This window comes from Caretta caretta, chromosome 23, assembly GCF_965140235.1.
Source record: "Caretta caretta isolate rCarCar2 chromosome 23, rCarCar1.hap1, whole genome shotgun sequence".
Classification (NCBI taxonomy): domain Eukaryota; kingdom Metazoa; phylum Chordata; order Testudines; family Cheloniidae; genus Caretta; species Caretta caretta.
The window spans coordinates 13,806,343-13,943,160 of NC_134228.1; the positions used below are offsets into that span (position 1 = coordinate 13,806,343).

The 136,818-nt window shown below is 57.1% G+C and overlaps 9 protein-coding genes, 1 long non-coding RNA gene and 2 pseudogenes across 17 annotated transcripts in view; 7 read left to right on the top strand and 5 right to left on the bottom strand.

Moving 5' to 3' along the window:
- The first annotated feature begins 827 nt into the window (after positions 1–827).
- LOC125628337 (uncharacterized) lies at positions 828–11,807 on the top strand. Its single transcript, XR_007354178.2, has 3 exons — positions 828–1,185; positions 5,159–5,234; positions 9,116–11,807. It is a non-coding gene; the product is annotated as an uncharacterized LOC125628337 (long non-coding RNA).
- A 976-nt stretch (positions 11,808–12,783) lies between these two features.
- On the bottom strand, positions 12,784–17,961 carry LOC125628363 (lysozyme C, milk isozyme-like). The gene is made up of 5 exons (XM_048833348.2): positions 15,364–17,961; positions 14,512–14,746; positions 13,867–14,025; positions 13,258–13,336; positions 12,784–12,889 (listed from the first exon to the last, which is right to left on the bottom strand). The coding sequence occupies exons 2-5, from the start codon at positions 14,648–14,650 to the stop codon at positions 12,823–12,825; spliced, it is 444 nt and encodes a 147-aa protein (XP_048689305.2). The 5' UTR covers positions 14,651–14,746; positions 15,364–17,961; the 3' UTR covers positions 12,784–12,822.
- Positions 17,962–20,014: 2,053 nt separating this feature from the next.
- LOC125628364 (lysozyme C-like) lies at positions 20,015–24,398 on the bottom strand. The gene is made up of 5 exons (XM_048833349.2): positions 24,341–24,398; positions 23,226–23,411; positions 22,331–22,489; positions 20,667–20,745; positions 20,015–20,081 (listed from the first exon to the last, which is right to left on the bottom strand). The coding sequence occupies exons 1-5, from the start codon at positions 24,396–24,398 to the stop codon at positions 20,015–20,017; spliced, it is 549 nt and encodes a 182-aa protein (XP_048689306.2).
- A 234-nt stretch (positions 24,399–24,632) lies between these two features.
- Positions 24,633–43,688, bottom strand: LOC125628358 (metalloproteinase inhibitor 1). Of its 5 annotated transcripts, none has more exons than XM_048833342.2 (7): positions 41,247–43,688; positions 35,381–35,475; positions 34,826–34,916; positions 26,446–26,543; positions 26,061–26,178; positions 25,425–25,546; positions 24,633–25,011 (listed from the first exon to the last, which is right to left on the bottom strand). In XM_048833342.2, the coding sequence occupies exons 3-7, from the start codon at positions 34,881–34,883 to the stop codon at positions 24,772–24,774; spliced, it is 636 nt and encodes a 211-aa protein (XP_048689299.2). In that variant the 5' UTR covers positions 34,884–34,916; positions 35,381–35,475; positions 41,247–43,688; the 3' UTR covers positions 24,633–24,771. The 5 variants fall into 5 exon arrangements, with proteins under 5 accessions (XP_048689299.2, XP_048689297.2, XP_048689298.2 ...); XM_048833340.2 differs by lacking the exon at positions 35,381–35,475 and adding an exon at positions 35,806–35,985; XM_048833341.2 differs by lacking the exon at positions 35,381–35,475.
- On the top strand, positions 39,168–39,947 carry PROP1 (PROP paired-like homeobox 1). Its single transcript, XM_048833483.2, has 2 exons — positions 39,168–39,368; positions 39,606–39,947. The coding sequence occupies exons 1-2, from the start codon at positions 39,168–39,170 to the stop codon at positions 39,945–39,947; spliced, it is 543 nt and encodes a 180-aa protein (XP_048689440.2).
- Positions 43,689–43,804: 116 nt separating the features above from the next.
- LOC125628196 (RNA-binding protein 3) lies at positions 43,805–50,129 on the top strand. 4 transcript variants are annotated; one of them, XR_012665869.1, is made up of 8 exons: positions 43,805–43,959; positions 45,196–45,311; positions 45,701–45,807; positions 45,902–46,007; positions 46,096–46,177; positions 46,666–46,733; positions 49,643–49,720; positions 49,948–50,129. XR_012665869.1 is itself a non-coding variant. In XM_048833075.2 (7 exons), the coding sequence occupies exons 2-6, from the start codon at positions 45,209–45,211 to the stop codon at positions 46,730–46,732; spliced, it is 465 nt and encodes a 154-aa protein (XP_048689032.1). In that variant the 5' UTR covers positions 43,805–43,959; positions 45,196–45,208; the 3' UTR covers position 46,733; positions 47,137–47,819. The 4 variants fall into 4 exon arrangements, 2 of the variants coding, with proteins under 2 accessions (XP_048689032.1, XP_048689033.1); XR_012665870.1 differs by having other exon boundaries at positions 46,669–46,733; XM_048833075.2 differs by lacking the exons at positions 49,643–49,720; positions 49,948–50,129 and adding an exon at positions 47,137–47,819.
- Positions 50,130–53,502: 3,373 nt separating this feature from the next.
- Positions 53,503–60,710, top strand: LOC125628156 (RNA-binding protein 3). The gene is made up of 7 exons (XM_048832978.2): positions 53,503–53,655; positions 55,643–55,757; positions 57,669–57,775; positions 58,770–58,860; positions 58,966–59,050; positions 59,503–59,567; positions 60,046–60,710. Exons 2-6 carry the CDS (start codon positions 55,655–55,657, stop codon positions 59,564–59,566), a joined length of 450 nt encoding a protein of 149 aa, XP_048688935.1. The 5' UTR covers positions 53,503–53,655; positions 55,643–55,654; the 3' UTR covers position 59,567; positions 60,046–60,710.
- Positions 60,711–85,523: 24,813 nt separating this feature from the next.
- LOC125628442 (olfactory receptor 1E16-like) lies at positions 85,524–94,592 on the bottom strand (annotated as a pseudogene).
- A 12,083-nt stretch (positions 94,593–106,675) lies between these two features.
- Positions 106,676–107,623, top strand: LOC125628441 (olfactory receptor 1E5). The gene has a single exon (XM_048833481.2). The coding sequence runs from the start codon at positions 106,676–106,678 to the stop codon at positions 107,621–107,623; it is 948 nt and encodes a 315-aa protein (XP_048689438.2).
- A 4,650-nt stretch (positions 107,624–112,273) lies between these two features.
- On the top strand, positions 112,274–113,037 carry LOC125628440 (olfactory receptor 1B1-like). The gene is given in 4 exon segments (XM_075122318.1): positions 112,274–112,511; positions 112,514–112,611; positions 112,613–112,853; positions 112,856–113,037. Coding segments are annotated over 4 exon segments (759 nt in total).
- A 6,781-nt stretch (positions 113,038–119,818) lies between these two features.
- LOC125628439 (olfactory receptor 1G1-like) lies at positions 119,819–120,607 on the bottom strand (annotated as a pseudogene).
- A 6,187-nt stretch (positions 120,608–126,794) lies between these two features.
- Positions 126,795–136,818, top strand: part of ARAF (A-Raf proto-oncogene, serine/threonine kinase) — a 16,248-nt gene continuing 6,224 nt past the window's right edge. The window contains exons 1-7 of the mRNA XM_048833433.2: positions 126,795–126,988; positions 127,851–127,954; positions 128,263–128,365; positions 134,474–134,628; positions 134,904–134,996; positions 135,563–135,710; positions 136,692–136,719. Coding sequence (XP_048689390.2) covers positions 126,812–126,988; positions 127,851–127,954; positions 128,263–128,365; positions 134,474–134,628; positions 134,904–134,996; positions 135,563–135,710; positions 136,692–136,719 — 808 coding nt within the window. The 5' untranslated portion in view covers positions 126,795–126,811. The remainder of the gene's footprint in view (positions 126,989–127,850; positions 127,955–128,262; positions 128,366–134,473; positions 134,629–134,903; positions 134,997–135,562; positions 135,711–136,691; positions 136,720–136,818) is intronic.

A 136,818-nucleotide genomic window follows, 5' to 3' on the forward strand; every position in this document is an offset into this window, starting at 1 on the left:
AGATGTAGTTGTGAAATCCTCATTTCTGTATTGTTTTGTCATTATAGTTCCCACTTTGCTATTGTTTATTGGCATGGTCTCTGTCTGGTTCTGTGATTGTTTCTGTCTGCTGTATAATTAATTTTGCTGGGTGTAAACTAATTCAGGTGGTGGGATATAATTGGTTAGCTAATCATGTTACAATAAGTTAGGACTGGTTAGGTAAATTTCAGTAGAATGATTGGTTAAGGTATAGCTAAGAATATTACTATATAAATGAGGGGCAAACAGGAAGTAAGTTGGGATTCAAAAATAAGGAAAAAGGAACTTGGATTTAAGCTTGCTGGAAGTTGACCCCAATAAACATTGAATTGTTTGCACCTTCAAACCTCGGGTATTGTTGCTCTCTGTTCATGCCCGAAGGACCAGGGAAGTGGGAGAGAGAAGGAATAAGCTCTCTAACATTTTCACTTTCATTTTCACTCATGCTTAATTATTTGTCACCTGGAGAGGAGTCACATAACCCAAACATAATGACAGGTTTCAGAGGAACAGCCGTGTTAGTCTGTATTCGCAAAAAGAAAAGGAGTACTTGTGGCACCTTAGAGACTAACCAATTTATTTGAGCATGAGCTTTCGTGAGCTACAGCTCACTCTGAGCTGTAGCTCACGAAAGCTCATGCTCAAATAAATTGGTTAGTCTCTAAGGTGCCACAAGTACTCCTTTTCTTTTTACATAACCCAAACGTTTCAATGTTTCTCTCCTCGGCCCTGAGTTAGCAGCGGTCTGGTTCGTGGGGCGTAATGGCAATTCTGAAGAAATTTTGGCAGACTTGGCAAAAGGAATTTGGCATTGCATCTGCTTCACTTTGCTCATTAATTTTGCTAGGGGTCGAAAAAATAATGGAACTTGAATTTAAATGTCCTCTATCTCATTACTGGAAAGTCTGTTACATCCTCTGCTATTTTCTTATGCCAGCTACGGTTTTGTTTCTTCTGAGCTTGGCTTTTCAGCCAGAATGTCCTAATTCTGTCATGGGATGCTGCAATATTCACTGTCTTTGGAAGACGTTCTTGCCTTCTATTATATGGACTGTCATTCTTCTCCTGGATGGAAGATACGTGGCTTGTCTGTATAAAGCATCTGAAGAAATCATCACAGCAGACAATAAGGAACAGCCCAGTGACAGTTACGTAAAATCACAGGTAAGGTTATCCCATTACAGATCTCTTATGAGAAACTCAACCATCTCTGGCATTTTGTTCTCAGCTGTCTTGGATTCTTGGTCTATTCTGGAATTTTTTTCAGGTTCAAATGTTTAATACTGACTAGCTAAAACGAGTTCTGTAACAGCTTTCAGTTTTTAAAAAGACACTAGCTGACAGAGATGAGACAGTTACAAAGGCAGGGTTGAAAAAAATACCTTGATCCAAAGCCTGGGTCAGCCATGAAATGTTAACGTTTTTAAGATGCATCCGATGAAGTGAGCTGTAGCTCACGAAAGCTTATGCTCAGATAAATTGGTTAGTCTCTAAGGTGCCACAAGTCCTCCTTTTCTTTTTGCGGATACAGACTAACACGGCTGCTACTCTGAAACCTGTCGTTGTATAAGAATGATTGGCAAATGCTATGTGAGATGTATTGATTTCCATTTTCTAAAACGTATTGCTTTGCGGCACTCCGGCAACAAATAAAAACACACAAACCAGATCCATAGACAAAGCATACGTAAAACAGATCACATTAAGAGAATATTAAGGTTGGAAGTCAAATGTTCCCAAGTTAGGAAATGCCAGCTTTATGGTTGCCTGTGTGGCCTTAATTCTGCCTTCATTATGATGCAGTCTTTAATTACACGATCACATACTATTTTTCCAAGTGACCCCTGTTGTCAAAAGAAAGTCTCAGCAGCACTGAAACATATGGGATCACAACCACAGTTTCGTATGCTTCTTTCTTCACTTTTCGGCTTTGTCTAGCTTAGGAAAAGAGGTACCATTCGTGGGGTTTATTTGTACGCATAGGCAGTGAGTTATATGGGCCCATGGTGCCCACGCTCCATCAGTATTCATTAAGGTGGGCCCAGCTCCACCAATATTTGGGCCTCAGGCCCCGTGCTTTGGGGGGCCCCGCTCCATGGGTCGGCAATGGGGGGGGCTCTCACCTGGGGGGGCAGCTCCCCGCCCCGCCTCCCCACACGCAGCTCCCCCCGTCCCCGGAGTCGCTGTGTGCTGCGAAGAGACCCCAGCACTGACCCGGCTCCCAGCCCGTTGGCCGGGAAGCTCCGGGGTGTGGAGCCAGAGCTGCCTGGCCATGCCTCCAGAGTGGGGACGGGGAGGGAGCCACAGGCAGAGAGACCCCCAGGAGTCTGTCACTGTCAGACAGACACAGCCGGGGGGTTGTGGGGACAAACAGATGGAGCCGGGGGCGGGGAAAGGAGCAGCGATGGGCACCCCGTGGCTGGCATAAAATACACAGGACAGAGGGGGCTTCTTGAGGGGGGCATAGCAACACCCCCCTGCAGAGCAGACCCGGGTTGCGGCTGGCTCCGTCCATCACTCCCGCCCCCCGCCCCACAGAGACCCACACAACCTTCTGCCCCCCTGAAACACCCCCAATGGCCCCTGTGCTCCATCACCCCTCTCCAGAGAGCCCCCCCTTTGTGCCAGACATCTCCCCTCCCCCACTGTCTCCCCTGCTCCAGAGCTCCCTACAATCTCCCCCTTTGCCGCCCCCCGCCACCCCACAGCCCATTGGCCGGGAGGCTCCCAGTCTATTGGCCAGCACGGCTAATGGGAGCCGCACCTGAGGCAGGGGGCCTGCTTGCTTGCATGGGGCGGGGGAGCCACAGGTGAGCAAGCCCCAGTCATCATCATCACAGGCCCAGCAATTCTCTGGATATTTAATTTCACTGAGACAAGTAATTAAATGGACTCTTCCTTTCCAGACAGTTTGTGGCTCTTCCTGTAAGAAAACTTACAATTTCTTTGCCGAGAAGTCCATGGATAGTTTTTTCACTTGAGAAGTATATTTTCTGGTTGTTCATAAGCTCATTTATTTTGTTAACTCGGTTTCATAGGCAATTTTAAAAGTCACTTGAATTGTACCTGGTTTTTCCCATTGGTCCAAAAGCACATGGAAGATGTGCAGATTTTTATTTCTGTGGGCCAAACCACCCTGTGTAGAAATGTAAATGTCGGAGCTAGAAAAGCTGTGCAAGGGTAAGGGTCCCGTCAGGAAATTGTCCGCAAGTCATTCCTTCTTCTGGGCTTTCCGTTCTATTGTTCCCTCCTATAGTGATAGTGACAGGAGGACTTGTGGGACCTTAGAGACTAACCAATTTATTTGAGCCTAAGCTTTCGTGAGCTTCAGCTCACTTCATCGGATGCATTCCTAGATAGTTTAGTGTCCTTTTTCTTTTGTAGAGAAGCAAAGTGTGTGTTGTAAATGGCTTGTCTAGTTTTTGTAAAGTCCAGCCACGAGGAAGGTTGTGTGGAAGGTTGGTTTTTTATGAGAGGATCCACTTTTGAGAGCTCATTCTTTATCTTTCCCTGTTTGCTGTAGAGGATGTTGATCGGGTGGTTCGGCAGTTTCTTTGAGAGCGTGTGACACAAGCTGTCAGCGTAGTCTGTGTGGTATGTAGATTGTAATGGATTTTTTACCTTCAGTCCTTTTGGTACGATGTCCATCTGTTTGCATTTGGAAAGGAAGATGATGTCTGTCTGTATCTGTACGAGTTTTTTCATGAAGTTGATAGATTTCCACTCCTTATGGCTAAATGCAGAGCCTTGCATAATGACAGGTTTCCGAGTAGCAGCCATGTTAGTCTGTATTTGCAAAAAGAAAAGGAGGACTTGTGGGATCTTAGAGACTAACCAATTGATTTGAGCCTAAGCTTTCGTGAGCTACAGCTCACTTCATCGGATGCAGTCCCGGAGTCCCCTTCAGCCCTCTGTATAAATTGATCCTCTTCTTTCCATTTGTTTTGCCCATGGGGTTTTCTGCAGCCCTAGGGCAGCCAGCAATAACCCCTCTGCCTTTGCAATGGGGTGAGGGAAGGGGACCCTGGGTTCCCTATTTATGTGATTTGCAAGAAGCGTTATCGTTACTCAAGGTACCAAATGTGTTTAAATGGTATAAGGGCCTTGTAAAATCCCAAAGCAAGCTCATTTTCATTTCTCATATAATCTCAGATACAATATACACACATTTTTCATTAATTATATGAGTTGAATTATTATTATTAGCTAGGTTACTGGGGGGGTTTTCAGTGTGGCAAAATGTGTGCTATTTTATGGGTTGAATGATTGAATGACATAATACCCCCCTGCCCCCATTGTCCATCACTAAGTCCGGTAATTTTGTCAAGTGTTCGTGGCACAACATGGTGGTGCCTACCCCTGCCTTGTGCTTCAGGGGGTCACGGGGTCCAGGGCGGCCTGGGGAGTTAGCGCGGGGCCTGGGGCTGGCACCAGTGAGGGACCTGGCCCCAGCCCACTCCGCTCCACCTCGCCGGCTCTGCTCAGGGGCGGGGCTTCGGGGAAGAGGTGGAGTGGGGGGCGGAGCAGGGTCGCTCGCTGCTGTCGGCGCCAGGCACCCCGCTAACCCCCCAGGCCACCCTGGACCCCGCATTCCCCGGAAGCGCAGGTCCCACCAAAGCGCAGGGCCCGGGGCGGTTGCCCTGGTCTGTCCTACAGATGGGACGGATCCACTTGGGCACCACCAAAAATTAGACAAACCTGCCACCCATGTTTGTACAGTAGAACCTCAGAGTTACGAACCTCTTGGGAATGGAGGCTGTTCGTGACTCTAAAATGTGTGTAACTCTGAACAAAACGCTGAACATGGACTTAATACAGCCTTGAAACTTTACTATGCAGAAGAAGAATGCTGCTTTCCCTTGACTTTTGTTAGCAGTTTATGTGTTACGGGGCGCGGGGCAGTTGAGGGATCCAGATGGCTAAATTATACTCATGATATTTTACACACTGAGGTTTGTGTAACTAGATTATGTGTCAGTAAAACCTCCAAGGTTTGATTCACTGCTGCCAGTGCGCAGGGACGGTAAACTGTACGTCACGCTGTTCCCACCCACGGTGGGGGGGCCCAAAACATTTGTGAAGAAGAAGTCCAATATAAATAACAAATCTGAATGTGCTGATTTGTTTTCCTCCCCAGATTTCGGGTCTAGGCCTCACTCTCGGGATTGTCTTCATTTTATTCGTTTACAAGAGGTCACAGTGCTGCAAAAGAGGTGAGATACACATTCATTTGAAATGGAGGATTCTTTGACCAGAAAGCGAAAACGTCTGCAGAAATGAGTGACGAACATCCTGGAACCTCATGTCTCAGTTTGTTTGGATAAAGTTTTGGCTCTTGTTGAGGAAGAGGGTTTATGTGATCGAAGTCAAGGTGTTCCTGTGTAGAGTGACCAGCTAGCACGGGGAGGGGGGGGACTTTTTGGCCCAAGGGCCACATCGGGGTTGTGAAACTGTATGGAGGGCCAGGTAGGGCAGGCTGTGCCTCCCCAAACAGCCTGGCCCTCGCCCCCTATTTGCCTCCTCCCACTTCCTGCCCCCTGACAGCCCGCCTCAGAACCTCCAACTCATCGAACCCCCCCACCCCGCTCCTTGTCCCCTGACCGCCCCCTCCCGGGACCCCTACCCCTAACTGCCCCCCGGGACCCCACCCCCTATCCAACCCCTCCACTCCCTGTCCCCTGACTTCCCTGACCCCTATCCACACCCTCGCCCCTAACTGCCCCCCGGGAGCCCACCCCCTATCCAACCCCTCCGCTCCCTGTCCCCTGACTTCCCTGACCCCTATCAACACACCCTCGCCCCTAACTGCCCCCCAGGACCCCACCCCCTATCCGACCCCCCCGCTCCCTGTCTCCTGATTGCCCCAACCCCTATCCACACCCTTGTCCCTAATTGTCCCCTGGGACCCCACCCCCATCCAACCCCGCCACTCCCTGTCCCCTGACTTCCCTGACCCCTATCCACACCCTCGCCCCTAACTACCCCCCGGGAGCCCACCCCCTATCCAACCCCTCCGCTCCCTGTCCCCTGACTTCCCTGACCCCTATCCACACCCTCGCCCCAGCTACCCCCCAGGAGCCCACCCCCTATCCAACCCCCCCTGCTCCTTGTCCCCTGACCCCTGTGACTCCCGGGACCCCTGTGACAGATTTCTGTTACCAATCTGCCTGTGCCTCAGTTGATCAGTCTGAGACCGCGGGACCGTTCGGGGGGAGACCCAGGAACACACCGTGTGATTTAATTTTAAAGCTTTGTGGATACAATAATAAAATAACAGCGGTGAGCATGGGGACAGTTCCCACGTCACTCAGAGGAAGGAAGGAGCGTGATGACTTGTGGCACCTTAGAGACTAACCAATTTATTTGCAAATACAGACTAACATGGCTGCTCTTCTTGTTCCGTGGCTCTCTGTTCTCACAGCAGGGCAGGGTGGAAATCTTGGCCCCCCTCCCGTCTTTCTCGGCAGGTAGCAGTGCACAGTTGGCTGAAGTCAACCTCTTAATTCGGATTTCGCAGGAGCGCAGAGTTAACCCACTTTCTGCTTCCTCTCTCTCTCTCTCTGGCTCTTGGTTTTCTCTTCCCCCCCCCCCCCCCCCCCGCCCCGTTCCTCCTCGGCCTCCAGAAACCTGCGAAGGAATCTTCCATTCCACGCCCACCTTTAACCCCTGCCGTAATGCTTTGCCATGCTTGCAACAGACTACTCTGCTTCCCCAAGGGACCTGAGGGAGGGGGCTATTGGGGTGTGACACGGGACCCCTGCCCCATCCGCCCGTCCCTGTCCCCTGACCGCCCCCCTGACTTCCCCCGCCCCTGCCCCATCCGACCCCTCCTCTCGTTCCTGACTGCCCCCCCCGGGACCCCTGCCCCCATTCAACCCCCCATGTTCCCCGCCCCTGACCACTACCCCGAACTCCCCTGCCCTCTATCCAACACCCCTGCTCCCTGCCCCCTTACTGCACCGCCCAGAGCATGAGGACAGGCCGCGGCTCTGCAAGAGCCCCACCGCCCAGAGCATTGTGCCGGAGGTGCAGTGAGCTGAGGCTGCGAGGGAGGGGGGCACGGCGCGGGGAGGGGCCAGGGGCAAGCCTCCCGGGCCAGGAGGCGGGCAGGAGGGTCCCACGGGCCAGATGTGGCCCGCGGGCCGTAGTTTGCCCACCTCTACCCGAGACCCACTAAATCCACCCCCCGGTGGCTCGATCGCCGGACGAAGTGGAGACAAGCCCTCAGTTAGCGTAAGTGAGTAAACTGACAGTGCCCTTAAGTCACACGACGGCATAAGACTTTGTTGAGTGTTTTGTAATAACCACAAGTGTAGCAAACGCTGGTAGGTCACCGCAAGAAGGCGGCGTGTGCCCGTTAGGAATATCAGGAGACGCTTACGTGCAGGTAACCATGGTCATTCCATTGATGCATATGTTAATGAGCTTTGCCGAAGGGATACGCTAGCCAGCAGGACAAGGGCACCCCGATATTCCGGGGAAGTTCAGCGAGGGTAAAGGCGGGAGGAGCGGGGCACACATGTGCACAAGGGACACCAAGGCCCGTGACACATCGGGTCTCGGGTACAGCCACTGGCATTCTGGATCCGCACGCCGGCGTGGGGCTCGGGTCTGGCTCTCCCCAGAGACGGAGTCTGTACCCGGGATGATGCCGTTGCTCTGACCGCCGTCACATCACATCACTTGCCGGGTTTGGATGGGAGGGGGAGTGCTCCTCCCCAGCTCCGCCCCAGGCCCCACCCCTGCCTCTTTCTGCTCCTGCCCTCACTCCGCCTCTTCCCTCCCCGTTCCACCCCCTCCCCCAAGTGCACCCCGCCCTCGCTCCTCCCCCCAGCACAACCCGCACACCGCGGAGCAGCTGATCCACGGCGGGCAGGAGGCACCGGGGGGAGGGCGAGGCGCTGATAGGGGGGCTGTCGGTGATGGGTTTTTTCCCATGGGTGATCCAGCCCCGGAGCACCCACAGAGCCGGCGCCTGTGAAGCTGACTGTAGGCCTTGCGGGAGCCCTCGGCAGAAGAACGGCCATCGCGGTCAGACCAAAGGTCCCTCGAGCCCAGTGTCCTGTCTTCCCACAGAGGCCAATGCCAGGTGCCCCGGGGGGAATGAACAGAACAGCTCCTCATCAAGTGATCCAAACTTAGTTTGGCATAACTAACAGTGTGAACCGGACTAGGCCTGGCCTTGGCAAAATAACAACCCACTCGGTATTATCTAATGCCAAGTAAGCACATTCCTGACCACAGAGGACGGTACAAAACCACACAGGTCTCTCCATAAACTACGGAAACCAGTTGCTAAGAGGTGGTCCAGGAACACCCCCACCCCCTGGTAAGATACGGACAGGGTGCCGGGATCATGGATCAAGTAGTTTTGTTCTAACGAGCAGGTTCAAGGAGACGAGTGGTAACTAGCTGGCAGCGTCTGGAGCGTGGTACGTAGCTTGTTTGTATCAGTGTCTAAAAGGAGAAGTCCGAGGAGGGGCACCCCAGCCGAGGGGGCCGCGTCCTGGTGCACTGAGTGAGCTGGTCCGATTGTCACGGGCATAGGTGTGTTATGTGCGGGTCGCTCTGACGGGGCACTCCAGATCCTGCAGCACCGAGCACTCGTACCAAGGTCGCAGCCATCGCAACGTTCCCCCGCAAGACCAACACGAATCAAGAGGCAATCACTACATCAGAGGGCCCGTTTTTTTATGGAGTCCAGGGAGCGTTCGCTTACACCACGGGAAAATAGTAGGGGGTGCTCAGCACCCCCAGCAGCCCCCCCCACCTCCGATCAGCTCCTCCCCCTCCCTGCCAGCACCTCCCGCCTGCCGGTGATCAGCCGTAGGACATGCCAAGTAGGGGCTCAGATTTCCGTGCTTTTACTTTCTCCGCTGCTTCCATGCTGTGCGACACATTTCCTTAATCCCTTTCTCATCAGGGGCTTTCTAAGTTTGATTCTTTTCAAGGACCGTATTTCATTATTTGCCCCTAGCGTCAGTTGGGCTTTCCCCTTTTCAGCCATTGCTCTTAATAGCCCAAAGTCCTACTCTGGTTTACATCTCGTAAGAATTCTCTTTCCTTGTGCTGGATAATTCCTTTTCCCTTCCAGAGCGCAACCGTGAAAATCCAGGCTCCCCAGAGCCTCAGGGCACTGAGCTCCCACGGAGGAGGGTCAATCAGTCCTCATCGACAAACGATCCCGACCCCACGCTCCAGGAGCAGCCTTTCCTTGGATCGCCAGCCCCGCCGCCAAGCACGCAGGAAGAGGGCACAGAGCAAGTGTAAAAATTTGGGAGAGGGGTGGGAGGCAACAGACGCCGATGTGAGAAAAAGCCTCAACCATCGGGACTGTCCCCATAAAATCAGGACATCTGATCACCCGAGCACCGAGTAGAAGGGGACCGAATCAGGGCTTGGGGGGAATCCAGCGGAGGGGGGCATAACTGCTGGGGGACTCTCATGGGAAGACTGTGCCCCCTTGTCACGGAGTCCCCGGGCGATGCTCTGGAACTGCTCCCCACAAAGCCAGGCAGGACTCTGGTGAAGTCTCCTCTCTGTGAGCAGCCTGTCTGCAGGGCACACAGCTCCCCCGGCTCCACCTTCCTGGGTCTGACCTCGGAGCATTCAGCCTCCTCTGCCCCTCCGTGCGCTTCCCACAGCGAGTCCGCCCAGGCGGGGTCCTGGGGAAGCCAGAGGGTCCTGCCCCCCAACTCCGCAGTCAGACGTGACTCTCAGCCAGCCAGTAAAACAGAAGGTTTATTAGACGACAGGAACATGGTCTAACACAGAGCTTGTAGGTGCAGAGAACAGGACCCCTCAGCTGGGTCCATTTTGTGGGGCAGTGAGCCAGAAAACCACGTCTGCCCTTCACTCCATGTCGCCAGCCAGCCCCAAACCGACTCCCCCTCCAGCCCCCCCTCCTCTGGGCCTTGTCCTTTTCCCGGGCCAGGAGGGCACCGGATTCCTTTGTTCTCCAACCCTTTAGCTCTCACCTTGCAGGGGGAAGGGCCCAGGCCATCCGTGGCCAGGAAACAAGGTGTCGGCCATTCTCTGTGTCCAGACCCCTGCACACACCTGCCCTCTAGGGCTCTGCAGTGATCATACACCCTTACCCCACCCCCTAGATACTTAAGAACTGCCTAGGGGAAACTGAGGCACCCCCACACTATTCAGAGGAAACATTAAGAACAGTCTCACTTCGTCACATCTCTCCCCAGCAGCCAGGGCCAGCAAGGGATGACAAAAATAAGACTGCTTCGTTCATGTGTGACCAAAGCAGGGTCGCCTTTTAATTCTCGGCCCCGTCTTGCTTCCGCCATGTAAGCTAGGCCTCTTAGGACAAGGGGCCCTGAGTCTCCACCTCTAATGGAAACAAGGCACGTTACCAAGTCCTCTGCGGGTCTTGCTCCCCGCTGAGTCAACAGGAAGTGGGCTGATGCAGAAGCGGGCACCGGAAATGCAGTGGCGACCCGCGCCCAAGCTCATTTCCTGAGCGAGGGCGAGGCGGAAAGAGAGCGAGATCAGTGGAGGCAGATAATCCTCCCAGTTCAGCCCTGCTCCTCGGAGGTGGCCCCAGAGCGGCCCCCCGTGGCCGCCCCCGGGGTGCTCGGGGTTGCAGGCGGGACCGCGATGCGCTGGTCACCCCAGCTCTCTGTCAGAGGCCCGGTGCGGGGAGGCAGGCGGGAGCTGTGCCGGGGACACTGTTGCGAGGCAGATTTAGCCACATCCAGAAGCTTCCGGATTTGGGTGGGGTCGTTTTGGGCCTGCTCCAGTAGGTTCCCTGCTGCTGGGGTCAGAATCCAGCTGCTTTTCAGGGGGCAGGGCCATCCCCAGGGGGACCCGGGTTAGAGGCGCCCAGTGTCCATCTGCCGGGGGGGGAGCTCCCCACAGCTCCGCCCAGGCCACACCCCTGTGCCACCCCTTCCCCACCCAGTTCCACCCCCTCGTTCCTCCCCCTTCCCCCCCAGCGCCTCCAGATGCCGCACATCAGCTGGGTACCAAAGGCTCAAAAACTAGGAAAGAAATAACATCCCCCCCCACGTAGCATTTCTTTAAATGCCTCCTCCACGCTACCCTCCGGAGTTGTGAGGTCGGACCCTTGGTCACTGAGTGCTAGGAGCTGTACTGTGGTTTATATCCACCCACCCGGTCCCTGCTGCGGGAGACGTGTCTCTCCCTCGGGCGGCCCATCGCCAAGGCCAGAGGCTGTCGGACCGTGCCCCGGGCTGCAGCTGGGGAGAGGCAGGACAGCTGGAAGCCCACCTTGCCCAGTTCACTGGGGCGGCCTGGAGTCTCCGCTGCTGGGCCTCGGTCGCACCTCCCGTCTCCATCCCGGCAGGCTCCGCAAACAGACTTGTTGGGGACACTGGGGCATGGCCACTAGGTAACTCGAAGGGATGGAAAACGACGCGAGTCGATGAAGCCCCCTCGCACTAGGCCCAAGTGTCCTTGGCCCCCCCGCCTGGAGGCACTCGCAGCAGTTATGCTGAGGATCTGCAACAATACGTTGCAGAATCAGAGTGCCTGAAACTAAGCAAGGCCGAACAGGGCAGATATGGAAGAACAATGCTAAATAAAGCAGCTTTATGTATAGGTTAACAAATGATACAGAAAACAAGGGAACTAGCTGGGAACTGGATTGGCTGGCTAGATGGATACTTAGGGCAGCTTGCTATTAAATAAGTATGCTGGAAAAAAGGATGTATAAAAGCCTGTGTAACTTCCTGCTCTGGTCGCAGGATTTGAGATTTTATTCTCCCTGTACCTTTTTGTAGCTGCAAATAAATTTTTCTGCTTCTCCACCCCGTTGTGATTATTGGGTGTAGCACACCGGGTAGCGAACCAACCCCTGCTGTTGTTCGCCTCTGGCACTGGGTGCCGGCAACAGACTCACCCCTGAAAGTCCCGCTCCTCCCTACAGGAGCCCGACAGATGGGACACCTGGATCAGGGAGGGACCATTGCAACAGCGGGAGGGTCCAGTGGTTAGAGCAGGAGGGGCTGGGAGCCAGGACTCCTGGGTTCTATCCACAGCTCCAGGAGAGGGCTGGGGTCTGGTGGCTAGAGCAAGGGAAGCTGGGAGCCAGGACTCCTGGGTTCTCTCCCCAGCTCTGGGACGAGTTAGTAGCTGCGCAGGGACATCTCACACAGCACACAGATGCAGCCACAGCTGGGAGGAGAGGCAGTAGGGGGGCTAAGGCCTTTCTAAGCCCCTGTCTTCCCTCCCAGCTCTGAGACAACCTGTCTGAACTTGGGCAAGTCACTACTTGTTCCGTGCCTCAGTTTCCCTCGTGAAAACACAGCTTGTCTCACAGCGGTGGCAGGGATCTCTCCCACTGTGTATTTCAGCCGGGTAGAAGGGATATTAGCATCCACATTGAAAGAAACCGGGCTATCCTCATGCTTCAGGGCACAGCTGCCCTGGGGCTGGGGCTCAGGAGGGGTTTTCCTCCGTAACAGGGAATGGAAGGGGTGTGGGCAACGGGTGGGGAAGGGGTTCCAGCTTCCTTTGCTGGTTCTGGCACTGGATACCGGGCTGGGGTGGGCCCAGGGGCCTGATCTGTTTTCACTGGAGGGTTTTCATTCACTTCACTTCACTGGTTTCACTTCACAGGGTCTCAGACCGGGTTCTTGGGGGCCCTGCCAGCCTGCGCGGGCGTCTGACCAGAGAAACACAGCAAGAAGATTTCATCCAACGGGGTTTATAAATTCCTTCGAGATTGCTCAGTGCAGGGAGCATTCGTGTGAAGAAACAGACACAGTGTGGACAGACACCGCCCCCCCCCCCCCCCCCCCAAGGGGGAGACACGCTCAGGCCTCACAGATTACAACTCTCAATCCACTCGGTCAGGTCCTGCTTTTCACAGTGGTTCTTCCAGTCGTCCCTGAGGGAGGGGAAGTGACAGATGAGATGGCGGTTCACCAGCACAGTAGCGCTGATAGATAACCCATGGGGAGGGCTCACCCGGCGCTGAGCTGCAGTCACTTCTGGGGTGGGACAGATGGAGAACGGCCACACATGGGGATGGCTTGCCCGGTGCTGAGATGCAGCCACCTCTGGGATGGGGCAGTCAGAGAACAGCCGCATATAACACCACATTGGGCTGTCTTGCCCAGTACTAAGATGCAGTCACCTCTGGGGCGGGGCATCTGGCGAACACCCACACACAACGCCTCATGGGGAGGTCTTGCCCGGTGCCCAGATGCAGAGCTCCTCTGTTGAGAATATCCCACCCCCAGGGAGCCCCCTTACCAAGCCTCCATGCCCTGAGGATCCTGCACCACTCTCTTCACACAGTTGATGTCGTCCTTGATGTCGGGGTTCAGTAAATCTAGTAGCAAAGGTGGGAGGGTAAGGCAGGGATGGGCCCCCTCGGGGAGGCTGCAGAGTTGGGGGGGCTGGGATGAAAGGGGAGGGGGTCAGATCTGCTCCAACCACACCTCAGCCAAATCCACCCCCCTCCCCCCCGAATCCCCGCTGCCCCCCCCGGTGCCCGCTGAAGGGAAGGGTGCCTGTTCCCACCGCAGCCCATAACGCGGCCCCCGGCGCGGCTCAGCAGGCCAGGAACATACCCCAGATCCTGGGGGGGCTTCAGGAGGCAGGAGTGATTAGAAGCCTGATTGGGCGTCGCACAGGAATGTCCCAGAGCACGGCGCCCCCCCCCGCTGTGCCCCCCACTGACCCCAAAGCATGGTGCCCCCCACACTGAGCTTCCTACCCGCCCCCTGCAGCCCAGCGCCCCACTGCTGAGCCCCCCACTGACCCCCTGCCCGACCCCTGCAGCACGGTGCCCCCCGCTGAGCCCCCCACTGACCTCCAGCCTCCCACCCCCTGCAGCCTGGCGCCCCCTGGCGGCCTCACCCTGGCAGCGCACGTGGCACAGGTTCTCCGACGGGCTCTGGGCGTCCTGGCACCACCAGCCGCTGTTGATCTGGAAGATGCCGTAGTCGGTGCTGCCGTCCGCATTGGCCCCCACGGCCGCCGTGTCGAAGCCGCTCTCGTAGAACGCCAGGCAGACCCCTGGGGGGCACAGCCCCAGAGAGACGGGGAGCGGTGGGGGGGGGCACACAGCCCCAGAGAGACGGGGAGCGGTGGGGGGGCGCAGCCCCTTAGAGATGGGGAGCAGTGTGGGGGGGACACAGCCCCAGAGAGACAGGGAGTGGTGTGGGAGGGGGCCCAGAGCCCCACAGGGAGGTCCCATGGGGGGGGTGATTCGGGAGGGGCCCACAGCCCCATAGGGAAGTCCCATGGGAAATGGTGCAGGAGGGGCCCACAGCCCCATAGGGAGGTCCCATGAGGGGGGTGATGTGGGAGGGGCCCACAGCCCTATAGGGAGGTCCCACGGGAAATGGTGCAGGAGGGGCCCACAGCCCCATAGGGAGGTCCCACGGGAAATGGTGCAGGAGGGGCCCACAGCCCCATAGGGAGGTCCCATGATGGGGGTGATGCGGAGGGACCCGCAGCCCCATAGAAGAGCCCGTGGGACACAGCGGAGGGCTCACTCACAGTTGGCCAAGCTGTAGCCCTCGTATCCGTCCATCCCGTTCTCCTGCAGCTCTTGCGCCAGCTCGCAGCGGGTGAAGATCTTCCCCCGGCCCCCCGTGCTCAGGCAAGCCAGCAGGGTCACCAGCCCCAGGACCCCCATCCCCGCAGGGCTGGGGTCGGGGGGCAGTCGGACTGCAGACCGAGGGGAGCTGAGGGGGCGCTCCAGGAACAGGCCAACGGCACCGTCGGGGCGGCACTGGAAAGAGAAAGATGGAGAGAGAGAAGGGGGGTGTATGGGGATGGCCAGAGGGGTGCTGGGCAGTGGCTGAGGGGCGAATGGAGATGGCCAGGAGGGTGCTGGGCAGTGGCTGGGAGCTGTATGGGGCCCCCCCTGCTCTCCGTGGCCGGGGCTCGTGGCCTCCCTTCTAGAACGCCCTGTGGTGTCATGAAGGCCCCATGTTCTAGAACCACCCCTTGGGGTTCCATGAGAGGGAGTGACTCCGGATTGACCCGGGGGGCGGGGGTGAGGTCAGATTCCCACCCTACCCCCACTGCAATCAGGGGTGACTTCAGCTGGAGCCAGGCCGGAGTGCGACCCAAGGATCTCTCGGTGCCGACGGGCAGCGGGCCCAGGGCGTTTCACGGGGATCCCCTGGCTCCGATCTATGCCCGATCGTTCACTAAGGGGTGGGGTGGTAGGTCGCTCCCAAGAGCCATTCGCCCTCTGCTGGTAGATCGACCGATTCCAGGGCCTTTGTGATTTGAGTCTGACCTCCTGTCTGCCCGGCCAGAGACCTTCCCCACAATAACTCCCGGAGCAGAAACACGGCCCAGCTTGATTTCAAAACGGCCAGGGAGAGAGACTCCACGCACCCTTTGGGAAAGTGTCCCGACGGGTAATTGCTCTGCTAGAAAAACGACACCTTCTTTCCAGGCTGAATTTGACTAGCTTCAACTTAGAATCACAGAAGATCAGGGTTGGAAGGGACCTCAGGAGGTATCTGGTCCAGGGGTCGGCAACCTTTCAGAAGTGGTGCGTCGAGTCTTCATTTATTCACTCCAATTTAAGGTTTCGCGTGCCGGGGATACATTTTAACGTTTTTAGAAGGTCTCTTTCTATAAGTCTATAATACAGAACTAAACTATTGTTGTATGTCAAGTAAATAAGGTTTTTAAAATGTTTAAGAAGCTTCATTTAAAATTAAATTAAAATGCAGATCTTATCAGTTTAGTGTGATCCTTGCCCTTGCTTTTCCTTGCCGAGTTTTCCACTGTCTGGCAGGTATTTGGATACTTTAAGCTGCACACAGGCTTCTGAGTGATCAGTTGTAAACTGGCTCCGAGAGGGACAGAGGACAGATTTCATGTGTGAAAATACCTGTTCACACAGGTATGTGGATCCAAATGCTGAAAGCATTGCAAACGCAATTTTCTTCAAACTGTTAAATTTCACAGGCAGGGACGTCCAGCAGGTCAGACCAGAGGCCCCGTGATCTCTCTCGGTAGCTTCAAGTGCACTCTGCAGATCTCCAAACTTTGATGCCCACAATTCTGAGCTTTTTAACTGAACGAGCTGCATTTCGAAATCTTCAACCCCCATCCACTGAAATACTGACAAATCCAAGTCCCTTTCGTTGAACTTTTCAGGTTGAATTAGAAAAGAAAGCCTCGGGCCAAATCGCTGGAAATCTTGAGATCTGTCAGAAAATCCTGATTCCGGTTCTTGCACGTACATTCCAGTCTCAACGTCCAAGGCAGCGCGCGGGTCCGCGTGGCGTGAGAGTGACGTCAGCAGCGAATCAGGACCTAAAAATATCCCAGCACACTGGTGCTGGAACAGTTTTTAAAGTAGGGGTGCTGAGCTGCGCCCCCTCTTGCCCCTGTCTGCACCCTGCACTGCCCCAGGCTGGGGCCAGTGGGCCACAGCTGGGGGCGGCTGCAGAGCCCTGGGCCGGCGGCCGGGACCCCAGTCTGGCAGCAGAGCCCCCCAGACCGGTGACCAGGACCCAGAGCCAGCAGCGGGCTGAGCAGGGCCGGCGGATGGAACCCCGGCTGGCAGGGGGCCGGCGGCCAGTACCCCAGGCCAGCAGCAGAGCCCCCGGGACCGGTGGCCAGGACCCGGGCAGTGTGAGTGCCCTGAAAATCGGCTCGCGTGCTGCCTTTGGCTCGCGTGCCATAGGTTGCCTACCCCTGATGTAGTCCAACCCCCTGCTCAGAGCAGGACCAACCCCAACTAAATCCTCCCAGCCAGGGCATTGTCGAGTCGGGCCTTAAAAACCTCTAAGGATGGAGATTCCCCCACCTCCCTAGGGAGCCCATTCCAGGGCTTCACCACCCTGCTAGTGAAATAGTGTTTCCTAATATCCAGCCTAGACCTCCCCCACTGCAACTTGAGACCATTACTCCTCGTTCTGTCATCTGCCACCACTGAGAACAGCCGAGCTCCATCCTCTTTGGAGCCCCCCTTCAGGGAGCTGAAGGCTGCGATCAAATCCCCCCGCACTCTTCTCTTCTGCAGACTAAATAACCCCAGTTCCCTCAGCCTCTCCTCGTAAGTCATGTGCCCCAGCCTCCCTGATCATTTTTGTTGCCCTCCGCTGGACTTTTTCTAATTTGTCCACATCCTTCTTGTAGTGGGGGGCCCAAAACTGGACACAGGACTCCAGATGAGGCCTCACCAATGTCGAATAGAGGGGAACGATCACGTCCCTCGATCTGCCGGCAATGCCCCTACTTATACAGCCCAAAATGTCATTGGCCTTCTTGGCAACAAGGGCACACTGCTGACTCATATCCAGCTTCTCGTCCACTGTAACCCCCAGGTCCTTTTCTGCAGAACTGCTGCCGAGCCATTCGGTCCCTAGTCTGTAGTGGTGCCTGGGATTCTTCCGTCCTAAGTGCAGGACTCTGCACTTGTCCTGTTGTCACTTAGACCTTTGTCTGCCAGATTGAAGAGCCCATTATTAAATTAGTCCCCTAAGTGGGGCACCTTGTTGAATTTCATGTTGCTGGCTACAGCCCAGTCCTACAATTTATCAAGATCCCTTTGACTTTTAATTCTGTCCTCCCAAGGGTTTGCAAATCCCCCCTCGCTTTGTGTCATCTGCAGATTGGATCAGTCTGCTCTCTATCCCTACGGCTGTTAAATGACACCGGGCCCAGAACACATCCCTGTGGGGAGATAGAGAATGATGGGCTCTAAATTAGCTTCTGCCACTCAAGAAAAAGACCTTGGAGTCATGGTGGAGAGTTCTCTGAAAACAGCGGCAGTCAAAAAAATGCACAGAATGGTGAGTCACTAGGAAAGGGATAGAGAATAAAACCGAAAATATCCTATTGCCTCTATATAAATCCATGGCCCACCCACATCTAGAACACTGCGTACAGATGTGGTCGCCCCATCTCAAAAAAAGATAGATTGGAACCAGAAAAGGTTCAGAAAAGGGCAACAAAAATGATGAGGGGTCTGGAACGGCTTCCGTATGAGGAGAGATTAACGAAACTGGGACTTTTCAGCTTGGAAAAGAAACGATTAAGGCGGGATACAATTGAGGTCTATAAAATCATGACTGGTGTGGAGAAAGCAAATCAGGGAGTGTTATTTACTCCTTCTCAAAACACAAGAACTAGGGCTCACCCAATGAAATTAACAGTCAGCAGGTTTAATACAAAAAAAAGGAAGTATTTCTTCACGCAATGCACCGTCAACCTGTGGAACTCCTTGTCAGGGGATGGTGTGAAGGCCAAGACTATAACAGGGTTCAAAAAAGAACTAGCTAAACTCATGGAGGATCGGTCCATCAATGGCTATTAGCCAGGATGGGCAAGGATGGGGTCCCAAGCCTCTGTTTGCCAGAAGCTGGGAATGGGCCCTGGGGATGGATCACTGGATGATTCCCTGTTCTGTTCAATCACTGGCCACTGTCGGAAGACAGGACACTGGGCTAGATGGACCTTTGCTCTGACCCAGTCTGGCCATTCCTGGAGGGAGGTTCCCACTCAAGACCGCCCTCCAATCCCTCCTCCTTCCATTAATAATGATTCTTCGTTTGCGGTTGTTTAACCATTTATAGAGCCACTTAATGGTAGTTCTGCTGAGCCCACATGTCTCCAGCTCACGTCTCAGGACGTCACGGAAGGAAATCGGCAAGAGGAACCCAAACCGGCCCAGGTGCGGAGACCAGGCAGCTGGGCTGACCAGGGGGATGGAGGAAACTGGGGGAGGCTGCCTTGTTTAGGGGAGCAAAAAGAAGGCTCTAGGGGGCTCTGATTACTCTCGATAGCTACATGGGGGGGGGGGCTAAGCCCCGGGGCTGGAGAAGAGTGACGGAAGCTAAGGGGCGATCTAAACAAATGGGCAGAAACATGCCACGAACAAATTCAGGCTGGAAATTAGAAAACGGTTTCTACTCATCAGCAGGGTGAGGCTCGGGACCAGCCCCCCACTAGGAGTGGGGGGTTGGGAGCAAACAATTTAACTACTTTGAAAAGCGAGCGGATGAGGGCAGTCACAGGCCGACATTGCTTGTGAGAGCAGGGACAGGGCTCAGCTGCCCTGGGGCTCCCTTCTGGGTTACATCATATGTCCCTAATGTTCATGCTTCAGGGCTCCCACCGGCCACTGACAGGGGTCAGGAAGGAATTTTTCCCCTGGTCAATTTGGCAGGGACCTGGCAGGGGGAAGGGGTTCCCCTTCCTCTGCAGTGTGGGATGTCGGTCATTCACCGGGATTATCTGGGTGTCTCTCCCTTAATCTCTGCCCAGCCATTGGGGGGCCTCGGGCGTTGGTGCACCCCGGTTCCACCTCTCTGCACAGCGCAGTCTCATCTCCCGTGGGCTCTGATACGTGGGTCTCATTCGGCCACGGGGATTGGGGCGCTGGCGCCAGGGGGTGGCCGGTGAGATCCAGAACTCAGATTGGGTGAGCGGGGCTCCTCTGGCCTTGAACTCAGAGAAGCCATGAACACACAGAGAGCAGGGCTCCTCCCCTCCAGCAGGAGGCAGCAGGGGATGGGGACACGCACACACACACACACTGCAGGGTCTGTCCCCTCCAGCAGGGGGCACCACGGACATACACACACACACACACACACACACCACAGGGACAGTCCCCTCCAGCAGGGGGCAGCAGGGGCACACAGAGGGAGAACATGGTATACACTTTGGGGCTGCTTTTGCCATCGGGACACTTCCCTCGCTGATCAGACCCCTCTCCCCATCCTCTTTCCCTTACCCCAGCATCTGGAACTCCCTCGGGGTCCCTCTGGCTGCAGTGACAGGGCCCCCTGCCGTTCCGGACACCCTATCGCCCCATGCCGGCCCCCTGCCCCGACCCCAGGGACCCCACAAGCCCAGCGAACTCGGCGCTCGAAGGGACAGGTTTATTGACCTTCCCCTTCCCCATCCCCAGTGTCTAACTCTCCTTTGTGCGTGGGGGGCCCCTCGCCCAGCCCCGCTGTCGGAGCCGGATGCAGAAGCCAGCTGGGTCCTTGGAGATGGGCGCCGAGGTCCTCTGGCCAGATCACAGGTTGCAGGAAGCCACCCAGTGACTCAGGTCCCGGCCCTTGCAATGGTCGCGCCACGGCATCCTGACAGGGCAGAGAAGAAAGGTCAGGGGACAGAAGCAAAGAAGACACTGAGATGCAGCCACCTCTGGGGCAGGGCAGCAGGGGACCAGCCGCACATAACGCCACCTGGGGACGGCTCGCCCTACGCTGCGATACAGCCGCCTCTGGGGGAGAGTGGCTGCAGAACAGCTGCACATAACAGGGATGGCTCATCCCGCAATGAGCGTCAGTTCTACATTATCCTGTGTGGTGTTACATTATGTAACACCATGGATCACACTGCACTTGCTACGTAATCCGTCCATTTGTGCTACGTAATCCGTCCATTTGTTGTATTGTGCAGTGATTCTCAGGGTTGCAAAAAGACAGAGCTAAGAGTGGAGATAGATAGATAGAAAGATAGATAGAGGGGGTGGATGGGGATAGATAGATGGGGGGGATAGATAGATAGATAGATAGATAGATAGAGGGGGTGGATGGGGATAGATAGATGGGGGGGATAGATAGATAGATAGATAGAGGGGGTGGATGGGGATAGATAGATGGGGGGGATAGATAGATAGATAGAGGGGGTGGGTGGGGATAGAGAGATAATTTTTCCCATACCAGGCCCCCATCCCCTGCCAGTCCATCACGACTTTCTTGACACAGTTGATGTCATCCGCTAGGTCCGCAGTCAGTAAATCTGTGGGGAAAGAATGAGATGTGGTGTGAAGGGGGTCAGGATGTGTGGACCCTGATTCCCCTGCTGGGCAGGCCCCCCGTGCAGGCCCCCGGGCCAGCTATCTTGGACCAGACAAATCTACACTGCACGGGGCTGCTTCACCCGGTGCGGAAATGCAGCCACCTCTGGAGTGGAGCAGCTGGGTTATTGAACTCTGGTTTGTCTGTCATGTTAGGAAAGGCCACATGGCTGGGGAAAGCCAAGTCCTACCTATCCATCCCCATCTCCCCCCCCCCCCCCATCTATCTATCTATCCATCCCCATCCCCCCCATTTATCTATCTATCCATCCCCATCCCCCACCATCTATATATCTATCCTCATCCACCCCCTCTATCCATCTATCCCCATCCACCCCCTCTATTTATCCCCATCCACCCCCTCTATCTATCCATCCTCATCCCCCCATCTATCTACCCATCCCCATCCACCCCCTCTATCTATCCATCCTCATCCCCCCATCTATCTACCCATCCCCATCCACCCCATCCATCTATCCATCCGCCCCATCTATCCCCATCCCTGTACACCCCCTCTGTCTATCCATCCCCATCCCCCTCATCTATCTATCCCCCCATCTATCTATCTATCCATCCCCATCCCCCCATCTATCTATCCATCCCCATCCACCCCACCTATCTATCCCCATGCACCCCATCTATCTATCCCCATATGTGAAGAAGTGGGACTGTTCTTAATGTTTCCTCTGAATAGTGTGGGGGTGCCTCAGTTTCCCCTAGGCAGTTCTTAAGTATCTCGGTGGTGGGGTAAGGGTGTATGATCACTGCAGAGCCCTAGAGGGCAGGGGTGTGCAGGGGTCTGGACACAGAGAATGGCCGACACCCTGTTTCCTGGCTACTGATGGCCTGGGCCCTTCCCCCCTGCAAGGTGAGAGCTAAAGGGTTGGAGAACAAAGGAATCCGGTGACCTCCTGGCCGGGAAAGGGACAAAGCCCAGAGGAGGGGGGGGGCTGGAGGGAGTTTCAGTTTGGGACTCGCTGGAGACATGGAGTGAAGGGCAGACATGGTTGTCTGGCTTCCTGCCCCCCAAAATGGACCCAGCTAAGGGGTCCTGGTCTCTGCACCTACAAGCTCTGTGTTAGACCATGTTCCTGTCGTCTAATAAACCTCTGTTTTACTGGCTGGCTGAGTCACGTCTGTCTGCAAAGCTGGGGGGCAGGACCCTCTGGCTTCCCCAGGAGCCCCGGACTCGCTGTGGGAAGCGCACGGAGGGGCAGAGGATGCTGAATGCTCCGAGGTCAGACCCAGGAAGGTGGAAGCCGGGGGAGCTGTGTGTCCTGTAGACAGGCTGCTCACAGGAAGGCGACTGCCCCAGAGTCCTGACTGGCTTCATGGGGAGCAGTTCCAGAGCATCGCCCAGGGACTCCGTGACACCATGCACCCCCTCTATCTATCTATCCATCTATCCCCATCCCCCCACTCTATCTAGCTATCCCAGACTCTCCCAGTCCCTACCTCGCCCAGCAAGGTGGCCCTGTGGGGCTGGGGTCCCTGCCCCCCTCTCCCCTGGGGGTAGGGGGGCCGTACCGCGGCATCGTGTCTGGCACAGGTCCAGCGTGTGGCTGCGCTGGTCACTGCACCACCGGCGGCTGTTGATCTGGAAGATCCCGTAGTCGGAGCTGCCGTCCGAGTTCTCCATCACGGTCCCCGTGTTGAAGCGGCTGGCGTAGAAAGCCAGGCAGAGCCCTGGGGGGCAGGTGTGTGGGGGGGAGACATTTCAAGCAGCCCCTTGGCCTCCAGGGCAAAGAGAAAGGGGGTCTCCATCCCTCCCAGCTGGCAAGGGGGACCCCGAGCAGCTGAGAGCCCAGAGCGTGGCTGGAGGCAGAGAGAAGTGACGCCGGGCCGGCTCGGTCAGTTGGGCCCGTTCAACCCATACGGACCTGAGCCAGGCCGTACTCCGAGGAAGGAGGAAGGCCAGCCTAACTGGGGACTGAATCGTGCAAAGCAGGGACCCTGGATAGGATCTAGGGGGTCCCCCGTGGACAAGGAACTCAACCTGAGTGACCCGGGCTATGGCGGGGAAAACAGGGCTCATGAAATCCTGGGACGGGCAAACAGAAGGGAGATGCCTGGGAGTCAGGAGACGGTTTTGCCTCTGTAGCTGGCACTGGTGAGACAGATACTGACAAATTGAATCCCAGTTCCCAGCCCCCCCAGCTCTAACCACGAGACCCCTCTCCCCTCCCAGAGCCAGGGAGAGAACCCAGGAGTCCTGGCTCCCAGTCCACCCCTGCTCTAACCACGAGACCCTACTCCCCTCCCAGAGCCAGCGAGAGAACCCAGGAGTCCTGGCTCCCAGCCCCCCCTGCTCTAACCACTAGACCCCATTCAGCATAGTTGGGGGGACAAATTGTTGGGAGCCTTCTAGGGCAAGAGCCGGAGGCAGGATGAGGGGGGAGGAGCACGGGGGATGGGCACTCACAGTTGTCCAGGCGGTACCCCATGAACCCGTCCAGCCCCCCTCTCTGCAGCAGCCGGGCCAGCTCACAGCGACTGAACACCTCGCCCCGGGCCCCGGCACTCAGGCAGGCCAGGACGGGAAGCAGGGCCAGAGCCCTCATGCCAGGGCGAGGACGCCGGGTTCGGGGCCCCGCACCCTCCGTGCCACCTGCGGGGGGAGAGAAAGGCGAGGGAACGGAGGCAGGACGAAGGTGAGAAGCATGACCCTGGCCTCCCACATACAGCTGGCAAAGAACCCAGGAGTCCTGGCTCCCAGACCCCCTGCTCTAACCCACGAGACCCCACTCTCCTCCCAGAAAACCCAGGAGCCCTGGCTCCTACCACCCGTCCCCCTCCCCCACTCTAACCACTAGATGCCCCCAGAATAGAACCCAGGAGTCCTGGCTCCCAGCCCCATCCACTCTAAGGTACTTGTCCCCAAGCCTTTCCATGCCTCTGTTTCCCTGGTGGGAAGGCGATGCTGAACAGGTCCCCTAGGGGCAGCGGCTCAGTGGGGCGCTTACCAGGCCCTGCAGCACCCCGGCACCCCAGTGACCCCCAAGCCGCACACCCGCCCCTTGCCCTGATGTCTCCCAGCTGCCCCAGGTTCTAGAACCACCCCATGGAGACCCACTGTGACATCACACCGGGCCCCGGCCTGGAGCCGGTAGATCCAACCCCTCATCTGCACACAGCCAGGACTCCTGGGTTCTCTCCGCAGCTCTGGCAAAGGAGTGGGGTCTAGTGGGTTAGAGCAGTGGGGGCTGGGAGCCAGGACTCCTGGGTTCTTTTCCCAGCTCTGGGAGGGGAGTGGGGCTCTGGTGGGTTAGAGCAGGGGGGCTGGGAGCCAGGACTTCTGGGTTCTCTCCCCAGCTCTGGGAGGGAGTGAGGACTAGTAGTTAGAGCACAAGACAGGGTGCTGGGAGCCAGGACTCCTGGGTTCTCTCCCTAGCTCTGGGAGGGGAGTGGGGACTAGGAGCCAGGACTCCTAGTCCTGGCCCCAATCCACTCCCAATCCTAATCCGGGCATGGGGGCAAAGAGTGGGTGGGGTTAGGGAGAGGCACGCCCACCCCACATATATTTCCCCACCCACCCACAAAGGGCCACCCCGCCACAGAGGTGGCTGCATGTAGGCGCCGGGCAAGCTGTCCCCATGTAAGGTTATGTGTGTCTATTTGCCAGCTGCCCTGCCCCAGAGGTGGCTGCATCTCAGGAGCTGTACATACAGAACTCCACTCCTGGGGATGCAGTGGATTGGGGCGCAGGGGAGCAGCCAGGAATTGGAGCATGGGGGTGCTCTGGGGTATGTGCCAGGGGGAGCTGGGCCTGAGGCTCAGTGCAAGGGGTTCTCACGCTCCCCAGCCCTGGGCCGGCAGACGACAGCACGGATCTGGGTTCCAGCAATTTATTTATTTAAGAATCAAACTCAGCAACACCATTTTAACCGAGCCCGAGCTTGGGTCGGGGAATAAAGTTCGGGGTGGGTCAAAGGGAGAGGGGGTGACAGTTCTGGGGGTTGGGGTGGAGGTCAGGGGGTGTTTCGGAGGGGGCACAGTCCAGGGCAGATCGCTGCTCTTGAGGGTCTGCTCTTGAGAGTCTCCCAGATGCAGAAGGGGTCGGCTCCGGGGGGCGCCCCCTGGCTGGGGCGGGGCAGGCAGGCCAGACGCTGGGCCTGGGGCCCCTGCCAGCTCTGGTCCAGCAGCCCATCGGTCCAGAGGCACTGGGCGTCGCCCAACAGCTCGCATGGCCTGAATTCACAGGGCACCACCTGGGGAGGGGGCGGGGTTAGAGAGAGCCACGCCCACCCACAAACCCCACCCTTATGGCATAGACCTTGCCCCCTGAACCCTATCCCCCCACTTGTGTGGCAGTCATGGGGGGGAAGGGTGGGTGGAGTTAGGGAGAGACACGCCCACCCCACATAGATTTCCCCACCGACCCACAGAGGCCCCCCTAGGACGCACCCATCCCGCATAGACCCGGCCCCCGCAAGCCCCACATCTCCCCCCACCAGGCCTGATGTTACATGGCATCACCTGGGGGAGGGAAGGAGGTGGGGTTAGGGACACCCCCAGCCCTCCAAGGCCCCCATCTCCCAGCCCCAGTCCCCCAGACCCTTCGCCCCCCAACTCCCAGCCCCTGCCACCCAGGCCTCCCAGGCCCCATCCCACAAGAACTCACCTGGCAGGTGCAGCCCCGTCCATAGGCCTGGCTGATCCCGTGGCGCTGGCTGGGGGGGATGCGCCCCCAGGGGCGCACGAAGGAACACAATGAAATAATCAGGTGCTTGTCCTGCCGCTCAGCTGGGGGGAGAGGGCAGAGGGAGTGGCTGGCACAGTGCCCCATAGTGACCAACAGCCCCCCCACTGACCCACAGAGCCCCCTATAGCCCCCCACAGCCCCCAGACCCTGTAGCCCCCGAGGCCCCCCCCCACAAATCCACAGTCACCCAATCCCACAGAGCCTCACAGACCCACATCCACCCAACAGCCCCTCCAGAGCCCCCAGAACCCCCCCGAGCCCCACATGGACCCACAGAGCCCTCTAAGGACACCTAGAGCACCCCTATAGCACTGCACAGCCCCCCCATCCACCCACACTGGACCTCTGGGCGGGGAATGCAGTGTCTTGGGGGGCCATAGCCAGGGAGGGGGGCTCCAGACCTGTGGATCTGTGACCAGGGGCAGGGGGCATCTCTCAGCATGGGGGGGAATTACCCCACAAGGGGGCTGGTGTCAAGGGGCCCTGAGGGGTATTGGGAAGTCCCCGGGGCGGGGGCTGCCCCAGGCCGGTGTTGGGGTGATGGGGGTGCCTTACCCATGATGAGGTACTCCTCCCCGTTCAGAGGCGCCCGGTGCTGGTACCCACAGAAGGTCTCCTGCTCCAAGGAGTCTATGAAGATGCCGTTCCCCTGGGACTCGAGCCCCTTGTAGGTCTGCGGGGAGACGCACATCAGAGCAGCAGGGGGCACTCTGGGGAGCGGGGCAGGGGGCCTGGCTGTGGGGGGAGCTCCTGGCTACCCCAGTCCTGGCCGGGACCAGTAGGGGGCGCTGTGGGGAGCGGGGCAGGGGGCCTGGCTCTGGGGGGAGCTCCTGGCTACCCCAGTCCTGGCCTGGACCAGCAGGGGGTGCCATGGGGAGCGGAGCGGGGTTGGTGGGGGCCGGCTGTGGGGAGCAGGGGGGTGTTTGGGGGGTGCAGGTACCTTGGTGATTTTAATCTTGTAGCGAATCCAGGACTCGAACTTCTGGGTGTTGCTGCTGGAGTTCAGTGGAGTGACCCCCATGAACTTGCCCCGAATCACTGCACAGCAAAGAGACGGGGGTCAGGGCACCCTGAGCGGCCCTCCAGGCTCACGGCATCTAAAACCACCAGAGTCAACTCCAATATGACACAGACAACCGGGGGAACCGGGTCTGGGACTCTGGACTCTTGGGTTCTTCCACGCCTTGGAGGGAGCAGGATCCCCCCCGCCACACACACAGACACACACTCTTAGGGGGCGTCGGGGCTGGAGCAGTGACCCCAGCATCAGCTCCGATAATAGCTATACTGACGCTGGGGCACAGGGGGAGCGCTCCCTGGTTGGTCAGCGGGGGGTGGGACGTCTCAGCTCGGGGGGGGGGGGGGGGTTGATAGCTCGGGGGGAGGGGCCCAAGCATTTATGGGTGTTTGGGGGAGCTGCAAAAATTATGGGGGAACTGTGCTGGGGTGTGGGGCATTGGGGGGGTCACTCACCAATGTTGGCCTGGCAGAACAACATCTCAGGGTGCTGGGGGGGGGCTCAGAGAGGTGCTGGGAGGCAGGGGGTGGGGTCAGGGGTCACTCACCAACATCCGCCTGGCGAACGGCATCTGGGAATGCTGGGGGACGGGGAGGGTCAGAGGGATGCTGGGGGTCAGGGGTCACTCACCGACGTCGGCCTGGCAAAACGCCATCTGTGGGTGCTGGGGAGGCAGGGGGGCTCAGCAGGAGGTACTGAGGGATGGGGGGCTCAGGGTTGCTGTGGGACAGGGGGTGGGTTCAGGAGTCACTCACTGACATCAGCCTGGCAGAACGCCATCTGGGGGTACTGGTGGGGCGGGGAGGGCTCAGCGGGAGATACTGGGGGATGGGAGCTCAGAGGGGTGCTGAGGGACACGGGGCGGGGGGCCTCAGCAGGGGGTACTGGGGGATGGGGGCTCAGAGGGGTGCTGGGGGGCAGGGGGTGGGGTCAGGGTCACTCACCGATGTTGGCCTGGCAGAACGGCGTCTGGGGGTGCTGAGGGACAGAGGGTGGGGGGGCTCAGCGGGGGGTACTGGCGGATGGGGGGCAGGCTCAGCAGGGGGTACTGGGGGATGGGGGGCTCAGAGGGGGGTACTGGGGGACAGGGGGCTCAGAGGGGTGCTGGGAACAGGGGGTGGGGTCAGGGGTCACTCACCGATGTCAGCCTGGCAGAACGCTGTCTGGGGGTGCTGAGGGACAGGGGGTACTGGGGGAAGGGGGGCAGCCTCAGCAGGGGGTACTGGGGGATGGGGGGCTCAGAGGGGTGCTGGGGGACAGGGGGTGGTGTCAGAGGTCACTCACCAACGTCGGCCTCGCAGAACGCCATCTGGGGGTGCTGGGGGGCGCAGCTGCAGGCGGCCGTGGGGTCCCCCAGCGCCAGGACCAGGATCGCTGCCGCCAGCAGCCGGCTCAAGGCGACAGGGCTCATGGTGACGCTGGGATCGAGGGGGTCGGGGGGGGGGCGGAGCCGGTTAGACCCATGAGAGATGGAGACACCCCCAGCCCCCCAGAATCACCCGAGCCTGTCCTCTCCCTACAGGGGGCGCTATGGGGGGCTCCCCACTACACCAACCCCAGCCTTTTCCAGCAGTTTCTGCTCTGGCCTGGCCTGGAGATGGGGAAAGCGCAGGGGCAGGCTAGCAGGGGGCTGCGGGTCGCGAGTGAGGGGCACCGGCAGGGCTGGGAGGGAGACAGCAGAGGGGCCGGAAGGGGTGCCGGGGGGCCCAGCAGGGGGTCTTGGGGGCCCAGCGGAGGGGAGCAGCAGGGAGGCTCCTCTCTCTTACCTGAGACCATGGGGCAGGCGAGGGCTGAGAATCTCGACTTGCTCAGTGTGTGGCTCAGCCCCGCTGGTTCCTATATAAGCAGCACCACACCCTTCTCCTCCCCCCCACACCGGCCAGGCTGGACAGGAGGAGGGGGGGGGGGATGTCAGCGGGGGAGGGGCGGGTAATTATTATCTGATGTCTCTTGCTCGGTGCGTGGGACAGTCCCCACCCCTGCTCCCTGCCGGAGGGGGAAATGTCCGGTCACTCAGCGCCCGCAGCGAGTCAGGGAGGAGAGGGGTGGAAACCCAAGGGTGGAGGGGCGGCATGGGGTAGAGCAGGGACTGTGACATGCGGAGTGGGGGGGCTCTGCTGGGGGACTCAGTGGGGCGCTGTGCTCTAGTGGTGCACAGGGTGGTTGGGGGGATGGATGGAGTCATGAGAGAGTGGATGTATAAATGGATGGAGGGGGGGGGATGTGTGGGGGTGGGCAGGGATGGATGGATAGATGGATGGGGGGGATGTGTGGGAGTGGGCAGGGATGGATGGATAGATGGATGGGGGGGATGTGTGGGGGTGGGCAGGGATGGATGGATGGATGGGGGGGATGTGTGAGGGCAGCACTGGATGATTGTGTGGTTGCAGGGATGCATGGGTAGACGGATGGATGCGTCTAACGGCGGGTGGACACCTGGATGGGTGGGTGAGCGGACAGGGATGGTTGGGCGGCTGGACAGGAATGGGTGGGTGGGTGGATGGATGGGAGAATGGGGGCAGGGATGGATGGGTAGTTGGGTGGAGGGATGGGTTGGGGTAAGGGTGGGTGGATAGACAGATGGATGGGGGGGATGTGTGGGGGCAGGGATGCATGGGTAGATGGATGGATGGGTCTAATGGCGGGTGGACACCTGGATGGGTGGGTGAGCGGACAGGGATGGTTGGGTGGATGATGTTGGGACCTTATCCACTCGGTCTCCAAGACCTCAGCTCGACGTCAGGCTCAACACAGAGGTTTCTCTCCTGGCACCCAAGGGCCCGACCCTGAGCTACTGAGGCTCAGGGGCAGGGGGTGGGGTCCAGGGTGAACCATGCACCCAAAGTACAAACTCATTCACCAGCTGATAAACACGCCCTCACACAGACGCTGCCCGCACTCTCTGTTCTACATCCCCTCGCACGCTCTCTGATCGGCTCCTTAGTTCCTGGGAGCCAATCCCTGGTCACATGTTCGCCATCCGTTCCTGGTTCCTCATCCGCCTGCTGTTCCCTTTCCTACTAACTACATATTTACAAGGCTGATGGGAATTCAGGCTTTGTTCGTTGTTCCGTGGCCTTGGTCAGAACAGATCTACAGATAGGTGAGGGGGTAGGGACGGTTGGGTGGATGGAATAATGGATGAGTGGACGGGGTTGTGTGGGTGAGTGCATAAGCAGATGGCTGGGAATGGCGGGGTGACGAAGCGGGACTGTTCTTAATGTTTCCTCTGAATAGTGTGGGGGTGCCTCAGTTTCCCCTAAGCAGTTCTTAAGTATCTAGGTGGTGGGAAAAGGGGGTATGATCATTGCAGAGCCCTAGAGGGCAGGTGTGTGCAGGGGTCTAGACACAGGCAGGCAGGTAGCCTGAGCCTAGCCGCTCCTCCCCCCTGCCAGCCAGGTCATCTGCATTTTCACTGACCGTTTCCCTCTCCGCCAATTGGTTCCCTGGATTCAAATTCAAACCCTTGGCCGTTACAGGAGCAGGGCCTGGATCCTGTCCCAAAGAGACACAGTCACCCCACAACAGGGTCTCGCAGCTGGTGTCCTGGAGCACCCCAACAACCAGCCAGCCCCACCCCTCCTGGGTCTGCACAGGGAACTGGGCCATAGACAGGGCAAGGGGCTTCATCCCTGAGACCCTCACCCAGCTCACACAGCCCCTCAGCCTCTGAGGCTGCACCACCCAGGGCCTGACAACAGTTCTCTCTGTCCCAGGATCTCGCCACCCCAGGAATGTCTCCCCATTGACCATCACCTTCCGCTCCCACTGGGGGTCCGAGGGGCCCGACCCCAGGAGACTCCACACAGACATATAGGTTGGGGTCAGGAGTGGGAGCCTGTCCTCATCCCCACCCATCTGGCTGACAGAGTCTATGGCCTGGGGACCCAGCAAGGGAGCTAGACACCGGGGCTTTTCCGCAGGGTCCCCCAGGTTCAAATCTCCAGCCTGCTCAAAGGCAGTGAGGTGGCATCCACATCCCCACCCCCCCTTAATAAGGGGCAGCAATTTAGTCTCGAGGTTCCCTGCGGAACTGGCCCCCGGGGTCTATCCCCACTCACCCCGGGGAGGTCCCCTATGCCTCTCCGCTCCCCCACCGCCAGTTCATGCCGCTTCTGCAGCTCTTTCTTGGGCTCTTGCTCTCTCGGACTCAGCTCCAATCCCGTCCGTCTCCGATCCCCCGATGGGGAACCCGATCGTGAAGACCCTCGTCTGGTCGGAGACAGGAGTCTTGGGGATGCCTGGCTACTACTCCCGCTGCTCCCAGATCCTGCTCTAGCCCCATTTGGGGTCAGGAATCTGTTCCTTAGAGCAGTCATCCTCCTCCAGCTGCACGATTAACTGTGCCTTGGTGAACTTTCCAATGCTCAACCCTCTCTTTCTGCACAGGGTTACAATGTCCTTCTTAAGGAGACGGTGACAGGCCATCACTCCGCTCTTCCCAAGCTGTTGTGGACTCACAGGCCTGTGTGCTCTCAGCTCCCCACGGTTTCCAGGGAGAACCCCTCGTGTGCCAGCCCTTCTCAAGGTCACCACCTCTTTGCCAGGGTCGAGCCGCAGACTCCTCCGCCCCTGGGACCACTCGCTGCAATCCCCAGGGGAACCCTGTTACTGCAAAAGTCCTTCTCCCTCCCCGGGCCAAGCCGCAGGCTCCTCCACCCCTGAGACTGCTCACCACAGTCCCCAGGGGGACCCCATTACTGCATAGTCCTTCTCGCTGGTCACACACTCCCAGGGGTTAACCGCCCCCCGAAACCGCTCCTCTCTGAGCCTTCAGCACGCCTCGTCCTCTTCAGTCCCCCTTCGTTTTACTGCTCCCCAGTCGCTTACTGCAGGAAGCGCCACCCACGGGGTGCAGTACATCCCATTGCTGACACCAGTTGTCACGGAGTCCCTGGGTGATGCTCTGGAACTGCTCCCCATGAAGGCAGTCAGGACTCTGGGGAAGTCTCCTCTCTGGGAGCAGCCTGTCTTCAGGACACAAAGCTCACACAGCTTCCACCTTCCTGGGTCTGACCTCGGAGCATTCAGCATCCTCTGCCCCTCCGTGCACTTCCCACAGCCAGTCCGCCCAGGCAGGGTCCTGGGGAAGCCAGAGGGTCCTGCCCCACAACTTCACAGTCAGACGTGACTCTCAGCCAGCCAGTAAAACAGGGGTTTATTTGATGACAGGAACATGGTCTAAAACAGAGCTTGTAGGTGCAGAGAACAGGTCCCCTCAGCCGGGTCCATTTTTGAGGGGCAGGGAGCCAGACAACCACGTCTGCACTTCACTCCACGTCCCCAGCCAGCCCCCAACTGACTCCCCCTCCAGCCCCCCCCTCCTCTGGGCTTTGTCCCTTTGCCGGGCCAGGAGGCCACCTGATTCCTTTGTTCTCCAACCCTTTAGCTCTCACCTTGTAGGGGGAAGGGCCAGGCCCATCAGTAGCCAGGAAACAGGGTGTCAGCCATTCTCTGTGTCCAGACCCCTGCACACACCTGCCCTCTAGGGCTGTGCAACGATCATACCCCCTTATCCCACCACCTAGATACTTAAGAACTGATTAGGGGAAACTGAGGCACCCCCACAATATTCAGAGGAAACATTAAGAACAGTCCCGCTTCATCACAGTGGGTGGGGGTAGGAAGGATGGATGAGTGGACAGGGATGGATGGGGGATGGATAGGTGGGTGGGTGTTTGGGCAGGAATTGATGGGTGTGTCGGTGGTTGGAGGGGAGCTGGGTGAGATGAGTGGGCAGGGATGTTTGGGCGCATGGGTGGTTGGATGGGCTGATGGATGGGTTCTAGGGCTTGTTGGTTGTAGGATGGATGGTTGTAGGACGGGTGGGCAGGGATGGTTGTGTGGGAAGAGATGACAGGGTGGATGGATGGGAGAGGTAATGGGTGGACTGGTGTGGTTGGATGGGGGATGGTTGGGCAGAGGTTTTTGGGAGAATGGGGTGGTTTTGGATCGGGGGATGAGTGGGCAGACATAGATGGGTGGAGGGATGGGGGGCAGGGATGGATGGGTCCTTGGATGGGTTGGAAGGAATCATGGATCCACAGGCCTGGTGCTCTCGCCCGGCTCTGGAACAGATCCCCTTCAGTGTGGCAGCCCCTTAGGGGCACACTCACTCACTGGCGTGAGCCCCTCGGCTTCCCCGCCCCGTGGGACCAAACCTCGGAGCTGTCAGCACCCCTGCATCATGCCATAACCCCCCCCCCCCGACCAGTCCAGCTGGATTGGACACCTGGGGAAGACTTGTACCCCCAAAGGGAGCAATGCACCCCCGACTGCCTGACGTGGGAGTGACTCTCAGCTAGTGTGGTAAAAGCAGGAGGGTTTATTAGATGTCTGGACACAGCGTAGAGAGTCAACGACCTATTCCACCAGCTAGTTAAACATGCACCACATAGGGGAAACCGAGACACACGCAGCATTCACACAAAACCTTAGGAAAAGTTTCCACTTTGTCACATCTCTCCACCCTTCGAGACCCAACTGAGTGGGGTCACTACGGCCCGTGACCTGGGGAAGCCCAGGGACCCCTCCCCGGGACAAAGCATCTGCTGTAATATTTGCACATCCATTCACGTGGCCCGCCTGCATCTCATAACCCTGGAGGATCAGACTCCGTCTCAGCAGCTCGGCATTAGCCCCTTTCATTTGGTGCAGCCGTGCCAGAAGAGAGTGGTCAGTCTACACGGTAACATGCCGCCCAGTTAGATACAGCTGCCGCCTTTTAAAAGTCCACCCCACGGCCAGGCATCCCCTCTCCCTGGGGGCCTAGCTCTGCTCCTGGGGCAGCAAGTTCTCGCCCACGTACACGACGGGGTCTCTCTCCCACTTAGCATCAGCACCGCGCCCAGCCCTGTGCCTCAAGTGTCGGTGAGCACCAGGAAGGGCTTGTACGCCCGAGCAAAGTCCTCCACCCTCCACAGTAATGAACTGATCCACCCGGCGCCCCCTTGAGACAAAAGGTAGGACCAGGAATTCAAAGAGCCCCAAAGGGGGTGATGAAGGCAGATTTCTGTCTGGCCTCTGGGTCTAAAGACACCAGCCTTTTGTGAGATCCATGGCACTGTGCTTCCGATAGTCCACACAGTGACCTGGCCCTCCTCCTTAGCTCTTCGCTTTCCTACAGAGGGGTCGACCGTGGTGGTTAGTTCTCGGTACCCAATGGCTGGGCAATTGTCTGGGCCCAGACAGGCGTCAGTCACACCAGGATCTCTGAGTCTTTGCGCAGAGCAAACAACCATTTCCCACAGCCTCGTTAGCCCGATGCCACGTAGGGGAAACCGAGGCATTCACAATATTCAAAATATTATGAAAAATTCCCATTTCATCACACGCCCTCCGCGCCGCCCCCCCCCCCCCCCACACACACACAGTGCAGGGCTTGTGTCCTCCAGCAGGGGGGGCAGGGACACACACAGAGAGTGCAGGGCTTGTCTCCTCCAGCAGGGACAGACACACACACACACAACCACATGCATTGTGTGTGTGTAACTGGGTGGGCAGCTTCCTGGATGCAGCATGGGGCGTGAGGGGGTTGGAGCTGGGGTTTGGGGTTAACTCCACGTGTCCTGACATCAATTAACAGTGGGGGAAGGGGATGCTGCCCCTCCCCCCATGCCAGACACTGGGAGCTCAGCCCCACCCCAGACAGCACTAAGGGCTGGCAGCCCCCGACCCCCCAGGACCAGGCCAGTTTCCTCGAGTACGTCCACACCACAGCCAGGGCGCTGTAGCAGCGACGCTCCCCACCCCCCGGGGGGAAGGGCCCTCCCCAGGCGCAGCTCGGCCGCCTCTGCCAGAGGCCGTAGCTGGGTCGATGACCCTGTCCACCAACGACCTGCGTCTGCACCAGGCATGGAGCGACCCCACCCTGGTGCCCAGGGGGGCGGGGGGCTGGGAGCCAGGACTCCTGGGTACTCGACATGCACCTCTCACTAACTATTAAACCCTGTAAGGCATTGACTCAAACCCAGCCAGGTGCACACGAGGCAAGAAATCCTCTGCCAGGCCACCCTCCCTTCGGGTGCCCAGCCAGCAGCCGCCGCTCTCCGGCCACCCAGCTCTGAAGGCAGCAGCCACTTCTCATGCCCCCCCAATGCCCGAATACAGTCCCCCCCCACCCCGGTTGGAGCGGGGGCACTAGAAGTCAGGTGGGATGTCACTTTTCCTCTTGGCCTTCTGAGCAGGGGAAATAAAAAAGCCACCGGAGGGGAGCAGAGGCCCATGGTAGCGGGAGCCCTAGAGAAGGGCTCGGAAGCTGGCCTCTCTCACCGACAGAAGTGGGTCCAATCACAGCTCTTACCTCCCCCGCCTTGTGTCTCTAGGATCCTGGGACTGACCCGGTTCCCACTATGCTGCATCCCTGACAACGTGAAGCAGGGTCTCTGCTGGAGCTGGGGGTGGAAACAGGAGTGGGTTAGCGGGGGACTGTGGGTCAGAGCGGGGCGGGGGGGCAGCCTAGGGTTGGGCTAGTGTCTTGTGCTTCCGGCTGTAAGCGTGTGAGCCCCGGGCCGGGAGCTGTAACAAACCTGGGGGGCTTGTAAAGGAAGTAAGAGAGAATCGTTAGACCATTGGAAATCAGGGAGCCAAAGAAAGACAGCCAAAGAGGAGACATGAGGTCTGTCTCCTCTAGGGGGCACCGGCCCTGATCCATGCCCAGGATGGGGACTGGCTGGCTCAGCGGGTGGGGAATGGGGCCAGGGCCGGGGCCTGTCCCCTCTAGGGGGCACCAGCTCCCACCGGCCCCAGGGCGGGGACTGGCTGGTTCAGGGGGGCAGGGAATGGGGCTGGGGGGGTGCCAGTTCTGATCTCTGGCTCTTTAGCCCAAAAGTCCCGACATATTGAGTGTTTCAATCACCGTCTTTAAGTCCCTTGTGGGGAACAAACGTCAGCACCACAGCAGGAGGTTGAACCCTGGCCCATGGCTGGAAGTTGAAGCGGGACAAATGCAGCCTGGGAATAAGGTGCAAGTTTTTGCCGTGAGTGCAATGAACCCTCGGGACCCTTCCCCAGGGGGGCAGTGGATTCTCCAGCCCGGAGGTTTTCATCAGGACGGTCAGTTTTGCTAAGAGTTCTGCCCTAGATCAAACAGGAATTCATTCGGGGCAGGTCTCTGGCCTATGTGATACAGGAGGTCAGACGAGAGGCTCACAATGGTACCGAGTACAGTCTCTGACCCCCACTGGCTCAGCCGAATCCCTATTTCGGGAACCTCAGTCAAAAAAACACGGAGAGTCCTTCAGTTCCCGTCCCAGGTTTGTGGCTTTGCTGTGCTGTTCTTACCTTGCTGTCTCACCCCAGAGGTGGCTGCAGCTCAGCGCCAGGCAAGCCCATGTGTGGCCGTTCCCCACTTGCCCTGCCCCAGAGGTGGCTGCATCTCAGTAGCTGTACATCCAAAACTCAGCTCCTGTCCCAAAAGCAGAGACCTGGAGCTGATGGAGGAATCACTATTAGCTCTTGGCTCTGTAGGGAACACAAGAGTCAGTGCTTCAACCTCATTGCATTAACACCCACACACACAGCAGGGCCCAACCCCTCCAGCAGGGGCTGGCAGGGATACACACAAACACACACACACACACACACACACGCAGAGCAGAGTCCATCCCCTCCAGCAGGGGGCGTCAGGGACACACAAACACACAGCGGCCACCTGTGTTCTCTCCCCACCTCTGGGAGGGGAGTGGGTTCTAGTGGGTTAGAGCAGGGAGGGTTGGAGCCAGGACTCCTGGGTTCTCTCCCAGGCTCTGGGAGGGGAGTGGGGTCCAGTGGGTTAGAGCGGGGGGCTGGGAGCCAGGTCTCCTGGGTTCCATGGCAGAGCTTGTTCCAGAGATAACAGGAAACCCGTTTGCCTGGCGGTTGCTCGATGCCTTACCATGCTGAGGGCAGCCGGAAAGGGGGCAGGCTGCTCAACCTCTAACCCGCCCATTACAGGCCAGCAGGGAAAAGCCATCAAAAAAAATCCAGCAGCTGTTCACAACCTGGGCCCCCTAGTGCCAGGCGCTGGCCAGGGCTGGGCTGGCAGGGGGCTGCGGGTTGGAAGTGAGGAGCACCGACAGGGCTATGGGGGAGCCCTGGGCTGGGCTGGCAGGGGGCTGCGGGTTGGGAGTGAGGAGCACCGGCAGGGCTATGGGGGAGCCCTGGGCTGGGCTGGCAGGGGGCTGCGCGTTGGGAGTGAGGGGCACCGGTAGGGCTGGGGGGGAGCCCTGGGATGGGCTGGCAGGGGGCTGCGCGTTGGGAGTGAGGGGCACCGGTAGGGCTGGGGGGGAGCCCTGGGCTGGGAGTGAGGAGCACCGGCAGGGCTATGGGGGAGCCCTGGGCTGGGCTGGCAGGGGGCTGTGGGTTGGGAGTGAGGGGCACCGGCAGGGCTATGGGGGAGCCCTGGGCTGGGCTGGCAGGGGGCTGCGGGTTGGGAGTGAGGAGCACCGGCAGGGCTATGGGGGAGCCCTGGGCTGGGCTGGCAGGGGGCTGCGGGTTGGGAGTGAGGGGCACCGGCAGGGCTGGGGCAGAAGGGGGCTGGTTTTGTCTCCACGGCTGTTCCCAATCTCGGTGGATTTACACTCACAATGGGCAGCCCTGATTACTGGAACCTTATCCCAGGGGACGGGGGCGGGAGTTGCCACACACAGAGCCCCCCCCCCCCCCCCCCCCGAGCCTCCCAAACTCCACGCCCCCACCATGGACCTCCCCACAATGACCCCCGATTGGGCCTCCCCAGCCTCTCCCCCACTAACTGACCTCCCCCGCAGTGCAGACTACTCCAACACACAGAGCAGGGCCCACCCCCTCCAGTAGGGGGCACACACACATACACTGCTAACTACCCCCCCCCCCGACAGCTACCCCCTAGCTATCTAGGGGTTGCAGCACCTGGGGCCCTCTGGGGCCCACACTGATCCTGCCCTGACCCACCCCTGCCAGGACCTGCCTTGAGGGAGGATGGTCCCCACTTAGGGGGAACTGATTGGTCAATGCAGACACCCCCCAAGAGGGGAGGGGCGGACTCAGAGACGACTTAAAAGTTTGGGGTGGGGGCACATGGGGCACAGGGCGAGAAGGAGGGAGTGCAGGAAGGGTGCGGGGTTAGGTGACGGGTACCCCAAACTGTCAGCGCCAAGGCTGGTAAGTAGGGACCTCCAGCCTTCAGGGACGAGTCCCTTCTAGGGAGGGGGCAGAGAAAGGGGAGGAAAGGGGGGTCAGAGTTCAGGGAGAAAGATGGGGGAACTGCTCTACAGCCAGAGGGGCTGGGAGCCAGGACTCCTGGGTTCTCTCCCTGGCTCTGGGAGGGGAGTGGGGTCTAGTGGTGAGAGTGGGGGGAGGGGCTGGGAGCCAGGACTTCTGGGTTCTCTCCCCAGGGAGGGGAGGGGAATCTAGTGGTTAGAGCGGGGGAGCACGGCTGGGAGCCAGGACTTCTGGGTCCTACCTTATCCCCCAACGCTGTTAGTCCGCTCTTGCTTCCAACACCGTCCTGTCCCCCAGTGCTGAGCCCGGCCACCCAGCACTGACCCCACATCCTCTGCAGCCATGGCAGGGCTGGCGGCTTGAACCGTGAGTGGGGTCCCAGGGAGGGGGACTGTCACTACTCCTCCCCCATGCAGAACCAGGGTGGGGGCTGGGAGCCAGGACCCTTGGGTTCTCTCCCTGGCTCGGGAGGGTGGGAGTGGGGTCTAGTGGTTACAGCAGGGAGGGAGGGCTAGGAGCTAGGACTCCTGGATTCTCTCCCTGGCTGGGGGGGGAGGGGGCTGGGGGGTCTAATGGTTATTACAGTGGTGGGGCTGGAAGCCAGGTCCGTGGCCCCAGGTCATGTACACGTTAATGAGAAAGCTGCTTGGCACAGACGCTCTGGGGCTCAAATTCCTTCCCTGTCCCTGTCCCCCCCACCCGTCCCAGACTAATTAGCCTCCCGGGTGCATTGTGTCCCCCGGGGCGCTGCGTTCTCACGCTCTCAGGTTTGATGGGCCGGGTGGGGAGGGGTGATCAGGTTCCCCCCACTTAATCCAGGGGATCACAGCCGGGAATTACATGTCCCCAGCGGGACTGGGGGGGAGGACTCTCAGAGGCTGCCACTGACCTGCCAAGAAGGGACCTTGTTGGGGTGTGGAGACATTCCCCCAGAGCCTGCAACGCGCCCCCACAGTGGCGCAGACCTCCGTGCACTGAGCTGCAGGGGGAGCGCTCCCTGCGGTGGAGGTATTAGGGCTTTTACCCATGCTGGGCCACCAGGGGGCACAGCACACTGCCACGGGGGCACCGCACATTGCAGGAGAACGCGCTGACAGAGGTTAGAAATATCCCCCGGTTTAAATTATAGGAGGTGGGGGCAGGGAGCCCGGGGCTGGGCTAGCAGGGGCTGCGGGTCGGGAGTGAAGGGCACCGGCAGAGCTGGGGAGGGGGTCAGGGCTGGGCTGGCAGGGGACTGCGGGTCAGGAGTGAGGGGCACGGGCAGGGCTGTGGGGAGCCCAAGGCTAGGCTAGCAGGGGGCTGTGGGTCGGGAGTGAGGGGAGCCGGCAGAGCTGGCAGGGCTGGGCTAGGAGGGGGCTGCTGGTCGGAAGTGAGGGGCACCAGCTGAGGTCCTGACAGCCCCCTTACCCCACACCGTCTCCCTCTCAGACATTATCAGCCCCCCCTTCAGGAAGGCCCCAGAGATGCCCGGCCTGGCGGGGGGACCCCCAGCTGCTCCCCCTTCCCTGCACTTCGCCACCCCCACACGCCGGCGCCATCGCACCAGCTTCACACAGGAGCAGCTGGAGCAGCTGGAGGCCGCCTTCGTCAAGAACCATTATCCTGACATCTACGTCCGCGAGGAGCTGGCCCGGGCCACGCGGCTCAATGAGGCCAGGATCCAGGTACCAGGTGGAGGGCTGCAGGGCGGGAGGCTGGGCAGGGGGGCGCACTCTCTTGGCAGTCAGTGCTAGGCACTGGAGGGCGTTCTGTGTGGCTGTTTCCCAGCCGCCCCGCCCCAGAGGTGGCCGCACTCTGTGCCGGGTGAGGCATCACTGAAGTCCCAGCCAGGGGCACTCCTGTGTGAGGGGCTCCGTGGGGTAACACGGCTGGGTCTGGACGGTGTCTTTCTCTCTTTCCAGGTGTGGTTCCAGAACCGCCGGGCCAAGCAGCGGAAACAGGAACGGGCCCTGCTGAAGCCCAGCCCTCCGCGGGTCCTCTCGGTCGGGCCAGTACCCATTCCCCCACCCCGGCAGTACCAATACACCCCGACCCTGGCCCCCCACCACCACCTCCCCCGCTTCCCTGCCTCCTACCCCGCAGGGCTCCCGCCTCCTCCTGGCCAGTTCCCGTGCACCCACCCCCCGCCACCCCCCCGTGCCCCCGACGACTGGTACAGCTCCCTGCGCGCTATGACCTCCCCCCCTGCCCCCCCGCCCTCCGTCATCTCCCTCAGCCTGGACCCAGCCACCCACTGGAACTGAGACCCATGGGGCGCTGGATGCAGCATGGAACAGACATAAAGGTGTTGAAAGGCCTCTGGCTCCGTCTCCTTCATTCCAACACACGAGGATGGCTCTCCCAGCACTGAAATGCAGCCACCTCTGGGGCGGGGCAGCTGGGAAACAGCCGCACATAACACCACCTGGGGATGGTTCGCCTGATACTGAGATGCAGCCACTTCTAGAGCAGTGCAGCTGGGGAACAGCGGCACATACCACCGCATGGCGATGGCTCACCCGGCGCTGAGCTGCGCCACCTCCCATTATTATTATTATTCAATCATTCAATATGGGCAAACAGGATGTTCCAACCTATAACATATTTTTTCCTCTGTGCTTTGAATGGGCTCATTTCCTAACACAGAGAAAAATTACGAGTGAAATAGACTGGAAGAAAAAAATTAGATTGCAAAATATGAATGCACCTGGGGAGTTTTCGAGGAAAAGTTCCTCAGATGGCCAAAAAGCCACAATTCCAGAAATCAAGAAAGTGGGTACATTTGGCTAAAAGCCCATGCTCTTTCAGTGGGGGAAATGAAGGTATCAGTTAGAAATTTACAAAGCTACATATAAAAAATGGGGAAAAATATGAGATAAACAGTAATCAATATAAATTAGAAGTGTAGAAAATTGATAAGGGAAACTAAAGGCAAGAGAGGAACATCCATAGCTGGCTAAGGACAATAAGGAGGGGTTTTTTTAAAGCATATCAGGAACAAAATACACTCTAGCATAGACAGAGATGGAAAAATTGCTAATGATGGTACAGAAAAGGCAGACATAGTCATTCAACATCTGTGTCCCATATTTGGTTAGAAGAAGGATGAGGTACGCATATCAAATGAGGGCGATGGAGCACTGTCCAGGACATTAGGCCTGGACCCCCAAAGGGACTTAGGCCTTGTGATGCTGCCCTTCTAGGTCCCTTGAAAAATCGCTGTGACCCACAGAGCCCAAGTTAGGGGCCTGGACTCTCTCTACAGCGAGCAGAAAGAGATGGGCGCCCCAGCACATGACCCACAAAAATCCTGCCCCTCTTGTGTCTTGCATCACCTAAGTCCAGGCTCCAAGCAGGCACCTAGCTCTACCTAGCTGGGAATGTCTGCCCCCCACCATGTCACTCCCTTGGAGCAGCCTCCCCAAGGGGTCCTGCTTGTCCACAAGGGGAGGCCCTGGGACAGCCCCACCTCTGAGGGTTGGCCCGCTTCCCACGGATGCTCAGTCTCCCACATGTCTTGAAATGCCTTTTCCGGCTTGCCCAGCTTGGCGGGCGCATCTCACCACTCTCCGTTGTCCTGGGCAGCTCCCAACATGGCCGGCTCCTGGATCAGACAGGAGGTTTGTTACGGGAGGATCTCTCAGGGCAGGTTGTTACAGGAGGGTCTCTCAGCTACATGGGGGGGGGGTGTTATGGGAGGGTCTCTCAGGGTGGGTTGTTATGGGAGGGTCTCTCAGCTGCATAGGGGGTGTTACGGGAGGGTCTCTCAGAGGGGGTTGTTACTCGGGAGGGGGTCTCTCGGCCACATGGGGGCGTGTTACGGGAGGGTCTCTCAGGGCGGGGTGTTATGGGAGGGTCGTTAGGAAAGGGTCTCTCAGGGCTGGTTTGTTTCGGGAGGGTCTCTCAGTGGCATGGGGGGGTGTTACGGGAGGGTCTCTCGGGGCTGGTTGTTATGGGAAGGTCTCTCAGGGCTGGTTGTTACTGGGGGGTCTCTCGGCCGCACAGGGGGGTGTTATGGGAGGGTCTCTCGGCCGCACGGAGGGGTGTTATGGGAGGGTCTCTCGGCCGCATGGGGGGGTTGTTAGGGAAGGGTCTCTCAGGGCTGGTTTGTTATGGGAGGGTCTCTCGGTGGCATGGGGGGGTGTTATGGGAGGGTCCCTTGGGGCTGGTTGTTATGGGAAGGTCTCTCAGGGCGGGTTTGTTATTGTAGGGTCTTTCGGCTGCATGGGGGGGGTGTTACGGGAGGGTCTCTCAGCTGCATGGGGGGGTGTTACGGGAGGGTCTCTCAGGGCGGGTTTGTTATTGTAGGGTCTCTCGGCTGCATGGGGGGCATTATGGGAGGGTCTCTCAGGGCTGGTTGTTACTGGGGGGTCTCTCGGCCACACGGGGGGGTTGTTAGGGGAGGGTCTCTCGGCCGCATGGGAGGGGGTGTTATTGTAGGGTCTCTCAGGGCGGGGTGTTAGGGGATGGGTCTCTCAGGGCGGGGTGTTTCGGGAGGGTCTCTCAGGGCTGGTTGTTACTGGGGGGTCTCTCGGCCACACTGGGGGGTGTTATGGGAGGGTCTCTCGGCCGCATGGGGGGTGTTATTGTAGGGTCTCTCAGGGCGGGGTGTTATGGGAGGGGTCTCTCAGGGCGGGGTGTTTCGGGAGGGTCTCTCAGGGCTGGTTGTTACTGGGGGGTCTCTCGGCCACACGGGGGGGTGTTATGGGAGGGGTCTCTCAGGGCGGGGTGTTTCGGGAGGGTCTCTCAGGGCTGGTTGTTACTGGGGGGTCTCTCGGGCACACGGGGGGGTTGTTAGGGGAGGGTCTCTCGGCCGCATGGGAGGGGGTGTTATTGTAGGGTCTCTCAGGGCGGGGTGTTAGGGGATGGGTCTCTCAGGGCGGGGTGTTTCGGGAGGGTCTCTCAGGGCTGGTTGTTACTGGGGGGTCTCTCGGCCACACGGGGGGGTGTTATGGGAGGGGTCTCTCAGGGCGGGGTGTTTCGGGAGGGTCTCTCAGGGCTGGTTGTTACTGGGGGGTCTCTCGGCCACACTGGGGGGTGTTATGGGAGGGTCTCTCGGCCGCATGGGGGGTGTTATTGTAGGGTCTCTCAGGGCGGGGTGTTAGGGGATGGGTCTCTCAGGGCGGGGTGTTTCGGGAGGGTCTCTCAGGGCTGGTTGTTACTGGGGGGTCTCTCGGCCACACTGGGGGGTGTTATGGGAGGGTCTCTCGGCCGCATGGGGGGTGTTATTGTAGGGTCTCTCAGGGCGGGGTGTTATGGGAGGGGTCTCTCAGGGCGGGGTGTTAGGGGATGGGTCTCTCAGGGCTGGTTGTTACTGGGGGGTCTCTCGGCCACACTGGGGGGTGTTATGGGAGGGTCTCTCGGCCGCATGGGGGGTGTTATTGTAGGGTCTCTCAGGGCGGGGTGTTATGGGAGGGGTCTCTCAGGGCGGGGTGTTAGGGGATGGGTCTCTCAGGGCTGGTTGTTACTGGGGGGTCTCTCGGCCACACTGGGGGGTGTTATGGGAGGGTCTCTCGGCCGCATGGGGGGTGTTATTGTAGGGTCTCTCAGGGCGGGGTGTTATGGGATGGGTCTCTCAGGGCGGGGTGTTTCGGGAGGGTCTCGGGGGCTGGGCGGAACCAGGCCGCGGCCGGGCCAGGCCAGGACGGTCTCAGCGCAGACCAGGCCGCGTTGTTATGGTAACCCTGGCGCGCGGGGAGGGTAGGACCCGGATGTTCACGGGGTCACGCGCAGGGCTGGGAGGAGCGAGTTCTTGCAAGGACCCGGATGTCGCCCAGCGGGGCGGGGCTCAGGGGGGTCTCCAGCAGGGGGCGGGCTCAGGTATCGAGGGCACCCGGATGTCCCCGCGAGGGTGGGGCTAGGCTATTTTAGGAGCTGGACGCGGCTGAGCAGGCAGGGCTCAGCGCGGGGTTACCGAGCAAGGGGCGGGGCTTAGGGATGGGAAGGACCCGGATGTGCGCCAGTGGCGGGGGCCGAGCCATGCGCAGGTCCCGGGTTTTCCCCTGAGCTCGGCTTGGCGGGAAGAGGTGGGGCGCGATGGCGGTTGGGCAGGACCCGGATGTAGGCCGCCGGCCAAGGTCCCGGATGGGCGCCGTTCGGCTGGCTCCTCCCTTCCTGCGCCCTTCCTTCGCGCGCGCGCTTCGGCGCCGGTCCAATGGAAGCGCCGGCTGCGCGTCACGTGGCCTGAGGCTGGTGGGCGGGGCCGCTATATAAGGCTCGGCCGGGCGGCACCTCGGCCACCTTCTCAGCAGCTCCAGCCCGGGACAGGTCTGTTTGGTGAGTGGGGGCAGGCCGCGTGCCGCTCAGGGGGCCTTTCCCCGCTCGGCGCTGGAAATGGCGGCGGCTTGTTGCCTGCCTGTCGGGGACTTGTTGAGGTCGCAGTGGCGACCCTAAAACGCGCATGCGGGGCTCGAGTAAAACGCTGGGGGCCTGGGGGCTCTCTTCGGTTTTTGTGGGGGGGGGCGAAAGGCCTTAGATGCGCGGGGGAAGTCTCAACCGGCCTGGGGGGGTTCCATGGGGGGGGGGTGGGACACGGCGGGCGCGCATGCGCGGGAGGCCCTTGCGTCGTCGTCTTCTCGGGGGCCGTTCCCGCGCCGGGGGGGGCGGAGCGGAGGAGTTTCGGAGCGCTGGAGTGGTCGGCGCGCCGTCTGGCGCTGGCCTCGCGCTTGCGGCCACGTGACCGCCGCCGCCATCTCTTCTGCGCGGGGCACAAGATGGCGGCCCGTGGGGGGAGGGGCGCGTTTGCCTCCGTGGGGGAAGGGGAAGCTAGGGCCTTGTGGCCTTCATCGGGGTGTGGGCGAAGGGCACGTGCGGGGGATGGGGGCGGAGTCCCGGAAGATACTCCGTTGGGTTGGGCGGGGGGGCTGTTTCATGGGGGGTGGGTCCCTGGGGCTGCTTGGATGAGGGCTGGATCTGGAGGAGAGGGCCTGAGAACAACCCTTGTCGGGGATTGACCGCTTAAGTAGTGGGTCATCTGAGAAGCATACCCTGCCCGAAGCCTGGGGTGGGAGGCTGTGGGGTCACCCTGTGAGTATAGCTCTCGCTAGATTACCAGCTGTACTGTGGAGGTTGGCAGATCCATCCAGGAGCTGGTGGTTACATTCCCTCCACCAGAGAGCTAGAAGCAATGGGGAGCTTTAAGGGTGTGTTGTTGGGCTTTAACTGTTGGTGCTGCTCCCTATAATGGTCCACTCAATCCTCGAATCCCTTCTTCCTGTAGGGTGGGAGCAGATAGTGATAGGGCTTTGAGGAACATGCTGAGGATTTCAGGATCCATAAGGCCCCCAGGGAGAAGGGGCTCTTCCTAGAGCAATGGTGTTCAATTGCTCTCAAGGAGTTTTAGTTACTTCCTGCCCCTGGGAGGAAATGGCGGGAAAGGGGGGGGGGGGCGAAGAGAGCTCTAGGGCATCTCACCAAGGCAGGAAGGGCTGAGTCTGATACTGGCTGGGTAGGGAGAAGCCCTGGTGCAGCTGTCCTCTGTTCCGTCTAACCACCTTGCATCTCCTTCCCCAGACTCTTCCTCACCATGTCTTCTGAAGAAGGAAAACTCTTTGTTGGGGGTCTGAATTTCGAGACCGATGAACAAGGCCTGGAGCAGCATTTCGGCTCTTTTGGACCCATCTCTGAAGGTCAGGATCCGGTTATGCCTGTGCACCTGGTTCCTACAGCTGTGAGGAGAATTGGTTTTGCTGGCGCACTGGGGGGAGGGGTGTCATGTACCCAGGACCTCATTGCAGTGGGTGCTTAGGCCCCTGCTCCAAAAAAGCTGTTTTGTTCTAAGCCTTAATACCAGCTGCCTAGTTAAGAGTTGTACAGGTCTTGGTGTAAGAGGCCGTCTGGTGATACCACATGACCGGTTCAGATACAGCAGTGTGGTCAGGTGCTGGGGTATCTCGATGACCAGCATGGTTACCTGACATCCTTACTAAGTAAGGATGATCTGTAGACCCAGGCCAATTCCAATTGCATAGGCTTAAATATTTTTTTGGTCCTCACCCTTTATTTCTTTTCCTTCCAGTGGTTGTAATTAAAGACAAAGACACGCAGAGGTCCAGAGGCTTTGGCTTCATCACCTTTGCCAACCCAGAACATGCGTCAGATGCCATGAGGGCTATGAATGGAGAGGTGAGTCTTTCCGCATTGATGGGGGCTGGTGCCTAATCCGCTCCCCCTGTGCGCCTAGCTCCCCATTTCTTAAATGTGTCTTGTTCCTCTGCAGTCCGTGGATGGGCGTCAGATCAGAGTTGATCATGCTGGGAAATCTTCCCGTGGATCCAGAGGTGGCTCATTCGGAGGCAGAGGACGAGGCCGCGGCTACTCCAGAGGTGAGTCTAGCAGCCATGTTGATCTGAGCTGAAAGCCAGCTGGCCCTTGGAAGGAAGAGCACTCACATCTTTGTCCTTTGTGCCGCAGGAGGCGGAGACAGAAGCTATGGTGGTGGCCGCTATGACAACCGAAGTGGAGGCTATGGTGGGTCCCGGGACTACGGCGGCAGGTAACTCATGCAGAGAGGTGGCTGGTACCCTGCTGGTGACCAGTTGGAGAGGGGAGGACCCAGGCAGAGGCACCAGAATGATTAGAAACTCGCTTAGTAAGACTCCAGGAGCTCTGTGTAGCTTAACAGAGAATGTTACGGGGTGACTTGATTGAAGTCTGTAAGTACCTACATAGGGACCAACACTTTGATATTAGGCGAGCTGTGCTCAATTGAAGAGGTCTAACATGATCCAAGCACTGGAAGTTGAAGCTAGACAAATTTTAGAAATAAGGCACATGGTTTGTAAGTGAGAGGGATGTTATCTACTGGGACTGAGTGAGGGCTGTGGGGCATTCTCCATCACTGCTACATTTGAACTCAAAATTGGCTTTTTTTTAAATCTTGGCTGGCCTGTTTTATTTGGGTCAGATTAGATTAGTGTTCCCATTGCCCTTAGAATCGAGGGTGTCTGGAGTCAGTGTAAAACAGTTGTGCTTTGCTTTCAGAAGTCAGGGAGGATATAACGACCGCTACTCCTCTGGAGGCTCTTACAGAGACAACTATGACAACTAAGGTAGGTGAAGCTCAGAGAATGAAATACAGCACTTCTCTTGCTTAGCAGGTATACTTAAAACCTTTGCAACGCACCATCTTGTGCTGAGCAGTGGCCATACTTGAGGCGTATTATCTGGGACAACTCTTTATCCGCCTTTAACAAGCCTGTCTGAGACTTACTGCCAGGCCTTGGTTCCGTGACCCTGGTCGATAGCTAACATTAAATGCATGTGGAGGCTTAGAATTCCATTTAATGCCAATGACCGCCATCGAGCGTCCAAGTGACTAGCTAACTGGGGGAGGGGGAGTCCTGGAGATTCCTAGCCTCGCTGAGCCCAAAAAAGTCTAGGAGTTGGTGAAATGCTACAAACATGTCCGTATGCTACAGTGCCTTTACGATTGTACCTACTTCTTGTCCTCAGCTCGCAACGAGTAAAAACCCTTCCTGACTCAAGATCGTCCTTCCAATGGCCGTATTTATAAAGAGTTTTGGAGCTTCGCTGAATCTTATTGTTTAGTTATCTACCTGTATCTTCCCTTTTGTAGTCTTGTCACACGCAGCCTGACAGCTTCTGCTACAAGATGGCCCATTGAGACTTTCCTCAAGAAAGCTCTGTTTATTTTTGAGTGTTTTTTAAAGCATTTTTGAAATCTGGTTTATTTTTCTCCTTTTTGATTTGTCAACAACCCAAGGTTTCTTTTAAATTGCCAAGACGGGGCCCTGAACTCACTTTAACACATTGTTCCCGCAAGCTGGATTTTCTAAGACAAGTGCAATGATACCTTGGAGTTCTGTTCCTTTAGTGTATAGCAAGGGAGGGGTGAAATGCGCGGCAGCCTTTGGTATATCTAAAGGGACACAAGTGACTCGTAAGTTCGATCATCAGATAAAAGGTATTTTCACTGTACAATGTAACAGCCCCCAGAACTAAGACTTGCAAAAACTTTCCATGAGAGGTTCTTGAAAATGTTTGTTTATATTGTCCTTTTTTTACTGGAAGAAATGCGCATAATTCCATTGGTATTGTATTTGAAGTGGTGAAGGAATTCCTGTATTCAGTTCTCTGGCTTTACGAAGCCTATTAAAAGACCGTTCTGAAACGAACTCTTTGCTCTCGACATTTTGACATTTCATTGCACTGCACAAGACAGACAGAGATGGGAGTGAGGTTAGGGTAGAGGAGACTTTCTGATCCCATGTACACTGACCTAAATGTCACTGTACGTGGAACCAGAAGGCAGCTTGGCCCTGATCTCCTGTCAGTGTAGCACAAACATTAAAGCCCGTTATCCCCTCTGTCTGCCTTGTTGAGCAGCTTAAAATACCGAAAGGGGTTTGCAGTCTAATTCTCCTTCTGAAGCTTTGCGGCCGCATCAAGGACAAATTCCCAACTAAACCGGCAAGCATTCTCCAATCTGGCTCCAAACTTAGCCTTAATACCAGCTCCGGTTTCCATGACTCCTTGGGTGCTCCCTGCAGCGTCTTGCAATCCAAACGTTGCGGTCTGTGCTGCCGCATGAGCCACAAAGCGAAAGTGCTTGAGCCTAAGCTGGAAGCGCTAGCAATTGGATTTGGTGGTCTAGGTGATTTTTAGGAAAGTCTTTGGTTTCCTTGGAAACCAAAACGATGCAGCTGGCTGTCCAGTGATGCCGGAGGATCTTGGATTGTCTAGGCTGCTCAGTTCCTAAACAGCACGAATCCCTAACTGAAGTTGCTTCAGCTTCAGCCGGCACATCACATCTTTCATTAGTGCCCTCCGTTCTTGGTAGCAGTGGCAAAAGAAGCTGGAAAAGAAACTGTAACTTAAACCACTGAATCTCCTGGAGCTGGCGCATATGCCGGGGGTATGGATGCCCCTCGCTCTGTTGTTGTGACACTGGCTGGGAGGGTGTATTTGCTCGCCCTTCCCAGGGTGCAAGGGAAGCTAACCTGGAGTGCGTGGCCGAGATTAAATCCAGCAGCCTTGTCCATAGTTGATGATGAACCTGGGAGGTGTCTTCCCAGCCCACAGCAGCAGGATGGTGTGTCAAATCATCCTGTTAGCATGCTGCCTCCCTCCCCACCTCCCTTCGGGGGGTGTCTTGTCCCTCCGTTCTCCTTTTAACACTTCCATCTGTTGGCCGAGCAGTCAGAGGCGCTGCTCTTTGGACCTGGCAGCCCAGTTAGCCCAGAGCTAGGGTCAGAGACAGCCAGCTGGTGTCAGAGGGGTAGGTGGGCCTGTTGTAGCTAGCCTTGTCCTGATCTTACCCGCTGTGAGCATTCTCTGCTAGCGTATGGAAACCAGTGTCCTTCGAGACCCCGAAGTGTGTTGTGACTCTCCTTCAGTGCGATCCGTGTGAGACGAAAGCTGCTCTCTTGCCTAGTTCATTTGTGGATATAGTCCTGTAATTCGAGGTAACTCTTTTGCTCGTGTCCGCATCTTCTCTCCTCCACAGCTCGTTCCCTAGGGCTAACGCTGGTTTTGTTTTTTTTTGACTTGACTCTTTTTGGGGGCCTGTCTGAGCTGTGCCTAACCCCTACTGCTGTGGGAGTGGGGGGAGGCAGTCTGGACTGTACCGAACACCCAGCCTCCCCCTCGCAATCACTGCCGTTTGGTCCAAGATTTTAATCCATGCCTTGTGCAGCCCTTGGACTCGTCTGCTGGGAGGGGCTGTTCCCAGTGCAGCGGGCGGGTGGAGGGGACGCTGGTGCCTCTGGACCTGCCAGGTTAAATTGCTATGCGCTGGTGACAAATAGACACCTTTTGGGTAGGATTCTCAAAACGTGGGGACGGGGGGAGCCTCCATAGTGACTGACTTTCCAGGGCTGGCCAATGGGTGGCATTGGCCAGCCCTGGAGTAGCCTGCTCAGACCGCCGGGTTCAGTGAATGGCTTGTAATGTGCTGGGTGAGTTGAGACGGGCTAGTAACACTGCTTTGCTTTGGCAGGTGCAAGAGGACAGGGCACCAGCTGCACTACCCTGAAAGGAAGGGAATCGGAAATTCAAACAGACAGTTTGACCCCAGGTACGGATCCTGGCCACATCATGGCAAATGGCATAACTCCACCATGGCTACGAAACAGGGATGGTCCCATATACCATTGGGCTGGGATGGGAGCGGATGGAGGAGGGCGTCAAGTGACTAGCTGGAAGTGGGGTGGACAAAGTTAGCAGCTTAGCCCTGATCCTGGAAAGAAAATCACCTGCCTGGACCCTTCTGAAGCATAAACCTGTGTCCATCTCTCCTTCCAGGTGGTCGGCACACACAGGAGTTTGCCACAAAGGCACCTGCATGCCTGAGCTGGACGGGCCCAGTGGCTGCTGTGGGGAGAGTCAGGCCCTGCTGAGCCTGTTAGCCAGCAAGGGCACAAATGAGCAAATCTTTCATTGGCCAGAGTCCTTTTTAGTGTAACAATAAAGGCTGCTGGACCCATTGTCTGTGGTGAGCCTTCTTGGGGGCTGAGGAACATTGGAGGGGGGGACTTGCTTTGCTATCCCTGTGTTGGGGGGGTCAGTCTGGTGCCAGCCCAGAAGAGGAGCTGATGCAGGGAGTTAGCTGTGTCAGATCACTCTTGTCCACACTGCTCAGTGGAGTAAGGCCTAGGGAGGGGGTGACGGCCGCAGCCTGAAAAGGGAAGGCAGCTGGCAGCCCAGGGCTGCATGTTCCTGCTTTTCTCTCAGTAGCTCCAAGCTGCTGGACAGTGTGGGCTGAGCAGATGCCCAGGAATGTACCTTATTTAGCCTGCTCGGAGCTTGGCAGCTTCCTTCCTCTTAAAGCAGCTGCTTTCCCCAGGGGAGGAAGCAGGCCCCTGTCAGAGGCGCAGAAACTAAGCTCCTCTAGGGGATGACAGCCAGTGTGGGCTTCCAACTTCTGGCTGGCTGGCCGGCCAGCCTCAGCTGGGCTCTCTCTCCAGAGCCAGCAGGCACCTGCTCTGCCCTCTTCCTTCTGGGTACAACACTGCTGGGCAGGGGAGGGGCTCCCATGACTGCTGCTTCGGTGACAAGGCTGGGAGAGCTGTGGCTGGAAGGGGGCGAGCAGCCCAAGGCCTGTGGGCACTGACAGGGAAGTGCCTAACCACCTGGCTCTTACTGCCCAGGACTTGAGGGAGCAGTGTCTCTCCACTCCCTGCCCCAGTATCTGAGTTCCTGGGTGGCTGCTGGGCGTTTTCCCAGCCAGCCTGCCCTCAGCAGCAGCCTTTGGCTGAGATTTCCAGGCTGGAAGGCACCAGTGTCTTGCCCATCAAACAGTCTCTGGCTGCTCCTCCAGAGGCCCCATGTGTGTCAATGGGGTGGGTTTATTGCCACCAGAAGGTGTGGGGCTGGCTGGGGGGAGGAGTTAACTTCCTGGCAGGCTTCCTCTTAAACACACAAATGAGGAAGTAGGCTTGTGACATTGCACCAGTTGTTCGGACTAGCCTGGCGTGTGATGCTCTCCCCCACCATGGGGTGAGACCTGGCCCTAGCAAAGCAGCCTGCTGAGCTGCCCTCTACTCCACCAGCCCTCTGCTTCCAAACCCCCTCTACAGGGTGAGGGCTGAGGAGAGACCCTACAATAACACAGTGGCTGGCTCTCCTGTAATGCACTGCTGCATGTCGGAAGGCATGGGCCAAACTGGGCCTGGTTTGTAAATCAAGGGGCAGCTGGAGCCTGCGGGTGATGAGTGGGTGCTCTCTGGCAAGGGAGCAGGCCCAGCCATGCACTAGAGCAAAGGGACTGAGGGTCAGGCTTGGGGTCTTCCCTCCAACCCCTGTTGGGAAAAGCCCTTTCATCCCCCATGTCGCTGGGCCTGTACTGCTATCTGTGAGTGTGTGTGCACACACACCCCGGGGGCCCCATCTCCAGCTCTTGGCTTAGGGGCCCTGAGAGCAAGAGCTGTAGGCTACACCCTTCTTCCTCTCCCCCCCCCCCTTCATGATCATAAACCAAGCTAGCTTTGCCCCCAACTCATCAGCCTCTCCTCAGTCAGCAGGGGGGCTGCCCCAAACCTCTTGGCATGGACAGGAGAGAGGCAGAGCCACCTTTGAGCTGGGTCTATCCTCGGGGCGGTCTGGCTGGCTTACTCGGGGTGGAGCTCGCACCAAGGAGAGCCCGGAGGCAGGGCTGCCAGCTGGGGGCCTGGCACAGCTCCCTAGGCTGGCTGCTACACCCTGGCTGTTAAACAGGCCCGTGAAGGAACCTGGTCAGTGAGGCAGTCCCCCAAGGGGTCATGCTCTGCCTGCTGGGCAGGCCATGTGCCCTCCACCCCTCTGAGACGGAGCCTCTCAGCTTCTCCCCCACCCCGGTGTGATCGGAGCCAGTCAGTGGGTAGAGGTGGTACCTGCTGCTGGGGGCCAGGAGGAGCAGGGCCATGTGCCAGCCTATCTAAATCCTGCTAGTAGTGTTAACAAGCCCCTTAAGCCAGCCCCCCAGGTGGGGATGTAACACCCCCCCTTGGCACCCGCCCTCCCCAGCGGCTCTTGCCTTTTGCCTACAGGACAAAGTCCAGAGGGAAGCTTAGGCAGGCCAGGCATCCTACCCAACTCTGAGCACAGTCCCAGTGCGGGGGCCTGAGACTGTTGGGGGGCTGGTTCTCACCCCTAATTTCCCCTCCCCTGCTCTCACTGCATACAGTCTATACCCACGGGGGGGCTGGTTCACACACCCAGTTCTCAGGGCCTGAGGCCCATGGTTGCAGAGGGGGCTGCTTCTCACTTCCTAACCCCCACCACCCCAGACTCTCAGTGCCTATAGCCATGGGGGGGCTTGTTCACACATAGCTCTCAGGGTCTAGGGCCTATGGGTATGAGGGGGCTGGTTCTCCCCTCTGTGCCCCCCCCCCAGCTCTCAGAGCCTGGGGCCCACAGTTATGGGGGGGTTGGATCTCACCCCCCTCTGCCCTCAGGGCGTGGGGCCCATGGTTATGGGGGGGATCAATCTCACGCCTAACCCCCCCCCCAGCTCTCAGGGCCTGGGGCCCACAGTTATGGGGGGCTGGATTGCACCCCTACCCCCCCAGCTCTCAGGGCCTGGGGCCCACAGTTATGGAGAGGCTGGATTGCACCCCTAACTCCCCCCCAGCTCTCAGGGCCTGGGGCCCATGGTTATGGGGGGTCTCAATCTCACCCCTAACCCCTCCCCCAGCTCTCAGGGCCTGGGGCCCATGGTTATGGGGGGCTGGATCGCACCTCTAACTCCCCCCCAGCTCTCAGGGCCTGGGGCCCATGGTTATGGGGGCTGGATGGCACCCCTACCCCCCCAGCTCTCACCCCTATCCCCCTCCCCCCAGCTCTCAGGGCCTGGGGGCCATGCCATGGGCAGGGAGATTTGAAGTGGGCGTGGCTTTAGCCCCGCCCCCTCCACCCAGTCCGGAGTCCTGTCTTCGGTTCTGGCCCCGGCCTCGTTCACCGTCGACCAATCAGGATTCTAGATGGGGGAGGGGCGAGGCCTTGGTGCCGTCTGTCAATCTGTGCCAGCCAATGAGCGTTACTGTCACGTAAGGGGCGTGGTCTTAGCCTGTTCCCAGCGCTGGCCATCTCAGCCAATCAGCGCTCCCGGCAGTAAGGCGGCTTCTCCATAAGCCAGTCAGGGCTTCAGGCGGTGAGAGGTCGTCGTCCTGCCACTGTCTGTCTCTGTACCAGCCAATTAGGCAGTCAGGAGGCGTGGACTTATTGTTTCCCTGACTGTTTCCTACTCAGCCAATCAACGGTCCCTGCGTTGTGCGGGGGCGACCCGCTAGCCAATCAAGGCCCCACCCCGGGACGGGGCGTGGCCCCTGTTTCGCTGACCAATGGGCGGCGCGCTCATAGGACGTGACCGTTGAGGGGGTGGGCGCTTCGCCCCCCTCCGCTTCCGGCCGCCAATCAGCGCTCGGTGGCGGGAAGGGGTGTGGCCTGCGTAGCCTCGCTCTCATTCTCGCTTCTCCCGCGGACGTCGAGGCAGTAGCAGGTTCGCCGCGCTCCGCTCCGCTCCGACCCATCCCGGTGAGCGCCGCCGCCCGCCTGCTCGCGGGGCCGGGAGAGGCCGGGGGGGGGGTGGCGTGGCTGGGGAGAGGGGAGCGGGAACGGGGGGTCAAAATGGCGCCGCTCGCCGACGCCTCGGCTGGACCTTGGTGGCGGCGGCGGCGGCGGGGGGAGGGGAAGAAGCGCTGCGCAGCGCGCGCCGAGGTCGCGCCGCGCATGCGCGGTCCTGCGGGGCCCCCTCGCCTCGAGGCGCGATGGGTGGGCGGTGGAAGGCCCGCCGTCGCCGCGCATGCGCCTGGGTGGGCGCGCGCGCGCGCGGCCCTGAGGAAGCCTACGGTGGTCGCCACGTGCGGCGACCGGGCCCCACGTGCTCGCTGCCATCTTAATGGGACTCGGGGCGGGGGGGGGGGAATCGCTCGCCCCCGCTAGGGATTGTGGGGCAACGCCGCCCCCCCCCAGCGTGGTGGGAGCCCCCCCAGCGTGGTGGGAGCCCCCCCTTCTCCACCATAACGGAGGGGGCGCCGCCCTTCCCCCCAGCCTGGAGGGAGCTCCCCCCCCCGCATTGCGGAGTCTTGATCCCTCAGGGAGGGGTCCTGGGGGCTACAGGTGACCCCCTCAGCATCGCTTCCAGCTCCCCCTTTGGGAGCCCTGGGGGCTGTTCCCCTGCTCCCCAAAATGCAGCTGGCTCGTGAGAGGGGGGTGTTGCGCGGCTGCCGCTGTCTGAGCTGAGGGTGATCTGCCATCTCGCTGCATCCGGCCCCCCGCGGGAGGAGCAGCCAGCCGAGCCCCTGAGCTTGGTAGAACTCAGTTGGTTTTGGCGGGTATCTGTGTGTCCTAAAGCGTTTGTTTTTTTCTTTTTCTTTCAAGCTTTCACAGTTGTGGGGCATTAGAGCTAACCTGTTTGAACCTTAATTGTCACCCCACATGCGCAAATATACAGCGGATGGTCTTTAAATCTAACTCCAGTCCTTTCTCAAGCAGCACCTATTTTGTCTGTAAATTTCTATTGGTAGTGGTATTTTTTCCACTGGTTTGTGTGTGTGGCTCTCTACAAATGTAGAACAAAAAGATAATCCTTGCCTCAAGGATCTCACCATCTAAGTATTGGAGGAGCGACAACAGATGGAGACAAGCAGATGGGGGAGTACAAGGAAACAATGAGGCAGTATTGATCGGCAGTGGTTTCAGCACACCAGCGGCCAGACTTTTGGGGGGTCGGGGGTCGGTTTTTTTGTAGGTATCGTGGCAAAGGAGGGATTTGACAATAGATAATGGGGTAGCTCTGTAGATGTTTACAGGGAGGACTCCCAAGTGTGAGGGGAGGCATGAGAGACAGCATGACAGGGCTTTTTTGAAAATGTAACAGTGGGAGATGCAGGCTAGTGCCATGGGCCAAGCGGAAATGTGCGTCGATACCAAATGAGGGCGGATGGGCCATGAAAGGGCCTCAAAAATGAACACAGATTCATCATGTATGATGCATAGAGAAGGGAGACGGTGGAATGGAACACAGAATAACTTGGTCTGTAGCAGCTCTGAAGTCTCATACACACAAAAAAAATCCCCCTCGTTTCATTTATGATGTCACTTGCACTGAGTTTCTGACTCTCTGAAGAGCTTGAATAGTGCCTGCCACTGGAGATGATATGCCAGGCAAACCAGGACCACCAGTCTGATCCACCACTGGGTGTTCCGGCAGGGCAACTGGCCAGGGTGGGACAACTGGTCTAATGTGGGGCAGCAAGGATGGGGTGTGGGAAGAGTACTTGCCTGGATGGGACAACTGGTGGGGGGTACCGGGCAGGAATACTGGGCTAAATATACCATTTTGTTGATCTGACACAGGCACCACATGTGCCGCCGGGGCTATTAAACTGCAATTTTTCTGCTAAGCCACGAGTTAATTTCAGAGCCTCTTTGCTAAAGAACTGTTGCTGTAGCCCCAGGCCTTTCCCCGGCTGCCTGCCAGGGCCTGTCCTGATTGACCACATGTTTGCTTTGCCTGCAGGTGACTTCAGTCATGGCATCTGACGAAGGCAAGCTCTTCATTGGAGGGCTCAGCTTCGACACCAATGAGCAGAACCTGGAGCAGCTTTTCTCCCCGTATGGTGACATCGCAGAGGGTAAGTACCTGTCTGCCAGCCCCACCGCAGGAAACCTCCCTCCCCTCACTAGGAGCCTGGTGACATCTATGACTCGGCCTTGCCACAGACATGGTAAACCATGCAGCCTGCTTGTTAGCATGGGAGCTGCTTTGGCATAAATGGAGGCAGGTGTGTGAATGAAGTGCTGGGAGAGGAGAAGTTAGCGTGGCTTAAATATTTCTGGGGTTCTGTTTTAACAATGGGGCCAGACAGGAAACTGGATCTCTTCATGGAAAGTGCCTTTTTTCTGCAGGGAAGGCATCAATATTTTGGCTGAAAAGTATAGGAGGTTTTCAGGTTTGGGCCAAAAACAGGGCTTGCTTGGGCTCATTCAACTGGCCCTAGGTAACAAGAATAGAGACTTGTGGGAATCCGCTTTGCATCTTCCGACCATAACCTGGGCTCAGACCAGCCAGGTAATCCTGTGGCAGGCGAAGATTGTGTCTGAAAGTAGCTCAAGCGAGAGCAATTTAATTATTACAAAGACTACACTACGATTTAACCCCAGCTCACTTTCAAGCAGTAGCATCCCGGTGCTGGCAGTGTAGTGTTAGTCATGGTGGTCCCAGGATGGGAGAGAGACAAGGTGGCCGAGGTAATATCTTCTGTTGGCCACAGCTGTCCAGTGTAGCTGGAAAGCTTCTCTCTCTCTCTGCCAGATATTACTTCCCACCTACCTTGTCACACCAACCTGGTTACAGCTACTCTGCAAACATTTTTAAGCTGTTAGTTACTATTGAGTCTAAGGGTCAACCAAGAACAGGTCCTCGCTGTGTCTGTCCAGCGCAGGAGAGCAGAAAGTCCTAGCCCAGAGGAGCAGGGTGGGAGAAAGGGTTGAACCTGCCAGGAGAGAGATCAATCAATGGGATGATAGCAAACAATATGATTTTTTTTTTCACTGATTTACATATCAGTGAAATGTAAATTAAAGGAAAGTGAAAGGGGACATTGAATCGAAGGGGCAGGGCAGAGGGGAATGAAGCAGGAGAGGAAGGGTTGGAGCAAACAGCAGAGAGCTCTTGCTCATCTCTGTAGTCCATCCCCTGCCCACACAGGCTGCAGCGGGAGTTCTCCTGCACTGGTCTAAGTTTGGGACAATGCAGGGTGGGAGTGGTGGCCCCAGCTGGGTCCCATTTTACCCCCGTGCCCTCCAGCACTGTTCTTGCTTTGGCTGTTTCTGCCCTTGCCGGCTGGAGTCTGGTGTCTCCAGCGTGTCGCACTGACTCGTAAAGCACTGTGCAGAGCAGGAGTCTCATCCCCCTCTTAAAGTGAGTGAGCACACCCAAACACACACACACCCGGCAAGCGTAGAACCCAGGAGTCCTGGCTGCCAGTCACTGGACTCCTTTCCCAGGTTGTCTCCCTCTGCATCTTGGATCCCTGGCACTACAAAATGAGTGAGATGGCTCCAGGATGCCCTTGCGGGTGGGTTTGACCAGACACTATGTTAGGAGGATTATCTCATGGGGGGGGGGTGAAAGTGCAGGCACCCCACTATGACCCTGGCTCCCATCTGTGTGCACAGAAACCAGTGGCTTATAAGGGCTCGGAATTAATTCAGACCAAGGCAGGGTGTGAATGTGAAACCCAGCCACTGTTCCTGACTATTTCTGTGTGGATGGGCCCTAAAGCCTGCCCTTCCAATGGGCGTGGCCAGGGGGTGCTGTCAGCATGGTCTCTAGGGCATGTCTTCGCTGCAGCTAGCCTGGGGGCAGCACCCATGCTGCAAAGCCGGGTCCATATGTTGGGATCTCTGGCGGGGTGTCCTGTGGCTCCAAGCAAGGCGGTGCCTGGCTGGGTGAGGAGGCTCCATGGCCTGATGGGAGGTGGGCATGGAGTGTGTCCTGGGGCCCTCTGGGGGTGCTGACGCTCTGTCCTTCGTTCTTCCAGTGGTGGTAGTGAAGGACCGGGACACCCAGAGATCCAGAGGCTTCGGCTTCATCACCTATCGCCGTCCAGAGGATGCCAAGGATGCCATGAGAGCTATGAATGGGGAGGTGAGTGGGAGCCAGTCCTTGGGGGAGATGATCGCACTTCCTGTTGTCCATTTCCCTCCACCCCCCGCCCCCCAAATCAGTCATCGGTGCCAGAGCACCCGTGGTCTGCCATCTGTCACTGCGTGACTGGGGGCTGCCTCTGCCCCGTCTCCCCAAAGCTAGCTGCTCTCGTACCAAACAAACTCCTGGCAGCCCTGTAAGTGGGGGATCCCATGGGCAGCAGCTCAAATGCAGTAAAGGGGGCTGGGAACTAGGCAAGCCGGCCACCCCTGTGTCTGGGTTAAAAGCTTTTCCAAGCCCACTCTGTGCCCCCCAGACACCCTCACTGGACCGTGGCTCTGGAGGTAGCCAGTCGCGGACAGCAAAGCGGCTGGGGGTCAGTAGCCCACCAGGCAGCAGACATGGTTGCCTGCAGCTTAGAAGATCTAGGCTTATCTCCTGTATAGCCCCAGCCATTAAGTTGCTCCCAGCTGCCCGAGACTTTAGTTAGACCAAAGCACTTCAGCCCGTGGGAGGCAGAGAAACCAAGGTGCCACAAAAGGAAGGGATTTGGCAAGGTGAGATTCTCTGACTGTCCCAGCAGGTGACCTGTGCTGCAGAGGAAGGTGAAAACCCTCAGGGCTCCTGCTGGTCCACCCTAGGTGGGAAATTCCTTTCTGAGCATGACACGGCTGCCAAGCCCCTGAGAGGGGGATTGCCCCCTCAGAGTACTGGCCCCAGCTGTGATTGACCCCCTCATGCTTCAGAGAAAAGCAGGTGGTGGGCGGGCCACAACACATCCATCTGGCCTGACTCAGCAGCCAGCCTGCTGCAGCCCTGAAGCGTGAGGACGTCTTACAGTCATTGTCTCGACGCGTGGCCAAAAGGACATGCCTCGGGGGTTGGGCACTCATTGCCGTGGGCTCTCCCCCCCCCCCCCGCCAGCGCTGTCACAGCCCCCCTTCCCTGCCAGGTATACAAAGCTGCCTCTAACCACATCCTTTCCTCTTCCCAGTCTGTGGATGGGCGCCAGATCCGAGTTGACCAGGCTGGGAAATCATCCCGTGGCTCTTCAGGGGGCAGAGGCCGTGGTGGCTTCTCAAGAGGTGAGTGTCGTCGGTTTCTCTCCCCCCCCCCCCGACCGTGCCTATCGGGACCAATGGCCAGGTGCAGCCAGTGCCAAATGCCCCCTCCTTCTTTCTCCGCTGCAGGAGGTGGGGACAGAGGCTATGGCGGCGGCCGTTATGACAGCCGAAGTGGAGGCTACGGCGGGTCCAGGGATTACTACGGCAGCAGGTGAGCGGGCATGGGGGGCTGCGGTGGGGAGGGGGTTGCTGTGATCGGTTTTTGATAGTAACTAGAGGGTGATCTGGGGTGGGGGGGTTTATTCCAGATGGTCTGTTTGTAACTAGTGACCAGCTGTTTGCTCTTCTGCCATGTGGCGTGGGCTGTCCCGTGCCCTTCAGCCAGCTCGTGGTGTGGCATGTCGGGGAGAGAATCCAGCCGACTCCCTCCCCAGCTTCCTGTGGCCTTCGCAGGCCACCTCTGGCAGTGGGGCTGTGCCCCTGGCGCTGCCCGCGTGTGTGAAATTGGCACAGAAGCAATGCTGGAAGAGCAAGAGGCGGGCGGATCCCGGAACAGAAACCCAGCCCTCTGTCACCTGATCTAACTAGATCCCTTGCAGCCTCCCCACTGCAACTGAGATCCCCTGGCTGGGGTCCTGGTTTCACGTCTTGCTCTCCCCACAGGAATCAAGGAGGCTATGGGGACCGCTACTCTGGAGGCTCCTATAGAGACAGCTATGACAACTAGGGTAAGTCTGTGCCGAAGGAACCGGCCTGGCTGGGCTGCCCAGTCTCTGTCCGTCCCGCCCGCCGTCTAGCCTAAATGCATGTGGAGACTCTAACCCACCAGGGACTTTCAATCCATCCAACTTCTCTCTTAAAGGGGTGCTGTTGGGCCGTCTTATAAAACCCCAGAGCTGCCTTTTAACGCGACTGGGGGAAAACACCCGCCAAACTGTAAGTTTGTAGGGGGATTTAACTCCCCGCCTTCACGTAGGACCTACTCCAAATCAGTGGGGACTACAGACAATGCCCAAATGAGGAAATAAGTGCCTTCTCTCGAGCGCCATTAGCTACCAGGGTCCTTTTAAGAACAGCATCCTCCTAGGCGTGCGCCTCTCCCCCGCCCCCCCCCAAATGCCAGGGAAGGAGGCAGGGGTGCAAAATGCCGCCGGCATATCTGTGTGCGGCAGTGCCTTTACCATTCTACCTGCTTCTTATCCTCAGCCCGGCAATGAACAACAGCCCTTCCCGAACTGAGATCGTCCTTCCAATGGCCGTATTTATAAAGATTTTTGGAGCTTCGCTGAATCTTACTGTTACATCCGCCTGTACTTTCCCTTTTGTAGCCTGGTCACATGCAGCCCTGAGAGGAGAGACCCGTTCCAGGGGTCCCCCTCCCTTCCACCTCCCTGTCCCCTGCAAAGCAAAGATCAGGCTGGTTTCAGGAGTTAAGCATTTGGGGATCTGTTTATCTGTTCGTTTCGAATTCGGCTTTTTAATTGGCCAAAATGGGAGGTGGGGCCTGACTGACCTGTAGAGCGTGAGCTGTGGAGGGGTTTTCACTTTTTTTTTATAACACCTTTGTAGTTTTTGTAAATTTCCTTTAGCCTGTAGGAAGGGGAGAGGCAAATCTCTCAGGTAGAACAAAGGGAGACTCACGACTCGTATGCAAAAGGTATTTTTCCTGCGAGATGTAACCGAGCCCGAGCTTAGATTTGCAAAAGCTTTCCGCGAGAGGTTCTCGAAAATGTTTGTTTATATCGTCCCTTTTTTTTACTGGAAGAAGCGCTCATAATTCCATTGATACTGTGTTTTTTGAAGTGGCGAAGGAATTCCTGTATTCAGTTCTTCGGCTTTACGGAGCCTATTAAAGACAGTCCGAAACAAAACTCTGCTCTTGACGTTTTGCCTGTAGCGAAGACAGCCAAAGTCGGACGGGTGTGTGGATGTTAGAGAAGATGGGACGGAGTGGGTGGGACGACGGGAATTCGATTGCAGGATGACTGAGCTATTGAGGCGGCTGTGAAAAAGGCATCCATAAAAGCAGCCATCTAGCCCTGTGTCCTGTCTTAAGGGAACGTACAGATCAGGGCAATTATGGAGTAATTCACCCCCATCTGCCTCCCCTGGCTTCTGGTAGTCAGGGGTTTAGAGTTGCCCCAAGCATGGGGTTGCGTCCCTGATGGTATGCCAGCTGGGCCTGGACTCGAGGAAGGGCTCTTCTCAGCCTTGTTGGGCGGGGCTGAATTTGACCTGTGTGTAGCTAGCTCTATCCTGGCATGGGCCACCTGCAGAATTCTCTGCTAGTGTGTGAGACCCAGGCCAAGGCCAACCCACATGGGATTTGAGAGAACTCCTGTTTCCACATTCCTCCTCCAGGGTGCGTTCTACAGCTAACACAAGCTATGGCCCTTCTTTAGGGGGCAGGTCTGACATTTCCCTAGGGGGCAGCCAGACCTCCAAGGCTCAATTCCAGATCCTTTAGCCATCCATTTCAAAGCAGCTGTGCCAAAGTGTGTAAGGGAGGGCAGGGAAATACTAGGGTGTCAGGAGACCACCCAGAGCTGGTCTTGGGCCCCCTCAGCCTGCCAGTGCATTCTCTTTATAAGGCGTGTCTGTCCGTCCACTCGGCGGCCACTTTGCACACTGACAATTTCCAAGGGTGGAAGAGAGGAGCACAAAGAGACAGGAGCTGGTAGCACAGGCCTGGGAACAGCCCTGAGAGAGCTTTTGGGCAGAGGGCTGGCTGAAAGAGGCTAGGAGCGAGGAACCTGTTCAGGGGCTCTGGAAATAGAAACGGGGTGGCCAACTGACTCCAGCACCAGTTTCTCCTGCAGAAGCCTGAGTTTGGCTAGCTGCTCAGATAAAAAGGGACAATATGGGCGCATCAGAACAGCTGAGCTGCATCAGGCCAGTGGCCCATATAGCCCAGTATCCTGTCCAACAGCAGCTAGTGCCAGGTGCTTCAGAGGGAATGAGCAGAAGGGCAATTATCAAGTGATCCATCCCTTGTCTACAGCTTTTGGCACTTGGGAGATTTAAGGACACTTGGAACATGGGATTGCCTCCCTAACAGTCTTGGTTAATAGCCACTGAAGTATCTGTCCTCCAGGAGCTTTTTTCTTGAGCCCAGTTCTACTTTTGTTCTTCACAACATTCCCCAGTGAGGAGTTCCACATGTGGGCTGCGTTGGGCGAAGATCCTTCCTTTTGTCTGTTTTAAACCTGCCTGTTCATTTCACGGGTGCCCCCTGGTTTGTGTCATGTGAAGGGGTAAAGAACACTTAGTGTTTCTCTACCCACTGTCTCCACCCCACGCATGGTTTTATAGACCTCGGTGGGCCATATCCCTTCTTCCCCCCCCCCCCCCGAGTCGAACAGTCCTCGTCTCTTTAATCTCTCCTCATACAGAAGCTGTTCCATGCCCCTGATTGTTTTGGTTGCCGGTGTCTGCACCTCTTCCAATTCTGATACAGCTTGGCTTTTCCTGGCTGGTTCTGCAGGTGGCAGAGGGCCCTTGGGTGGGGTTTATTCCGCCTTGCGAGCCCGGCCGCATCCTACTGGGGAAAGGGCGGGGACCTGGTATGTCAGCATTGGTGTTACAGCTGTGGCCTGCATGGTGATGCTCATCTGGGGCTGGGCTAAAGGCAGCGGGCGTGGGATCTCGCAGCCAGTACAAACCCTTTCATCCCCTGCTGGGGTAGAAGGGAACAAGGCCAAAGCTAGGGATGGGGTCTGTGCTTGGCTGCCTTTGGGGGCCGGAACCATCCCAGCAGCCCCCTGGCTTCCAGCTGTTGAGTGATTGTCACTCTGTGGCTGGGTCTCCTGGGAGGTTGAGGCACCAGAGGGGAGTTGATTGGGGGGAAGCTCACATCGGGATGGATTAGCAGAGCTGGGAGCTGATCTTGGGGATGGGGGAAATTCAGAGCAGGAGGGGGGCTGGGAGCCAGGACTCCTGGGTTATGGCTGTAGCTCTGGGAGGTGAGTGGGGTCTTGGGGGCAGATCCAAGACTCAGTTCTATCCCTGGTTTTGGGGAGTAGGGTCTAGTAGGGTGTCACCGTCTTATAGTAGCTGTCCAGGGCTGGGAGCCTCTCAGAGCATTAGAGGATCAAAGGCTGGCCTAATGCAGATCTCAACCCATCAATGGTTTCCCTTCCTGGGAAGGGTGTTTTTCACTGTCCCACCATTTGTGATGGAGCAGCAAGCTGCACACTTGAGGACACTAAGGGACTGGATGATGCAGAAGGGTACTTAGAAGGGCTGTGAGAATGGTGGCTATCATTTGTTTCAAGGATCTGTCTCTCCTGGGACAATCTTGGTATCAGACAGGAGAAATTCACCTGGGTTCCTGTTATTGGGCACTGAAGTGGCTGAAGTCTTCAAGTCTCAATTTGCCAAACATTGAAGAGATCCTAGGACTGGAAGGGACCTCAAGAGGTCATCTAGTCCAGTCTCCTGCCCTCAGGGCAGGACTAAATATTATCTAGACCATGGGTGGGGAACCTGCAGGCTGCATCCACTGTTGCTTAATTTCCTCTGGCCCTCGGCAAGTCTCTGTGATGCCCCCCGCGGGGCTGGAGCCGCAAGTGCCAGCTCACCCCACCGCTGGTGGAAGCTCCAAGCTGGTCCTCTACCCACCACAGGGCTGGATCCCCAAGCGCCAGCTCGCCCTGCCACGGAGGGAAGCTCTGAGTCTCCCCAGGTGGGTGAGTTGAACATTTTATATTTCTCTCAAGTAAAAAGTAATTTAGTTTTTCTGTGTGGCCTGCAATTGTTTTTGTTTTTTTCCCTGTGGGCCAATGGCCTGTGATAGAAAAAAGGTTCCCTACACCTGATCTAGACAACCTTCTCTTGAGGTCAGTCACCCTTATAAATGGGGGGCTTGTTCCCAGCTCAAATGTGGCTGGATTTAACTTCAAGGGAGGTGGGTTTCCCTGCTAGGTTAAAGAGCTCTTTATTTGAAAAGCCTGGCATCTTGCAGGGCAGGGACGGGAAGATGTAGCATTAGATACCTTCCATCTCCGAGAAGAAACGGCACACCTCTAGGCTGTTAGGACCAGGGTTCAAAGCCCCCCTGCGCTCGACCTGCTGCAATCAGACCCTGCAGGTAGGTGAGGGGTGCAGTGTTTGAGAATCAGGTGGGGTGGTGTCAGAATGCACTCTGCATTTCTGATTTGTTGCACCTCAACCTGAGGGTCAGGGTCTTCCCTCACCCCACCCCCGTTCATTGGCACCGCAGGGGTTAGCAGAGTGTTTTAAACACGGGTACTTTATACAGAAACTCTGCTCCATTGCAGTAATGCCTGGAAACCTGCCTGGTGCATGAACACCAAATATTAGAGAAGAGGCCATTATGTCCAGGCCCTTTGCACTGAAGCAGGTCCAAGTAAACCTACTCAGGCTTTACAACAGACCCCAGTGTCCCCTAGGCTATCTTGCTACCTAGGCAAAGTTCCCTGTGGTAGATGGTCCCTTACACCCAAAATCACAATAGTGTGGTTACTCCAGTCCCAAAGAACTCCCCAGGTCACTTGCGCTTTAGATGTGACACCAAAGCCAACACTTGCAGCCAACCCTATCATTAACTGGAGATTTATTAAAGGAAAAGCTTAAACAAAGGTAAAGCAGCTGAGACACCCTTAGACTACCTCATTTGTGTGTGTGTCTACACAGCAAAATTAAGCCAACTTAAATCTAAATCCACATCCAGCCTCCGCAGTGTCGGATGTGCATGTCTATTCGGTGGCGAGCATCCTTGCTAATGTTGATGCAGAGTGGTGCACCATGGGTAGCTATCCCACAGTGCAACTAGCTGCCTGGGTTTGGGGTAAGGCTTGCAATGGCAAGGGGGAATGGGAATGTGGCTTTGACCTCCCGTGATGCAGTTTCCTTCCTCCACTATGAACCCCAAACCACCCCATGTTTGTGTTTTCAAAAGCCTGGCTTAGCTGCGCATGGACCTTTCTCAGCTGTGCAGCCTTCTTGTGAAGGGAGACACGTTTCCGCAGGGGTGGGACAGGGAGCCAGATAGGCTGGCAGCAAATTTTCAGCAGCCCGATACCAGGGCAATAAGGCTCCAGGAGACTTTGAAAAAACCATGTGCGCTGCTTATCTGCATTCCAATGCCTTTCCTGCTGTTGCATCAGTCTCCCTGCATCTCCCTCCAATGCCCCCCACAATAGCGTGTTTCATTTTTGAAACCTTGACTGTTGTTGCACAAACCAAATCATAAAGAAAAGGCGTACTTGTGGCACCTCAGAGAGTAACCAATTTGAGCATATTACAGCTCACTTCATCGGATGCATCCGATGAAGGGAGCTGTAGCTCACGAAAGCTTACGCTCAAATAAATTGGTTAGTCTCTAAGGTGCCACAAGTACTCCTTTTCTTTTTGCGAATACAGACGAACACGACTGTTACTCTGAAACCAAATCATGTAACCTTGGGTAAACAGTGATTAAAACTGAGAGGGGAGAAACCAAGCCGGCCAGTCTGGGATAGCGCATCGAAGGTCTTCAAAAACCTGCCTTTTGCTTGTTGCAGGAGGTGAGGTAAGGTGCTAAGTTTAGGGGAGGGAAATGGGGAACTGGGCCACGTTTGCAGGCCCTTGTGTAGAGGGCGTTTAGCCTCAAGCTGTTTTTCTTGAAGCTCAAGCAGATGCCTCAAGATGTCTGACTGGTCCTTCAGAAGGCGCAGCATCTCATGCTGTATGGCCCACCCCACTCCAGTATTAACTCTGCTGGCATCATTGTGGCTTGCAGCATGAGGACCAGGTCTGTACTCATGCTGCATGGCCGCCTCGCGCTCCTGGGAGTGTCTCCACCTCCAGTATTTGAGACTGTGAGATCTTCCAGGCTCTGAGCTGAGGCCTGGTCCACCCTACAAAGTAGTTAGGAGTCCCTTCTGCTGACCTAAGTGGCCTATAAAAGTCTACTTCTGCTCTCTGCCTCCCCGAGAGGCATAGCAGTTGAAGATTCGACATCGTGTAACCGCTGCATTGTGCAATTTGAATGAATTGGCCTCCAGGTGTCCCATAGAGCTCTGCTGTCACGGCGCTGGAGATTACTTTCAACTTCACTGCGGGTCAGCCAGGTACACAGGAAACAAGCCGCGCCCCAGCCTTAAATCTGATCATGGAGACTCAAGGCCACAAACACTCCAGTATGGAGTAGACAGGGGGTGGCTCTTATTGTTGGGAGGAGTGGGGGGAAAAGTCTGCAGGCAGAGCTCCAAGCCAGAACACTAACATCTCTGCCAAAATTGCCCAAAGTATGGGGGAAAGGGCTACACAAGAGACATGCAGCACTGCTTCGGCAAGCGTACCAGGAGACAAGGGAGGCGAACAGTCGTCCTGGTTCCGCTCCCCAGACGTGCCGCTTTTATGAGCTGAAGATTTGTGGTGGCAACCCCACCCATACCCCAAAAAGCTCCATGGATACCTCCCAGGAGGCCCTGTTGACCTCCAGCAACATGAAGGGGAGGAGAATGGGGGGCAGGCAAGCGGAGGTTCCATTCTCCCTTGGCAGGCAAGAACTGCTTTTAACCCAGGAGCCCATCACGGGGCCAGTTGGCGACCAATCAAACTGTAGGGGTTACATGCTGTTTAATCTGAACAAAAATGTGAAATGGGTATCAGTGGGCACTCCAGCTATGCAGCGGGTGCTTATGTGCACTGGAACGGCCTGGGAATAATCCTCTAGGAACCTTTCACGGAGGTACTTTACAATCCTTTGCAGGTTTCTGGGAAGGGCTGCCTTATTTTCTCCGCCACAGGATGGCACTTTCCCACCCCACTCCTGTATTAACTCTGCTGGCATCATTGTGGCTTGCAGCATAAGGACGAGGTCTGTACTCAAGATGCTTGCAGCATCCGTTTCCCTCAGGAGAGGGATATCGCATATGGTCACCTAGGGAAAATGGTGGAAGTTCTCAATGCTAGCCCTCAAACCACAAACAATTCAACTGATGAATTTTTTTGTTAAAAAAATTCAATGGTGATTAAAAAATATTAATCAGTTTTAATCACTGTTAAGCAATAGAATACCAACTGTAATTCATTAAATATTTTGGATGTTTTCCTATGTTTTCAAATATATTGTACTGTGTTGTAATTCAAATCAAAGTGTATTTTTATTGCCAGTATTTGCACAGTAAAAATGATAATTTCAGTTCACCTCATACGAGTACTGTAGTGCAATCTGTCATCAAAGTGCAACTTGCAAATGTAGATGTTACATGGCTGCACTCAAAAACAAAACAATGTAAAACTTCAGAGCCTACAAGTCCACTCCGTCCTACCTCTTGTTCAGCCAACCCCTAAGGCCTGGTTTACGCTATGAGTTTGTCGAATTTTGCAGCATTAAATCGAATTAACCCTGCACCCGTCCACGCAACGAATCCATTTTTTGACATAAAGGGCTCTTAAAACCGATTTCTGTACCCCTCCCTGAGAGGGGATTAGTGCTGAAATCGACATCAGTTTCAAATTAGGGTTAGTGTGGATGCAATTCGACGGTATTGGCCTCCGGGAGCTATCCCACAGTGCACCATTGTGGCCACTGTGGACAGCACTCTGAGCTTGGATACACTAGCCAGGTAGACAGGAAAAGCCTGAGGAACTTTTGAATCTCATTTCCTGTTTGGCCAGGCGAGCTCATCAGCACAGGTAACCATGCAGTCCCAAAATCGAAAAAGAGCTCCAGCATGGACCTAACGGGAGGTACTGGATCTGATCGCTGTACGGGGAGAGAAATTCATGCTATCAGAACTACATTCCAAAAAACGAAATGCCAAAACATTTCAAAAAATCTCCAAGGCCATGATGGACAGAGACTACAACAGGAATGCAACACGGTGCCGCGTGAAACTTAAGGAACTCAGACAAGCGTACCAGAAAACCAAAGAATCAAACGGACGCTCTGGGACAGAGCCCCAGACATGCCGCTTCTATGCTGAGCTGCATGCAATTCTGGGGGGGGGGCACCACTACCCCACCCCTGTCCATGGCTCCGATGATGGGGTACTCTCCGCCATGCCTGAGGATTTTGTGGATGGGGATGATGACGAGCTTGAGGAGAGTACAGCACACAGTTCTCCCCGGCAGCCAGGATCTTTTTATCACCCTGACTGAAATACCCTCCCAACCCACCGAAGCTGGAGAAGAGACCTCTGGTGAGTGTAACTTTTTAAATGTAAGAAAAGGATGACTTGTGGCACCTTAGAGACTAAGAAATTTATTTGAGCATGAGCTTTTGTGAGCTACAGCTCACTTCATCGGATGCATTCAGCTCACGAAAGCTTATGCTCAAATAAATTTCTTAGTCTCTAAGGTGCCACAAGTACTCCTTTTCTTATCTGTGTTATCCTCAGGAGAGTGATATCGTTCCTGGTAACCTGGTTGAAATACAGGAATTAAGGGAACATTCAGAGAAGGCCGTTCCTACTGGGCTGTTTGCCTGTGGCTGAAAAAGAAATCCTCCCCCCAGTTAACCATGCGGGGGGGGGCGGGGCGCTATTGGCGCTGAGCTGTTCGCGTTTGGCTAACCCCGATACCAGCCACGCGGTGGGGGGAGGGGTAAAGTGATCATCCCAGAAAATTGGATGGGGTGGGGCAGTTAGTTTGGTTTCTGCTGCTGCACATTAACATGAAAACCACAGCACTAAATGGCCAGCTCAACAGGCTTTGCTTGGTATGGGAAAGGAGGGTGCTGCTGTTATGAAGGTTGCAGAAGCCAAGAGACTATGGCTTACCACGGCTGCCTGCAAGCCGAATTCTGTTGCCCAGCACTGCGTGTGTGATCTCTAACACCAAAGTTGCAGGCACTCACTATAAGATGCAAAATATGACCTTGTACCAAAATCACATGTGCTATGTAAAGTGAATAGTGTTGTTCACGAGTATAACCATTGTTCTGTAATATGTATCTTTTTAAATACTTCTCTCCTTTTTCCCCTCCAGCAGCTGCAAAATGTTTCAAGCCTCCTGCCTCTGGGACAGAGGCTATCTCAGATAAGGCGGTGAAAGACGCACGCGCAATGAAGTGTTCTCTGAGCTCATGCAGTCGTCCGGCACTGACAGAGCTCAGCAGAATGTGTGGAGGAACACAGTAGCACAGTACAGCAAAGCGGCCAATGAACGTGAGGACAGGAGGGATGATCAAGATGAGAAGTGGCGACAGGAAGATTAGGAGGCAGGAGGCAACGCTGGGGCTACTGCGGGATCAAACGGACATGCTGCGGCGTCTGGTGGAGGTTCAGGAATGGCAGCAGATCACAGACTGCTGCTGAAGCCCGTTTAACCGCCCGCCCTCCTCACCCAGAAGCCGAAGAACACAGGGGGGCGAGGGGGGAGGCTCCAGGCACCCAACCTGTCCACCCCAGTGGACAGCCCAAGCAACAGAAGGCTGTCATTCTCAACGAGTTCTGAAGTTTCAGAGTAACAGCCGTTAGTCTGTATTCGCAAAAAGAAAAGGAGTACTTGTGGCACCTTAGAGACTAACCAATTTATTTGAGCAAAAGCTTTCGTGAGCTACAGCCTTTTCCTTCCCTCCTCCCACACTCCACCCAGGCTACCTTGTGAGTTATCTCCCTATTTTTATCAAATAAAGAATGCATGGTTTTTAAACGATAGTGACTGTTTTCTTTGCAAGCAAGCTGTGATTGAAGGAGGGAGGGCGGGTGGCTTACAGGGAATTAGGGGGGCAGGTTTACATCAAGGAGAAACAAACGTCACACAGTACCCTGGACAGTCATGAAACTGGTTTTCAAAGCTTCTCTGATGTGTACCGCGCCCTCCTGTGCTCTAACCGCCCTGGTGTCTGGCTGTGTGTAACCAGCAGCCAGACAATTTGCCTCAACCTCCCACCCCGCCATAAACGTCTCCCCGTTACTCTCACAGAGATTGCTTGCTGTGTGCTCCACAGCAATAACAATGGGAATATTGGTTTCGCTGAGGTCTGAGCAAGTCAGTAAACTGCGCCAGCGACCCTTTAAACGTCCAAATGCATGCTCTACCACCATTCTGCACTTGCTCAGCCTATAGTTGAACAGCTTCTCACTACTGTCCAGGGTGCCTGTGTACGGCTTCATAAGCCATGGCATTAAGGGGTAGGCTGGGTCCCCAAGGATAACTATAGGCATCTCAACATCCCCAACAGTTATTTTCTGGTCTGGGAAGTAAATCCCTTCCTGTAGCCATTTAAACAGACCAGAGTTCCTGAAGACACGAGTGTCATGAACTTTTCCTGGCCACCCCACATTGATGTTAGTGAAATGTCCCTTGTGATCCACCAGGGCTTGCAGCACCATTGAAAAGTACCCCTTGCGGTTTAGGTACTTGCTGCAAGATAGGGATATGGGTTCCGTCTATCGCCCCACCACAGTTAGGGAATCCCATTGCGGCAAAGCCATCTAGTATGACCTGCACATTTCCCAGAGTCACTACCTTTGATAGCAGCAGCTCAATGATTGTGTTGGCTACTCGCATCACAGCAACCCCCACAGTCAATTTGCCCACTCCAAATTGACTGGTACTGTCTGGCATTGCCAGCTTCCACAGGGCTATTGCCACTCGCTTCTCAACTGTGAGGGCTGCTCTCATCTTGGTATTCTTGTGCTTCAGGGCAGGGGAAAGCAAGTCACAAAGTTCCATGAAAGTGCCCTTACGCATGCGAAAGTTTCAGAGCCACTGGGAATCATCCCAAACCTGCAGCGCTATGCGGTCCCACCGCTCTGTGCTTGTGTCTCGGGCCCAGAATCAGCGTTCCATGCCATGAACCTGCCCGGTTAGCACCATGATGTGCATGTTGTAAGGGCCCATACTTTGGGAGAAGTCTATGTCCATGTCCTCATCACTCTCGTCACCGTGCTGCAGTCGCCTCGCCTGGTTTCGCCTTTGTTGCAGGTTATGGCTCTGCATATGCTGCTGGATAATGGATAATGTTTATAGTGCTCATAATTGCCACGGTGATCTGAGCGGGCTCCATGTTCCCAGTGCTGCAGCGTCTGTGCTGAAAAAAGGCATGAAACGATTGTCTGACGGCGACTGACAACATGGCTTACAGGGTTGGCTTACAGGGAATTAAAATCAACAAGGGGGGGGCTTTGTGTCAAGGAGAAACAGAATGGCCCCAAGGATAGAACTCAAAACCCTGGGTTTAGCAGGCCGTTGATTTCACAGAGTGAGGGAGTGGGGAGAAAATGAATACAAAACAAATCTGGTCTAATTTCTTGTTCTGAAACTTAAAAGGGAAATGACCTGGTTGACGTCACTCCCATGTTTGCCCAGGCACCCCTGACCGACCTCACTGAGGTTGGCAAAAAGAGCACCCTGGAGTACGGCGACGACAGCTACCAGTCATGCTGCACTGTCTGCTGCCACAAGGCAATGAGCTGCTGCTGTGTAGCAATGCAGTCCCGCGTCTGCCAGCGCCCAGGAGACGTACGGTGACGGTGAGCTGAGCGGCCTCCATGCTTGCCGTGGTATAGCGTCTGCATGGGTAACCCGGGAAAAAAGGCACGAAACGATTGGTCTGCCGTTGCTTTCATGGAAGGAGGGAGGGAAGGGGCAATGTTTTTGCCCCATCAGGCATTGGGAGTTCTACCCAGAATTCCAATGGGCTCCGGAGACTGGGATAGCTACCCACAGTGCAACGCTCTGAAGTCGACCGTTGCCTCGGTACTGTGGACGCACTCCGACTTAATGCGCTTAGTGGGAACACACACATGGACTGTATAAAAACGCTTTCTAAAAAAACCGGCTTCTATAAATTCGACCTAATTTCGTAGTGTAGACAGGCACGGCCTCAGCGCTCAGCTGTCCCAGAGGCATTCATTACACCTTCGTGGTTCTTGCTAACCTGTTGACACCTCGGAGGTTCACTGGAGCTTTCCACTATAAAGGCACGCAAAGCAGAAGGCAACCAACCTGTCAGTTCTGGTACAAGGTTTCTAGTGAAAAGAAACTCCCCTTTACACTCAAGTGCAAGCCAGAACATGAGACTCCCCAATTCCAGTGTGTTCAAGGCATCTCCACAGGGGGCGTTGTGGAAAGCCAACCCCTCCACCCACTTCCCTTAACACCGCAGTGGGCTTGATCCCTGCTATCCAAACCACCCGCCAGTGGTTGTCGCCAATCCTATGATTAACTAGGGCTTTATTAACAAAGCAAAAGAAATGAGGTATTTACAAGGTTAAAGCAGGTGACAAGGACACACAAATCAGGAATGCTTCTATAAGCACTGTGGATCTTACAATTTCTTGTCGGGGGGGTTTTGATTCCCTTCCCCCAGAGCTCAGAGTCCACCTGCATGTGTCCTCTACCCGGGTGGGGAGAGTGATCGACCAAGACTTTGTTCTTTGGTGCATCCCAATGGCCCCTTTTTTCTTTTCTGTGTGTCACCTCGTAACACGGAACAGGGCGGCAGGTGTTCCAAGTGAGATTTGCCACCGGCATTTCATAGAGCTAAACACCAAACCCGTTCTTCTCAATGTCATTATCTGGAGGATGTTCATAGATGGTGGGGACCCAAGCCGGTTTCCAGGTACCTATGTAACCTCTGAGGATAGAACAAGAAGAAAGGGGCTTAAATTGCAGCAGGTGGACAGTTAGGTTGGACCTGTCAGGGATGGTCTAATACTTAGTCCTGCGGTGAGGGCAGGGGACTGGACTTGAGGTCCCTTCCAGTCCTATAATTCAGTGATTCTATGTCAGGGTCCATGGGCCTTGGTGTGTGGCTCACACTAACAGGGATCCCTTGGGAGCCTTATCCAGAGCTGAACTCCCCTAATCTCTAACCTCCCATTGGCCTGGCTGCAGATCCAGGCCCTTGCTGCTCACCCAGCCTTCAGAGCAGCTGAGCCCTGGTTTTAGACACACACATCCTGCAGGTGGCATCCCCTCCAACAGTGGGCAGCAGGGACACCCCCCCCCCCCCAAAAAAAAAGCTGGGTTCATCCTGTCCAGCAGGGATACACACACACAGCAGAACTCATCCCCTCCAGCAGGGGGCAGTGGGGACAGATTGCAGAGCCTGCAACCTCCAGCAGAGGGCAGCAGGGACACCTGCTCTGCGCGCGCCCACGCACAGAACTAATTCCCTCCAGCAGGGGGCAGCAGGGACACACTGAGCCAGCTCTTCTGGGGCAGGCTGCAGCAGAGGGTCGGATGGGAATAGGGGGCTGGGGTGGGAGGGGACAGGTTTCAAGTCCAGCCCAGCTGCTCTCTCCCTCATCCCTGCCCCTGCCCACACTCCCCCCCTGCTCGCAACAGATTGCCCCCCCCACCTCCGACATCGATGGCTAGCCCAGCCAGCCCCTACCCAAACAATGCAGCACTTTCCCAGCGGGGAGAGCAGGACAGTGCCAATGTTTGGGCCGGGACCAGCCAGGGAGGGTCTGGGCGCCCGGTCCCGGTCCCTGCAGAGAGTCCGTCCCGAACCTCACCCAAACGATAGAGCACTTTCCTAGAGAGCAGAGCAAAAAAAGTGCTATTGTCTGGGCCAGGGGCGGGCAGTCACCTCCTGCTCCTACCCCTGGGGGGCGCCCTCTTCCACCCCCACCCCATAGAGCAGCCCATCCTCGCAGCAAATCCTGGCTTGATGGGGGCTGGGGGCACCCCGCACTCACCCCTGCTGCACAGCCTGGCCCCTGCCCCACACAAACAATATAGCACTTAGTTGAAGCTGAGGTCACAAAGAAGTGCCATTGTCTGTGTGGGGTGTGGACGGCCACTGGGGGGGGGTGTGGACCTGGGGCATGGACGGCCCCTTGGGCACCCTCCCCCCAAAACCCTACTGTGCATACATCCCCAGACGAGCACAGAGCGCTGACATGGGCCAGCATTTCAAATCACTTCACACCAGCAGCCAGTAGTGTTCTCTTTTTTAACAGGGAAACTGAGGCACAGTGCAGGGGAAACCCAGCAGGCCAGCAGCATGAGTGGAACCCAGGAGTTCTGAGACTTAGGCCAGCTGTGCTGCACAAGCTGCACTGGGTTGTGTGTAGGTGTGTCCATAGTCACAAAGACACACAACTAGTGTGCAGTTCTCTAGTGACTAAAACACCATTTTTCCAGGCCAAGATGAGGCGTGTTTTAGTTTATACTCTCAACAAGACATATTGTTCATCTACACAGGGAGATAATCTGAATTAACATTGAAATGTCTTGGTTCGTCCGAATTAATCCTAATTGATTTAGCCACCCATGTGGTTGCTCCTTCAGAATGAAAGTGACCTCAGTCTGGTTCAGCAGAGTTCACTTTGGCAGCAACTTCCTCTGAACCAAACGGAGCCCACTTCTAGTCCGAATTTGCTCCCCACAGCAAAGAATTCCAAAATGGAGAGGAATAGCGTGGCAGGTAAATCTGAGGACGAGCATTTGGAGAACTTCAAATGGATGAAAGAGGACACACACACACGTACCTGGAATCGGCATACAGGGTTATCATACATTTTAGATCACAGAATACATGTAGAATTGGATGCGTGTGTGTGTGTTTCATATTGTAGCTGCATATAATGCAAGCTTTGTTACACACAATTTTCTATACACATTCTTTTACCTAATTAAACATGGATTCCATACATCCATTTTCCAATTATAATCCAATTTCTATTTAAATGGCGTTTCTTTCCATTTTATAATCCAATTTGGCACACGCTTTATTATAATCAAACTTGCATTCAGCATGCAGTTCCCGTCCATCCCCTTTTATAACCAAATTTGATTATACAGAGATACAATTTCTAGACTAGCATTCTCTGGGCATGCAAGTCTTATGCGATAATCAAATTTGAAGAACATTTGATGCCCACATTTGCACAACTTTCCTCTATAATAAAACTCCATTTAAATCTAGACATACAATTGCTATGCAATCAATTTGCTAATCAAAGCTGGACACACACAATTATTTCACAGTATCTGTATATTGTATGCATCATTCATACACACTACATGTTAAACAAGTATTTACATACAGTCCCCGCACTCTAAATCAACTTTCTGAGTCATGATATGCACATTCTTATTTCTATGAGTGTAATGTGAAGTGATATCTATGGCAATCGATAAAAATTTTGCATGCCCAAAAATTTCATACACGATTGCATGTGTGCGTATAATTCATCTCTATTACACGTAACACGTGTATATGCCCAATTCCTGCCTGTATGCCCTAGTTTAATCAAATTTTACAAGTATACATATATTCATATACACCGTATAAGTTACATTATGTGCATGCATGCTGTGGATAGTATAAAGACATCGTATGTCAAACTACACACTACATAGACAAGTATATCTAAGCAAAATAAACAAAATCATGTAACTAGATATAGTTTGTGTATATAAATATAAAACAAGTTATTCTATACACACATATACACTGACGATAGACTACTTAGACTATATATAAAAACTATACAAATTAAACGAGAAATATATGTATATAGAGTTGATCTATATATAAAACAAATAGATACACACACACTATATATAAAAGAACAGGGTATAAGCCCAAACTAAAAATATAACTATACACACAAATTACTGTGTACACACTGCGATAAACACTATTTATACAGGGTTCAGAGTAGCAGCCGTGTTAGTCTGTATTCGCAAAAAGAACAGGAGGACTTGTGGCACCTTCCAGACTGACCAATTTATTTGAGCAGAAGCTTTCCGGGAGGGGGGGGCAGGGGGGGGGGCCATGTGTCGCTGTAGCTGTAAGGTATTGACCATCCTGATTTCAGAGGTGATTCTTTTTACTGTTTCTTGTTCCTTTTCAAGAACAGAATGTTGTTTTCATTGTTCTAAGATCCCAGGGTTTGGGTCTCTGGTCACCTATGCAAATTGGGGAGGATTTTTACCAAACCTTCCCCAGGAAGTGGGGTGCAAGGGTTGGGAGGATTGGGGGGGGGGGGGGGGAAGAGGCTTCCAAACAACGCTTTCCCAATAAACCCAGAGAAACGTTTGGTGGTGGCAGTGGAAGTCCAGGGGCAAAGGGTAAAATAGTTTGTACCTTGGGGAAGTTTTAACCTAAGCTGGTAGAAATAAGTTTCGGGGGTTTTCATGCAGGTCCCCACATCTGTACCCCAGAGTTCAGAGTGGGGAAGGAACCTTGACAGGCTCAGGAAAGCTTTTGCTCAAATAAATTGGTTTGTCTCTCAGGCGCCACAAGTCCCCCTGTTCTTTTTACTATGTATATACAGGACCAGTATTCCTGTAGCCTATAAACACAGGCCAGATGTACACTAATTTTATATATATATATATGACAACCTGCACAAAGCTATAAGCCATATATATTCTATGCACCCCCACACCTGTGTACATATTATACACACCCACCCCACTAACTATATGCCATGGATACACTATGCAGACTCTGGCAGGTAGGAAGCCTGGGCCTGTTACAATTCAAACGCGACCCCCCCAGAAGCCCAGGAATGTTGTATCTGGTGTTACTCTCGGCGTGGGGGGGGGGGGGGAATGGGCCCAGGGCTGAGGGGTGGGGCCGGGGCAGAGGGGATCTTGAGAGCCAGGATCAAACCCTGGCAATCTGGAGCCAGGGAGACAAATCCCACATTCAGTGGGGCAGGGCCTACCCCCCCGTGCAGGGGTGGGTGTGGGTCTGTCTGGGGGGATGTGGAACATGCAGCTGTTGGGACCAGTTGCTGGGGTGGCCCGAAGCCTCCTTAACACACGTGGCAAAGACACAACACGGCACCCGAGCCCCCCCCCCCCCCCCCAAGTTTCTGTGGGTTAGAAAAGAAATTCGCTCCAAAGGATTCAAGTCGCCTTTGCGCACACACGCCCCCCCCGCCCCCCAAGCGCGGTGGCTGTGGTGGCTTTGCATGGGGGGGCGCTGCCCCCCCACAATGAGGGGGGTCCCTGGGGAGCCCCCCTGCCCGGCTGCCCCGCTGGAGAGGCGGCCGGCCGGAACCTGCCAATACAATGAAGCACTTTCTCAAGGTTGGGGCACAAGACAGGGCCACCGTATTGGCGGCCTCCGGCCGGCGGGGTCACACTGGCCCCCCCAATGCAGAGGGCCCCTCCCCCCACCGAGCCCCACGCCGGTCCCTAGGGATCCCCAGCCCCACAGCTCACCGCCAGGCGCGGCTAAGCCGCCATCAGACCCGAATGACCCCAGCCCCCCTTGCCCCGAGACCGCTTTGACACCCCCCCCCAACCCCATTAGCCCCTCACCCAGCCCCGAGAGCTCACCCACCCAGCCCCACGGGATGCACGGCCCCACCCCTCACCCCAGGACCCATTAACCCCCCTCCACACACACACACACCCAGCCCCACCCCTCACCCCAGGACCCATTAACCCCCCTCCACACACACACCCAGCCCCACCCCAGGACCCATTAACCCCCCTCCACACACACACACACCCACACACCCAGCCCCACCACTCACCCCAGGACCCATTAACCCCCCCCCACACACACACACACACACACACACAAACCCAGCCCCACAGGTCACTCCAAGACCCATTAACCCCTCCACCGCCCCAGCCCCACACTGGTCTTATAGGGATCCCCGGACCCACAAGTCACTCCCAGACCGCAATCCCACCCCCTCCCGGGACCCCACTAACCTCATCACCTAGCCCCCAACACCACCCCCTGAGACTTCCCAGCCCCCCAGCTCACCCCGTTCCATACACCCAGCCCCTCACCAGGGATTCTCAGTCCCGGGAGACCCCATTAACTCCCTCCCCCAGGGATATCCAGACCCAGTTCAGCCCCCAGTACATACTAAGGAGCCCCACAACTCACCCAAAGACCCCACTACTTCCCACACAGCTCAACCCCGAGGACCGACTAAACCCCCCAAACCCAGCCCCACATCTCAACCCCGAGACCCCACTAACCTCCCCCTAGCAACATCTGTAGTTACAGGTCACCCCGACATCGTCACAGGTAACCCCACACCCCACACTCCTAGGCACCCCCCATTCAACCCACTGGTCCTAGCGCAAAGCCCCCTCCCGACCACTCAAAGCCCCCCCATCTCCTATCGACCCCGCTAGACCTCAACCCACCCCACACCCAGAAAGTTGAGTCTTCCTGGGACCCCCAGCCCCTAGACCTCCCCCATCCTATAGGTCATCCCCCTTCACCCCACTATTTCCCCCCCCCCCCAACATACCTACCATCTGATGGGCCTGACCCCTCCTGAGATCTGTGGGTCCTGTCCTGCCCCCCAGCTACTCAGGACCTTATAAAGGTCGCACCCCGCGGGCTGGCCCCTCGTGCCATTGGCCCCCGGCCTCCCTCCACTCCCAGACTTTCCTCCAATCAAGTTCAAGGCCACCCCCTCACCCCCCCCCCAACTCTTGGAGAACAAAGACCCACCCAGCCCCTCCCTGGGTGATTCAGATCAGGAGTGGGTGAGGGGTGGGGGGCTGGATGGGCCATTGACCCCTCGTCAGCCAGAGACAATGGGCCTGGAGTGGCGGGGGGGCTTTGCATATCACATGGCCGGGGGGCGGGGGTCCACGGGGGAGCAGGCTGCCTGAAGAGGCCTGAAGTCCTGAATGGGGGGGAGAGTTGGGGTGCCCAGATCAGAGCCATGTATCCCCCCCGCTCCCCCACTCCATCAGATCATGGGGCCCATCTACCCTGCTATCAGGCCTCTGGACAGTGGCTCCGCCTGGCTGCCGCAGAAGGGAATGGGGGAGCCCGGCCCAGCCCAGCCCCCTCAAAGTTGGCTCAGACCCTGGCCTGTCAGGGCCAGCAGGAGCCTCTCCCTACATGGAAACAAGACGCTAGCTCCCCATGGCTCCTACCCCTAGGGGTTGGGAGGGGTGAACCCTGGTGTCTTGGCCAAATCCTACCCCAAGTGAGTCCAGCTGCTCTGCCCCAGAGGTGGCTGCATCTCAAGCCATGCTCATGTGGCGATGTGTGTGGCTGTTCCCCACCTGCCCTGCCCCCAGAGCTGGCTGCATCTCAGCACCGGGCAAGCCGTCCCCATGCGGCGTTATATGCGGCCTGCCCCACCCCAGAGCTGGCTGCATCTCAGCGCCGGGCGAGCTGTTCTGGTTCAGTGGGCACAAAATGCTTCGGGGCCCTTTCGCAGCATGGGGAAATCTTCAGGCCCAGCATGACACCCCCAGGGTCAAATGAACCTCCCCAAACTCCCTCCAGCTGGGCTGGCCAGAATTGCTCAGAGAGGGGGTGTGTGCAGGCCCGGGGGTGGCTCTGGGGCTGGGCCCTGATGAGGGGCATCTCCCCCTTTTTGGACTGGGGGGCCAGGATGGGGGCTATTTGGATTTCCACCGAGCAGAGGAGTGGAGATATTTGCATTTCAACGACCACTTTTTGTCAGGGGTGGGGGGTCCGTGAACCCCAGAAGCTGCTCCAGGGAATCTCCCCAGCCTCTGGCAACAAACCCGCTTCTATGTCTGCTCCCCTCCCTCCCCCCAGGCAGGGGATCCCCCAGCTCACAGACCCCCCCAGCCCTTCTCCTAGGGAGGGGATCCCCCAGCTCACAGACCCCCCCAGCCCTTCTCCTGGGGAGGGGATCCCCCAGCTCACAGACCCCCCAGGCCCCAGCCCTTCTCCCAGGGAGAGGATCCCCCAGCTCACAGACCCCCCTAGCCCTTCTCCTAGGGAGGGGATCCCCCAGCTCACAGACCCCCCCCCAGCCCTTCTCCTGGGGAGGGGATCCCCCAGCTCAGACACCCCCCACCCTTCTCCTGGGGAGGGAATCCCCCAGCTCACAGACCCCCTGGGCCCCAGCCCTTCTCCCGGGGAGAGGATCCCCCAGCTCACAGACCCCCCCCCAGCCCTTCTCCTGGGGAGGGGATCCCCCCCACATACTCAGGATCAGCCCCATTAACCCAAGCAGAGCTACAGGGCACATTGATCTTAGTTGGGGATCTGGCTTCCCCCCCCCCCCCCCCCCCCCCGCCTACCCCACTGATTGACCCCTGGGGGTCCAGTCCAGACTCTCTAGGAGTCGTTCATTAAGTTGTTGACCAAGGTCTGGGCTGAATGTTCCCCCTGGAGAGGGTGAATCACCCGCCCCACCCTGATTCAATCAGCTGGGGCGGGGTGGAGGGGATGTCAGGGGATCCTCTTGGGGGGAAATCCTGCTAGTCCCAAGGGAAGGGCCAAGCTGCCTTCTCTGGCACGGCTGGGGAGCCAATAGGCCCCCCAAAGGGAGCTCCCCTAGAGAAATGAAACCAGGCCCAGCAAGGTGGGGGAAGATATATGAAGGCCATATGGCCAGGGATTGAACCCAGGAGTCCTGGCTCCCAGGCCCCCCTGCTCTAACCCACCAGCCCCCACTCCCTCCTGGAGCTGGGGAGAGAACCCAGGAGTCCTAGCTCTCCCCCCCCCACCCCCCCGCAACCACTTGCCGCCACTTCCCTCCCAAAGGAGAAGAGCCTTGGGCCGTCACCCCACCTCAGCTCCCAGAATCCCTGCAGGCCCTTTCTCTGCTGTGTCCCTCCCCCGATAGAGCCCCCCAAACTCAGCGCTGGGCACTGTGGGATAGCTACCAGAATGCACCTGGCTCACGCTAACCCCGGCTAAGGGCCAACAAATCCCCATCATACCCAGCTCCCTGCCTTGGCCCCAGTGCTGGGCTGGGGGGCTGACTGGAGGGGGGGGGCAGATCCGGTGATGGGTGGGGTCAGATGGGCTGGGGTGCGGGGAGGCTCTGTGCTGGGGGGCAGACGGGCTGGGGTGGGGGCAGACAGTCTGTGACGGGGGGATCTCTGTGATCGGGAGCAGACAGGCTCTGTTGGGGGGATCTCTGTGATGGGGGGCAGACAGTCTGTGATGGGGGATCTCTGTGATGGGGCAGACAGGCTGAGTTTGGGGATCTCTGTGATGGGAGCAGACAGGCTGTGATGGGGGATCTCTGTGATGGGGGCAGACAAGCTGAGTTTGGGGGATCTCTGTGATGGCAGAGGGGAGGGGGCAGACAGGCTGTGTTAGGGGGATCTCTGTGATGGGGGGCAGACAGTCTGTGATGGGGGATCTCTGTGATGGCAGTGGGCAGACAGGCTGAGTTTGGGGATCTCTGTGATGGGAGCAGACAGGCTGAGTTTGGGGGATCTCTGTGATGGTGGGGTGCACACAGTCTGTGATGGGGGATCTCTGTGATGGCGGGGGCAGATAGGCTGTGTTGGGGGAATCTCTGTGATGGCAGGGGGGAGGGGCAGACAGGCTGTGATGGGGGATCTCTGTGATGGGGGCAGACAGGCTGAGTTTGGGGGATCTCTGTGATGGGGCAGACAGGCTGAGTTTGGGGGATCTCTGTGATGGCAGGGGGGAGGGGGCAGACAGGCTGAGTTTGGGGGGATCTCTGTGATGGTGGGGGACACACAGTCTGTGATGGGGGATCTCTGTGATGGCGGGGGGCAGACAGGCTGTGATGGGGGATCTCTGTGATGGCGGGGGCAGACAGGCTGAGTTTGGGGGATCTCTGTGATGGCGGGGGGCACACAGTCTGTGATGGGGGATCTCTGTGATGGCAGTGGGCAGACAGGCTGAGTTTGGGGGATCTGTGATGGGAGCAGACAGGCTGAGTTTGGGGGATCTCTGTGATGGGGGGGCACACAGTCTGTGATGGGGGATCTCTGTGATGGCGGGGGGCAGACAGGCTGTGATGGGGAATCTCTGTAATGGGGGGGCAGACAGGCTGAGTTTGGGGGGATCTCTGTGATGGCAGGGGGCAGACAGGCTGTGATGGGGGATCTCTGTAATGGGGGGGCAGACAGGCTGAGTTTGGGGGGATCTCTGTGATGGCGGGGGGCAGACAGGCTGTGATGGGGGATCTCTGTAATGGGGGGGCAGACAGGCTGAGTTTGGGGGGATCTCTGTGATGGCGGGGGGCAGACAGGCTGTGATGGGGGATCTCTGTAATGGGGGGGCAGACAGGCTGAGTTTGGGGGGATCTCTGTGATGGCGGGGGGCAGACAGGCTGTGATGGGGGATCTCTGTAATGGGGGGGCAGACAGGCTGAGTTTGGGGGGATCTCTGTGATGGCGGGGGGCAGACTGGCTGTGATTGGGGGATCTCCGTGGTGGGGCAGACAGTCTGTGACTGGGGGATCTCTGTGATGGGCAGGGGGGAGGGGGCAGACAGGCTGGGGTGTGGAGTGGCTCCAGCGAGGGGGTGGGGGGGCCGATCTCTATTGTTCTCCCTGGGCCTTTGTCTCTATTTGCCTTCCCCCCCCCATCCCCCCAGCTCATTTGCAAACTAATCCAGCTCAGCCCTGGGCCCAGATTCCTGCATATCAGTGGGGCTCGAGGGGGGTGGGCAGGGCCCAGCAGGGAAGGGGAAATCTGCCCTAGAGAGAGTCTAAAAACAGCTAAAAGCCCAGTTTGTTGCGGGGGAGGGGGAGCTGGTAGCCTGGACCAGGATGCCTGGGTTCTCTCCCACACTTTGAGAGGGGAGTGGGGTCCAGTGGGTTGGAGCAGGGGGTGATGGGAGCCCGGACTCCTGGGTTCTCTCCCTGGCTCTGGGAGGGGAGTCGGGTCCAGTGGGTTAGAGCTGGGGGTGTTGGGAGCCCGGACTCCAGGGTTCTCTCCCTCGCTCTGGGAGGGGAGTGGGGCCCAGTGGGTTAGAGCTGGGGGTGCTGGGAGCCCGGACTCCTGGGTTCTCTCCCAAGCTGTGAGAGGGGGGTGGGGTCTGGTGGGTTAGAGCAGTTTACATTTGGGGGTGGCGGTTTCAGAGACTCCCTTGGGGTGAATATGGGGAGAGCTGGGTACAGGGGGTGGCTCTCCATGGGGCAAAGGTCTGGGGGTTCAGTCTGAGCACCAGGAAAAAAGAGGCCCCGGTTGGAGTTCAGGGTGAATGTGGAGATTGGAGTGGGTGACAATTTGGGGCCTTGAGTGTAAGTTTGGGGTGAAGGTGAAATGGGGGGGTTCTCAGAAATGGAGGTTAAATTAGGGCAGGGGGCTCAGTCTGAGTCTGGGGGCACAGGAGGGGACAAGTTTGGGGGGCTGGGACCTGAGTTTGGGAGTCTAGCATAGGGCTGGGAGCTGAGTTGGGGGGACAGGGGCTGAATTTGAGGGGGGCTGGGATGGAGGGATTTGGGGGGAAGGGACAAGATGAGTTTGGGGGGATGGGAGCTGATGGGATGGGGCTGAATTTGAGGGGGGCTAGGATGGGAGTTATTTTGGGGGGATGGGAGCTGAGTTTGGGCGGGTGGGAGTTGATGGGATGGGGCTGAATTTGAGGGTGACTGGGAAGGGGGTTATGTTGGGGGGACAGGACAGGAACTGAGTTGGGGGGACAGGGGATGAATTTGAAGGGGGCTGGGATGGGGGTTATTTTTGGGAGAATGGGGAATGAATTTGGGGGGGCTCAGATGGGGTTATGTTGGGGGGCAGGGCTTAAATTGATGGGTTATGTTGGGGCACAGAACAGGAGCTGAGTTGGACGGACAGGGGCTGAATTTGAGGGGGCTGGGATGGGGGGATGGGAGCTCTGTTGGGGGGAATGGGGAGGGAAGACAGTTTGTTTGGGGGGACTGAGTTTCGGGAGGCGGCAGGGGCTGAGTGTGGGGAGAAGACGCAGGAGGGGGGATGGGATCTGAGTTTGGGGGCCCAGGGCTTTGCTTGGGGTGATTTCTGAGGGTCCGGGGCTGGGCGCAGGGGCAGGCAGGGCGGGGGTCAGGCCTGGGGGGTCCCGCCCTAGCTGACTCCAGCTCCTGCTGGCCCCTGGCAGCTCTTTGCATGCCAATAGACGCCTGGAGCCAGGGGGCCCAGCCCTACACAATGGGCCATCTCCTGCCCTTTGATATGCGCAGCTTGGGGAGGGGGGACCCAGCCTCATGGCTGGGCGGGGTGGGGCTGTTAGACCTTTGGCCCAGAGATCTCATCCTCTGTCCTCAGCCCCCACCCACCCCCTGACTGAGCCCCCAAACCTGCCCCCCCCCCCCCGAACTCACAGACTGCCACATCTGATACAGGGAGCCAGGACTCTCCCCGGGCTCTGGGAGAGGAGTGGGGGCTAGTGGGTGAGAGCAGGGGGATTGGGAGCCAGGACTCTTGGGTTCTCTCCCCAGCTCTGGGAGGGGAGTGGGGTCTGGTGGGTTAGAGCAGGGGGGCTGGGAGCCAGGACTCCTGGGTTCTCTCCCCGGCTCTGGGAGGGGAGTGGGGTCTGGTGGGTTAGAGCTGGGGGGGGGCTGGGAGCCAGGACGCCTGGATTCCGTCCCCCGCTTGGGGGGTGGGGGTTCTAGTGATAAGACTTGGGGACTGGGAGTCAGGATGCCTGGGTTCTGTCCTGGCTCTGGGAGGGGAACAGCGGTTAGAACAGGGGGAGCTGGGAGCCAGGACTCCTGGGTTCTCTCCCCAGCTTGGGGAGAGGCTGGAGAGAAGCGAGAGGCTTGTTCCACTTCCCCCCAGGCCTTGGCCGGACGAGGTTTGATGCAAGGGTGCCGGGGGGGGGGGGGGGGGGGGGGGGGGGGGGGGGGGGACACCTCCCTGGGGGCACTGCCGGCCTCGGCCGGCGCATGAGGTGCCTGTTCAGCCTGAACCGCCCGGGCCGTGACTCAGGCTACAGACGGTGCCAAAGCCCTTGACGGCGCTTTCGTTACAAACCGATTTCAGTTCATCTGGAGTGACGCTCTTGTGTAGACACGGCCTTGTTCCTAGCCTGGCAGGTTAGAAAGGGCCGGGCGTGTGCCGGGACCCAGCCGGTTCCCCACAACTAGAGAGAGCGGCGTGAGTCAGCCAGGCTCTGCCCTCCTGGGGTGCCTCAGAACTGGCCCCCCCAGAGGGGAAAGGCACCATGTCCTGTTCCCCAGCCCCCGAGCCAGCCAGTCACCCTAAACCCACCCCTACTGGTCCTCACGCCCCTCCCAGAGCCGGGGAGAGAACCCAGGTGTCCTGGCTCCCAGCCCCCCTGCTCTAACCCACCAGACCCCACTCCCTTCCCAGAGCTGGGGAGAGTCCTGGTTCCCTGTATCAGGTGTCAGAGGAACAGCCGTGTTAGGCTGTATTCGCAAAAAGAAAAGGAGTACTTGTGGCACCTTAGAGACTAACCAATTTATTTGAGCATGAGCTTTCGTGAGTGAGCTGTGGCTCACGAAAGCTCATGCTCAAATAAATTGGTTAGTCTCTAAGGTGCCACAAGTACTCCTTTTCTTTTTGTATCAGGTGTGGCAGTCTGTGAGTTTAGGGGGCACGTTTGGGGGCTCAGTCAGGGGGTGGGTGGGGGCTGAGGACAGAGGACGAGATCGCTAACCCTGCTCTAACCACTAGACCCCGCTCCCCTTCCAGAGCTAGGGAGAGAACCCAGGCGTCCTGGCTCCCAGCCCTCTCTGCTCTAACCACTAGACCCTGCTCCCCTCCCACCGAATCTGTCTTGGCAGACAAGCTCACTGGGGTGACGCTAGCTGTCCCAGCAAAGCTCTGGCTGCATAGACTAGCCCTGACCAGGGCCAGAATAAACTCTCAGCAAGGGCTGAGGAAAAGCAGAGTAACGGCTGAGTAAGGACAGAGCAAAGTCTGAGTAAGGGACGAGCAAAGTCGGATCAAGTCGAGTGAAGACCGGTGAAGCTCTGAGGAAGCACAGAGTAAACCTGGAGTGAATTCTCAGCGACCTCTGAGGAAGGATTGAGTCACGCCAGAGTAAACTGGGGAGGATGTAGCCCCACCTCAGTGGTCGTCGAAGGCCCCTGGACGGTGTCAGAGCGTAACATCCGTGTACCCATCATATATATTCAATTGAACGTACTATGATCCAGCGGAGACCAGAGATTTCTGTCGGTAGGACAGCTCTTGTAATGACAACCGAGGGGGCAACCGAAGACTCGGTCCACGGACCGGAGATCAGTGGGCCTCCGAGAAACCAACCTGCGCGACAGTTTACGATCAGGAGTTTTGGCCAAGAGGCGGGAACGGCGCCGGCCCTGACTTCGGGAAGTGGCCTATAAGAGGCGGAGAGATTTAATGTCGTGGCAAAGTTGAAAAGGAAAGGGATCGACACGCTCATGGCGAACCGCGACTCGGCAAGCTCCCGGAATTGAACTGGGGACGTGCCCTCTCAAGAGACCCGCCCTCTACCCACAGGGACTCACTCCCTCCAGAGACATGCCCCTTCACCCCACAGGGACATGGCTCCCCCCATTTACACCCCCTCAAGGGACACAGGCTCCATCCCCCCAGGGACACGCCCCCTCATTCCCCAAAGGGACACGCCCACTCAAGGAACACGCCCCTACCCTCAAAGGGACACACCCACTGAAGGGACACACCCCTCAACCCCAAAGGGACATGCCCCCTCATTCCCCAAAAGGACACACCCCCACATCACCTCACAGGCCATGTCCCTTTATCCCCCCACATGCATCACCCCCCAAAAGGACATGCCCCTCAGCCCCACAGAGACCCACCTCCTCCCCTAGCCCAGCCCTAGCCCTCCCCCATTGCCCTTTGGCCTTACCTCTCCTGACCCCCTGCCCCAGCCCCACCACGCCCCCCTTAGCCTGTCTAGGCCCTGCCGCAGGGCGGCCTTTATGTCCTGGTTGCGCAGACAGTAGATGAAGGGGTTGAGCGTGGGGGTGACCACGGTGTACGTGACCGAGGCCAGCTTGTCCCCGTCCCCAGAGTAGCTGGAGAGGGGCGGGAAGTAGACGCCGATGGCGATGCCATAGAAGAGCCCCACCGCAGCCAGGTGGGCACCGCAGGCCTTGCCGTGCCTCCCGGGCACCCGCAGCACGGCCCGGAGGATGCGGGCGTAGGAGAGGACGATGAGGAGGAAGGGCCTGATGAGGAGGACGCCCCCGCTCCAAGAAGCGGAGTGGCTCGTTGAGCCGCTTCTGGGAGCAGGCCAAGGCCACCAAGGGCTGGAAGTCGCCGAGGAAATGCGGGCGGAGAGCCGGGGCATCAGCAGGGAGTGGAGATGGGCCGGCAGCCAGGCAGTGCCCACCAGCGCCCGGCGCCGCAGAGGGCTCAGGAGGACGGCGTAGCGCAAGGGCCGGCAGAGGGCCAGGGAGCGGTCCCAGGCCATGACTGCCAGCAGGAAGTTCTCGGGGGTGGCAAAGGCCACGAAGAGGTACATCTGCACCAGGCACCCGGTGTATGGGATGCCCTGGGGCCGGGCGCGCAGGTTGGCCAGCAGCTTGGGCATGGTGGTGGAGGTGAAGCAGACGTCCACCAGCGAGAGGTGGCTGAGGAAGACATACATGGGGGAGCCGTGCCGGTGGGGGTCAGCAGCAGGATCTGTAGGTTGACCAGCAGGTTGAGGAGGTACATGCAGAGGAAGAGGGAGAAGAGCAGGTGCTCCTGGCCGGGGCGGCTGGAAAGCCCCAGCAGGAGGAAGTCAGGGTGGACACTGCCGTTGCTGCTGTCTATGGGCCTGATCAGGGAAAGAAATGGGGATACGGCTGAGAGTGTGGGTGATGGATGAAAGGAGATCCATCCATTTGTCTAGCCAGCCGCCCATCTGTTCATCCATCCATCCACTAATCTACACACAAATCCCTCCATCCCTGCATCCATCTGTCCACTAATCACCCCATCCATCCTTCCAACCCCCCTCACACCCCCATCCATCCATCCACTCTTCACCCTACCCATCCATCCATCCATCTGTTCACCCATCCACTCTTCACTCTAGCCATCCATCCACCCACCCACCCATCCATCCATCCATCTATTCACTAATCACCTCATCGATTCATCCATCCATGGATCACCCTGTCCATCCATCAATCTATCTATTCACCCATCTACTGTTCACACTACCAATCTGTCTGTCCATCTATTCACCCATCCACTCTTCACACTACCCATCCATCCATCCATCCACTAATCATCCCATCCAGCCATCCATTAAATGTAGACATTTCTAAATCAGCAGGTCCAGATAACTTCCATCCAAGAGTTTTAAAAGAGCCAGCCAAGGAGTTCCCTGGACTGTTCAAGCTGATTTTTAATAAGTCTTGGAATGTTTGGGAAATTCCAGAAGACTGGAAGAAAGCCAATGTTGTGCCAACTGGTAAAAAAGGCAAATGGGACTACCCGGGTAATTGTAGGCCTGTAAGTTGGACATCGATCCGGAGCAGGATAGTTGAGCAACTGACACAGGACTCAATTAATAAAGAATTAAAGGAGGGTAATGTAATTCATGCCAGTCACCATGGGTTTCTGAATAATACAGCTTGTCAGACGAACTCATGATCTTTTTTTGACGAGATTACAAGTTTGGTTCCTAACGGTAATTGCATGAAACCATCGCTTGAGATCTCTGTACGGTGTTTGACCTGGTATCGCGTGACGTTTAGATTAAAAAACTAGAAGGATATAAAATTAACTTACGTGGCGTGTAACTGGCTAACTGATAGATCTGAGCATGTATCTGTGAACAGAGAATCCTCATCGAGCGAGTGGGTTTCCAGTGGGATCCTGCAGGGTCTGTGGCTTGTCCCTACGCCAGGTACCATCTTTATCAGTGAGCTGGAGGAAAGCAGAACCCTCCTGGATGAAGTCTGGAGATGACACAACGTTGGGGGAGGAGTAAATAAGAAGGAGGCCAGGTCGCTGATACAGAGCTGTCTGGATCACTTGGTAAACTGGGTGCGTGCAAAGAATAGGTGTTTTAATATAGCTAAATGTAATTGGGTCCATTTAGGAACAAGGGCAGCTGTCTGTCTTCTGGGGAGCAGCAGAATCCAGGGTGGGGAATAATCAACTGAACACACAAGCTCCCAGTGTGACTCTGGGGTCAAAAAAGCTAATGCAACCCTGGGATGTATAACCGGGCTTAGCACCTACTGGCAGCCAGTTCCCCCTCCCCACCAGCGCCTACCGCCATCAGCTGTTTCGCGGCATGCAGGAGGCTCTGGGAGGGAGGGGGAGGAGTGGGGAGAGGGTACGCTGGGGGAAGGGGGTGGAACTGGGTGGGAAGAGGTGGGGCAGGGGCAGGAAGAGAGGGCAGGGGTGGGGGCTTGAGGGAAGGGATGGGGTGGGGGCAGGCTCTGGGTTGGAGCAGGGGGTTGAGCACCCCCACCCCCCCGCCCCGGAAGAAGCCGGTACCTATGTAAACAGGGGAATTTCGAGTCGGTGCAGAGAGGTGATTTGACCTCTTGATTTGGCCCTGGTGCGACCGCTGCTGCGGATCCTGCATCCGGTTCTGATGCCCACAGTTCAGGAAGGATCTTAGTAAATTGGAGAGGGCTCAGAGAAGAGCCACAACAATGGTGAAGTGATCAGTAAACCTGCCTTCAAGTGAGAAAGGCCAGCAGTTCGGTCTATTTAGTGCAGCAAAGAAGGTGAAGGGGTGACTTGATCCCCGGCTAGAAGTACCAACGTGTGGGAGGAAATATTTACTAATGGGCCCCCATCAGTCCAGCAGAGGAATGTGGATCCCCGTCCTATGGCTGGAGGTGGAAGCTGGACAAACTGAGTCTGGAAATAAATCATGAATTTTGAACAGTGAGGAACAATTTCCCAAGGGTCGCGGTTGCTTCGCCATCATTGGCCATTTGGAAATCAAGGTGGGATTTTTTTCTGAAAGCTCTGCCCTGGGAATTACGGTGGGGACGGGCTCTGGCCTGGGCTATACGGGGGGCAGACTAGGTGACCACAATAGTCTATTCTGGCCACGGAATCTAGGAATTTAGGAATCCATCCCCTCCATCCATCCGCTAATCTACAAACAAACCATCCATCCCTCCATCCATCTAAATACTCCATCCCTCCATCCACCCGGCTATCTAGCCATCTAAACACTACATCCATCCCTCCATTCATCCATCTAAATACTCCATCCATCCACACACCCATCCATCCCTCCATCCATCTAGCCATCTAAATACTCCATCCACCCCTTCAGTGAGTGATAGCAACTGAGATCAGGGCCCCGTCGCGCCAGACGCTGCCCAGACCCCAACCGAGATCTGGGCCCCATCGCACCAGGCACTGCCCAGACCCACAGGAGAAGACAGTCCCTCCTTCAAAGCACAGGCAATCCCATTCGATATTGGGTGGGAGGGGGGCAAACGAGGCACAAAGAGCAGAAGTGGGTTCACTTAGGTCATGCAGCAGGTCAGTGACAGACCTGGGGAGAAAACCCAGGAGTCCTGACTCCCAGCCCTGCCCCCTTCCCCTGCCCCCCCCCCCCGGCACTCTAACCACTAGACCCCACTCCCCTCCCGGAGCAGAGGAGAGAACCCAGGAGTCCTGGCTCCCAGCCCGCCCCCCACTAGATCCCACTCTCCATGATGAGTGGAAGTCCCTGAACCTTTTTGCTTTGCCCCATTGAGTATTTCTGCCCCCTCCATCCCATCCCCCCACTACTGGATTCCTGTCCCCACCCCCGCCCCTGGGGCTGCACTTAGGGGGGACGGCCACTGGGTGGCAGCACTAGCCTAACAATGTGACCAAGCCAGGTGTGTGTGTGGTGGGGGCATATCTCTGATGACCCAGTGTCCAGGGCTGGGGGCTGGGTCCAGGCTCCCCAAGCCTGTGGGGGGGCTGGCGTGGGGTTGCCTCAGCCGGTTGGAGCCGTGGGGAACTGACGGTTGGCCCCAGGCTGGGTTTACGGAGGAGAGACCCTGTCGCACTAACTTGGAATCGTCTGGAGATGAGATTCCAAGTCCAGTTACTCAAGGGGACGGCTCTGATGATGTCCGAGACTTAGACGTCTGTGAGGATATTGACTTGGTCCCGCGATTAAAAAAACCTGGAAGGATATGAAATAAACACACACCCTGCCCCATTCAATGGGTTTAAAAACTGGCTAACTGATAGATCTCAGAATGTGACTGTCAACAGGAATCGTTGTCGTGTGGGCGTGTTTCCAGCCGTGGGTCTCAGCCCAGGGATGCTGGAAAATATTTGAGGGTCATGGGGGGGACAATCAGCCGAATGGGAGATCACAGTGCGACACTGGGACCAGATGAGCTAATGCCATCCTGGGATGTATAACCAGGGGAATTGCGAGTCGGAGCAGAGCGGGGATTTGACCTCTGGATTTGGCCCTGGTGCGGCTGCTGCTGGGATCCTGCCTCCGTTTCCGGTGGCCACCTTTCAAGAAGGACGTTGATCAGCCGGGGAGCGGTCAGAGAAGAGCCCCGAGAATGATTTAAAGGGCTGGAAATGCTGCCTGAGAGCGAGAGACACCAGGAGTTCCCCCTATTGAGCTGAACAAAGAGAAGGTGAAGAGGTGACTGGATCCCGTCTGTACGTACTGACGTGGGGAACAACGATTTAATAGTGGTGGCTGAGCCCGATCCAAAGGGCTGGAAGTTGAATCTGGACAAGTTCAGACGGGAAGTAAGGCATCCGTTGTTAGCGGCGAGCGGCATGAGCCCTGGGGATAATTTCCCCCGGGGCGCGGTGGGTTCTCCATCACTGGCCGTTTTTCTCGGGGTGACTGAGGGGGACACTCTCTGGCCTGTGTGAATCCTGAAATCTGCTAAAGGGGCCTCTCTCTCTCTCTCTTTCTCTCCCAGGGGTCTGTACTGGGACGAGCACCGTTCAACGTACTCATCAATGATCTGGAAAAAGGGGTGAACAGCGAGGTGGCAACATTTGCAAATGATACAAAACTACTCAAGATAGTTAAGTCCCAGGCAGACGGCGAAGAGCTACAAAGGGATCCCTCAACACTGGGTGACGGGGCAACAACATGGCAGATGAAATTCAACGTTGATGAATGCCAAGTGATGCCCATCGGAAAACAGAATCCCGACCACACGTACACAACGATGGGGTCTGAATTAGTTGTTCCCACTCAAAGATCTTGGGGTCGTCGTGGAGAGCTCTCTGCAAACATCCACTCAGTGTGCCGCGGCATCAAAAAAGCAACCAGAGCGGTGGGAACCATCAAGAAAGGGAGAGAGAATAAGACAGAAAATATCCTATTGCCTCTATGTAAATCAGGGGGAGGGATAGCTCAGTGGTTTGAGCCTTGGCCTGCTAAACCCCTTGAGGGGGCCATTTAGGGATCTGGGGCAAAAATTGGGGATCGGCCCTGCAGGGGGTTGGACTAGATGCCTCCTTAGGTCCCTTCCAACCCTGATATTCTATGATTCTATGTAAATCCCGTCCGCCCCCAGCTTGAACAAGATATATAGGAGTTGGGAAAGGTTCAGAAAAGGGCGATAAAAATGATGAGGGGTATGGAACAGCTTCTGTATGAGGAGAGATTAATAAGAGTGGGGCTTTTCAGTGGGGTCTCTGCTCAGGCCGCGGGAGGGGTTCGAATCACCTCCCGGGGCGGTGCCCTCCACCCACAGGCTGTCTACAGAGTTGTGACACGGTGGGACCAGTCTGTAATAGCGTTGGGATGCTGCCTCAGTTTCCCTCTGGGTGTTGCGTTGCTGGCCAGTGGGCGAAGGGGGGGAAGGGTTAAGTCTGCCCCTGGGTTGGCGCGGGAGCCAGGAGCGGGGGCTGCCGCCTGGCTGTCTGGGGCCCAACCAGCGGGTTGTTGAGGAAGTCCGGGGACGGGACAGGGATGAAGGGCTGGGCTGGACGACGAGGACCAAGAGACACGGGGCCACCAGCGTGCGGCTGGGAGATGCTCTGACATGGCTGGCCGAGGCTTTAACCTTCTTGCTTCTCTTTGAGCCACACTACCCCCGAGGCTGCATGCCAGGGGCCAGCAAACCCGGCTCTGGTTGGAAAAGGCGGGGGGGGGGGGTTGCAGCAAATCCTGGGGTGCCTGTGTCCCTGAAGGGGGGTAACCAGCTCTACCAGGGGTCTGTCTCAGCTGGACACGCCGGGCAGAGCTGCCGGGATGGAGCAGGAGGCCCGGAGCCCGGAGGCTCAGTCTCAGAGGCGGGGAGGCCGTGGGGCCGACCCTGAAGGTGGAGTGGGCCCCATTTTGGGGGGCTGGCACATTGCTGGGGTTCTGCCGAGAGCTGTGGAGTCAGAGCATCCGGCCTGGGGACAAGGGGCTTGGGCTGGCCAGGGTGTGGGGCTGCCAATGGGAATCAGGTCAGCAGCGGAGCCGAGGTTTGGAAAATGCCAGGAGCAACTCGGTGTTGGACTCTGGCAACCTGTCCTGAGTTGTGGTGGTGGGGAGCAGTGGGGTCTTGTGGTCAGAGCAGGGGGGGGCCAGGAGCCAGGACGCCTGGGTTCTCTGCCCAGCTCTGGGAGGGGAGTGGGGTCTGGTGGTTAGAGCAGCGGGGAAGGCCGGGTGGGAGTCAATGTCATAGAATCATAGAATCATAGAATATCAGGGTTGGAAGGGACCCCAGAAGGTCATCTAGTCCAACCCCCTGCTCGAAGCAGGACCAATTCCCAGTTAAATCATCCCAGCCAGGGCTTTGTCAAGCCTGACCTTAAAAACCTCTAAGGAAGGAGATTCTACCACCTCCCTAGGTAACGCATTCCAGTGTTTCACCACCCTCTTAGTGAAAAAGTTTTTCCTAATATCCAACCTAAACCTCCCCCACTGCAACTTGAGACCATTACTCCTCGTTCTGTCATCTACTACCATTGAGAACAGTCTAGAGCCATCCTCTTTGGAACCCCCTTTCAGGTAGTTGAAAGCAGCTATCAAATCCCCCCTCATTCTTCTCTTCTGCAGGCTAAACAATCCCAGCTCCCTCAGCCTCTCCTCATAACTCATGTGTTCCAGACCCCTAATCATTTTTGTTGCCCTTCGCTGGACTCTCTCCAATTTATCCACATCCTTCTTGTAGTGTGGGGCCCAAAACTGGACACAGTACTCCAGATGAGGCCTCACCAATGTCGAATAGAGGGGAACGATCACGTCCCTCGATCTGCTCGCTATGCCCCCACTTATACATCCCAAAATGCCATTGGCCTTCTTGGCAACAAGGGCACACTGCTGACTCATATCCAGCTTCTCGTCCACTGTCACCCCTAGGTCCTTTTCCGCAGAACTGCTGCCTAGCCATTCGGTCCCTAGTCTGTAGCGGTGCATTGGATTCTTCCGTCCTAAGTGCAGGACCCTGCACTTATCCTTATTGAACCTCATCAGATTTCTTTTGGCCCAATCCTCCAATTTGTCTAGGTCCTTCTGTATCCTATCCCTGCCCTCCAGCGTATCTACCACTCCTCCCAGTTTAGTATCATCCGCAAATTTGCTGAGAGTGCAATCCACACCATCCTCCAGATCATGTCATAGTGGAGTGACCCACAACTGATGCCAGGAGATAGACCCCCCATGCTGATCCGAAGACCCCTGCCCCCGACCCTCTGCTTACCTGATTTCAGATTCTCCGCTGCGTGGCGGGGCTTGGCCAGCATTCTCGGGGCAGGGGGAGTGGCGGTGGGGGGGAATCACTGGGGCCCGGATCTCTCACCCTGCAGAGGAGCAAAGAGCCAGGCTGGGTGGCCAGTGGGGGTATTTCACTCCTTTCCAGCCCCTCCCAAAACCAGGCAGACAAGTCCTGATTGGTGCCTTGGGAGCTCCCTGTTCCCCCGAGCTGGGGAGGCCTTAATGAGGTCTCAAGAGGGGCTGGAATCCTCTCCCGCCCACTTCTCAGCAGCCCTGGACCCCGGCACTGCCAGCCCGCCCGCCTCTGCCCCAGGATGTTCCCCCAGTGGGCTCCCACCGTCAACTCAGAAGCCCCCAAACCTCTGAGGTTGGCAGAAGATGCCAGGAGCTTTAGCTTCTGAATCCTCATTCATGTCAGGGTCCATTCTGGGCTTTAGGCTCCAAGCCTTGGAGGGCAGCCCCATGTACAGGTCCCAGTGCTCCTTCCTCCTCCAGGTAAGTCTACATTTCGAGCTGGAGAGACACACCCACTCCAGCCCTCCTCGAACTGGCACTCACAGCGCCAGCTCCAAGTCTGGTTCCCCTCCTCAGTCATCGTGCATTTCCTGACCGGTCCTCAGCTCCAGAGTTCACGGTTCTAGGTCCCTCAAGCCCCATGTTCTAGATCCCCAATGTTGGATTACTTTCCATTGAATAAACGGGCCCAGAGATGTGACCCTGTTAAAATTCCTTTTAAACTTTTATGGAAGATACAGGTTCTAGGTCCCTGACAAGGTTCTAGGTCCCTCAAGCCCCAAGTTCTAGATCCCCAATGCTGGAGTAATTTCCATGGAATAAACGGGCCCAGAGATGTGACCCTCTCACCGTCCCACATTAAACAGTGTTAAACACAGTTTGGGGTTTGGTATCAGAGCCATCAGCCTGCCTAACCCCCCTGGCAAACACCCCATTAAAAATCCTGTTCACCTTTTATGGAGAGAAGGCAAAGCAGTTAAGCACTGGAAATGTAAGACAAATGCACATGAAACATGGAAGGAAACCAGCAACGAAAGACAACTCCACTTCTGTCTCTGCTGCTGATTATTTATTTGCAACCTCACCGCTCGAGAACCGCGGGCCTGACACGTGTTTTCAGGCATCGTGGCCAGTTCTCTGAAAACATCCGCTCGATGCAGTGAGATTAAACAGAGGAGGACTGTTCTGCTTGGAAAAAAGATGATTAAGAGGGGGATATGATAGAGGTCTAGAAAATCATGAATGGGGAGGAGAAAGTCAATCAGGAAATGTTATTTACCCCTTCTCTTTACACAAAAACTGGGGTCACCCAATGAAATTAATAGGCAGCAGGTTTTAAACAAACAGAAGGAAGTATTTCTTCACACAACGCACTGTCAACCTGTGGAACTCCTTGCCAGTGGATGTTGTGAAGGCCAAAAGTAGAACTGGGTTCCAAAAAGAATGAGATATGTTCCTGGAGGGTAGGTCTATCAGTGGCGATTAGCCAAGATGGTCAGGGATGTAACCTCATGCTCTGGGTGTCCCTAAACATCCAATGGCCAGAAGCTGGGAGTGGACAACAGGGGATGGATCTCGCAACAATTACCCTGGTCTGTTCATTCCCCTGAAGCATCTGCCCTGGCCACTGTTGGAAGTCAGGACAGTGGGCTGGATGGACCATTGATGTGACCCAGTTTGGCCGTTCTTATACGGCTACTCTGACACCTGGCCAACTTGTACCAGCATCGGGCCGTTTCAGGCATCGCTTGTCTCTCTGGTTACGGGCTCATGGCCATGTTACAAAATATATGTCTTGTCTGGCTAAGTGTGACTCTTCGGTTATGTCTACTCCAGAGCTGGGTCTCCCAGACCAGCAAGAGGTGGAACCCGCCCTCCCCCCTCAATATAAGCAGTTAAACCAATGGATTGAATCCAATGTGATTGTACTGTCAAAATATACCAAGCGAGGTCTTTTATGAAAGTTTACAAAGTTCAGACCTCAGCAGTGGAACAGGGCTGTGTCCAGTTCTGGGCGTCACGCTATCAAGAAGACGTGGACAAATTGGAGAGAGCAGCAAAATGATCCAAGGTTGAGCAAACGTGGCCAAGGCAGAAAGGTTTAAAAACACGGAACATCTTTAATCTGGAGAAAAGACAGAGAGGGGACCTGATAACAGTCTGCAAATCTGTTAAGGGCTGTTCTAAAGAAGCCAGGGATCAAGTGTTCTCCGTGTCTGCTGAATTTTGGACAAGAAGCAATGGGCTTTATCTGCAGCAAGGGAGATAGAGGTTAGATCTTAGGTCTGGTCTACACTATGGAGATAGGTCAACGCAAGGCAGCTCACGTTGACCTAACCATGGACGTGTCTACACTTCAATTTTGCTCCTGCCGACGTAAACCGCTCCACCACGCTGACTTAACAACTCCTCCCCCGCGAGCGGCGTAGAGTCACAGACGGGGACGTTAGGTCGGCGTAGTGTTGGTGGCGATGCGGCGTCCAGGAGCGGTCCCACAACACACTGCACTGACAATGCAATCGATGTAAGCGCTCTGGCTGACACCAGAAACCCCGTGTGGACTCGTACGAGCAATGGAGTTATTGTAGCAGCTGGATGCCACCATGAGTTAGGGCGAATTAATTTGGTAGTGTAGATAAGGCCTTAGGAAAAACTTTCTAACTCTAGATCTAGGTCAGCTCCGGAACCAGCTCCCAAGGGGGGCTGTGGGATCGCTGTCAGTGGAGGATTTCAAGAGCAGGTTGGCTGCATTAGCAGGAGCGTTGCCAGCAGATCGAGGGACGTGATCGTTCCCCTCTAGTCGGCATTGGTGAGGCCACATCTGGAGTACTGTGTCCAGTTTTGGATCCCCCACTACAAGAAGGATGTGGACAAATTAGAAAGAGTCCAGTGGAGGGCAACAAAAATGATTACGGGGCTGGGGCACATGACTTACGAGGAGAGGCTGAGGGAACTGGGATTGTTTAGTCTGCGGAAGAGAAGAGTGCAGGGGGATTTGATAGCTGCTTTCAACTACCTGGAGGGGGTTCCAAAGAGGACGGAGCTCGGCTGTTCTCAGTGGTGGCAGATGACAGAACAAGGAGCCATGGTCTCAAGTTGCAGTGGGGGAGGTCTAGGTTGGATATTAGGAAACACTATTTCTCTAGGAGGGTGGTGAAGCCCTCCAATGGGTTCCCTAGGGAGATGGGGGAATCTCCTTCCTTAGAGGTTTTTAAGGCCTGGCTTGACAAAGCCCTGGCTGGGAGGATTTAGTTGGGGCTGGTTCTGCTTTGAGCAGGGGGTTGGACTAGATACCTCCTGAGGTCCCTTCCAACTCTAATCTTCTATGAGTCTATGACCCTCCGTTCAGAAGACAAGCACAGCAGTGTCTTCTGAACTGGGTGTCTCTCTGCGTTCTGCTGATGTACCAGACTAATTCGTTCACCTGAGCCATAACAGCACACAGCTCTCCATCCGACCAACTTGGGGATTGCTTGTCGGCATTGCAATCTCGGGTCGCTGCTGGCAGCGCTGGATGCAGATAGACTCACGTTTTAGGACACACACAATACACCATTCCAGTCAAGATAGTGGATGGAAAGTGGATTAGATAAGCCGCATTATATCCCCTCTGTGGACCCTCCCATACAGAATGAAAGTGGCCTTAATTTAGTTGAGAAGAGGCATTTTAATTCAGATTTAATGTGGTTTAGTTTAATTCCATTAATTAACTGAATTACATTAAACAGAATTAAGGCCACTTTAGTTCCAAACCAGGGGCTCTCTATAGAGGAGATTAATCTGGTTTAAATAATTCAATTACAAGGATTTTGTATACTATTTCCTGAGTGTACCCATGTAGACAAACACTAAGACGACTACCTAGGGGTGTAGCAGGGTACCTAGATCCATGGCCTCCCGGGTGATATGGGGCGGAGGTATCTGGATCCACAGCCCCCTGCATGATATGGGGCGGGGGTATCTGGATCCACGGGCCCCCTGGGTGATATGGGGCGGGGGTATCTGGATCCATGGCCCATTGGGTGATATGGGGTGGGGGTATCTGGATTCCTGGCCCCCCACATGACATGGGGCAGGGGTGTCGGGAGCTGTACGTCTGTCAAACTCTTTCCACTCACAGCAACTTCTGGACTTTTTCACTCCTCCCCTGAGTCCCAAATTTTCTCATTTGCTCCTTGGTTGTGGCTCTGGCTAATTAATCATGGGGGGGTCGGGGTGAGGCTCGGGCACCAAGGGGACCTAGCACTAATTGGGTTCGTTAGCGCGGGCCCCGTGGGGTTCGTTAGCGCTATTCACCCCCGGGATGAGCATCTGCAGTCTCGGTGCAGCCAATTCTGCTTTTAGTTAGGGGGCGAGTTTTGAGGGGCAGCAGGAGCTGGGGCCTCTCTGAAGAGCTGTGAATAGGAGTTGGGGTGCTTACCCCCAGCCTCTCCCTTTGTCCCCTGCACACTGAATTGGCCAGGTCAGAGCCAGTGCCCCCTAGAGGGGAAAGACCCCATATCCTACTCCCTGTCCCCCCTGAGCCAGCCAGTCCAACCCATCCTGGGGCCAGATCGGCGCCCCCAAGAGGGGAAAGAACCCACATCCTGTTCCCTGCCCCCAGCTGTGCCAACAATCAGGGCTGAGTTCAACAACCATGTGGACAAGGGGGATCCAGTGGATATGGTGTCCTTGGACTTTCAGAAAGCCTTTGACAAGGTCCCTCACCAAAGGCTCTTAAGCAAGGTAAGCTGTTAGGGGATAAGAGGGAAGGTCCCCTCATGGATCAGTAACTGGTTAAAAAATAGGAAACAAAGGTTCGGAATCAACGGTCAGTTTTCAGACTGGAGAGCAGTAAATAGTGGTGTCCCCCAGGGGTCTGTACTGGGCCCAGGCCTATTCACCGTATTCATCAATGATCTGGAAAAAGGGGTGAACAGCGAGGTGGCAAAGTTGGCAGATGATACAAAACTACTCAGGATAGTTAAGTCCCAGGCAGACGGCGAAGAGCTACAAAGGGATCCCTCAACACTGGGTGACGGGGCAACAACATGGCAGATGAAATTCAGTGTTGATAAATGCCAAGTAATGAACATCAGAAAACAGAATCCCGACCATGCGTACACAATGTTGGGGTCTGAATTAGCTGTTCCCACTCGAGAAAGATCTTGGAGCCCTTGTGGAGAGTTCTCTGAAAACATCCACTCAGTGTGCCGTGGCATCAAAAAAGTGACCAGAGTGGTGGGAACCATTAGAAAAGGGACAGATAATGAGACAGAAAATATCACATTGCCTCAATATAAATCCATGGGATGCCCCCACCTTGAACACTGCGTGCAGATGTGGTCGCCCCCATCTCAAAAAAGATAGATTGGAATTGGAAAAGGTTCAGAAAAGGGCAACAAAAATGATGAGGGTCTGGAACGGCTGCCGTATGAGAAGAGATTAATGAGACTGGGACTTTTCAGCTTGGAAAAGAGACGACTAAGGGGGAGATGATCGAGGTCTATAAAATCATGACTGGGGTGGGGAAGGTAAATAAGGAAGTGTTATTTACTCCTGCCCATAACACAAAAACTGGGGTGACCTGATGGAATTAATAGACAGCAGGTTTAAAACGGACAGAAGGAAGGACTTCTTCACCCAGCACCCAGTCAACCTGTGGAAATCCTTGCCCGGGGATGTTGGGAAGGCCAAAAGTAGAATGGGGTTCATAAAAAAAATGAGAGAAGTTCCTGAAGGGTAGGTCCATCGATGGCGATTAGCCAAGATGGGCAGGGACGCAACCCCATGCTCTGTGTGTCCCTAAATATCCAATGGCCAGGAGCTGGGACTGGCCGACACAGGGGATGGGTCACTCAATATTTGCCCCATTCTGTTCATTCCCTCTGAATCACCTGGCACCGGCCACTGCCTGAGACAGGCTCCTGAGCTGGACGGACCACTGGGCTGACCCCATACGGCTGGTCTTATGTTCTGATTATTTTCCGAGCATGACATTCTGCCCCTCACACAGCCGGCGAATGCCGGGGGCGCCCCATTGCTTATACACCTTCCAATGGGCGCCCCACCCTCAGAAACCCCCAAGCCTGGGTGCTGCTGTATTGTGTGGGGTCTCCCTTCCTCCTCCATTGGGATCCCGAGTCCCCGATTCAAGGGGGAACAGAGAGCACAACTGGGGCCGGGGAAGTCTGTAGGAGACTCACCCTTTTCCCTAATCTCTTATCTCAACCTCCCATGCGGAGCGTTCAGCCCGTCCCGGCTTCTCCTGCCTTTGGCGGGCACGGAGAACGAGTGATCTCCGGCCTATTCAGAGCAGCCCGGGACAGATTTCTCTGATCCCCCGTCAGGCTTTTTCCCAGGCCAAGCAGGCCAGTTTCTGAACCTTTCCCCACCAGCCAGGTGAACGAGCCTCCTTTGATCCCCCCCCCAGGAAGAGATTTGCTTGTTCCACACTTCACCCCACTGCTGGCTTGAATCCAATTTGTCCCCCGCAGGAACCTCCCGCCCCCCGTCGGCGATGCGGCCAGCAGCTGTGCGTTTGATTTTTCCTTTCTCGGAAGCGTACGTTGGGCTTGGTCCTTGTCCCATGTGCCCTGCTCAATTTCAGAGCCATTCTCCGATTTGTCCAAGTCGTTTTCAACCCTAACCCCGGCCACAAAAGTGCCGGCCACCCCTCCCCGTGGAGAGTCACCTGCAGGGATTAGGAGCCGGCTCTCCGCTCCGTTAGCCAAGTCATTCATGAAAATACCGGAGTGCACCGGACCCAGGACGGACACCACTAGATTCGCCCTCCCAGTTTGACAGCAAACCGTTGATAACGACTCATAGAATCACAGAATCAGGACTGGAAGGGACCTCAAGAGATCGTCTAGTCAGTCCCCTGCTCTCATGGCAGGACTAAGTATTATCTAGACCATCCCTGACAGGGGTTTGTCCAACCCGCTCTTAAAAATCCCCAATGACGGAGATTCCACCACCGCCCTGGGCAATTTATTCTGGTGCTACACCAGCCTGACAGGACGTTTTTCCTTATGTCCAACCTAAACCGCCCTGGCTGCAATTTAAGCCCATGGCTTCTTGTCCTGTCCTCGGACGTTAAAGAGAACAATTTTTCTCCTTCTCCTTGTAAACACGTTTTACGTACTTGCAAACTGTTCTCACGTGCCCCCCTCAGTCTTCTCTTCTCCAGACTAAACAAACCCCGTTTTTCCAATCTTCCCCCAGAGCTCATGGTTTCTAGACCTTTCATCGGTTTTGTTGCTCTTCTCTGGACTTTCTCCAATTTGTCCACATCCTTCCTGAAATGCGGCGCCCAGAACTGGACCCGATACTCCAGCTGAGACCAGATCAGCACGGAGCAGAGCAGACGAATCGCTTCTCGTCTCTGGCTTGCCACACTCCTGCTGCTGCAGCCCAGAAGGAGGTTCGCTTTTTTTGCAGCTGTGTCATACTGTTCTCTCATATTTTAGCTTCTGATCCGCTCTGACCCCCGGATCCCTTTCGCAGTGCTCCTTCCTAGGCGGTCCTTGCCCGTTGGTCCTTCCTAAGTGGAGAACTTTGCATTGGTCCTGATTGAATTTCATCCGATTTACTTCAGACCATTTCTCCAGTTTGTCCGGATCGTTTTGAATTTTAATCCTGTCCTCCAAAGCACTTGCAACCCCTCATAAGAACATAAGAGCGGCCAGACTGGGTCAGAGCAAAGGTCCATCTAGCCCAGGGTCCCGTCTGCCAACAGTGGCCAGTGCCAGGTGCCCCAGAGGAAAAGACCAGAGCAGGGAATCATCAAGCGATCAACTCGTGTTGAGTTGTTTGCTCTAGCTCCTTCCCAGAGCCCTGCTTTCCGGGACCCAGCCCCCACTGTGTAGGTCTGGCCTGGCCTCCTAGTTCCTAGATGGCAAACCCTGCATTCAGATGGATTAAAATGTACCTAGCTCTGGGGAGTGTCCCATTAGGAGCTCGAGAGCCCTGCTGGGATGCTCACCATGATCTGGGTCTTACAAGACAGTCGCAGCAGCCCTGTTGTATCTGTGGCTGGCATTGTGCCTGGGGGCTGATTAGGAAAGATCTTTGCACCATGGGGTGGGCTAGGAGTTTGGCAGGACAGCAGCCGGGGGAAAACAAGCCCGTTTTGAGAGTGGGGTTAGCACTGGGGAGGAAATTTTAACCAACGTTAACCCACAAATTGTTTTGGTTCATCAATGTTCACAGGGAAAACAAATGTTTTTCCTGTGGAAGACAATGCAAAATCAAGCTGCTTGGCCAGATGAAGGACAGCCGCAAGTAACACCACTCAGGGTTGGCTGGCCCGGTGCTGAGTTGCAGCCACCTCTAGGGCGCAGTAGCTGGGGAACAGCTGCACGTAACACCGCACGGAGGCGGCTCACCCAGCAGTGAGATGCAGCCACCTCTGGGGCAGGGCAGCTGGTGAATAGCTACATAGAACGCTGCATGGGGACGGCTCGCCCGGCGGTGAGATGCAGCCACCTCTGGTGTGGGGCAGCTGCGAACAGCCGCACATAACTCCCTACTCCCTGCTGCACAGCATCTCCCACCGCCTGGCCCTGACTGCCAGCAGAGAGCACCCCCTGCTGGACACTCCACTCAGCCACTGACCCCCACACTGTTGACATGGGGCAGGAGAAATAAAGATGCGTTTTCCACCCTGCCTAGGACGGGAGAGGTGGCCACCCGGGCTCCTCTGCTCCCCTAATTACCGCCATGTGTTAATTGCTTCTCCTGTGCATCATTAACCTCCCGGCAGCCTGAGAAGGGGTGGGCCACGCCCCCACAATGCCAGGGGGCCCAGCTGTCCACACCCCTTCACCTGCCTCCCCCATCTATATCCCTCTGCGAGGTGCCAGAACGGGACCTGCCTCCCTTCACCTCGGCTGCTGGAGCCGCCCCACCGGAGGCAGCCGGGGAGGCATTCAAATCCCCATGTCCGGCCTCGTCTCCGGCTGTCCTTTCTGAGGCCTTGCAAGCGGAGGGAGGAATTTCTCCATGAAGGGATCTGGTGTGAACCAGGCAGGTCAGTGGTACCACCTTGCCAGTCAGAGACAGGGTGGGTAACTCAGTGCGTGCCGCGGGTCCTAATCTGGGGTGGGAGTCTGGCCCCGAGGTTCCTTAAGAGCTGAGCCGGGGGGAGAACTGATTTCCCGCCCCTTTGGCCAAACCCAAGGGAGCCGCGCGGTTTCCTTCGGGTGGAACGAAGCGTTTTGTGGACCCCCTGAACCAGAACATTTCCTTTCCAAGGTCCCTTTTCTTCCCAAAGCCCATCGGCCGTACCAAACCATCGGACCGTTTTAATCGCTTGGAAATTTGGGGCCGGGGAGCTGAACTAATTCGGCAACCAGGACGTGAATCCACATCATGGGTGGACTGTCTCGGTCCGGAATCACACGTCTCCTTTTCCCGGCTGAGTTCAACGCCGGTCCAAAGCGGGTTGAGATCATACGGAGAAAGGCTGCTTGGTGCGACAGGACCTATTGGCCACACAGCCACGCTGGTGGGCGCTAATTATACCCCCCCACCCCATTCGTTATTGACCGTTACCTGGATCGGCCACTCCGGGCATCCCGAAACTGCAGTGAAAAATATCACTCTTGGAGAGACACCGGTGAGCGCCGGCTGAGAAAACCTGGGCTCAAACCCCGATGTCTGCCCGTTAGCCTTGAGCAAGATGCTGCACTGCTCCCTGCCTCAGTTTCCCCATTTGCCCATCCTTGAAAGGAGCCTAGCGCGGCAATGAAATATTTAATATTACTCTTAGGGGCAGGCAGGGCTACGGGAAGAGCCTCTCTCCACAAATGTAGCCTGAACACTGATAGAAAAGGAGGACTTGTGGCACCTTAGAGACTAACCAATTTATTTGAGCAGAAGCTTTCGTGAGCTACAGCTCACTTCATCGGATGCATACCGTGGAAAATACAGTGGGGAGATTTATATACACACAGAACATGAAACAATGGGTGTTACCGTACACACTGTAAGGAAAGTGATCACTTATTGCATCCGATGAAGGGAGCTGTAGCCCACGAAAGCTTCTGCTCAAATAAATTGGTTAGTCTCTAAGGTGCCACAAGTCCTCCTTTTCTTTTTGCGAATACAGACTAACACGGCTGCTACTCTGAAACCTGTCACTTAAGGTGAGCTATTACCAGCAGGAGAGCGGGTCTCTATTCAAGCCTAAGTTAATTGTATCCAGTTTGCAAATGAATTCCAATTCAGCAGTCTCTTGGTGGAGTCTGTTTTTGAAGTTTTTTGTTGAAGAGTTGCCACTTTTAGGTCTGTTATTGAGTGACGAAAGAGACTGAAGTGTTCTCCAAGTGGTTTTTGAATGTTATAATTCTTGATGTCTGATTTGTGTCCATTTATTCTTTTGCATAGAGACTGTCCAGTTTGGCCAATGTACATGGCAGAGGGGCATTGCTGGCACATGATGGCATAGATCACATTGGTAGATGTGCAGGTGAACGAGCCTCTGATAGTGTGGCTGATGTGATTAGGCCCTGTGATGGTGTCCCCTGAATAGATATGTGGACACGGTTGGCAACGGGCTTTGTTGCAAGGGTAGGTTCCTGGGTTAGTGGTTCTGTTGTGTGGTGTGTGGTTGCTGGTGAGTATTCGCTTCAGGTTGGGGGGCTGTCTGTAGGCAAGAACTGGCCTGTCTCCCCAGATCTGTGAGAGTGATGGGTCGTCCTTCAAAGTAGGTTGTAGATCCTTGATGATGCGTTGGAGGGGTTTTAGTTGGGGGCTGAAGGTGACGGCTAGTGGCGTTCTGTTATTTTCTTTGTTAGGCCTGTTCCGTAGTAGGTGACTTCTGGGAACTCTTCTGGCTCTGTCCATCTGTTTCTTCAATTCCGCAGGTGGGTATTGTAGTTGTAAGAACACTTGACAGAGATCTTGTAGGTGTTTGTCTCTGTCTGAGGGGTTGGAGCAAATGCGGTTGTATCGTAGAGCTTGGCTGTAGACGATGGATCGTGTGGTCCCCCCCGCCCTCCCACTCTCCTGCTGGTAATAGCTCACCTTAGCTGATCACTCTCCTTACAGTGGGTACGGTAACACCCATTCTTTCATGTTCTCTGTGCACATAAATCTCCCCACTGTATTTTCCACCGAATGCATCCGATGCAGTGAGCTGTAGCTCACGAAAGCTGATGCTCAAATAAATTGGTTAGTCTCCAAGGTGCCACAAGTCCCCCTGTTCTTTTTGCGAATACAGACTAACACGGCTGCTGCTCTGAAACCTGAACACTGCTGACACCTATTTATTGGGGTCACAGATCCCCGGTTCTTTTCCGTGGTGGCTCAGTGGCATTAATTGAGAGGGTGGAATTGGGGGGAAGCACACCCAGAAACACACCCAGATGAGGGGAACGGAAATCAGGAAAATCAGTAAACATCACAACTGGAATAAGAGAAGGCCAGTAAAGTGATTCCTGTCTCGCTTCGGGCATGTTTAAAATGCTACGGAGCCCTCTGGAGGCCAAGAGAGGGGAGTGGAGCCAAGCCAATTCTGTTCACACGGTCTCAGGCACCCGAGGAAGCCAAGGAAATGGGAGCCGGGGGTGGGAAGTTAAGGAAGGGTGTGAATAGAAAGCAGGTTGGCTACCCCTGATGCCTCCATGTGTGGACTCTCTTATTCTGGAATAACACATCCCCTTTTTCTGGATTAGTTTAATCCAGTTCCAAAGTGGGTTACGCTCATACGGAGAAAGGCCGATTAGTTTGACGGGAGCTGAACTGCACAAAGCCACCCCCAGCTCTCAGTCAGGGATAATAATTCTTCCCGGGTGTTGGGTAGATAAAATCCAAATGACTGTGAGGGACTTGACACTGCAGCACCCAAGTACCTTGTGAAATGGAATAGCTTGCAGTGGGGAGTTCCACGGGCCGAGCCATACTGCTCCCATGCCCCACAGTTTGAGGGATGCTGCTCTTCTTGGCCCCCTTTGCCCCACCCTTTTACCGTTCAAAACAACTGACCCCACCGCACAAACGCAGAGCCCTTGAATCCAGTTTATAAATAGACACGGTGTATGCGGGGAGGGGGACAGAGGATAGATAGATAGATAGATAGATAGATAGATAGATAGATAGAGGGGGGTGTGGGGATGGATGGACAGACAGATGGGGTGGGTGGGGAGGGGTGGATAGGTAGAGGGGGTGGATGGTGATGGATGGATGGATGGATGGATGGATGGATGGATGGACAGAGAGGTGGATGGGGAGGGATGGACAGACGGGGGGGTGAGGGGGATGGATGGACAATGGGGGTGGATGGGTAGACAGAGCGGGTGTGGGGGGATGGATGGACAGATAGAGGGGGTGGATGTGGGTGGATGGATGGACGGATGGATGGATGGATCGATGGATGGATGGATGGATGGATGGATGGACAGACAGAGGGGGTGGATGAGGATGGATGGACAGACAGAGGGGAGGTGTGGGGATAGATAGATGGGGGGAATGAGGATGGATAGATGGGGGGATAGACAGATAGCTGGAAGGGGCATGTGGGGATTGATGGATGTGGGAGGATCTGTAGCCAGAAGGGGTGCATGGGGTCCGGCAGGTAGCCCTAGGCTGGAGAGCTCCATGGGCAGGGCATTAGGGGCCAGCTGCGGGGCAGTGGGCCCAGACCCATAACTCTGTCCCCCGCTCTTCCCCCTCAGGACCATGGGACCGAGGAACGGGACCAGCATCTCCGAGTTCGTCCTGCTGGGCCTCGCCTCCTGCCCAGCCACGCGCCGTCTGCTCTTCCCCCTCTTCCTGGGCACCTACCTGGCCACCCTCCTGGGCAACCTGCTGGTGGCCCTGCTGATCCGCCGGGACCCCCGCCTGCACCGGGCCCCCATGTACTTCTTCCTGGCCCACCTCTCACTGGCCGACGTGGGCTTCACCTCGGCCGCAGCCCCCACGACGCTGGGGACCCTGGCATTCGGGAGCCGGGCAGTGCCTTACGCCGCCTGCCTGGCCCAGAACTACATCTTCATCGCCTTCGGGGTGCTGGAGAACTTCCTACTGGCCGTCATGGCCTACGACCGCTACCTGGCCGTCTGCCGCCCGCTGCGTTACACCGCCGTGATGAGCCCCGGGCGCCGCTGGGGGCTGGTGGGCGCCTCCTGGGGGCTGGCCCTGCTCCACGCCCTGCTCCACACTCTGCTCCTCGCCTGCCTGCCCTTCGCCGCCCGCCCCCGCCTCCGCCACTTCTTCTGCGACCTGCGCCAGCTCCTGGCCCTGGCCAGCGGAGACACCTGGCCCAACCATGCCGCCATCCTGGCCGAGGGCAGCCTGGCCGTGCTGGGGCCGCTGCTCCTGGTGGCCGGCTCCTACGGGCGCGTCGTGGCCACCCTGGCCCGGCTGCCTGCCGCCCGGGGCTGGCGCCGGGCCCTCTCCACCTGCGGGGCCCACCTGGCCACGGTGGCCCTGTTCTACGGCACCGTCATCGGGCTTTTCCTCCGGCCGGCCGGCAGCTACGCCCCCTGGCGGGACATGGTGGCCACCCTGCTCTACTCCACCGTCTCGCCCCTCCTCAACCCCTTCATCTACAGCCTCCGCAACCAGGAGATGAGGGGGGCTCTCTGGCGGGCGCTGGGGAGGGGGCCGGCACCCCTGGGAGCCTAGCCCGGGCGGGAGGAGAGCTGGTGGCCGAGGACAGGGAGACAGCGAGGGCCTGGGGCTAAGGTGGCCGGCAGGGATGCGGGAGGATTGCTCCAGTCCCTTCTGCCTGGGAGGGGAGTGGGGTCTAGGGGTTAGAGGGGGGGGGCTGGGAGTCAGGACTCCTGGGTTTTCTCCCTGGCTCTGGAGCACGGTCTTAGTGAGTCAGAGCGGCGGGGCTGGGAGTCACAACTCCTGGCCCCGAAAATGGAAGCAGCCGAATTGCTGGTGTCGATGGGAACCAGCGGCCCATCCAACCGTATTACCTCCCACACTCCCTGCTGCCGTGGACCAGAGCAACGAGCCCATCTAACCCGGTATCCCGTCTTCACGGGGCTGCTGGCAGAGGAATGCGCCAAGCGCCCCCTGGTGGGGATTATGAGTTTCCCTGGCCCACTGGGGTAGCTTTGCCCCAAAGTCAGCAGGCTGATTTCCCTTTCAGGGGGCAGGGCACAACCTGGTCTCATCTGACTCTGCCTGTCCTGGGCACCTGCTCCTGTTTTCGGTCTTGCGGCAGAGAGTTCCACAGGTGGCCAGTGACAATAAACTGAATTTCTTTTGTTCCTCCTTCAAATCTGTGGCTTTTCCTTGTCCAGATGGGGTGGATAAAACCAGACGTCCTGGTCTGTGGGAAACTCTGACTTTCTGAAACTCGATTTTGTATTTCGAAAAGACAGAGTTGCCCTTGAGACGAAAATCCTGAATAATGTTGACTGGCGACCCATGGAAATCTTTCATTTCTGCAGCCATCCGGAAGGTAAATAGGTGTGGTTTCAATAAAGTCCATTCGTTTTCCATTGTGCGGACTTGATTAAAATATTTTTATTAATGGTACAGCCAGGCTAGAAAGGATTCGCTTTTTTAATTGCTAAATGTCGTTAACTAATTATTGTCTGACCCCTCCCGCATCGTTTCCCACCCCCAGTAAATTTCCCACAAAGGTGGAAATTTACATCAATAAAAACTGGGGGGGGGGGGATTAAGTCGTGGGGCATGATCCGCTGACCATGAGCTCCCAGCACGACACTGAGATGAATCACAGGTGCCGACTCTGTGTGTGCTCTGGGGCTGGAGCACCTACGGAAAGCAAATAGTGCTCAGCACCCACCAGCCCCAGCTGTTCGGCAGCTGGGGGAGGGGACTGGGGGAGGGCGGAGAGGAGCTAGCTGTGGGCAGGCGGAGGACTCGGGGATGTACAAATAAGGGAATCGTGAGCAGGAGCAGAGAGGTGATTTAACCTCTGGATTCAGCTGGGATCCTAGAAGTCCCTGGGTCACATGCCCCGGGGGAAAATGAATCCTTCCTGACCGCTGCACTGCCCTGAAGCATGAGAGTGGATCCCGGTCATGGGCTCACTGCCAAGCTGCCAGGGTCATGCGTATGCCGAGGGCTGGTCTCCCATGGCCCACGAAGGGAGGAGACAGCCCGAGGGAGGGAAGAGCTAAATGGAAATTGAAGGGAAGGGACGTGGAAGGGCAGAGCGGAGGCGTCACCTCGGTCCTGTTTTCCCTGAAGAGGGGAGGGGATCTCCCCTGTGCAGATCTGGGTCCAGAGGAGCACTGGATGATGGGGGGGGGGCAGTTTATCTCCCTCCCTTCTGCACGTGCTGGCTGGTGTCTCAGACAGCCCTGGATCTTTCCAGTCTCCCCCATGCTCCTTCCCTGCCCCCAAAATCCCATCTGAGCCTCTCTCATCAGGGAGCTCGAGCAAAACTGTGTGAAGACCCCCGCACTCCTGGTCTCACATTTGAACTGTTGAGCCGTGGTGGGAAAACCCAGCCAAAGGACCCCGAGCCATTCCTAGCCATGATGCACAACCCGCTGGCCAGCCCTGGTCAAGTCCTTGCCCCATCCCTTGCCTCAGTTTCCCCTCCCACCTAGCTCCTCTTCGCTGCCTCTCACTACGTGTCCATGCAGTGACTCTTCACCCTCAGATGTCCTTGTACACTGGCCTGTCTGTCTATCTACCAGATCCCCATTGAGATCAGGGCCCCGTCATGCCAGGTGCTGCCCAGACCCCGACCGAGATCAGGGTCCCGTCGTGCTGGGTGCTGCCCAGACCCCAACACCCTCATGGAGGCGACTTCCCTTGGTTTTCGGAATTGCAGAGACCCATCCTGGAATCCTGTGCCCAGTTCTGGGAAGACCCGGTTTTAAAAGGAGGTTGAAAATCAGAGCAGGGGCAGAAGAAAGAAGTAAACATGATTCAAGCCAGGTAGGGCCCAACCCAACGGGACCCAGCTACAAGGGGCAGGTCCAGATGGGGCCAGCTGGGCAAACAACTGGACCAACTCAGATCACCTCAGCTCCCCTGTTCCTGTCCCTGACAGCAGCTGCCCCCGTGCTAAACTCTGTGTGATGCGGAGCAGCCGCAGGAGGGTATATTTGTAACGGTGAGAGCAACTGGCCATCGGTATCACCTCCCAAGGGCCGCAATGGGGCTTCCATCACAGGGAATTTTCCAAAGCAGCGGGAGGGTTTTTCTAAACAATCTGCCCTAGGAATGGTTTTGGGGACTTCCTCCAAGCTGTGTAATTTACACAGGAGGTCAGGAAATCTAGGAGAAGGTGCAGCGGACGGGGCTGGGTCAGGAAACAATTTGACCCTTTGGAGCTACGGCCCATTGACCCCACCTGGGATCTGCCCCATTGACCCCAATGGACCTATGGCCCATTGACCCCCAACTGCGATCTGCCCCCTTAACCCCAATGGAGCTACGGCCCATTGACCCCACCTGGGATCTGCCCCCTTGACCCCAATGGAGCTACGGCCCATTGACCCCACCTGGGATCTGCCCCCTTGACCCCAATGGAGCTACGGCCCATTGACCCCACCTGGGATCTGCCCCCTTGACCCCAATGGAGCTACGGCCCACTGACCCCACCTGGGATCTGCCCCATTGACCCCAATGGAGCTACGGCCCATTGACCCCACCTGGGATCTGCCCCCTTGACCCCAATGGAGCTACGGCCCATTGACCCCAGCTGGGATCTGCCCCATTGACCCCAATGGAGCTACGGCCCATTGACCCCAGCTGGGATCTGCCCCCTGGATCCTAATGGAGCTATGGCCCATTGACCCCAGCTGGGATCTGACATTTTCTTTGTTCTCCTGCTGCTCTCTGCTCAGGGTCCCTTGGGGTTCCCTGCACGTGAATAAATCTCGTTGTGGGATCCCAGTTTTGCTGATCCTGTTCCGGAATCACTCCTGAGCCGTCCTGTTCCTCGGTGCCTGACTCTCCGCCCCTCTCCTGCCCCCTCGGGGAGGGATGTCGCTGCAGCTGCTGGTAGTGGGGGGTGCAGGCTGGAAGGGGGTGACAGGGGTTGCAGGGAGCTGGGAGACACCGGGTTTGTGAGAAGGTGGATTCGGATCCTCTGTTCTGGGGGCTCAGCTACCCGGCGCCTGACGTGCGAGAGGCTGGGAGCAGTGGGGTTGTGTGTAGTTGTGTGTTTTGTGTTGTGCTATGAATGGGCCAGTGGTAGGTGAGTGTTTGAGTGAGGAGGGCATTTGTGGGCCTGGTGCAGGCGGCTGACAACTTTCCGGTGGGGTCATTTTTCTGCCAGAAATCAGACTTTCCTCCACGTTCTGTAATGACAGGACCCTTCATTCCGAGAAGGTTAAAAAAGCCTCCTTTCCAGCCCCGCATGGCTTTCATATTGCCATAAAACGGTTCTGGTCACGTTATCCTAGCCCCATAGCTCTTTTACGCTCTATATGATATCCGACAGCCCGTCTTTCCTGGCTGGGAACGATTCAAGTTGGCTCCGTCCCCCCCGATTTCACAGCACACCTGCCGAACGAAGCTTTCCGGCGGTAATCCTGGAAATGCACAGAGCGGCCAAGTGAGAAAACCGCGGCTGGCGAACTCAGATTCGATCGAAAGGTACTTTCTTTGCATCTTTCGACAGGGGAGGTGAACTGTGTGGGCTTTCCTGGCTCCTAAGCCTGTCGTCAGCATCGCTTGTCGTGAAATAGTTCTGTTTCTGACCCCCCTGCTGAGGTCTAGCTGCCTCTGATTTCCTGCATTTAAATGGATCGAATTGGAAAGAAAATCCGTAAAACCGCGGCTCGATGTTAGCCGTCACAATTGTAGAGAAATAATGGAATTGCGCCCGGCCGTTTGGTTGTGCTTTGAGGTCAGCAAAACAAAACCTGTTTTGGGGTCACGGTGAAAAGACACCACAATCACCCAGCACACACACTCATAGAATCATAGAATCATAGAATATCAGGGTTGGAAGGGACCCCAGAAGGTCATCTAGTCCAACCCCCTGCTCAAAGCAGGACCAATTCCCAGTTAAATCATCCCAGCCAGGGCACTCCCCTGACACAGCTCCAAACACCTTTTCCAGAACTGGAACCAGAATCCTAGGGTATAACTGCGTGTGAGGGCTGGGAGCCAGGACTCCTGGGTTCTCTCCCCGGCTCTGGGAGGAGAGTGGGGACTGGTGGGTTAGAGCAGGGTGGGCTGGGAGCCAGGACTCCTGGGTTCTCTCCCTGGCTCTAGGAGGGGAGTGGGGGCTGGTGAGTTAGAGCTGGGGGGGTGCTGGGAGCCAGGACGCCTGGGTTCTACTGCCTGGTCTTTGACCCTGGCTCCCTGCCTTCTCCCCACAGCCACATGGGTTGTGAGAACGGCAGCGAAATCTCCGAGTTCATCCTGCTGGGCCTGTCGTCCCGCCCGGGGCCTCAGCCCTTCCTCACCCTCCTCTTCCTCCTGCTCTACGTGGCCGGCATTCTGGGCAACTCCCTGATGGTGGCTCTCACCACGGTGGACCCCCGGTTCCACAGCCCCATGTACTCCCTCCTCCGTAGCCTGTCGCTGGTGGATGTGGGCCTGCTCTCGGTCACCGTGCCCCAGGCCTGGCCCAGTTCTTCTTCTTCTACCTCTTCGGCGTCTCCAACGCATTGCTCTTGGTGGCCACGGCCCTGGACCACTACGTGGCCATCGGCGACCCGCCTGCGCTACCCGGCCGTGATGAGCCCCCCGGTCTGCCGGCGCCTGGTGGCCTCCTGGCTCGGCCTGGCCGCCCTCCACGCCGGGCTGCTGCTGAGACTCAGCCACCGCGGCGGGAACCGGCTGCCCCACGTCTTCTGCGACCACCAGCCCCTGCTGCGCCTCTTCTGCTCCCCGACACGGGTCAACGAGGCGGCCATCTTCTTCGACTGCGGCCTGGTCATCCTGGGACCCTTCCTCTTCATCACGGCTCCCACCTCACCACGGTGGCTTTGTTCTATGGGGCGATCGTCGGGGTCTACTTCCAGCCCAGGGCCAGCTACTCGGCCCCCCGGGGGGCTGTCTTCTCCGTCACGTACACCGTCATCACCCCGGCCGCCAAGCTCTTCGTCTACAGCCTGCACAACAAGGATGTCCGGGGGCTCTGAGGAGACGGATGGGGAGTGGGGGTTTCTCCCTGAGGCCATGAGACTTGGGGTCCCGGGGCAGGGAACGGGCCGGCTCAGGGGGGCAGGGAATGGGGCACAGGGCCTTTCCCCTCTAGGGGGCACCAGCTCCCATCTGCCCAAGGGCGGGGACAGGCTGGCTCAGAGGGGCGGGGAATGGGACATGGGCTTCAGGGGCCGCCAGCTCCCATCCGGCCTCAGGGCAGGACACTGGCTGGCTCAGTGGGGCAGGGAATGGGGCACAGGGCCTTTCCCCTCTAGGGGGCGCTGGCTCCCATCCGTCCCCAGGGCGGGGGTCTGGCTGGCTCAGGGGGGCAGGGAACGGGGCACAGGGCCTTTCCTGTCTGTCCACGATGAAAATACAGACCTTTAAATCCTTTGGCCTGATCCAGAATACTTCGTCCCTGTGACGCTGGCAGGCCAGGTGTGTTTGGCATTGGGACTTTATGGCACGGCCGCACCTCGTGTGTTCGGCCGCCTGATGCTACCGGTGCCCTGCGGCGCCATGATGCAGTGCTTGATCTGTGACTTGCTAAGACTAGGAACCCCCGGTCGGGGGAGACACTTCACCCAGGGTGAATCACTCGCTCCCCGCAGGCAGGGTCCTCCCCTGCCCAGCAAACATCGGGCGCCAGATATCAGTGGACGTGAGCTCCCCTCATAGGCCTGGGGTCCCCAGCCGGTTAGCCCTGCAGAATGCAAATGTGTTATAGCATCTCTGGACTGTCTCCCGTCGGTGCGTCTGTGACGCTGCATGGAATAGGGGTGGCCATTTGTAATATTGTTGAGACCAATATTACAAAATTTCAATGAATCTCACCAGATACGCCATGTAAAGTATCAGCGGGAAAGATAGGATTGGTTAATTATGATAATTAAAGCTATATGTATGTATCATTATTGTATTATGAGTTATAAATACGTGGGGTATATTTGCATTTCCAACTTGTGCTGTGTTTCTGGAGATTGGCACCGGCATGAGCCAGCCTGCTTGATGGCCCATCAAAGACCATCAGCTGTACGGTGATCCCATTGAGAGAAGCCCGGGTTTAGGCCTTTGAGTCAGCAAGACATGTAGGTCCAGGTCGGTGGACAGAGACCTCTAAGGCTTTTCCACGCCCTGTGCTGGGCAGCTTGTGTTTGGGACACGGGATGTAGACGCCATGTGGCAAAGGATATGAAAAGGCAGTTGTGTCTTCTCCATTTTGTGTGCAGTCCTGCTTCTTACCCAGGGAGTAACTTCTCTACACACTGAAGCTCTGAACAAAGGACTGACAGACCCATCCACATGGAGGATCTGTTCCAGAAGGACTTTACAAGCCAGCAAACTCACCAATGCTGCTTAGAACCTGATCTATGGACTTTGAAGACTTTGTACGTATGTGAGTGTTTTACCATTTAACCGCTCCCTTCTCGCTCTTTCTTTCTTTTATAATAAACCTTTAGTTTTAGACGCTAAAGGATTGGCCGGCAGCGTGGTATTTTGGGTCAGATCCAACCTAATATTGATCTGGTAACGAAGCTGACCCTTTGGGGTCAGAAGAAAGTTTCATTTAGTGAGCAGAGTTTTTAAATAACTTCTCACTGTTCTGGCCCCAGGTGCTGATTGGGAGCCAGAGAACTGGAAGGCAACAAAGGGGGCTGTGTGATTTCTTTTTTCAGCTTTTTGATAAACTAGCGTAGGGGAGCAGGAGCACAGTTTGTGACTGGTTGGGGAGTCTGACTTCAGTATTACCTACCACTCTGGGGAATGTCTGCTCTCCTTGGCATTTTCAGGGAGGGCTACCCTAGGCACCAACAGCTCATGGCGTGTCTTTCACAGTATAGATAACACCCTCGTTTCTTTCTCTGGGTGAATAAATATTTAGTTCATTACAGGATTGGCGGCAAGTGCCATCTTTGCCATCCACCCCCTCTATCCATGCATTCCCATGCCCTATCTATCTATCTATCTATCCCCACACACCCATCTATCTCTCTGTTTACCCATCCCCATATCCCTATCTATGCAATCGAATCTATCTAACTATCCCCATCCACACACCCCTCTCTCTCTCTATCTATCCCCATACATCCATCTGTCTATCTATCTATCCATCCCCATACACCCTGTGACATAACCCCAGGGTACAACCTAGCCTGCGGGACTGCTGAGTCCTCTTAAACTCTCCAGCCTGGCCTGTCTCTCCTAACACCATGCCACTGACCAGCTGCAAGCCGCTCCAGGTGCTGTGATCACTCAGGCATCAATACACAGGGACACACCCAGCTGAGTTGTATAAATGTTCTATCAGCCACTCATGAATTATACACAGGGAGACCCCAGCCAATTTCCCCAGACCCCAGCCTTGCACCCCAGAGATGTCCCCTCTTACAATGCTCAAGACCTTCTCTTGAACAGTGCAAGCTCATTAATTAGTTCGCCCCCTCGTCAAAGGGAAGTGGACGTGCACCCGCCTTTGTAGTCTGACCAGATTCCCCAACCGCTTGCAAGAAACTCACTGGCCAGGACAAACCATTACAATGAGTTTATTAACTGCAGACAGATCGATGGTCAGTGATTATAAGTGGTGGGCACAGAGGTACAAGTTGGTTACCTAGGAAATAAAAATGGACTCACAGGCTAAATGAGAAACTTTATCAGACGAAGCAAGATTGGAATCAGATGGCTTTTCTCCCCCCAGCCCCCCTGGCCAGACGTTCCAGGCAGCTCCCGGTTCTCAATACACAGGCTAGATTCCCTTCCAGCCTGGGACCAATCTCCCCAGTTCAAAGTATTTGTCCTCCAGGCGATCACCGTTTATACTTTCTCTCCAGGTGCTGGAAAGCTCCTGGCCATGACGTGGGGGGTCAGGCCGCCCCCATGGTGTACGTGCCCCCTCTAAGGAGTCTCCAGGAGAGTGGATTCTTCTTGATGGGCCCTCAGCGCCTGTCCGGCCAATCGAGAGGTCAATCCGCCTTGCCCATGTGCTGCTCCTTTCTTGCCACTGAAAGGCCAGCTGTGGGCATTCCCACTTGCCACATATTTCAGTGACAAACATGCAGCAAGACTTCCTAGCTCCCCATCCAACGAGACCCACGCACCAGCCAACAGGGTAGCAACGTTCAGCCAATTGTGACGTCTCAACTGAGACCTTGCAAGGCACGCGTTGTACCAAACCCAGCACAACCACATCACCAGGGTGAATACGGGGCTCCAGGGTGGTATTTTGAGGTACAGAGTGTCACATGCCCCCCTCTGCAATTTTTCCCCGTCCTCTTTTAAAAGGTGCACCCCAAAACTGGGTTCCAGCCACAGTCGCACCAGGGTCAAACACAGAGGGAAGAAAATCACCTCTCTGCTCCAACTCAAAGATTCCCCTGGCAGAGGTGCCCGGTTGGCCACAGTGCAGATGACAACTGGTGGTTCTGCCCTATCTCCAGATCTCTGGGGGGTTGTGCAGCTCCCCTACCCCTTTCTGCCCTGGGAACAGCACTCAGCTCCCAGAGCCCCCCGCCTCCAGCTCAGCGCAGCAGGGCCCGGAGACCCCCAGTGGCCCTAAGCACCTGAACCAGCCTGGGTCCCGCCAAGGGAGTCGCACCCACCGCTGATGAGGGCAAAGTGCTGCGATCTCCCCCAAGGGCCTTTTGCTAACGAGCCCAGCTGGGAGACCGCTTCATTGGAACTCTGCGGACTGAAAGGCGAACTAACGGGGCCTCCAGAGAGCCCTAAGCCGTCAGCCCGGCACTGGAAAAACAGAGCTAACGAGAGGAAGTTATCGCTGAGCGTCTGAGTGGGCCAGAGATGATGACTTAAGAAGACAACTCGAAAAGACAACTCAATTAGACGTCAACTCGAACAGAAGACTCTAGAAAAAGATGACTCGGGAAGAAGATAACTCCAAAAGAGGACATCAGGAGAAGGTCACTAAAGAAGACAATGACATAAGAAGATGCAGGAAGACAATGGCTGTAACAAAGTGGGAATTTTTTGTAATATTTTCATGAAGCCTTATGTGCACCTCAGTTTCCCCTATATGCTGCACTCTTACCCAGTGAGTGAAAAGGGATGGCTTGCTCTTGGGGCAGGCAAAGACACAAGTGTGGATGGTGCCTCGCTGCCTGGGGCCTTGGGTCCCAAATCAATGGAGCTCTTGAGAAGCTCAATGGCAAATCCAATCACCAGGACATGAACACCTACCAACCAACAACCCAGAGCGATATGGACGGCCCTGCCTCTCCGCAGGGGGGCTGAACCACATCTCCCCAGCTCAGGAACAAAGGACAAGAGCAGGGGGTGAGGTGGAAGTCAGTTGAGGCACACCTTGGAGTCTGGTGAAGGAGATGAGATGGAGGGACAGATGGAGCTTGACCAATGAGTTTCACTAAAGCCAAGCTGGGCTTCCATTTCTTTGTGCTAACCAAAGACTTCCTATGCTGGGTTCCAGTTGACTAATAACCCCGACTGTTGGACAGCGCTGGCCGAGCGTCCCTGAAGATGCTGGCGGAGGAGGTGCGTTGCTCCCTAAGAAAGGACAAGTCCCCCTCGGGGATCTGTCTCAGTGGGACTCGCTGAACGGAGCTCACGGTGTGAAGCAGAGGTGCTGTAGAATGGAACCCCTAAGGGGTCGGGCACATTGAATGGGGTTCCTCCCAGAGACTACCCAAGCTGGGGCCATAGCACCAATCCCGTGGATCCGTGACAATGACTCAAGAAGAAGATGACACAAGAAGAATCAAGACAATTCAGGAAGACAATTCAGCATGGATTCAGGAAGACAATTCAGCATGGATTCACGAAGGGAAGGTCATGCCTGACTAATCTAATCGCCTTCTATGATGAGATTACTGGTTCTGTGGATGAAGGGAAAGCAGTGGATGTATTGTTTCTTGACTTTAGCAAAGCTTTTGACACGGTCTCCCACAGTATTCTTGTCAGCAAGTTAAAGAAGTATGGGCTGGATGAATGCACTATAAGGTGGGTAGAAAGTTGGCTAGATTGTCGGGCTCAATGGGTAGTGATCAATGGCTCCATGTCTAGTTGGCAGCCGGTGTCAAGTGGAGTGCCCCAGGGGTCGGTCCTGGGGCCAGTTTTGTTCAATATCTTCATAAATGATCTGGAGGATGGTGTGGATTGCACTCTCAGCAAATTTGCGGATGATACTAAACTGGGAGGAGAGGTAGATATGCTGGAAGGCAGGGATAGGATACAGAGGGACCTAGACAAATTGGAGGATTGGGCCAAAAGAAATCTGATGAGGTTCAATAAGGATAAGTGCAGGGTCCTGCACTTAGGACGGAAGAACCCAATGCACCGCTACAGACTAGGGACCGAATGGCTAGGCAGCAGTTCTGCGGAAAAGGACCTAGAGGTGACAGTGGACGAGAAGCTGGATATGAGTCAGCAGTGTGCCCTTGTTGCCAAGAAGGCCAATGGCATTTTGGGATGTATAAGTAGGGGCATAGCGAGCAGATCGAGGGACGTGATCGTCCCCCTCTATTCGACATTGGTGAGGCCTCATCTGGAGTACTGTGTCCAGTTTTGGGCCCCACACTACAAGAAGGATGTGGATAAATTGGAGAGAGTCCAGCGAAGGGCAACAAAAATGGTTAGGGGTCTGGAACACATGACTTATGAGGAGAGGCTGAGGGAACTGGGATTGTTTAGTCTGCAGAAGAGAAGAATGAGGGGGATTTGATAGCTGCTTTGAACTACCTGAGAGGTGGTTCCAAAGAGGATGGTTCTAGACTATTCTCAGTGGTAGAAGAGGACAGGACAAGGAGTAATGGTCTCAAGTTGCAGTGGGGGAGGTTTAGGTTGGATATTAGGAAAAACTTTTTCACTAGGAGGGTGGTGAAACACTGGAATGCGTTACCTAGGGAGGTGGTAGAATCTCCTTCCTTAGAAGTTTTTAAGGTCAGGCTTGACAAAGCCCTGGCTGGGATGATTTAATTGGGGATTGGTCCTGGTTTGAGCAGGGGGTTGGATTAGATGACCTCCTGAGGTCCCTTCCAACCCTGATATTCTATGATTCTATGATTCTAAGACAACTCAAGAGGATGACTCAGGGAAATGCCTAAAAAGGAAGAAAACGCAAATGGAAAACAACTCTAGAAGACAACTGGAGAAGACTCAAAACGGAGATTACTCAAGATGCAGATTACTCAAAAAGGAGATTATTCAAGAAGACAACAATTGAAGAAGACTCCAAAAGACGACAACTCAAAAAGAAAACAACTCAATAAGATTCAAAATGTTGATGACTCAGTAAGATGATTTCAGATGATGACTCGTCAACTTGAAAAAGATGACTCAAGTAGAGGACAACTGAGAAAGACAACTCAAGAAGAAGATGACTCAAAAATATCAAGAAGACTCCAAAAGATAAAGACTCAATAAGAGAGTCAAGGTGGGCGAGATAATATCTTTAATTGGCCAAAGATATTACTCCACCCACCTTGGTTCTCTAATATCCTGGGACTGACCCAGCTACAGCTACACTGCATATAACAATGTGTCAATAAAACAGCTTAAGAAGATGACTCAAGAAGACAAATCAAGAACAGTATGGCTCAGAAAGACAACTCAAGAAGAGGATCCATCAAGGTGACTCAGAAAGAGGTTGACTCAAGAAGACGACTCAAGATTCAGAAATAGCTCATCAGCCTCCGGCCCCCACAGCTCACTTTAGAGCCAACCTCTAGACTGTACAGTGGAGTTCCTGCACTGCATCTCCGAGGCATTGGGGAGATCCAAGTCCCCCGTCCCCCACCCCAGCAGCACCTACGTCCCTGGAGAGGCCACCATCCGGCTGATGGCTTTTCTCAGAGCCCGCTTCGTCTCGTCATTCCTCAGGGTGTAGATGAAGGGGTTGAGCATGGGGGTGACCACAGTGTACATGACAGCTGCCAGAGCATCCTTTTCGGCAGAGAAGCTGGACGAGGGCTGGAAGTAGACCCAGATGACGGTGCCCTAGAAGACCGCTATGACAGCCAGGTGGGAGCCACCGGTCAAGAAGGCCTTGCGCTGGCCGGCAGCCGAAGGGACCTTGAGGACGGCGGACACAATGGCGTCGTAGGAGAGGAGGATGAAAACCAGCACCATGTTGACCGCCAGGGCCCCCTTGGTGTGCAACACCAGGGCATTGAGCCAGGTGTTGGAGCAAGAGAGGTTCAGCAGGGGGAAGATGTCGCAGAAGAAGTGGGGGACCCTGTTGGAGGCGCAGAAGGGGAGGCAGGAGGCCAGCAGGGTGTGCCCCAGGGAGTGGAGGGGGGAGCTCAGCCAGGAGGTGCCCACCACCAGGAGGCAGCGCCCGAGGCTCATCACGGCGGGGTAGCGCAGCGGGCGGCAGACGGCCACGTAGCGGTCCAGCAGCATGGCGGCCAACAGGAAGCTGTCGGCGATGAAGAAATACATCTGGGTCAGGCAGCCGACGTAGGAGATGCCCCACTCCCCTGTCAACGTGCCAGCCAGCAGCTTGGGCACCATGGCCGAGGTGAAGCCCAGGTCCGCCAGGGAGAGATGGCTAAGGAAGATGTCCACAGGGGCCAGGCCTTCTCTCTGTCCCTCCATCAACACCCTTCCACCCACCCCGTCCATCCATCCCTCCCCACTATCCATCCATCCACCCACCCCGTCCATCCATCCCTCCCCACTATCCATCCATCCACCCACCCCGTCCATCCATCCCATCCATCCATCCCCACTATCCATCCATCCACCCATCCCTCCATCCCCATTATCCTTCCACCCATGCCTCCTCTCTACCCATCCACCCACCCCATCCATCCATCCCCACTATCCATTCACTTATTCTTCCCCACTATCCATCCATCCACCCACCCCGTCCATCCATCCCCACTATCCATCCATCCACCCATCCCTCCCCACTATCCATCCATCCACCCATCTCTCCTCTCTATCTGTCCATCCATCCATCCATCCCCATTATCCTTCCACCCATCCCTCCTCTCTACCCATCCACCCACCCCATCCATCCATCCCCACTATCCATCCATCCACCCACCCCATCCCATCCATCCATCCCTCCCCACTATCCATCCATCCACCCACCCCGTCCATCCATCCCCACTATCCATCCATCCACCCATCCCTCCCCACTATCCATCCATCCACCCATCTCTCCTCTCTATCTGTCCATCCATCCATCCATCCCCATTATCCTTCCACCCATCCCTCCTCTCTACCCATCCACCCACCCCATCCATCCATCCCCACTATCCATCCACCTATCCTTCCCCACTATCCATCCATCCATCCACCCACCCCATCCATCCATCCCCAGTATCCATTCACCTATCCCTCCCCACTATCCATCCTTCCACCCATCCCTCCTCTCTATCCATCCATCCCCTCTATCCAACAGTGGGTGTTGTTGCGAACTCAGGGTGTTGTTGCAGGGGGTGTTGTGACAGTGGGTGTTGCTGCAAGTGGTGTCTGTTGTTGCAGTGAGTGCTATTGCAGTGTGGGTGGATGTTGTTGCAGTGTGTGTTGTGTGTGTTGTTACAGTGGATGTTGTTGCAGACTGTGTATGTTGTTGTGCGGGGAGTTGTGGCATGGTTGTTAGTGTGGGGTGTGGTTGCACTGCTGGGTGCTTGTTGCAGTGGGGTGTGGTTGTGGCGTGGGGTGTTGTGATGTGGGTGTGTTGTTGCAGTGGGGTGTGGTTGTGGCGTGGGGTGTTGTGTTGTAGGTGTGTTGTTGCAGAGGGGTGTGGTTGTGGCGTGGGGTGTTGTGATGTGGGTGTGTTGTTGCAGAGGGGTGTGGTTGTGGCGTGGGGTGTTGTGTTGTAGGTGTGTTGTTGCAGTGGGGTGTGGTTGTGGCGTGGGGTGTTGTGATGTGGGTGTGTTGTTGCAGTGGGGTGTGGTTGTGGCGTGGGGTGTTGTGTTGTGGGTGTGTTGTTGCAGTGGGGTGTGGTTGTGGCGTGGGGTGTTGTGTTGTAGGTGTGTTGTTGCAGTGGGGTGTGGTTGTGGCGTGGGGTGTTGTGATGTGGGTGTGTTGTTGCAGTGGGGTGTGGTTGTGGCGTGGGGTGTTGTGATGTGGGTGTGTTGTTGCAGTGGGGTGTGGTTGTGGCGTGGGGTGTTGTGATGTGGGTGTGTTGTTGCAGTGGGGTGTGGTTGTGGCGTGGGGTGTTGTGATGTGGGTGTGTTGTTGCAGTGGGGTGTGGTTGTGGCGTGGGGTGTTGTGTTGTAGGTGTGTTGTTGCAGTGGGGTGCGGTTGTGGCGTGGGGTGTTGTGATGTGGGTGTGTTGTTGCAGTGGGGTGTGGTTGTGGCGTGGGGTGTTGTGTTGTAGGTGTGTTGTTGCAGTGGGGTGTGGTTGTGGCATGGGGTGTTGTGTTGTAGGTGTGTTGTTGCAGTGGGGTGTGGTTGTGGCGTGGGGTGTTGTGATGTGGATGTGTTGTTGCAGTGGGGTGTGGTTGTGGCGTGGGGTGTTGTGTTGTAGGTGTGTTGTTGCAGTGGGGTGTGGTTGTGCCGTGGGGTGTTGTGATGTGGGTGTGTTGTTGCAGTGGGGTGTGGTTGTGGCGTGGGGTGTTGTGATGTGGGTGTGTTGTTGCAGTGGGGTGTGGTTGTGGCGTGGGGTGTTGTGTTGTGGGTGTGTTGTTGCAGTGGGGTGTGGTTGTGGCGTGGGGTGTTGTGTTGTAGGTGTGTTGTTGCAGTGGGGTGTGGTTGTGGCGTGGGGTGTTGTGATGTGGGTGTGTTGTTGCAGTGGGGTGTGATTGTGGCGTGGGGTGTTGTGATGTGGGTGTGTTGTTGCAGTGGGGTGTGGTTGTGGCGTGGGGTGTTGTGTTGTGGGTGTGTTGTTGCAGTGGGGTGTGGTTGTGGCGTGGGGTGTTGTGATGTGGGTGTGTTGTTGCAGTGGGGTGTGATTGTGGTGTGGGGTGTTGTGATGTGGGTGTGTTGTTGCAGTGGGGTGTGGTTGTGGCGTGGGGTGTTGTGTTGTGGGTGTGTTGTTGCAGAGGGGTGTGGTTGTGGCGTGGGGTGTTGCGGGGTGTTACTGCAGGGTGTCCCTTCAGCCCCCAGCCCTTCCCTGCCCTCCCGCTGCCCATGGGCCCATCGCCCCCTGACCCCTCTCTGCAACAGTCGGGTCCCTCCCTCTCCCCGATTGGCTCCTCGTGACCTGTGACCCCCCCCCGAGGAAGCCACATGCTATGACTTGTGCCCTCTGATTGGACGAGTGGGACACCATGGAGGGGGGGGGCGGGACCTGCAGTGGAATGCTGGGAATTCTGCTGAGCCCTGCCCAGCACAGGGGGTAACAACCTACTACTGCAAGGGACCACAGCCTTACAGTGACTGCAGGCCTGAACCCCCCAACGCTGCGCTAGGGGGCGCCGTGCTGCTGGGAGGGGGTGCTTGGCAGGGGCACTCTCCCCTGGCAGTCAGGGCTGGGCGCTAGGGGGCGCCGTGCTGCTGGGAGGGGGTGCTTGGCAGGGGCACTCTCCCCTGGCAGTCAGGGCTGGGCGCTAGGGGGCGCCGTGCTGTGGGAAACAGGACAAGTAGCTCGCTCCGCCCCAGAGGCAGCTGCCTTTCAGCGATTGCCCCGGGGGCTTTCAGCCTTCTCGGCCTCGACAGCCCTGGGAAGTGTCACGTACCAGCCAACCCAGCGGGTCTGAAACAACAACCGGGGAGAGCAGACTCCTGGCTGCGCTAGCCAACCAGCTTGTGGGTAGTAGCTGGACTCAACAAGGATAACAACCTACTACCCTCCCCACTCCCTACTCTTCCCAGCCAACTCTTGCTCCCCAGCTTACTTCAACAAGGGCTTTCCAGTCGGTTCTCACACCCATTGTGATGCAAGGGAGAGAACCCAGGAGTCCTGCCCCCCCCCCAACCCACTAGACCCCACTCCCCTCCCAGAGCGAGGGAGAAAACCCAGGAGTCCTGGCTCCCATACCCCCCTCCCCCGCCCCCCGCTCTGTCGCACTCAGACACTCTCTGGTCCCAGTTCAGTGATAACTTTCTCTCATTAGCTGTTTCCCCAGTGCCGGGCTGGCGGCTTTGGGCTCCCTGGGGACCCCATTAATTCACCCTTCGGTCCCCGGAGCCATCTCCCAGTCAGGCTCATTAGCGAAGGTCCCTGGGGGGGGATTGCGGCTCTTTGCCCCCACCAGCAGCGGGTGCGACTCCCCTGGTGGGATCCAGGCTGGCTCAGGCGCTCAGGGGCACTGAGCTGGGGGGACCCCCAGGAGCTGAGTGCTATTCCCGGGGCACTCGGACATGGGGCTCAACCAGGTGCGGGGGCAGAGAGGGGGCCGAATTGGAGACAACATGGCCCAGTGGGTAGAGCCCATCACTGGGTCTTAGGACGCCTGGGCTTTTTTCCCTCCCCCCACACTGATACCCTGCAAGATCTTAGGGGAGTCCCTCTCACCAAGCTGTGAATCAGTTTCCCCCTCCTTTGTCCGCCAAGATCTCTGCCTCAGTTTCCCCACCCTCTGTGTCTTTAGACTCTGAGCTGTTCAGGGCAGGAAAGGTCTCCCACTTTCTTTGGGGGGGGCTCCCCCGCCATGCTGGCTGCTGTGCAGACCCCTCCCTGACCAAGATTGGGGCCCCTCCCCCATCATGCCAGGAGCTGCACAGTCTTGGTCGGGCAGGGGTCTGTACAGCGCCCATGCGATGGTGGCCCCTCAATTTCTGCCATCCCATCACACCCCCTCTCTCCCGCCCCCCCGTCCCTGGACAGAGCCGACAGAGCGCTGGGCTCCACAGACCCCGGTTCTCAGCCTCGCTGTGCCAGCGACCCGTGCCTCAGTTTCCCCTGCATACAATGGCACTAACCCGGAGCTCTCCCGTGGAATGTGCTTTGAGATCGACGGGGTCTACCTTAGCGCTCTGGTCCCGGAGCCCCCAACCTCAAGCCGAGCCGGCCAGAGTCCTTTCAAGACAGGATCGTCCAGAGGGGGCAACAACCCCCCCACCCTAAAATTTTTTTTTAGATTTGCTGGGGGGGGGCGGCGGGGAAGGAATAAAAACGGGGGTTTGGGGTTTTTTTAAATTAGGTTCGTGGCCCAGACGCTGTAAAACGTCCCCACACTGATGTCAGGTCGGGTGTGTTCTCCAGATGACACCGCAGGGCCCGACCTGGGACCCCACAACGTACCTGGGACCCCACACGTGCGTTCCCATCCTCTTTCCAACCCCCCACCCCCCCTCCAGCTTTGGGGGGAACCCAGAGGAAGCCGGGGGACGGGGCAAGCGAGAGCCTGGACCCTTTCGATTGCACTTGGTGGCAGGAGGGAAAAAACTGAACATCGGAGAAAAGTTTCTTGCAAGGCTAGTTTGGGGGGAAACGGGGGGCAAAGGACCCAGGAGTTCATCCAAACCACAGCGTCCTCCTGCATCAGCCCTGCCTGCCAGGGGAGAGCGCCCCCCGCCCCACGGTGCCCCCCGCCCAGCCCCCCAGAGCTCCCTGCCCGGCGCCCCCCAGCGCCCGGCCCTAGATGGGAAGCTCAGACCCGCCACTTCCAGGCCCAGGGAACCCAGGCGTCCGGGCCCCGGTCTCTGCCGGCCCCGCGCGGAGGGTCACAGCTCGGGGAGGGACGCAGGGCCAGCGGGGAGAACCCAGGCGTCCGGGCTCCCAGACCGCCCCCCGCCCTGCTCTAACCACTGGACCCCAGGCCCCTCCCGGAGCCGGGGAGAGAACCCAGGCGTCCTGCAGCAGGGGAAGGGTTAAACCCGTCCCACACAGGCCACGCCCATCTGACGTCAGTCCCCCCGGCCACGCCCATTTGGTACTTTCATTCAAGATGGTGGCTGATTCCTTGTGACAGGTAGGAACTTCCTACTCCACCCACCCCCCCCGCCGGGTGCAATGGGATCTCCCTCCCCCCACAGCAGGGGGGCAGTGGGGGCTGCAGCGCCCCCCCAGTGCAATGGGATCTCCCTCCCCCCATAGCAGGGGGGCAGTGGGGGCTGCAGCGCCCCCCCCAGTGCAATGGGATCTCCCTCCCCCCACAGCAGGGGGGCAGTGGGGGCTGCAGCGCCCCCCCCCAGTGCAATGGGATCTCCCTCCCCCCATAGCAGGGGGGCAGTGGGGGCTGCAGCGTCCCCCCCAGTGCAATGGAATCTCCCCCCATAGCAGGGGAGCAGTGGGTGCTGCAGTGACCCCCCCAGTGCAATGGAATCTCCCACCCCCTGCCCCCATGTTATATGCGGCTGTTTCTCCAGGTACCCTGCCCCAGAGCTGGCTGCACCCCAGCGCCAGGCTGTTGCTCTCTGCCCAGCAGCTCCCAGGCACTGTGGGCTGTTCCCAGCCGTGGGGTGACACTTTCACACTGTTCCGCGCAGGGGGGCTGTTTTTCACCCCACGGCTTCGCCGGCCCCAAAGACACCAGTTCTCGGCTTTCGGCCAAGCCCCCTCCCCCCCACCTGACAGCCCACTAGGTGGGGTGCTGTCAGCTGGAGCCACTGCTGTTCCCTCACTCCCCTCCCGGGGCTGGGGAGAACCCAGGAGTCCTGGCTCCCAGCCCCCCTGCTCTAACCCCCAGACCGCAGCCCCGTCCCAAAGCCAGGGAGACAACCCAGGGTCAGGATTGAGGGGGGCTGGCAGAGCAGGGGGTGAGGGGAGCCTAGGGCTGGGATAGCAAGCAGCTACGGGTGCTGGGCGGGGTGGGGGGTGGCGTGGGGGTGTGGTGGGGGGCGCTGTGCTGTGGGGTGGGGGTGGGCTGCCGTACTGAGGGGCAAGGGCGGGGGGGCGCCATGTGTCTTACTCTCCCCCCTTCTCCCCAGGCCCTGCCCCCCCCCCCCGTGGCTTCACCCATGCGGCGCTGCTCGGACTCCGCCTGCCCTGTCTCCAATGGCCTGCACATGGGGGGCCCGGTGCCCATGGAGCCCCCCCGGGGCCCGGCCCCGGACGAGAGCCCCGCAGCCGAGCCGGGCCCGGCCGCGGGCAGCGGCACCGTCAAGGTCTATCTGCCCAACCAGCAGCGCACCGTGGTGAGGGGCCCCTTCGCCGGGAGTGTGAGCACTGTCCATGCAACTGCACACGCGTGTGGCTCAGAGCACGGCTGCCGGAGCACACCTGTGGTGTGCCGGGGAGCGTGAGCACGGTCCGTGCAATTCCATAGGCACGTGGCTTCTTGCACGGCTCCCTGAGTGTGCAGGGAGTGTGAGCACTGTCCATGCAACTGCACACGTGTGTGGCTCAGTGCACGGCTGCCGGAGCACACCTGTGGTGTGCCGGGGAGCGTGAGCCATTGCATAGGCACGTGGCTTCTTGCACGGCTCCTTAGGTATGTATTGGGTGTGCAGGGGATATGAGCACACTCAGTGTCATTGCACATGCATGTGGCTCGTTGCACGGCTCCCTGGGCGTGCAAGGGATTTTGAGCACAATCCATGCATTTGCATGTTCATGCTTCCCGTTGCACGGCTGGCTGAGCGTGCATGAGACAGGCAGGGGACTGGGGGCCGTTCTGTGCAATTGCACACCTGCGTGGCTCATTGCCTGGCTGCCTGTGCTTGCAAAGGGGAGTGTGAGCACGGCGTGTGCAACTGCACACACATGTCTTGTTACACACCTCCCTGGGCATGCACAAGGTGTGTGCAATTGCACATGCACGTGTCTTGGTTCACGGCTCCCTGGGCATGCAAGGGAGCGTGAGCACAGTCCATGCAATTGCACACACGTGTGTCTTGTTGCACGGCTCCCCAGGGGTGAGAGGCAATCCCCGCTCCAGCCGTGCCCTTGCACAAGTGCGGAGGTCTGCCTGGCTACTTGGGGGGGTCTGTTGCCGTCTGGGCAGCGGGAGGGAGGTGAGCTCACCAGTGCCCCAGTGTAACCCCTCCCCCCCGTCAGGTCAACGTGCGGCCAGGAGCCACCGTCTACGACGCCCTAGACAAAGCGCTGAAGGTGCGAGGGCTGAACCAGGACTGCTGCGCGGTGTATCGGTGCCCAGGCGGGTGAGCGGGGCTGCGGGGCGGGAGTGAGCGGACCGGCAGGGCTGGGGCGGGGGCTGCGGGGCGGGAGTGAGGGGCACCGGCAGGGCTGGGGCGGGGGCTGCGGGGCGGGAGTGAGGGGCACCGGCAGGGCTGGGGCGGGGGCTGCGGGGCGGGAGTGAGCGGACCGGCAGGGCTGGGGCGGGGGCTGCGGGGAGGGAGTGAGGGGCACCGGCAGGGCTGGGGCGGGGGCTGCGGGGTGGGAGTGAGGGGCACCGGCAGGGCTGGGGGGGCCCGGGGCTGGTTCCGGTTCTGACCTGTCTCTCTGTCAGGACGAAGCTGCTGACCGAGTGGGACACGGACATCACCCCGCTGGAGGGGCAGGTTCTCTACGTGGAGGTGTTGGACGAAGTGCCCCTCACCATGCACCACTTTGTGAGTCCCAGGAGACCCTACAATAACACACCGGCCCCTGAGAGACCCAACAATAACACACCGGCCCCTGAGAGACCCAACAATAACACACCGGCCCCTGAGAGACCCAACAATAACACACCGGCCCCTGAGACCCTACAATAACACACCGGCCCCGAGAGACCCTACAATAACACACCGGCCCCGAGAGACCCAACAACAACACACCGACCCCGAGAGACCCTACAATAACACACCGGCCCCTGAGAGACCCAACAACAACACACCGGCCCCTGAGAGACCCAACAATAACACACCGGCCCCGAGAGACCCAACAACAACACACCGACCCCGAGAGACCCTACAACAACACACCGGCCCCGAGAGACCCTACAATAACACACCGGCCCCTGAGAGACCCAACAACAACACACCGGCCCCGAGAGACCCTACAATAACACACCGGCCCCTGAGAGACCCAACAATAACACACCGGCCCCGAGAGACCCTACAATAACACACCGGCCCCGAGAGACCCAACAACAACACACCGGCCCCTGAGAGACCCAACAATAACACACCGGCCCCGAGAGACCCTACAATAACACACTGACCCCCCGAGAGACCCAACAATAACACACCGGCCCCGAGAGACCCAACAATAACACACCGGCCCCGAGAGACCCTACAATAACACACCGGCCCCTGAGAGACCCAACAATAACACACCGGCCCCGAGAGACCCTACAATAACACACCGGCCCCGAGAGACCCTACAATAACACACCGGCCCCAAGAGACCCAAGAATAACACACCGGCCCCTGAGAGACCCAACAATAACACACCGGCCCCGAGAGACCCAACAATAACACACCGGCCCCTGAGAGACCCAACAATAACACACCGGCCCCTGAGAGACCCAACAATAACACACCGGCCCCTGAGAGACCCTACAATAACACACCGGCCCCTGAGAGACCCAACAATAACACACCGGCCCCGAGAGACCCTACAATAACACACCGGCCCCTGAGAGACCCTACAATAACACACCGGCCCCTGAGAGACCCAACAATAACACACCGGCCCCGAGAGACCCTACAATAACACACCGGCCCCTGAGAGACCCAACAATAACACACCGGCCCCGAGAGACCCTACAATAACACACCGGCCCCGAGAGACCCAACAATAACACACCGGCCCCGAGAGACCCTACAATAACACACCGGCCCCGAGAGACCCTACAATAACACACCGGCCCCTGAGAGACCCTGCAATAACACACCGGCCCCGAGAGACCCAACAACAACACACCGGCCCCGAGAGACCCAACAATAACACACCGGCCCCTGAGAGACCCAACAATAACACACCGGCCCCTGAGAGACCCAACAATAACACACCGGCCCCGAGAGACCCTACAATAACACACCGGCCCCTGAGAGACCCAACAACAACACACCGGCCCCTGAGAGACCCAACAATAACACACCGGCCCCCGAGAGACCCAACAATAACACACCGGCCCCGAGAGACCCTACAATAACACACCGGCCCCTGAGAGACCCTACAATAACACACCGGCCCCTGAGAGACCCAACAATAACACACCGGCCCCGAGAGACCCAACAATAACACACCGGCCCCGAGAGACCCTACAATAACACACCGGCCCCGAGAGACCCTACAATAACACACCGGCCCCTGAGAGACCCTACAATAACACACCGGCCCCTGAGAGACCCAACAATAACACACCGGCCCCGAGAGACCCTACAATAACACACCGGCCCCGAGAGACCCTACAATAACACACCGGCCCCTGAGAGACCCTACAATAACACACCGGCCCCTGAGAGACCCAACAATAACACACCGGCCCCGAGAGACCCAACAATAACACACCGGCCCCTGAGAGACCCTACAATAACACACCGGCCCCGAGAGACCCTACAATAACACACCGGCCCCTGAGACCCTACAATAACACACCGGCCCCCGAGAGACCCTACAATAACACACCGGCCCCTGAGACCCTACAATAACACACCGGCCCCTGAGAGACCCAACAATAACACACCGGCCCCTGAGAGACCCTACAATAACACACCGGCCCCTGAGAGACCCAACAATAACACACCGGCCCCGAGAGACCCTACAATAACACACCGGCCCCTGAGACCCTACAATAACACACCGGCCCCCGAGAGACCCTACAATAACACACCGGCCCCGAGAGACCCCACAATAACACACCGGCCCCTGAGAGACCCAACAACAACACACCGGCCCCTGAGAGACCCTACAACAACACACCGGCCCCTGAGAGACCCAACAACAACACACCGGCCCCTGAGAGACCCAACAACAACACACCGGCCCCTGAGAGACCCTACAACAACACACCGGCCCCTGAGAGACCCAACAACAACACACCGGCCCCGAGAGACCCAACAATAACACACCGGCCCCCGAGAGACCCAACAATAACACACCGGCCCCAAGAGACCCAACAACAACACACCGGCCCCTGAGAGACCCAACAATAACACACCGGCCCCGAGAGACCCAACAACAACACACCGGCCCCTGAGAGACCCTACAACAACACACCAGCCCCGAGAGACCCAACAATAACACACCGGCCCCTGAGAGACCCAACAATAACACACCGGCCCCGAGAGACCCAACAACAACACACCGGCCCCGAGAGACCCAACAATAACACACCGGCCCCGAGAGACCCAACAATAACACACCGGCCCCGAGAGACCCAACAATAACACACCGGCCCCTGAGAGACCCAACAATAACACACCGGCCCCGAGAGACCCAACAACAACACACCGGCCCCGAGAGACCCAACAATAACACACCGGCCCCGAGAGACCCAACAACAACACACCGGCCCCGAGAGACCCAACAATAACACACCGGCCCCGAGAGACCCTACAATAACACACCGGCCCCTGAGAGACCCAACAATAACACACCGGCCCCTGAGAGACCCAACAATAACACACCGGCCCCGAGAGACCCTACAATAACACACCGGCCCCTGAGAGACCCTACAATAACACACCGGCCCCTGAGAGACCCTACAACAACACACTGACCCCCCGAGAGACCCAACAATAACACACCGGCCCCTGAGAGACCCTACAATAACACACCGGCCCCTGAGAGACCCTACAATAACACACCGGCCCCGAGAGACCCTACAATAACACACCGGCCCCTGAGAGACCCAACAATAACACACCGGCCCCTGAGAGACCCAACAATAACACACCGGCCCCTGAGAGACCCAACAACAACACACCGGCCCCGAGAGACCCTACAATAACACACCGGCCCCTGAGAGACCCTACAATAACACACCGGCCCCTGAGAGACCCAACAATAACACACCGGCCCCTGAGAGACCCAACAACAACACACCGGCCCCGAGAGACCCAACAATAACACACCGGCCCCTGAGAGACCCAACAATAACACACCGGCCCCTGAGAGACCCAACAACAACACACCGGCCCCTGAGAGACCCAACAATAACACACCGGCCCCTGAGAGACCCAACAATAACACACCGGCCCCGAGAGACCCAACAATAACACACCGGCCCCTGAGAGACCCAACAATAACACACCGGCCCCGAGAGACCCTACAATAACACACCGGCCCCGAGAGACCCTACAATAACACACCGGCCCCTGAGAGACCCAACAATAACACACCGGCCCCCGAGAGACCCAACAATAACACACCGGCCCCGAGAGACCCTACAATAACACACCGGCCCCTGAGAGACCCAACAATAACACACCGGCCCCTGAGAGACCCAACAACAACACACCGGCCCCTGAGAGACCCAACAATAACACACCGGCCCCGAGAGACCCTACAATAACACACCGGCCCCTGAGAGACCCAACAATAACACACCGGCCCCTGAGAGACCCTACAATAACACACCGGCCCCTGAGAGACCCAACAACAACACACCGGCCCCTGAGAGACCCAACAATAACACACCGGCCCCTGAGAGACCCTACAATAACACACCGGCCCCTGAGAGACCCAACAACAACACACCGGCCCCGAGAGACCCAACAATAACACACCGGCCCCGAGAGACCCAACAATAACACACCGGCCCCTGAGACCCTACAATAACACACCGGCCCCTGAGAGACCCAACAATAACACACCGGCCCCTGAGAGACCCAACAATAACACACCGGCCCCGAGAGACCCTACAATAACACACCGGCCCCGAGAGACCCTACAATAACACACCGGCCCCGAGAGACCCAACAATAACACACCGGCCCCTGAGAGACCCAACAATAACACACCGGCCCCGAGAGACCCAACAACAACACACCGGCCCCGAGAGACCCAACAATAACACACCGGCCCCTGAGAGACCCTACAATAACACACCGGCCCCTGAGACCCTACAATAACACACCGGCCCCTGAGACCCTACAATAACACACCAGCCCCCTGAGAGACCCAACAACAACACACCGGCCCCCGAGAGACCCAACAATAACACACCGGCCCCGAGAGACCCTACAATAACACACCGGCCCCGAGAGACCCTACAATAACACACCGGCCCCTGAGAGACCCAACAATAACACACCGGCCCCTGAGAGACCCTACAATAACACACCGGCCCCTGAGAGACCCAACAACAACACACCGGCCCCTGAGAGACCCAACAATAACACACCGGCCCCTGAGAGACCCAACAACAACACACCGGCCCCGAGAGACCCAACAATAACACACCGGCCCCTGAGAGACCCAACAATAACACACCGGCCCCGAGAGACCCTACAATAACACACCGGCCCCTGAGAGACCCTACAATAACACACCGGCCCCTGAGAGACCCTACAATAACACACCGGCCCCGAGAGACCCTACAATAACACACCGGCCCCTGAGAGACCCAACAATAACACACCGGCCCCTGAGAGACCCAACAATAACACACCGGCCCCGAGAGACCCAACAATAACACACCGGCCCCTGAGAGACCCAACAATAACACACCGGCCCCTGAGAGACCCAACAACAACACACCGGCCCCTGAGAGACCCTACAATAACACACCGGCCCCTGAGAGACCCAACAATAACACACCGGCCCCTGAGAGACCCAACAACAACACACCGGCCCCTGAGAGACCCTACAATAACACACCGGCCCCTGAGAGACCCTACAATAACACACCGGCCCCTGAGAGACCCAACAACAACACACCGGCCCCGAGAGACCCTACAATAACACACCGGCCCCTGAGAGACCCAACAACAACACACCGGCCCCTGAGAGACCCAACAATAACACACCGGCCCCGAGAGACCCAACAATAACACACCGGCCCCTGAGAGACCCAACAATAACACACCGGCCCCTGAGAGACCCTACAATAACACACCGGCCCCGAGAGACCCTACAATAACACACCGGCCCCGAGAGACCCAACAATAACACACCGGCCCCGAGAGACCCAACAATAACACACCGGCCCCTGAGAGACCCTACAATAACACACCGGCCCCGAGAGACCCTACAATAACACACCGGCCCCGAGAGACCCAACAACAACACACCGGCCCCGAGAGACCCAACAATAACACACCGGCCCCTGAGAGACCCTACAATAACACACCGGCCCCTGAGACCCTACAATAACACACCGGCCCCTGAGACCCTACAATAACACACCGGCCCCTGAGACCCTACAATAACACACCGGCCCCTGAGAGACCCAACAACAACACACCGGCCCCCGAGAGACCCAACAATAACACACCGGCCCCGAGAGACCCCACAATAACACACCGGCCCCTGAGAGACCCAACAACAACACACCGGCCCCTGAGAGACCCAACAACAACACACCGGCCCCTGAGAGACCCAACAATAACACACCGGCCCCTGAGAGACCCTACAATAACAAACTGCACTCTCAGAAAGCCGACAACAGACTCGCCCCTGCCCAGGCCTGGCGCCCTGAGAGACCCAACAACACCACGTCAGGGTGGCTGTTCCCTGGGCAGTGTTTGTCTGTCCCCGCCTCACCCCCACCCCGTCTGTCCCCCCAGGTCCGTAAGACGTTTTTCAGCCTGGCCTTCTGCGACTTCTGCCTTAAGTTCCTGTTCCACGGCTTCCGCTGCCAGACGTGCGGCTACAAATTCCATCAGCAGTGCAGCAGCCGCGTGCCCACCATCTGCGTGGACCTGGGCGTGGCCCACTGCCCGTGAGTGTCCCCCCCAGCCCCCCCAGCCCAAAGGACTGGGGGACCCTGCCTGGCCTGCCATGGGTCGCAGGGACGCAGGCATCCGGGGTGCCGGTGGGAAGGGGATGGTGGGAGACATCAGCACAGCTGGGTGTGAGATGAGGGTGGCCAGGGTCGGGAGTGAGGGGCACCGGCAGGGCTGGGGGGGAGCCCAGGGCTGGGTGAACAGGGGGCTGCAGGTTGGGAGTGAGGGGCATCCGCACCCCACATGCTCTCTCTCTCTCCCCCCACCGCAGGATTTACAGTCATGGCCCGTACCCCGACGTGCCGGGGCAGGATTCCCCCTCGGCCCGGCCCGGCCTGGCCCCCCTAACGCCGCAACCCACCAGGTACGGGAGCCCCCCAGTCCCACCCCACAGGGGACATGGGAGGAAATCACCCCCAGCAAGTTTCTGGAGGAGACAAAGATTGTGGGGGGAACAAAGACAGAGGCCGAGTCACTGATCCAGAGCGGCCGGGGGCTGGGCTGTGTAAACGGCGCCAGGAAGCAATCTGGTGTGATACGGTTCTGTGGAAACCTGGATGCCCGGGAGAGAAGGGGGGGGGCATCCTGACGGGCTGGGGGCAGCGACTCTCAAAGAGCTTTGGGGGGGCCGCTGCAAAGAGGTAACGGGATCCCAGGGTGTGTAAACAGAGGAATCTGGAGTCGGAGCTCTGGGTTTGACCCCGGAGCGACCGCGGCCGGAACCCTGCGGCCCCCCAGGTTCGGGGAGGAGGGAGATCGGTTGGGGAGGGGTCAGAGAAACACCCCCCCGAGGAGGAGGAAGGGGCTAGGAACCCCGTCCTGGAGCAAGGGACTCCAGGAGGTCGGTCCCGTTGGCGCCAAGAAGAAGGGAGGTGCTGACCCGGCTCTCACCCGCCTTTGCCCCCCCCCCCCCCCCCCCCCCGTGCCCAGCTCCCACCAGCAGTGTCTTGGCCCCGACGCCTTCAGCTTCCCGGACCCCCCCGGCGGGGGGCAGCCCCTCCAGCGCCACCGCTCCACCTCCACCCCCAATGTGCACATGGTGAGCACGGCCGACCCCGGGGACGCCGCTGCCCAGCAGGTGAGAGCCCGGCAGGGCGGGGAACGGGGCAGGGGCCTGGCCCCTCTAGGGGGCGCCGGCTCCCCTCCAGCCCCATGGCAGGGACTGCCTGGCTCCAGGGGGCAGGGAACGGGGCAGGGGCCTGACCCCTCCAGGGGGCGCCGGCTCCCCTCCAGCCCCATGGCAGGGACTGCCTGGCTCCAGGGGGCAGGGAACGGGGCAGGGGCCTGGCCCCTCCAGGGGGCGCCGGCTCCCCTCCAGCCCCATGGCAGGGACTGCCTGGCTCCAGGGGGCAGGGAACGGGGCAGGGGCCTGACCCCTCCAGGGGGCTCCGGCTCCCCTCTGGCCCCACGGCAGGGACTGGCTGCCTCCGGGGGGCAGGGAATGGGGCCTGAGACCTTTCCCCTCCAGGGGGCGCCAGCTCCCTTCCGGCCCCACAACAGGGACTGGCTGTCTCCGGGGGGACAGGGAACGGGGCAGGGGCCTGGCCCCTCCAAGGGGCACCAGTTCCCCTCTGGCCCCACGGCAGGGACTGGCTGGCTCCGGGGGGCAGGGAACGGGACAGGGGCCTGGCCCCTCTAGGGGGCTCCGGCTCCCCTCTGGCCCCACGGCAGGGACTGCCTGGCTCCAGGGGGCAGGGAACGGGGCAGGGGCCTGGCCGCTCCAGGGGGCTCCGGCTCCCATCTGACCCCAGGGCAGGGAGTGGCTGGCTCAGGGGGGCAGGAAATGGGGCCTGGGACCTGTCCCCTCTAGGTGTCATGTTAATTGCTGTTAACGAGCAGGGATTCCCTAGGCCCAGCGGGGGGAGCCTGTCCAACCCACGTCCAGCCTGGGGGGCCCGGACGAGGGGGGCCAGCGAGTGTGGGCAGCGGGGGGGACAGGGGAAGGGGCCAGGAATCGTGGGTCGCGCGCAAGCTCGGCCCCACCAGCCTGGGGCGTGGAGACGGGGCCCCGCGGGTTCGTTTCCTCTCGGGGTCTCTGAGCTCTTCCCCCCTTTTTCAGATCGCAGCCATGAGCTTCATCACAGACGGTGAGAAGCCCAGACGTTTGGGGTCGCCGGGCTGTGGGAGGCTCGGGGGGGGTCTCAGCAGGGGAAGCTGGGCTGTGGGTCGGGGGTTCTGGAGGGCAC

What these genes read in the sequence shown, in the direction of transcription:
- LOC125628441 (XM_048833481.2), top strand. Translation starts at nt 106,676, where the DNA reads ATGGGACCGAGGAACGGGACCAGCATCTCCGAGTTCGTCCTGCTGGGC.
- LOC125628358 (XM_048833339.2), bottom strand. Translation starts at nt 27,934, where the DNA reads ATGAGCCCTGTCGCCTTGAGCCGGCTGCTGGCGGCAGCGATCCTGGTC. An exon ending in GTTCTGCGAGGCCGACGTTG is followed by an intron (nt 26,544 to 27,807) that starts GTGAGTGACCTC and finishes TTTGCTGTGCAG; the next exon opens with TGATTCGGGGCAAGTTCATG. An exon ending in GACGGGGCTGCACCTGCCAG is followed by an intron (nt 25,012 to 25,424) that starts GTGAGTTCTTGT and finishes CCCCCTCCCCAG; the next exon opens with GTGGTGCCCTGTGAATTCAG.
- LOC125628363 (XM_048833348.2), bottom strand. Translation starts at nt 14,650, where the DNA reads ATGGGGGTCCTGGGGCTGGTGACCCTGCTGGCTTGCCTGAGCACGGGG. An exon ending in GTGCCACGTGCGCTGCCAGG is followed by an intron (nt 13,337 to 13,866) that starts GTGAGGCCGCCA and finishes CTTTGCTACTAG; the next exon opens with ATTTACTGAACCCCGACATC. An exon ending in CCTCAGGGCATGGAGGCTTG is followed by an intron (nt 12,890 to 13,257) that starts GTAAGGGGGCTC and finishes CCCCTCCCTCAG; the next exon opens with GGACGACTGGAAGAACCACT.
- PROP1 (XM_048833483.2), top strand. Translation starts at nt 39,168, where the DNA reads ATGCCCGGCCTGGCGGGGGGACCCCCAGCTGCTCCCCCTTCCCTGCAC. An exon ending in TCAATGAGGCCAGGATCCAG is followed by an intron (nt 39,369 to 39,605) that starts GTACCAGGTGGA and finishes CTCTCTTTCCAG; the next exon opens with GTGTGGTTCCAGAACCGCCG.
- LOC125628364 (XM_048833349.2), bottom strand. Translation starts at nt 24,398, where the DNA reads ATGGGGACAGCTTGCCCGGCGCCTACATGCAGCCACCTCTGTGGCGGG. An exon ending in GGGGTACCGCCTGGACAACT is followed by an intron (nt 22,490 to 23,225) that starts GTGAGTGCCCAT and finishes CCTGCCCCCCAG; the next exon opens with GGCTCTGCCTGGCTTTCTAC. An exon ending in TGGCAGGGGATGGGGGCCTG is followed by an intron (nt 20,082 to 20,666) that starts GTATGGGAAAAA and finishes CTGCCCTGTCAG; the next exon opens with GATGCCGTGGCGCGACCATT.
- LOC125628156 (XM_048832978.2), top strand. Translation starts at nt 55,655, where the DNA reads ATGGCATCTGACGAAGGCAAGCTCTTCATTGGAGGGCTCAGCTTCGAC. An exon ending in GTATGGTGACATCGCAGAGG is followed by an intron (nt 55,758 to 57,668) that starts GTAAGTACCTGT and finishes TCGTTCTTCCAG; the next exon opens with TGGTGGTAGTGAAGGACCGG. An exon ending in AGGGATTACTACGGCAGCAG is followed by an intron (nt 59,051 to 59,502) that starts GTGAGCGGGCAT and finishes CTCTCCCCACAG; the next exon opens with GAATCAAGGAGGCTATGGGG.
- LOC125628196 (XM_048833075.2), top strand. Translation starts at nt 45,209, where the DNA reads ATGTCTTCTGAAGAAGGAAAACTCTTTGTTGGGGGTCTGAATTTCGAG. An exon ending in TTTTGGACCCATCTCTGAAG is followed by an intron (nt 45,312 to 45,700) that starts GTCAGGATCCGG and finishes TTTTCCTTCCAG; the next exon opens with TGGTTGTAATTAAAGACAAA. An exon ending in TCCCGGGACTACGGCGGCAG is followed by an intron (nt 46,178 to 46,665) that starts GTAACTCATGCA and finishes CTTTGCTTTCAG; the next exon opens with AAGTCAGGGAGGATATAACG.